Source organism: Podarcis muralis, chromosome 16, assembly GCF_964188315.1.
Source record: "Podarcis muralis chromosome 16, rPodMur119.hap1.1, whole genome shotgun sequence".
Classification (NCBI taxonomy): Eukaryota; Metazoa; Chordata; class Lepidosauria; order Squamata; family Lacertidae; genus Podarcis; species Podarcis muralis.
The window spans coordinates 23,656,398-23,776,360 of record NC_135670.1 but is presented as its reverse complement, the minus strand read 5'-3'; the positions used below and the strand labels follow the sequence as shown (position 1 = coordinate 23,776,360).

At 47.8% G+C, this 119,963-nt stretch overlaps 3 protein-coding genes across 17 annotated transcripts; 2 read left to right on the top strand and 1 right to left on the bottom strand.

Annotated features, from left to right (window-relative positions):
• Positions 1-3,520: 3,520 nt before the first annotated feature.
• On the top strand, positions 3,521-74,038 carry EMID1 (EMI domain containing 1). 6 transcript variants are annotated; one of them, XM_077920231.1, is made up of 16 exons: positions 3,521-4,431; positions 17,925-18,038; positions 19,427-19,530; positions 32,528-32,614; positions 35,472-35,533; positions 36,209-36,353; positions 43,950-44,000; positions 44,719-44,826; positions 49,453-49,590; positions 52,932-53,012; positions 56,054-56,097; positions 56,552-56,614; positions 57,799-57,843; positions 59,308-59,352; positions 71,185-71,275; positions 72,725-74,038. In XM_077920231.1, exons 1-16 carry the CDS (start codon positions 4,301-4,303, stop codon positions 72,862-72,864), a joined length of 1,449 nt encoding a protein of 482 aa, XP_077776357.1. In that variant the 5' UTR covers positions 3,521-4,300; the 3' UTR covers positions 72,865-74,038. The 6 variants fall into 6 exon arrangements, with proteins under 6 accessions (XP_077776357.1, XP_028565238.2, XP_077776362.1 ...); XM_028709405.2 differs by having other exon boundaries at positions 3,523-4,431; positions 43,947-44,000; XM_077920236.1 differs by lacking the exon at positions 72,725-74,038 and adding an exon at positions 65,056-65,140 and having other exon boundaries at positions 3,523-4,431; positions 43,947-44,000.
• A 277-nt stretch (positions 74,039-74,315) lies between these two features.
• RHBDD3 (rhomboid domain containing 3) lies at positions 74,316-86,384 on the bottom strand. Of its 5 annotated transcripts, none has more exons than XM_028711056.2 (6): positions 86,191-86,384; positions 80,303-80,463; positions 78,095-78,487; positions 77,772-77,946; positions 76,239-76,521; positions 74,316-75,489 (listed from the first exon to the last, which is right to left on the bottom strand). In XM_028711056.2, exons 2-6 carry the CDS (start codon positions 80,457-80,459, stop codon positions 75,235-75,237), a joined length of 1,263 nt encoding a protein of 420 aa, XP_028566889.2. In that variant the 5' UTR covers positions 80,460-80,463; positions 86,191-86,384; the 3' UTR covers positions 74,316-75,234. The 5 variants fall into 5 exon arrangements, with proteins under 5 accessions (XP_028566889.2, XP_028566891.2, XP_028566887.2 ...); XM_028711058.2 differs by lacking the exon at positions 86,191-86,384 and adding an exon at positions 82,458-82,624; XM_028711054.2 differs by lacking the exon at positions 86,191-86,384 and adding an exon at positions 82,202-82,425.
• Positions 86,385-86,491: 107 nt separating this feature from the next.
• Positions 86,492-113,718, top strand: EWSR1 (EWS RNA binding protein 1). 6 transcript variants are annotated; one of them, XM_028711050.2, is made up of 18 exons: positions 86,494-86,609; positions 92,227-92,263; positions 92,481-92,532; positions 93,468-93,594; positions 99,366-99,552; positions 100,289-100,453; positions 102,034-102,245; positions 103,099-103,282; positions 106,100-106,134; positions 106,690-106,722; positions 107,261-107,379; positions 108,158-108,287; positions 109,250-109,372; positions 109,460-109,631; positions 110,176-110,273; positions 110,352-110,414; positions 112,837-113,089; positions 113,288-113,718. In XM_028711050.2, the coding sequence occupies exons 1-18, from the start codon at positions 86,597-86,599 to the stop codon at positions 113,325-113,327; spliced, it is 2,043 nt and encodes a 680-aa protein (XP_028566883.2). In that variant the 5' UTR covers positions 86,494-86,596; the 3' UTR covers positions 113,328-113,718. The 6 variants fall into 6 exon arrangements, with proteins under 6 accessions (XP_028566886.2, XP_028566883.2, XP_077776356.1 ...); XM_028711048.2 differs by having other exon boundaries at positions 86,495-86,609; positions 106,097-106,134; XM_028711052.2 differs by lacking the exon at positions 110,352-110,414 and having other exon boundaries at positions 86,495-86,609.
• Positions 113,719-119,963: the final 6,245 nt, after the last annotated feature.

The following is a 119,963-nucleotide window of genomic DNA, read 5'->3' as shown; positions in this document are numbered from 1 at the left end:
CACCATGGTGCAATAGTTAGAGCATTGGACTAGAGTGTGAAACCATTGGAATGTGAGTCCGGAGATCAAATCTCTACTCAGCCATAAAGCTCACTGAGTGACCTTGGGCCAGTCAACCTTTTCCTCACTCTAAAGTCCAGGAACTGTTGTGTGACCAAATGGACATCAATTTCACATCCTCTCTGTTTCCCAATTTTGTTTCCAATCCACTGTCTCAGGCAGTATATCTCTGAATGCAAGTTGCTGGGAATCACAAGTGGGGGGAGGTAAGTATTTTATTTTATTTTAGAATGCTGAGTACAATCAAACGTCGGTTCTCAAACGGCTCCGTTTCTGAACGTTTCGGCTCCCGAACACCAAAAACCTGGAAGTAAATGTTCTGGTTTTTGAAGATTTTTCAGAACCCAAATGTCTGATGCAGCTTCCGTTTTGAGTTTCCCTCTTGAATTGAGGCTTCTGCTTTCAGATTTTGGTTTTTTAACATTTCAGAAGTTGAATGCTCTTCCAGAACGGATTTTGTTCAAAAACTGAGGTTCTGCTGTAAAAGGTGACATGATAGAAGTTCATTCAATGAAGCAAGGCCTGGAGGAAATGCGGTACTTTGTTTTTTTGGCGTTTTTGTCAAAAAAAGAGAGAGAGAGCAGCTCAACAACTTTCAGGTTTTCCTTAAAAAGTTCAACAACTTTCAGGGTGTCCTGGTTTTTACTTTTTGAAATATGGCAACCCCATGGAGACATGTGGGGGGACTGTAAACATTGAGGTCAATGAGGTCCTTTTCTGCATCTGTAGACTCACGCTGCACTGTTGATGGGTGTTTTCCTCTGCTTTATGACATGCTACCCTCTCTTTTTAGGGACGCGGGTGGCGCTGTGGGTAAAAACCTCAGTGCCTAGGACTTGTTGATTGCATGGTCGGCGGTTCGAATCCCTGCGGTGGGGTGCGCTCCTGTCGTTCGGTCCCAGCGCCTGCCAACCTAGCAGTTCGAAAGCACCCCCGGGTGCAAGTAGATAAATAGGGACCGCTTACCAGCGGGAAGGTAAACGGCGTTTCCGTGTGCGGCTCTGGCTCACCAGATGCAGCTTTGTCACGCTGGCCACGTGACCCGGAAGTGTCCTCGGACAGCGCTGGCCCCCGGCCTATAGAGTGAGATGGGCGCACAACCCTAGAGTCTGGCAAGACTGGCCAGTACGGGCAGGGGTACCTTTACCTTTACCCGCTCTTTTGGAGTCTGATTCCATGCGCAATAGATATACACCATTGTCCTTCTGGGCATGTATTTGGTTGAGGTTGCTGAATTAGAAAAAAAGTAACCAAGTGCATATATGTTATGTGTGTATTTAAAGGTAAAGGGACCCCTGACCATTAGGTCCAGTCATGGCCAACTCTGGGGTTGCGGTGCTCATCTCGCTTTATTGGCCGAGGAAGCCGGCGTACAGTTTCCGGGTCATGTGGCCAGCATGACTAAGCCGCTTCTGGCGAACCAGAGCAGCACACGGAAACGCCGTTTTATCTACTTGCACTTTGACGTGCTTTTGAACTGCTAGGTTGGCAGGAGCAGGGACCGAGCAACGGGAGCTCACCCTATCGCAGGGATTCGAACCACGACCTTCTGATCAGCAAGTCCTAGGCTCTGTGGTTTAACCCACAGCGCCATACGTATCTATAAATACACATGCCCATACGTCACATGTAGATAGACAGGAGCAGACACACATAGATCTTAGAGACAGCAAGGCTCTTGGAGCTGTTACAAGGTAGAGTGATGAATGAGAGTCATCTCAACAGCCTCCAGTGACTTTGGCGTTGGCGAGCTCCTTTCCCCCGAAGATAAAGATGTTCTTATTCCTGGTGGGAGGGAATGAAGAGAGCAAGGGAAGCAGAACAAAGTGGGGGTCTTGGCTGCTCAGCAAGAGGCCTTTCCCAGGCAAAATCTCTTCATGCACTGCTCCCATAGAAGAACGCACAAGGTTATCTCCATGCAAGATGGCACCTCAACTGTTCCTAAGAAGAAGAAGAAGAGTTTGGATTTGATATCCCGCCTTTCACTCCCTTTAAGGAGTCTCAAAGCGGCTAACATTCTCCTTTCCCTTCCTCCCCCACAACAAACACTCTGTGAGGTGAGTGAGGCTGAGAGACTTCAGAGAAGTGTGCCTAGCCCAAGGTCACCCAGCAGCTGCATGTGGAGGAGTGGAGACGCGAACCCGGTTCCCCAGATTACGTGACTACCGCTCTTAACCACTACACCACACTGGCTCCTAGTACCAACCTTGACCCTTTGGTGCATCTCCATAAACTGTTTTCCGCTCCAAGGCTGGGATGATGTTCCTTCCACCCAGGACTACCAGAAGCTGCCCCTAAGTAACTTTAGCACACACACAGTGCCACAAAACAGCTGCATTGCATGATCTGAGGTTGGGGGGCACTGCAGGCCTAGAATGAGGAGAGGGCAAGAGGTAGCACATGGGTAGGCAAACTAAGGCCCGGGGGCCGGATACGGCCCAATCGCCTTCTCAGTCTGGCCCAAGAACAGTTTGGGAATCAGCGTGTTTTTACATGAGTAGAATGTGTCCTTTTATTTAAAATGCATCTCTGGGTTATTTGTGGGGCATAGGAATTCATTCATCCCCCCCAAAAAAAAAATATAGTCCGGCCCCCCACATGGTCTGAGCGACAGTGGACTGGCCCCCTGCTGAAAAAGTTTGCTGACCCCTGTAGCACATGCCCTGAAGATGATGTGGTGTGGGAGAGAGAGAACAGAAAGGTGTTGCAGCACACGCTCAGTGCCTCCCAGGTTTTGCAGCTCCCAGCTGATTTCTCAGCTGGGAATGATGGGAGTTGTACTTCAATACCTAGGGAGTGAACCAAAGTGGGGGAAACTGGTGAATGGGTTTCCCCCCCCTGCTTAAGTTTTACTGAACTTAAGTGGAGAAATAATAATGATGGGGCAATTCAACCCTTCTCTTTCCCCCTGGTTGTTCTCCCACCCTTGAGATGTCCTCCTTTGAGCTGTATTTCTCCCACAGAGGTGAGAAATATATATATAACAGGTTAAACAAGGGTCACACACTGCCGGCTCTTTTTGCAGCTCCTGTGTGCAGGTACCCTCTTGGAGCAGCTTGCTGTGTCTCCCACACAAAGGAAAGGGGGCAGATTTGGGGTGCCACACAAATGAAATGCCGAATCTGCCCCCCTCTGCTTTGTAAAGGCCTCCTTTGAGGTGCAACTTCTTGGCAACAGGAGGTGGGGGCTCAGAGAGGAGAGACGCTGGCTTCCTGAAAAAAGCCGGTCGTGTGTGTGTGTGTGTGATCTCAACACATCCACCCCACCCCCTAAGTCCTTTCTTTTTCGGCTTAACAAGGCCAAGAGTGAATAGGGGAACTTTTCCAGGGTTTGAACATGAAAGACTGAGCAGGGGGAGGGGGCAAATGAGGAGGGAGGGGACCCTTTGCAAAAGCCTCGGCCTCTCTTTCTGGTTTCCTTAATCTAGTCGGGGGGGGGGGGCTTGAGAAAAGGGGAGGGATCTGCAGGTGAAATGTATAGATACGTGTTGCATTGGATATGCAACATATTTTGCAAATAAGATATTTTGCAAATAAGACAGAGGCACCTTGAACCAAAAGTGGGAAGGGTTAAGAGTTTCAGGCTAGACAAAGTTCTCCCCCACCTCTCTGCTGGAAATCCAGCCCCTGGAAGGCTACCCTTCCACACGGCCGGGGCCCTCCAGCATGTGGGGGAGGAGGAAAGAGGAGGCCCTTTTTTTTTTTTTTTTTACTTTTGCGCTCTTTTGATCTATCCGGCGCAGCCTGCACGCTTTTGCACGCGCGCGCAGCAGCTGATCAGCGCCCTCCTGCAGCCGAGCTGGATGCGGAGAGAAAGGAGTTGAATGCCATTTTCTCCTCCCGTGCTTTTCTTTTCTCTTTTTAAAAAGATAGATCTCATTTCTTCTTCTATTTATTTGGGGTTTGCAGCTTGTAAGCAGCAGCAGCGCGCAGCTGAGCTCTTTCCCCTCCTCGCTCTGTTTTGGCTGAAACCCCTGGATTTATTCCGGCTGTGCTTGGCACGGAGCCACCCATACTCTCTCTCTCTGTTTTTTTTTCCTCTCTCTCCTTTGCCAAGCGGAGGACTTTTGCTCTCCCGCGGTTGCCTTGGCTGGGCGTCTCAATGAGGGCTCCTTAAGCCGGGGAGCCTTTTGCGCGTCGGGGAGGACGCACGGCTCGCTGGGGAGGTTTTCCACCCCTTCTCCTCGCCACGGTTGCCTGGAGGGGGACTGGCCGGCTCTCCAGCTGCCCCGCGGCTCCTTATGGAGACGTCCGGGAGAAGGCGGCGGCGTTGGCCGGGCTGCCTCCGAGCTGCGCTTTGGCTTTGCTGTTTGCTCCCGGCGCCGGTCAGCTGCACCTGGAACCGTGCGGGGCTCCAGTACGCCAATCGGAGGTAAGGCGGGCGTGTGGTTACTCCGGGTGGATTGTGCTTTTTAATGCCCGGAGCTCCTTGGGCTAGGCCCATCTAATTCATCCTTCTTTCCCAGCAAGACAGATGCCTCTGGGAAGCGCGCAAGCCCTGTTGCTTTATCTCTTTGCAGATATACTGCTCCTACACAAGGGAGCTCCGTTTTATTTATGGCATTCATAGGTTCAACTTTTCCTCCAAGGAGCTCCAAGTGGTGTGCAGGAGTGCCGGCTTGGCCCTACGACTGGGTGCCTGGGGCTGTGGGCGTCATGCAATGTGCACGGCCCTGGCACCAAAATTTGTGGGTGCCCGGCCCCTTCATGGGGAATTTTGTGGGTGCTCAGGGTCCCAGGGAGTTGGCACCTATGGTGGTATGCATGCCCCTTTGCAGCTTTATGTAACCCTCCACAACAACCCTGTGAGGTTGGTTAGGCTGAGAGGCAGTGACTGGTCCAAGGAGACCCAGTGAGCTTCCTGTCCAAGTGGATATTGGAACACTGGTCTCTCCCGGGTCCTCGTCTCATGCTGTAGCCATTATGCCACACAGCCATGTTATTTCCTCAGAAAGGTTTCCCTAGTGGCTAATGAACAAAACATACAAGAAGCTGCCTCAATACCGAGGCGGGTCATTGGCCTTTGTAGATCAGTGATGGCCACACTGACAGGCAGCAGCTCTCCAGGGTTTCAGGCAGTGAATATTTTCCTGCCACATCTGCAGACGGAGCTGGTGAATGAATGTGGGACCTGCATGCAAAGCGGCCGCTTTGCCATTGAACTGCAACCCTCCCTCACTGATATTTATTGTCTTAGCTGTTGTTGCCACCCTGATGGATGAAGGGCAGCGAATAGAGGCAACAAAGAGCATAAGAAATAAAAATGGAATGAGAAAGAACAGGGCACACTCAGAGAAAAGGCTGGGCAGGGAGGAGGAGAAAAGCAAGCTCAACTCCATCAGCACAGTATGAGAATCTTAATCTCCGGGTTGTGGGTTCAAGCCCCACGTTGCGCAAAGGATCCCTGCATTGCAAGGGGGTTGGACTAAATGACCCTTGTAGCCCCTTCCAACTCTGCAATTCTATGATTCTGTGATATACCAACCAGCCGGGATGGAGAGAGTAATGGATGTGTTCACACTATGTGAATTTGCACCAACATTTCGAAAACCACCTGGGCTGCTGGCCATGAATGGGTCTGGTGGCAGTGAATTCCATAAGTTAATTGTGCTTTGTCAGCTCTGAAGTTAGGGCTAGTTCTGAAGGCATGTTTTAATAACCATATCAAAAGTTATCAAAACTTTTATACTTGCAGTGAAGGAAATTAAGGAATGGTGAAATGATAGGACCTCCCCACCCCTATTTTGAATATAGTTTTAGAGCACTCCTAATCTATATTGGGGGTCTTGCAGGGTAATGACTAATCTAGCTACTGAGTTTAGGTATAAATGGCAAAGGGTAGCTGTAGTAGTTTTGGTTCCCACATTGGCTTAGAAAGTACAGTGGTACCTTGGGTTAAATACTTAATTCGTTCCGGAGGTCTGTTCTTAACCTGAAACTGTTCTTAACCTGAAGCACCACATTAACTAATGGGGCCTCCTGCTGCCGCTGTGCCGCCAGAGCACGATTTCTGTTCTCATCCTGAAGCAAAGTTCTTAACCTGAAGCACTATTTCTGGGTTAGCGGAGTCTGTAACCTGAAGCGTATGTAACCTGAAGCATATGTAACCTGAGGTACCACTGTACAAGCTATGTACGCTTGCATCAAAACTCGAACCGGATCAAATTTCTCCGCCATCCTTATTTGTGACACGTATTTTAGTGTAGCAAGTCTTGGTGAAAGGGCCCTTCCAAAGATTCTGCTAGCAACATTGGCTAGCCATAAATAAAGCAAAGGACACCTTTATCAATGGACAGAGAACAACAAGGCGAGTTAAGGAAGGGTGGCCCATCTCCAAATGCTGGTGTCATTTGCTCTTTGTTTATTTATCTGTCACATTTATATCCCACCAAGGAGCTTCAGACAGCATACATGGTTGTCCCCCTCCTCGTTTATTCCCCTCGACAACCCTGTGAGGTAGGTTAGCCTGAGAGACAGTGACTGGCCCTAGTGAATTTCTGTGGCTGAGCAGGGGATTGAACCCTGGTCTCCGGGGTCTTAGTCCAACACTCTAGTCACTATACTACACTGGCATTCCTAGCCTGGGCAGCCTCTAACACTGAAATTGGGGACCTCATGCCCAGGGACCATATGTGGCCCTCTGTTCCCCTTTATCTGGCCCCTGGGGATCTCCCTAGCCTTGCCTTTCACCTTCCTCCAGTGTTTTTGCCTGGCTGGGCTGTGTCCTTGAAGCCTGATGGTGATTCTTGCTTGCTTGCTTGGACGGATGGATGGAGGACAGAGAGTCTGCAGCACTAGAAACCAGCCTGGTGTACAAAGGGGGACATTTATACCTGATGCTCTGCCCACTCTCAATTCCCAGCATGCAGCCCCCAGGCTGAAAAAACGTTCTGGGCTCCTGCTACAAAGTCTGCTGCACCAGGTTGAGAGGGGGAAAAGAATGCGGAGGCAGGAAAAGAAGCATTTCCTACTCTTTGAATGACCACAGCTAATTATAGGCATTGCCCTGATAATGTTGGGGGTGGAGCATCCTGGCTCACTCTGGGCCATCACTTGCCTGTGATGGCAATGCAGGAGTCGGGCTACGGAACCGCCAAGCTGATTGCAGCCATATATGCTCATTTCTGCTTGCTGCATTTCAAGGGGGTTCTGGCCTTCAGTAAACACTGCAGTCAAATAGAGGGGGAGAGTGGAAACCCTACTAGGTAAAGGTAAAGGACCCTGTGATCTAAACCACTGAGCCTCTTGGGCTTGCCAATCAGAAGGTTGACGGTTCGAATCCCCGTGACGGGATGAGCTCCTGTTGCTCTGTCCCAGCTCCTGCCAACCTAGCAGTTTAAAAGCACACCAGTGCAAGTAGATAAATAGGTACAGCTGTGGTGGGAATGTAATCGGTGTTTCTGTGCACTCTGGTTTCCGTCACGGTGTCCCCTTGCGCCAAAAGCTGTTTAGTCATGCTGGCCACACGACCCAGATAGCTGTCTATGGACAAACGCCGGCTCCCTCGGCCTGAAAGCGAGATGAGTGCCACACCCCATAGTTGCCTTTGACAGGGCCAGATAAGTGGGTTGTGTGAATCCTTGCTAAGTTATACTCTGACATGATTTGCGTCAGATCATTGGTCTGTCTAGCTAGTATTGTCAACACTGGCTAGATTTCAGAGAGGATTCTCTCCTAGCGTTATGTGGAGATGCTGGGGGTTGAACCTGGGACCTTCTGCAAAGCAAATCCTCTGCCACTGAGCTGCAGCCATTCCCCTGAATGCCTTGGTGGTTTTCCTGATGAGTTAGATTTTTTACTGAGAGGCGGTGGAAGACAGGAGTGCCTGGCGTGCTCTGGTCCATGGGGTCACGAAGAGTCGGACACGACTAAACGACTAAACAACAACAACAACAATTTTTTTTTATGGTGTGACTTGCTTCTGTGGCATTTTTTTCCTCTGTAAATGAATGGTGACATAGAAATATTTCAGTTAAATAAAATGGCACAGGCTGCATCATGCATGTACTTTTGGGTCATATCCATGCTATACATTTAAGGCACTTTAATAGTCATCTCTCTCCCCTGCCCCGAATCCTAGGAACAAAAGTTGTCTGCTCTGGTGGCTACTAGCCAGTGTTTGAAATTAGCCAGGTGCCAGGTGCATTTTGCACCTGGCTACCAGCCACTTGCGACCAAGTGAAGATGCCTGGGCTCCAGGATGGCACCTGACGCCTCCACCATCTGCAGGTGCATGCCAGGGAATCCTTGGATCTTGACTGTTTCCACATACATAGGATGCTCGGGTTGCGAATGTGATCCATGCAGGATGCACGTTCGCAACCTGCAGCATTCGCAACCCGCGTCTGTGTGTCTGTGCACGTGCGGGTTGTGATTCAGCATTTCTGCGCATGCGCGAAGCGCAATTTAACGCTTCTGCGCATGCGCAACCACCAAAACCTGGAAGTAACCTGTTCCGATACTTCCAGGTTTCGGCGGTCTGCAACCCCAAAAAAACACAACCTGAAGCAGCTTTAACCCGAGGTATGACTGTACTAGCAACACATCCTGTAAAATTCTACCCATGATATTTTATCTGTACAATCAGAATGCATTTCAGGAGCCAAAAAGTCGTGTTTTGAACTCACAGCTGTCCATGGAGGCACAGGTCAGTTTTGTGTCCAGGGCAGCTGTCTACCAGCTCCGCCTGGTTCACTCGCTGATACCCTACCTGCCCGCATACTGTCTTGCCAGAGTGATGCATGCTCTGGTTATCTGCCACTTGAATTACTGCAATGCTCTACATAGGGCTACCTTTGAAGGTGACCCAGAAACTGCAACTAATCCAGAATGCGGCAGCTAGACTGGTGACCGGCAGTGGCTGCCGGGACCATGTAACCCTGATCCTAAAGGATATTCATTGGCTCTCAGTACGTTTCCGAGCACAATTCAAAGTGCTGGTGCTGACTTTTAAAGTCCTAAATGGCAGCAGTCCAGTATACCTAAACGAGTGTCTCCACCTCCATTGTTCAGCCCGGATACTGAGGTCCAGCTCCAAGGGCCTTTTGGCAGTTCCCTCACCGCAAGAAGCAAAGTTACAGAGAACCAGGCAGAGGGCCTTCTCGGTAGTAGTGCCCTCCCTGTGGAACACCCTTCAGACGTCAAGGAGATAAACAACTACAGTGGATGCTCTGGTTCACATTCGCAACCCGCAGCGTTCGCAACCCGCGTCTGCGCATGCGCGGTTTGCGGTTTGGTGCTTCTGCACATGCCCAAACATGATTTAGCACTTCTGCGCATGCGTGACCGCCGAAACCCAGAAGTAACCCATTCCGGTACTTCTGGGTTTCGGCGTTCCATAACCCGAAAAAACGCAACCTGAAGTGGCTGTAACCCGAGGTACGACTGTATGCAGCTTTTATACGTTATCTGAAGGCAGCCCTGTATTGTGAAGTCTTTAATGTTTAATGCTTTATTATGTTTTATATATTTAGTAAGCCACCCAGAGTGGCTGGGGAAACCCAGCCAGATGGGCGGGGTATAAATAATAAAATTGTTGTTGTTGAAAAATATGACTTGTATCCGTCTGGGCCAAAAATGGCAACTAGGCATTCTGTTATGGCGACTGCAATCCTGGCTTAAGGAGCCATTTGGTGCCTAGCGTACATATCTGAGTTTCTAGCACTCCTGCCAGCCACAATGGCTATCCTCTGCCTCCACAGTCAGAGGCAGCAATGCTTCTGAGTACCAGTTGCTGGAAACCGCAGGAGGGGGAGAGGACTCCTGTGTTTGAATCCTGCTTGCAGGTTTCCCACAGGTGTCTGTTTGGCCACTGTGAGACCAGGATGCTGGACTAGATGGGCCATTGGCCTGATCCAGCAGGGTTCTTACGTTCTTTCTTGGGGAGGGGCAGCCCTGCCTTAAGGGAGAGCATCCCTTTCAGCCAGCGGCAATGCTGGCCAGATGACGTTCCTCCCCAGACCAGGCAGCCTGCCTCCCAGGCGTCATGGGAACCGTGTCTAGGGAGGTCTTGCAGCTGGAGAGCGGAATCGAGACAGCCGCAGAGCGCTTCTTGCGGTTGGCCCAGGTTTTTTTTTGGGGGGGGGGGGAGGGAACAGAAGATCAGGGAGATCTACTCATTAACTCCACTTGGCCACTGGCGCCCGTCCCTCTTGGCGGGCTGGGATCTTGGCCACAGGGGCGGCCCTGATGCTGAGTGTTCACATTCCACGAGCGCGAGGGACAACCCCTTCCAGCTGCTCTGGGGTGAGCGGTTGTTGGCCAGCTACCCACCCACCCGCAAGCCTGCAGCATCAGGACCAGAAGAGGCCTGATTGACAGGGGGAAGGCAAGGCATAAAGAGGCTTTTGTGATGGGCTCTGGGGGCGGGCAGTGGCCAGGGTGTCGCATGGCCTCGCTCCAGGAGGTAGGTGGTGGCCGTGGGGCTGGCGTGATGCTGAGGAGGAATGTGACAGGAATGTCAGAAGTAGGGGAGTTGTCATCGTCCGTCCCCCTTCATCAACCCCAGACTGGAACCAGTCCCTGGGCAAGTGGTGTGCTCAAGAGATGGGGCTCTGTCAGCCTTTAACAGTAAGCACCTTGACCCCTGTGAGACTCTACTCCACCCCCCCAAAAGTATCAGAGCAACTTAGTAAGTTTCCCGTCCTCATTGAGCCCTTGGACAGCAGACTGAGAAGGCACACAGGGGTCAGAGTCTTGCGACCTCACTCCATTAGTTCTGTTGTGGCAGGCCTGCTCCATCAGGTCTCCTCTCCTCTCCTTTCTTTTTTTTTTTTTAAGTATAAATTTTATTAGTATTTTCCACACAACGACATAATAATAATAACAATTTATTATTTGTACCCCGCCCATCTGGCTGGGTTTCCCCAGCCACTCTGGGCGGCTTCCACGAAGACCAAAAATACACTAAGATGTCACACATTAAAAACCTCCCTGAACAGGGCTGCCTTCAGATGTCTTCTGAATGTCAGGTAGTTGTTTATCTCTTTGACAACTGGTGGGAGGGCGTTCCACAGGGTGGGTGCCACTATTATCAAAAAATAACAATACACAAAACACAAAAACTGACATTCAAAAAACAAATCCATATCTTACAAGTTAATAATATAAACACTAAAAAGAAAAACAAACATTAACTTCTACCAATCCCACAACACCTCCTTTACCTCTCATTGTGTCTTCCTGTTTTCCTTATCATCTCTATCCTAGCATCCAGATATAAATCCCTCTTTCTTATCCTTTCACAAGGTTATTCCTTACTTACTTGGCAGGGGAGACACCTTGATCATGAAGGTCTCTCCTTTCAGTTGTCATAGAATCCTAGGGTTGGAAGGGCTCTGTCTTTTGCCATGCCTTCCCTATTTGCAGAGTGCAGCATGCATTTCAGTGATGTAGGCAGGCCTGAGACTGGCTCCCCTCCTTTTGGGAATGAATGGAGCCCTGTCTGTAGGTGGTCTCTTCTGGTTGAAGGACTGTGCGGGGCAGTGGTTGCTGGGCAGCCGAATCCTTGCCTCTCATGCTGTGTGGAATGACAGAAGTTGCTTGAGGTTCCTTTGATCCTGCTCCATCCGTGAGGCTGCAACACAATGAAGCTTCTGCTGGGATGCTGGCTTGAGCCTCTGGGGTTGTGTAAAAGGTGGAGGAATGCATGATTTGGGGCTGAACTGGTGTGTAGGGGAAGAGACAGACCCCAGCCCTTATAAATTTGGCTTATGGTGAGTCAGCAAAGTGTCAAGCCAACATTTGCAACAAACCTGTGGGTTGTTGTTGTTTTAAGTGGTGAATTTCAGGAAGCTCAACAACTTTGAGGGAAAGCTTTTCCAGAGGGATTGCAGCGAAAGCAATAGAGGGTTGCTGCCTCCAATGTTAGCCCTACTCAGGGTAGACCCACTGAAATGGCAGTATATGGCTACTGCTGTGGCATCGGGCTAGAACTTCATTGTCACCGTTGACCACGTTGACTAGAATCATAGAATCATAGCGTTGGAATAGACCACAAGGGCCATTGAGTCCAACCCCCTGCCAAGCTGGAAACACCATCAGAGCACTCCTGACACATGCTTGTCAAGCCTCTGCTTAAAGACCTCCAAAGAGGGAGACTCCACCACACTCCTTGGCAGCAAATTCCACTGTTGAACAGCTCTTACTGTCAGGAAGTTCTTCCTAATGTTTAGGTGGAATCTTCTTTCTTGTAGTTTGGATCCATTGCTCCGTGTCCGCTTCTCTGGAGCAGCAGAAAACAACCTTTCTCCCTCCTCTATATGACATCCTTTTATATATTTGAACATGGCTATCATATCACCCCTTAACCTCCTCTTCTCCGGGCTAAACATGCCCAGCTCCCTTAGCCGTTCCTCATAAGGCATCGTTTCCAGACCTTTGACCATTTTGGTTGCCCTCCTCTGGACACATTCCAGTTTGTCAGTGTCCTCCTTGAACTGTGGTGCCCAGAACTGGACACAGTACTCCAGGTGAGGTCTGACCAGAGCAGAATACAGTGGCACTATTACTTCCCTTGATCTAGATGCTATACTCCTTTTGATGCAGCCCAGAATTGCATTGGCTTTTTTAGCTGCCGCGTCACACTGTTGGCTCATGTCAAGTTTGTGGTCAACCAACTCAAGCCAGGGAAAGGTCAGAGGGAAACAAAATACCTTATCTTCCGGGAATTTGTCTAACCCACTTTTTGAAGCCGTTCAGGTTGGTGGCTGTCACTGCCTCCTGTGGGAGAGAGTTCCACAGATTAACAATGCACTGTGTGAAGAAGTCCTTTCTTTTATCTGTCTTGTCTTTCCCAACATTCAGCCTTGTTGGACTTTCACAAATTCTAATTTTATGCAAAGAGGAAATTTTTTTTTCTTAATCCACTTTCTCCGTAATTTTATACATTTCTGTCGTGTCACCTCCTTTTTGCCTTTTCTATAAGCCTAAAAAGTTCAAGTTCAGGAATGGGGCACAGAGGAGGCTTTAACTCTTTCCACCCACTGTGTTCTCATCAAAAATCTCCCCCCCACCCAAGCTGCTATTGGTCCCAGGAGGGGCAATTTTTCTCAAGGCTGTGGTGTGGGAAGCAAATATTAACTGGGCTCCAAAGTCCTAATTTTGTCAGTAGCAGTTCTATTTTACAATCCCTTTAAAAACCATACAGATGATGCATTTGATGTGATTTGCCATTTGACCCTCAGCCCCTTTTGGGTAGTGTGCTCCCGTGTGAAACTGCCTTCTGCCAGCTCCCACCGATTTACTGCAAGAAGAATACTGGTGAAGTGATCCAGGCTTATGGGGGGGGGGGAGTCAAAGACCCCTTACTATTTCTGCAGCTGCAGCGTCCCAGCAGAGATCTTGCCTCCAGCATCTTAGAACCACCCAATCAAGCACAAAAGGGGAGTTTTCTAGCCACTAAGAAGTTGTCTCCTTCCCCTTTGTGCTGATGGGAGCCAATCAGAGCGAAAGGAGGTGAGCCAGCCAATGAGGGTGGGCTCCTAGGGTCCTTCTGGAGGAGAGGCGTGGGAAGAACACCAAGGAGGTGTTTAGGAACCCTGAAAAACAAACCAGGGGCTTCTGTCTCAAGAGAATGGCATGCGAATTCTGCTGCGTACAATGGAACTTTGCAGAAAGACTCTTAAAGGTGACATTGGAGCGCTCCAAATCATTTGCCCATCTGCGGGCGCAGGTAATAGTCGATCTAGCTGAAAGGCAACGCATCAAGATCTGCATTGACTGTTGCAATGTTGTTGTTATTATCGAATAATTGTAAAATAATTGTAAAATTGTAAAATGGTTGTATAATCAAAGAAGGGGGAGTGGCTTTGTCTCTAGTGAAGGGACCCTGCAGTTCTGAATTTGCCGCTAAAGTAATGATAAGGAAGCAGGTCTCTAGCCCACAAGCAATGGCAAAATCTGTGGTCCTCCATATATTGTTAGACTCCCAATACCCCAATACCCTCCAGTCCAACATCCTGGGATGATGAGAGTTGGAGTCCAATAACATCAGCTGAGCATGCCACAGGATCCCTGTGCCTTATTTACACACTTGCCCCACAGGCCTGTGATGACTGTTGCCTCCATCAGAGACATGGCAGTGCAATCCTTGCAAACTTACTTGTGTGCAAATTGCACTTTGTCACTGTGTGGCTTATTCCCAGGTAAGTGTCTCTATGCGGGCAGCAACCATTTTGCGTGAGGGTTCTGTTCCCGGCTCTTGAGTGTGTTGGCGGAGAGCATCTAAGTGTCCCTGCCCCATTCAGCTTCTGATCTGCCTTCATGCATCAATTGGATGTGCTTAAAATAGAATGGCAGGACGTGAGTGGCGCTGTGGGTTAAAGCACAGAGCCTAGGACTTGCCGATCAGAAGGTCGGCAGTTCGAATCCCCGTGACGGGATGAGCTCCCGTTGCTCGGTCCCTGCTCCTGCCAACCTAGCAGTTTGAAAGCACAGCAAAGTGCAAGTAGATAAATAGGTACCGCTCCGGCAGGAAGGTAAACGGCGTTTCCGTGCGCTGCTCTGGTTCGCCAGAAGCGGCTTAGTCCTGCTGGCCACATGACCCGGAAGATTTACGCCGGCTCCCTAAGCCAATAAAGCAAGATGAGTGCTGCAACCCCAGAGTCAACCTAATGGTCAGGGGTCCCTTTACCTTTACTAAAACAGAATGGCACCCTTAATTTCCAGAAACCACGGTGGTGGTGCTGAATCCCGAAGAATGCAGCAGTCCTATCCACTCACACTTGTGAGATTTTAAAAAAGGCATCCCCTCCCACTGGAAGGGCAAACTGGGATTCGCTGGGACATGTACCACCAAACTGGGACAGCTTAGGGAGGGGAAGGCTGCTAGCCAAGATCTGCTGGCACGATTGGAGGCAGTGATGTTTCTGAAGGCCAGTTGCTGGAAACCACAATGCTCTTGTATGCAGGTTTCCCACTGGTTGGTCCCTGTGAGAGCAGGATGCTGGACTAGACGGGCCGTTGGCCTAATCCAGCAGGCTCTTCTTGTGTTCTTAAGCCTTTGATCAATAGGAACCCCTTGGAGTGATGCCTCGACACATCGCTGACATCAGGCCCTTGCTGTTCTGAGCCTGCTCGGCCGCTCCCAGCTCTTGACCTGCTGAAAGGTCTCCATTTAGATTAGATCAGGGCTTGAAAGGTGACCTCCAGATTCCATGTGTTTTGGCAACCTCAGGGTCTCGCATTACCTGACCCTTTTGCCGGCTCTCCTGGAAAAGCTTGCAGCTGCCTGGAATTCAGAGACTTAACGTGTCTCATATATGCGCGCCAGACGGATGGAGAGAGTAGCAATGCAAGGTCCTGTGAACCCCCCACAAGGCGAGTGAGTATTTCCTTTCTCCGTCCTGCCAGCCAGGGATTTATGACTCTGGCACGGAAAATTACAGACCTCTCAAGAGCAAGACTTGGCACCAGGTTTCTGGGGCTGGAGGGAATTCCCCTTCCTGTTTGCTCTCTGGAATGCTTAATCGCCTCTCCAGGGCCGTTTTCCAGCCTTTTCAAGTTCTCGCTCTCTCCTCCCCTATATTATGGGCGCACAGACACACACACACACCCTCTTCCTTGCTCAGAATGTGGAGAGGCAGTTCAGTTCAGTGCCAGCGGGGTGTTCATCTGGCAACTCTGCAGTGTTTTGGTTTCTTGGACCGAGTAAGGTGTCAATCACGGACTGGGGAAAGTCTGGGCTGGGAATATTCCTGGGGTCACAAAGGCTTCGCACACTGGTTTTAACTCCATGTTGTCGCTTCGGTGTTGTAGTCATTAGGGGCTCGGTGGGAAGGTACCGGCCTCCTCACCATAGGTGTCAACTCCTAGGGGCCGAGCTCCCTTCGCCCTCCCCCCCAAAAAAAATTGAGGGGGCAAGGCATTGGCATTCAAATGGTGTGAGTGCTCCCCGTCATGTGATCAGTTATACAGGGCAGAACTTACCTGCCCCCTTCCCAATATTTTATTCAGGTTAGCACCCCTGCCCCTCATTGAGATTCTAGCTCTTGCCTTGAATTTTCTTTCGTTAGGGTGGGGGAATCAAAAGAGTAGGGGGAAGATGAAATGATTGACTTGTAAGGGACCTTTGAGGTCATCCAAACAGCCAAGAACATAAGAGCCTAGCGCAGGGGTCAGCAAGGCTCACTGGCCATGGGCTGGATCACTCCCACGGAGATCATCCGTGGGCCGAACCAGTGCAGCGCAATGCCAGAAATCGCGTCTGCGCATGTCCACGGTGCCAGAAATTGCTTCTGCGCATGCCCAGACGCTGAAAATCGTTCCTGCGCAGAAGCAATTTTTGGCATCTGGGCATGCGCAGAAGTGATTTTTGGTATCTGCGTGTGCATAGATGTGATTTCTGGCACCGCTCGGTGAGTCCCCGTGCTGCACTGTGCCTGTTTAGTGGGTGGCTCAGTTTGGGGGCGGCTCGTGGGCCGGTAAAATGGTCTTTGTGGGCTGCATCCAGCCCATGGGCCACATGATGCCAACCCCTGGCCTAGCGGCTGGGTCAGGTCAACACCCCGTGTAGCCCGGCATCCTGGACTCAGGGGTAGATGCAGTGCTGCTTGTTCACGCAAGTGTTTTGCACCTTCCACCCAGTGGCGTCCTCGTCAGACGGCAAGGATGGTAATGGCGAGGAACGATCAATGGTGCTCCTGTAAATAATCTCATAGAATCATAGAATCATCGAGTTGTCCCAAAGAAACCAGAGTCCTTTCTGTTGGGGATAATTCAGACTGAAATTCCCAGGTGTCAAAAAAGCTTATTTATGGATGCCACTACTACAGCCTGTGTTTTGTTAGCCCCCAAATGGAAAACGAGCGAAGTCCCGACTACAGAAGATTGGCAACTTAAGTTGACAGAATATGCGTAGCTTGCAGACGTAACATATAGAATAAGAGAACAAGAAGAGCATACGTTTAGAGAAGATTGGGAAATGTTCATTGAATATATGGGAAATACAGTGGGCGCTCGGGTTGCGAACGTGATCTGTGTGGGATGCACGTTCGCAACCTGCAGCGTCTGCAACCCACAGCAGCGCGTCTGCGCATGCGCAAGTCACAATTTAGTGCTTCTGCGCATGCATGACCACCGAAACCTGAAAGTAACCTGTTCCGGTACTTCTGGGTTTCGGTGGTCCGTAACCCGAAGAAACACAACCTGAAGCGTCTGTAACCCAAGGTATGATTGTAACTGTGTACGGCTGAAAATGCTGGCAGCATTAAGATATATTCAACAGTGTAAATAAGTTATGATGGACACAATAATGGAATACTGTACTGAATGGTATAGTTTCTGTAAAATATGCAGGGATTTATGATATGTAAAATGAACCATGGAAAGAAAAGAAGGGAAGTCACTGATATCTTAAGTATGTAAAAATGAGTACTTTAAATTGTAAAACAGAGATATATATATATATATATATATATATATATACACACACACACACACACACACACACACACACACACACACACATATGAGAGAGAGAGAATTGTAGAGCTACAAGGAACCCCCAAGTGTCATCTAGTCCAACCCCCTGCAATAGAGGAATCTCAGCTAAGGCATCCATGATAGATGGTGATCGAGCTGGGATAGAAGGACTCGAGAGATCCCTGGGGTACCTCGGACCTATGTTGGGCTTTGTCAATTAATACAAGGACCTTGTACCTGGCTTGGCTGTAAGTGGGCTCTAATGGTGGTGCGGCATGTCACTCAGATGCCCCCACCAGCAGTCTGGCCACCACATTCTGCTGCAGCTGGAGCTTCCGGAAGCTTCTAGACCAGGCATATAACACGAGGGCAAAGGCATATTCTGCCTCCGCTGCTGTTCCTTAGCACCCGGTGATCCATCCTGTGTCTCTTGCCTCTTTTCAGGAATTGGTGTTCTTACACTGTCGCCCGGACGGTTTCCTGTCATATCCAGAATGGCACCTACCTCCAGAGAGTGTTCCAGAGCTGCTGGTGGCCCACGACTTGCACGGGGGGCAGGTGAGGAAGCCGAAAGCATTGGACCAGCCTCCCACATCCTTTCCAGCCTGTTTGCCATCCCACATACCCTGAAACATGGAAACCGAGCTCTGCCTGCCTCCATTTCCAAACGAGTGGGTCACATTTGATGGGTCGGTGGGGCTTGACACCTGCCAGTCACCCAGTGTCCTATCTGCAGCTGGTGGGTGGGGCTTGGCCAAAATGGCCCCGCAGGCCAAACGAGGAGGTGCAGTGGGTCCGTTGAGGCCCACTGGCTGGTGGTTTCCTGGCTTTAAGGCCTCTGTTGCCAATGCCATTTATTTATTTATCCTTACATTTATTCTTTTTATTTCATAAAATGTGCATACAGTGGTACCTTAGTTCTCAAACTTAATCTGTTCCAAAAGTCTGTTCCAAAACCAAAGCGTTCCAAAACCAAGGCGCACTTTCCCACAGGAAGTAATGCAAAATGGATTAATCTGTTCCAGACTTAAAAACAACAGCAATTTAAGGTGAATTTTACTATCCAATGAGATCATTGATCCATAAAATGAAAGCAGTAATCAATTTACTGTACTATAATATAAATAAGACAGTATTATAGATGATAAAAATTAACATTTTTTTCTTACCTGCACTGATGATAGTCATTGTTTGGATGAGGGGCTTTTATCCATTTCCGCAGTAACACAATCAATCAGAATCAGTAGCTGAACTGGGTTCCACACAGTCACAAAAACAAATTAACCGAAAAAGCCTCAAAAACAAAAACACAAAATAAATAGCAAAAACAAAAGCGCCAAACTGAATCAGTTCTGGAAGTCCCTTTGACTTCCGAAATGCTTGAATACCAAGGTGCAGCTTCTGATTGGTACAGGAGCCCCAGAAACAATAGCCGATAAGCCGCATCGGACGTTCAGCTTCTGAAAAATGTTCGAAAACCGAAACACTTACTTCGGGGTTTTTGGCGTTTGGGAACCAAGGTGTTTGAGGACCAAGGCGTTTGAGAACCAAGGTACCACTGTACAGCTTGATTGTAAAAGCAAACCTCTAAGCAGTTTATAAAAAGAATAAAACAATAAAACTGAATACCTCCTTTCCCCCCAAGGGTCTCAAGGTGGCCTAGAAAATCTTACCTCCCTGCATTTTCTCCTCATATCAACCCTGCCGGCTCGGTTAGGCTGATGGACAGTGACTGGCTCAAGGCTTACCTACTGAGTGTATCATGGCTGCGAGGGGATTTGAACCCTGGTCTCCTTGGCCCTTGGCCCTCCAACCACCCACTCCGCTCTTCCCTCCACAGCCCCACACTTTATTTTAGGAGTTGGGTCCCCACAGAAGCCCCAGGCTCTCTGCGCTTGTAGCTCCTGTTGCCTGAAGAAGCCATTTTGTTTTTTGTCTCTCCTCAGCTATAGAACGATTGTCAGGCCAACGTACAAGCAGGCCTACAAGACGGTCACGGCTCTGGAGTGGAAATGCTGTCCGGGACACACGGGTTCCAATTGTGAGGCAGGTACGAGGCAGCCGGCTGGGGTGGGCGCAGAGATAAGGCCCGGTTCATAGATTCATAGAATTGTAGAGTTGAAAGGGACCTTGAGGGTCATGCAACTTACTGCAATTCAAGAATCACATCTATGGTTGTTGGCATTGATATGACCGTTATGTGATTCTTGCTGCTTTGTACAGGTACGTAAGCAAATAAACATGTCCCCCAAGGGTCTTATGGTCTGAAACAGTGGGGAAGGGGAAATTGAAGGATGGTTGGGGCAAAGCTATGCTCCGCTGTCTGGTGCAGCCCCCTGAGGTGCAACTTATTTATCTTATTTATTTCGCAAAATTTATGTGCCGCGTGATTGTAAAGGGAATGTCAGGGAACTGACATCGGAGTGAGAGGCGAAGGGAAGGCTCCCGGATGATGCTGGCGAAGGGCCCAGCAGGGGGAGAGGCAGCTCAGTAGAGGGGGAAGCAAATCAGCGCAACACCAGGGATAAAGGGGGGCAGGTGGGGGAATCGGCGAGAGGGCTCCAGGACTCTTCACTGGACATCAGGGGGGAGAGCACAGGTCCTCCGCTACCCACGCCCTCCCTGCGCAGAAGATTCCCGCGCAGTGAGAGGAGGAGGAGACTGGGCGTCAAACAACTTTTATGTTGGAAGAGGTTTAAGAAACGCCCACTGACGGATTCTGCTAGTGACTGAGGCAGCCACGATGAGAAGGGCTGTCCAGTCAGAAAGGTTTAACAAGGCAATTTAGCCTGGAGAGGTGGCAGTTTACGCACGAGCAACCCATACGCATTACAGGGAAGAAACCTCAAAGTGGTTTGCAAGAAGTCGTCCCAAGGAGCTTGCGAGAAAGGTCCCACTTGCCCTCTGTCTTGCTTGCGCGTTTTCAGCCTTGAAAGTGCGCAAATTAAATGCACATAAGACGTGGCATAAGATACGGCAACATACAGAAACCCACGACGTTTCAATACTATGAATATCATAAGATTGCATTAACAATGTCACACTTCCTGGCAATAGCCAAAATACCAAGGTTGCTGGTCAGGGTCGCCTCAGTTCTAGAGACAGACACCCCTCCCCTGATGTTGTTCATGGTCCTCCTGCAGCAACTTGCAAACCTTCCAGAAGGCTGAGTAGCAGTGTCCCGGGAACTGTGGTTTGCTGAGGGTGCTGTGAGATGCTACCACAGAGCAGGTGGGACACGGGTGGCGCTAAACCACTGAGCCTCTTGGGCTTGCCGAACAGAAGGTTGGCGGTTCAAATCCCCGCGACAGGGTGAGCTCCCGTTGCCCTGTCCCAGCTCCTGCCAACCTAGCAGTTCGAAAGCAGACCAGTGCAAGTAGATAAATAGGTACTGCAGTGGCAGGAAGGTAAATGGCATTTTCATGCGCTCTGGCTTCCGTCATTGTGTTCCGTTGCGCCAGAAGCTGTTTAGTCCTGCTGGCCACATGACCCAGAAAGCTGTCTGCGGACAAACGCCGGCTCCTTTGGCCTGAAAGCGAGATGAGCGCCGCAACTCCATAGTTGCCTTTGACTGGACTTCACCATCCAGGGGTCCTTTACCACAGAGCAGTACGATTTAGAGTTCTCTAAGAGTGTTTGCTTATTGAAGGCATTTATAAATCGCTTAATTATTTTTAAATTAATGTTTCTGTGATGGGACAGGAGCTGGGTGAGGTGGTTCTGCCTGAGGTGGTTCCTAGCTGACGACTCGTGTAGATCTTGTGTCTGGGCCCCAGATCCCAAATGGCAGGGGGAAGTTCAATGTCCGCTTGGTTTGGGTTGAAGGAAGCAATGACTCAGGATGACCCAGAACGGAGCTGACCGATTCATCCTGTCTCTTTCCCTCCCCTTGTCTTTGAAGCAAGGAAGGATGTGAGCAAGGACCCAAGACTCCCAGATGCTGAGATGCTCTGGAGCAGGGGTCAGCAAACTTTATCAGCAGGGGGCCGGTCCACTGTCCCTCAGACCTTGTGGGGGGGCCAGGCTATATTTTTTTTGGGGGGGAGAGAAATGAATGAATTCCTACTCCCCACAAATAACCCAGAGATGCATTTTAAATAAAAGGATACATTCTACTCATGTAAAAACACACTGATTCCCGGACCTTCCATGGGCTGGATTTAGAAGGTGATTGGGCTGGATCCGGGCCCCAGGCCTTAGTTTGCCTACGCATGCTCTGGAGGGCTGCACATGGGCAAAGAAGAAATGGAAAATCCCCAAGCGAAAAGCCGGGAGAGTTTGCTGGGAAAGCTGAGAAGCGAAACTTTAGTACTCTATTTATAAAAACACAGGGAGACAGTAGAGTTGGAAGGGACCACAAGGGTCATTTATTCCAACCCCCTGCAATTCAGGAATCTTTTGCCCAACATGGGACTCGAACCCACAATGCTGAGACTGAGAATCTCAATGTTCTACTGGTTGAGTTGAGCTTGCTTTTCTCCTCCTCCCTGCCCAGCCCTTTCTCTTTGTGTGCCCTGTCTCTTGTCTCATGCTCTACCAACTGAGCTACCCCAGCTATCTAGATGGAATATATAAGATGACAAGATAGGTAAAGGGACCCCTGACCATTACGTCCAGTCGTGGCCGACTCCGGGGTTGCGGCACTCATCTCACTTTATTGGCTGAGGGAGCCGGCGTACAGCTTCCGGGTCATGTGGCCAGCATGACTAAGCCGCTTCTGGCGAACCAGAGCAGCGCACAGAAACGCCGTTTACCTTCCCGCCAGAGTGGTACCTATTTATCTACTTGCACTTTGATGTGCTTTCGAACTGCTAGGTTGGCAGGAGCAGGGACTGAGCAATGGGAGCTCACCCTGTTGCGGGGATTCGAACCACCGCCCTTCTGATCGGCAAGCCCTAAGCTCTGTGGTTTAACCCACAGCGCCTAGAGGTGTCCAAAATAATGCACGGCATGGAGGAAGTGGATAGAGTAAAGCTTTTCTTTCTCAGTCATAATGCCTGAACTCGTGGACATCAAACAAAGCTGAATGTTGGGAGATTCAGGACAGTTAAAAAAAGAAAGCACTTCACACAGCGCATGGTTAAAATGTGGAACTCTCTGCCACAAGAGGCAGTGGCTCTATTTAAAACTGGCTGCAGGACACCACACCTGGAGGCAGCGGGGCTTGCATTGGGCATACAGGACAACCTTCTCTGTCTTTCATTGCCTCTCCCAAGCCAAAATGGCCAGAGGCAGCTTCCTCTCTCTGCCCCATGGTAGAGCCGGCCCTGTGAATGCCACTGATTGTGGTGACAAGACGGAGGGGTGGTTTGCGGCCGGGAGGTAAGCTCCACTTAAACCACTCCACACACTTCCTGAGCCTTAGTGAAGGGTTTTGTAGCCCCCCCAAACCCAGCTATGCTTGACTGCGCATGGAAAAGGGGACCAGTGTCGGTAACTCCAAACAGCAGACTCAGATCATAACAGGTGGCAGGCAGCCAAGATGTCAGAAGTGATCCATAAAATAAAAGGACACCTGGTGCGAAATCCCATTATTGTGAAATCCTACCCGGTGGATGGATACTCCCTGTATTGAGTTTGGCAGAGCATAGTAGGAAATGAGAGAGGTCTGTGGTGGAGGGGAGTCTGACTGGGGCTGGTGGGGGGAGAGGGAGAGAAATAAGCCAACTTTGGAGAGAGGTACATTGGCAAGAGTAGAAAACCCTTAAGAGAGAATGCTCTGTTTTGCCAGGGAGATTCAGGATTATAATTTTGTTTTTTTAATTGGCTCTTGGTTTTGACATAATTTTTATTCGGATCCCATTTTATTATAGTCATTTTAATATTTATTAAGAGCAAATCGTCTTCCCTTCTTAAAGCTGACCTTCCAGGGAAATTCAGCGTACTGTAGTTTATTTGTGGCCAAGTTAATTTCAGTTTCTGCAGCCTTGGTCTACTTCTGTATGGTTAAACTCTGTTCAGCAATGGTCGAAGGTGCAGAAACAACCAAATAGGTCTGAGATCTGCGGGTAAAGGGTGGTATACAAATTGAATAAATCAAAATAAATCAAAATAAATACCCCTTGTTCAGGTCCTGGTGCCCTCAAGCTGTTGCCATCATCCTTGGCCGTTGGTTACGTTGGCTAGGGCTGATGGGAGGTTTTTTGGGTTGTTTTTTTTTTTATAAAAAATGGCTCTTATTAAAGATTTTCTTGTGTTAAAAAACAAACAAATATAGAAGGAAAAGTACATATAGCATCTCCGTTTTTGATTCGTAGGGTCTTCGTCACTGTTTACATTTGGTATGAGACACTATTGCCACAGACATTGTGCGTTTGTGGGGGGAAAGATGGGAAAGAGAGAGGGACGGAGGGAGGGAAATGGGAATAATGATCTTTTGTTCTGTTGCATAGTGTTTGTGCAGGGTTTTTTTGTTTGAGCATCATGTGAGTAGGTCCCTTGTTTTTATTTTTATTTTTCGCTCTATAAGACGCACCAGACCATAAGACGCACCTAGTTTTTGGAAGAGGAAAACAAGAAAAAAATAATCTGAATCCCATAAGCCAGGACAGCCAGTGGGATCGCTGCGCAGCGATCCCGCTGGCTGTCCTGGCTTATGGAATAGCCGTGCACAGCCTCTCCCAGGCAAGGGGAGCCTTGATCCCCTGCCCGGGAGAGGCTGCATGCGGCTAAGGCTCCCCCAAGAGCCGCGCTCCCTTTAAAGAGCGTGCAGAGTGTGTGTGCGGCTCTTTAAAGGGAGCGCTGAGCAGAGCCTCCCGCCTGCATTCACTCCATAAGACGCACACACATTTCCCCTTACTTTTTAGGAGGGGAAAAGGGCGTCTTATAGAGTGAAAAATACAGTATTTATTTTTATTGGCATTGTGAGAGATTAGGGTGTCCAGAGCCTGGTTGGTTGCAGTGTGGTTTCATAGAATCGTAGTGTTAGAAGGGACCATGAGTGTCATCTTAGTCCAACCCCCTGGCAAACCAGGAATCCTTTGCCCGATGTGGGATTCGAATCCATGACTTCGAGATTGAGAATCTCAAGTTCTACCGACTAAGCCAGGGGTGTCCAAACTTTTTCCAAAGAGGGCCAGATTTGTTGAAGTGAACATGAGTGAGGGCCAACCAAGGTTGTTGACCTTTTTTTAGGATTGAAGTTGTTGAATTTTACCCCAATGTTCTTGAGCTTTTTACCCCAGGAAATAAACTGCCACAGGGGCCAGATTAGACCAACCGGCAGGCCAGATTAGGTCCCCGAAACGGACTTCAGACATACCTGGACTAAGCTATCCGTGCTGTCTTGTTTGTATTTATGCGTGTTTGGAGGTGGTTTGCCAAGTCAGATGAGCCATACTGGCTGAGTCGAAGACTCTGTAACGGGACAGAGAAAAGGAAGCTTTTATTCACACAGCACATCGTTAAACTTTGGAACTCTTCACCACAGGAGGCAGTGACGCCCACCAACCTGGATGCCTTTAAAAGAGGATTAGACAAATTCATGGAGGAAAAGGATATTAATGGCTGCTGGCGATGACGGGCGATCTTTGGCCTCCGTTGCAACTTTTAATTGTTCTCTGAGATGCAGAGGAAAAAAGGAAAAGAGGGATCGAAACCAGGATGGCTTCTGTAATTCCGGGACTGCCCCCGGAAAATAGGGACACTTGGAGGGTATGGTGTAAACAAGACTGAGCTAAATGGACCAGTGGTTCTGACTCGGTAGAAGCCACTCTGTTCCTGTACTCCAGTGACGGAGGTCATTGAGAGCGTTTTAGGTAAGAGATGCAGGGACCCCTCCTCTTCCTCTTTCAACAGGCCCTGCCTGCTTGATCAGCGATCTGTTTTCCTAGGCGTGGGACTTGCCTTTCTGTGACAGCATCCTTTCATCTCCTGAACCATCTGACCTACGAAGGTGACAGCCTCCACGGGAAATCATTCGCCCTTCCTGTTTGTTGAGTGTCCCTTGCTGGGTCAGCAGCACGGCCGCCCTCCTCGAGATCTCGTTGGCCCACCTCATTTGCTTTGCTTGCTGTGGTCATCTCAGCCCATTTCATGGCGAAAGCCGCATACATTTTAATAAAGCATTCCGGGAACGAGGGGAAGAGGCAGCTCAATTAAACTTACGCAGGAAGTAACAGCTGGCAGAGGCGGATATCGCTGAGAGGTCATCTTCAAATATCTGAAGGGCTGTCGCATGGAAGAAGGAGCAAGCTTCTTTTCTGCTGCTCTGGAGGCTGGGGCCTGAAGCAATGGGTTCAAATGACAAGAAAGTTGATCCTGGCTAAACATTAGGAAGAACCTTCTGAGTGTGAGAGCTGTTTGACAGTGGAAATTGAAATACTTTATTGTCACTTGTACAACTTGTATACAGTGAGATTACACAAGCTCACCCCATTCAGCTCTCTTAGTCTTAATTCCCCTTGTTTACTGACGCACACCCACCAAACCTGAAAGTCAGTTGCCCTGTTGTTATCTTTTCATTCAGCAGCCTAACAGCCCACGGATAGAAGCTGTTCTTTACCCTGTTGGTGCGACTAATCATACTTCTATATCTTCTGCCTGAGGGCAGGAGATCAAGAAAGTGCTGGCCAGGGTGTGAATCATCTCTGAGAATTTTCCTCACTCTCCTGAGGCAACGTTCTTCCGCTATTTCATCCAGCGGATTCACAGGACAGCCCATAATATATTGTGCTGAATTCACCACCCTCTGTAGGCACTTCCTATCAGTTGATGTCAAACCAGCGTACCACACCGTGATGCAGTATGAAAGGACACTTTCTGTTGTGGACCGGTAGAAGAAGATCATCAAATGTTGATTGACATCGTTCTTTTGCAATACTCTGAGGAGATGGAATGGACAACCTCCGAAGCTGATGGGCTCTCCTTTGTTGGAGGTTTCTAAATGGAGGCCAGAAGGCCATTTGTCAGGGATTTCTTTAGCTGCGATTGCACAGGCTAGACCAGATGACTCTTGGGGTTACCTTCCAAGTCTTGAATTCTTTGATTCTGTTATTTCAGGGATTTCCCATAAAGTACAAGTGTGGAAACTCTTTCAGCCTGAGGAGCTGTGTTCCTTTCTGGTCAACCTCCCAAGGGCCACATGTCAGTGGTGGACAGGGCCAGAGACAAAAGTGAGCAGAGCTGCTAAGAAGAAGAAGGAGGAGGAGGAGGAGGAGTTTGGATTTGATATCCCGCTTTATCACTACCCTAAGGAGTCTCAAAGCGGCTAACAACCTCCATTCCCTTCCTCCCCCACAACAAACACTCTATGAGGTGAGTGAGGCTGAGAGAAGTATGACTAGCCCAAGGTCACCCAGCAGCTGCATGTGGAGCAGCTGGGAATCGAGCCTGGTTCACCAGATTACGAGTCTACCACTCTTAACCACTACACCACACTGAGCAGAGCTGCTTATGTGAAGCTTATTCCACCTCTTTACCTTCTTGCCAGGCAAGCAATAGACTTTGGAGTTTAAGGAGACTTTCCAGCCAGGCCAAAGCACTGAGGCAGTGCTGGTGAGAGGTGTGGTCTGGGGAGATGTGTGACAAGAGAGGGGGATGGTATGGGTAAGGTCCTGAGGGCCTGAACGAGAGACTTGGGGGCCACATTTGGACCCCCCCCCTGCAATAAGGCATGCCACATTTCTCCCCACTCCTTATTATTACAATTTGTCACCCCCTTTCCAAAAGCAGGTTAGACATCACCACGCTCCCAACAAACAGTTTAACGCCACGCCACGATACGTAACTCTTACCTGGTCCTGGCAAGTCTCCTCCCTGGTTATTTTGTCCCTGCATTTGATTCCTTGGCAGCTAGCCTCTGTGATCATGAGGTCTGGAAACTTGAGTGTGAAATGAGTACAGGGCTGATAGTGAGAGGGAAAAGGTGACCTTTCATATATTCCTTGCATTTAGCTTGGGAGCTACTTGGAGGAGTCTGGTAGAAAAACAGGATGCAGATTTATCAACCAAACAAATGTGTAAACAAATAATTAGAAGGGAGAGCTACCGTGCCTTTGTGTGTTCCAGTTAATTGTAGCTTATCTATCCAGGAACTAAACTTCCTTTTCAGTTTAGGGGGGAAAGAGAGTAAGGGAGGAACAAAATAGTGATATTTAAAATAGTGCCTGGCTTGGAGTAAGCGGACAGAAAAAGCCCCCCACTTAAAATACTAGGAAATCAGCATTCAAGGGAGCTGAATGTTGGAAAATTGAAGACAGGCAAAGGGAAGAATTTCTTCATGCAGCATATAATTAAGATGATGGAACTCACTCCCACTAGGGGTAGTGGTGGCTGCCAATTTGGGAGGCTTTAAAAGAAGATTAGACAAATATATGGCGGAAGATAAGGCTATGAGGGCTATTTAACTGCAATGGCTATACTCTGCCTCTCGGTCAGAGGCAGTAATGCTTCTGAATACCAGTTGCTGCAAATCACAAGTGGGGAAACTGGCTGTAGTGAATTAGGTCCTGCTTAGAGGAACCCCATTGGAACATCTAGTAGCTCCTAAACTTTCCCCCATAGACTCATCCCCAGTGCCCCTTACCCTGCAAAAACCATTATTCAGAATACAGTGGTACCTCGGGTTACATACGCTTCAGGTTACATACGCTTCAGGTTACAGACTCTGCTAACCCAGAAATAGTGCTTCAGGTTAAGAACTTTGCTTCAGGATGAGAACAGAAATCGTGCTCCGGCAGCGTGGCGGCAGCGCGAGGCCCCATTAGCTAAAGTGGTGCTTCAGGTTATGAACAGTTTCAGGTTAAGTACGGATCTCCGGAACGAATTACGTACTTAACCTGAGGTACCACTGTAGCAATTTGCACAACCCACTAAGGAAGATAATAGCAGAATAAAATTCAAAACGTTACAATTAGTTGAACCCAAATCCAATTGAAACTGCAGCACAACCTTGGTTTTAGAAGGTCTTGGCTGCTGAATGTTTCGGAAGCCGAACGCTGAAAACTCGGAAGTGAATGTTTCTGTTTTTGAACGCACCTCGGAAGTCGAACGGCTTCCACGGCGCGTTTTTCCATTTTCACCATTCACTTTGCCGACAGCCCTTTGATTTTCAGTTTTTGAATGTTTCGGAAGTCAAACGGACTTCTGGAATGGATTACGTTCGAAAACCGAGGTTCCACTGTATTTAGTTTAATTGATGAACTTGATCCAGTGATACCAGTTTAAAAAGCTGGTCATTTACGCCCCGTCACCCCATACCTCTTAACGCCCCCCCAGTAATCCCCACCCCCACCCCTAGAAGCCTAGAGATTTCTTGCTGCCTCCTTTTTCTATCTTGCCAGCTGCATCGCTTCATGCCCGTGATCTGCACAAACACCCGCCCTCCTTTCTCTTCCATTCCCCTCCTTTCAAAGCAAATATTTACATTGCCAAATGCATTCCGGTTCAGATTAAGGGGAAAGGGGAGATCGTGGTCCTGGGGTGGTCTCAGAATGAGCCATCGAGAGATCAGCGTGTTCCCTTATTGGTTGGGACAGCTGATGATGCCCTGACCTGGTGTGACTTGAAATCAGGATGGGGCGAGTGGGTGGGGACAAGGCTGATGACATCCATTTGGCCACCCAGATGCGACAGCCTTGCGGAGACAACCTTGTCTCAGCGTGTCCCCAAATAACTACTGGGAGGCTGAAGAAAGCTTCTCCTATCTACCAGCAGATAATCAGACTAGCTGTTCAACTACTATGGGATTCACTCCCACCCACAAGAGGCAGTAATGACCAACAATCTTGAATGGCTTTAACAAAAGATTAGACAATTTTGTGAAGGATAATTATTATCGTTATGTTTATCCCCACCCTGCCTCAAGGACTCAAGGCGGCTTACAGATAAAATAAGAACAGCTAAAAATGGGGGGGGGGGTGTCATTAAAAACCAGTTAAACATTAATAGAATTAAAACTAACCAACCAGCTAACACACACACACACACACACACACACAGACACAGAGTTGTACCTCGGTTTACAAACTTAATACATTCCGGAAGTCTGTTTTTAAACCAAAGCCGTTCTTAAACTGAGGTGTGCTTTCCCTAATGAGGCCTCCTGCCGCCAGTGCCCTTCCACTATTCGGCTTCCATTCATAGACTGAGGTAAAGTTCGCTAACCGGAACACTACTTTTGTGGAGTTCTTATACCGAATAGTTCGTAAACAGGGCTGTTCTTAAATCGAGCTCCTACTGTATGTATATGTGTGTATATGTGTGTGTGTATATATATATATATGTGTGTGTGTGTGTGTGTGTGTGTGTGTGTGTGTGTGTGTATATATATATATATGTTAATTATATATATGAGTGTGTTAGTTGGATGGTTTGTTTTAATTCTATTAATATTTAATTGTGGTTTTTTTAATGACTTCCCACCCAGTTTTAGCTGTTATATTGGTGTTAAAAACATACAGACAATTACAGGTGGCCCCCCATTTATGCAGGGGTAATGTGAAATTGCATATAATTGAAACCCATTGAAAAATCCTGCAAAACCCCTGTTACGCCCTTTTGGTGGCATTTCAGTGACATCTTTATGCAAATATTGAAGGTGCGTAAACAGGGGGTTGCCTGTACAATTAAAAAAGCTATAGAATAAGGCTATCCACAGCTACTAACCCTTGTTGATGTGTTCCATACTATCCACTGTTGGAGGCAGTATGCTTAAGTCCTGCTGTTTCCTTTATGCTATGCCTTTGACTCTTAATTATTCCATAAGTTGCTTAGAGGTGGCCCCCACGCTTTTGTATTAAGCGACCAACAAGTTTTTTTTAAAAAAATAGTAGCTATGGACAGGATGAAAAGAGCTCTGGTGACTTGACTCCCAAGACCCATCTGATCTGATGCATCATTTCCAGCTATTGCTGGGCCAGCTTGCAATAAGAACAGAGGCATGCAAAGCAGGTGCTCTTCCTCTGAGCTATGGCCCTTCCCCTTAAAAAAGGTTAAGTTTCTAGTCCTCAGCATTGTAAATAAAGGGTTGCATTAAATAGGAACATAAGAAGCAGCCTTGTACCAAATTGGATTATGGGCCTATCTAGCTCAGTGCTGTCTACACTGACTGGCAGTAGCTTCCCCTAAGCAATGGCCCTTCTACTGTGGCGGGTGGCGCTGTGGTCTTTGGGCTTGGTGGCGGGTGGCGCTGTGGTCTTTGGGCTTGCCAATCAAAAGGTTGGCGGTTCGAATCCCTGCGACGGGGTGAGCTCCCATTGCTCTGCTCCACCTTCTGCCTACCTAGCAGATTGAAAGCACACCAGTGCAAGTAGACAAATAGGTACCGCTGCAGTGGGAAGGTAAATGGTATTTCTGTGCGCTCTGCTTTCCATAATGGTGTTCTGTTGTGCCAGAAGTGGTTTAGTCTTGCTGGCCACATGACCCGGAAAGCTGTCTGTGGACAAACGCCAGCTCCCTCGGCCTGAAAGCGAAATGAGCACCCCATAGTCGCCTTTGACTGGACTTAACCGTCCAGGGGTCCTTTACCTTTTACCTTCCACTGTGTGATCAGGGTTTGGGGGAATTTCCAAATTCCCTGGCCGGGCTAACTCCACGGAAACCACCCTAGCAATTCTTTTCCTCCTGGGGATCTCAAACGGCAAAAAGGCTTTGTTACCTAGCAGAGTTGGGGATACAAGCTTGGCTCAAGAGAGATGAACCAGACGGCAATCTCGGGCAATCTCGTTCCTTTCCCACCCCATCCCAGCATGGGAAGCCAGACCTCCGGACCCCTGTAGGAGACAGACCTCCATCTGGAGGAAGCCAACTGATTCCAAGTGATTCAGACAGCGGATTTCCTCAGTGACTCCCCATGCCAGCAGGAACCTCATTCAGAGAGCCATACAGCTGCTGCCCTAACCCCACCTTCCCCGGGAATAAGCCCCACTGAATCCAACAGGGCTTACTTCTGAGCAACTGTGGTTAGGATTGCACTATAAACTGTCTCTGATAGTGGCATGCGACAACCCTATGGCTACATCCACACTGTATTTATTTATTTACCGGTACTTGCGTTTCATTTTTGTTTATGATTTTCAATTTTATACATTTCAAGAATTTTACCATCATTTAAACATTTCAAAGCGCGACGTCCTTCCCCGTCCTCTTTCTGCGCTTCCTTAAATTTATTTTTTTATATATTTTCTGCATATTCCAAATTAACTTAACTTACTCATTTATTCATCTGCTTTAAATATATACTCTTATAAAACTGCAGGTTATTAAAATAATCCTGCCATTGTTCTTATCTGTTTACAGTTTGTTTGTTTGTTTGTTTGTTTGTTTGTTTTGGTAAATATTCAATAAACCATTTCCATGCTTTTATAAAAAGTTTGCTATCTTGATTTCTTATATTTCCAGTAAGTTGTGCCATTTCAGCATATTCTGTAAGTTTTTTTTGTATCCGTACTTCTTTCGCTGGGACTTCTTCTTCTTTCCATTTTTGGGCAAGTAACATTCTTGCCGCCGTAGTCGCATACATGAATAAATTTCTATTCAGTTTAGGTAGTTCTGTCCCTATAATTCTGCCCACACAGTATTTATAGCACCAGGATACCTCCTTAAACAGCCGTGGCTTCCCTCAAAGGATTCTGGGAACTGTAGCATGTTAAGGGTGCTGAGAGTTGATTGGAGACTCCTGCTCCCCTCACAGAACCATTTATGTCAACTTTTCCCTTTTCTTGCAAGGAATCCTATTCGGAATAAGGGAATTTCCCATAAAAAAGGGGAAATGTTGACAGCTATGCACAGAACTACAATTCCCAGAGTGGTTAAGCAGAGATCTGGGAACTATAGCTCTGGGGGAAGAACTTGTGGCCTCTAGACTACTTCCACCACCCTTAACAACAGCTCCCGGGTTTCTTTGGCAAAAGCCACAATTGTTTAAATGCATGGTGAGAATGTGGGAAGAATAGTGGCTAGCTTAGGGTCAAACGACTCAACAACGTGGCGTGTGTATTTTTTAAGTGTGCTTAAGTTTGGGTGAGCTCTGATCTCGCCCTCGGGCTGAAATAGGTTCCCTGCCGCAACCCTAACCAATTCTCCCCCATCTTTTCCTTCCTTTTCAGAGACTGCTGGCTACCAGGATCCTCAGGACGCTGCTCATGGGGCTGCCCCTTTGCGCAGGCTGCCAGCCCGGCCTGCAGCTTATTCTGGTGAAGGTTGAGGACCTAAGACGAGCCCTGCAGAGTCAGGCCAATGGCTCAGCATTCTGTGCTCGTGGCGGCCACCTCAAATGGGAACCATCAAGCAGCACCCAACCCCTAGAGCAACCCTCTTCCCTCCTGTGGCTTTTAGCAACCGGTATTCAGAAGCATTGGGATGCAGGTGGTGCTGTGGGCTAAACCACAGAGCCTAGGGCTTGCCGATCAGAAGGTCGGCGGTTCGAATCCCCGCGACGGGGTGAGCTCCCATTGCTTCTGCCAACCTAGCAGTTCGAAAGGACGTCAAAGTGCAAGTAGATAAATAGGTACCACTGTGACGGGAAGGTAAACGGTGTTTCTGTGTGCTGCTCTGGTTCGCCAGAAGCAGCTTAGTCATGCAGGCCACATGACCCAGAAGCTGTACGCCGGCTCCCTCGGCCAATAAAGCGAGATGAGTGCCAGAGTCGGCCACGACTGGACCTAATGGTCAGGGGTCCCTTTACCTTTATTCAGAAGCATCACTGCCTCCTACCGTGGAGGCACAGCATAGCCGTTGTGCCTAGTAGCCACCGAGAGCTTTTTCCTCCAGGAGACCCTCACCAAGGGTTTTCTAAGCAGAGCGCCCTTGCCCTTGGGCTGGTGTGTGTGGTCCTACCCAAACTGCACCGTTACTTTCCTCCCCTTCGCTCTTGGCATTTTGGGCAGACAGCAGAAATGGAAGATCCTAGCACACCTTTGACTTGAGTTAAAGGCATCGTTCTCCCCTTATTCAATCCCCACAACAACCCTGCGAGGGAGGTTAGGCTGAGAGGCAGCGACTGGCCTCAGAGCACACAGTGAGCTTCATGGCTGAGCAGATGATTTGAACCCCGGTCTCCCAGCTCCTACCAGGGATGTGGGTGGCGCTGTGGGTTAAACCACAGAGCCTAGAGCTTGCTGATCAGAAGGTCAGCAGTTTGAATCTCCGTGATGGGGTGAGCTCCTGTTGCTCGGTCCCTGCTCCTGCCAACCTAGCAGTTTGAAAGCACGTCAAAGTGCAAGTAGATAGGTAAAGATACCTTTACCTCCTAGCTGTTAGTCCGACACTCTAACCATTACGCTGGCACTGGGTCTGTGTTGGGTATAGAGCATTTGAGATGTCTTTCATGGCTTTCAACTCTTATTTGCTTGTTTGTTCCAAAGTCAAAGCAGCCTCTGTGTCTCTCTCTGTGTGTGCAGTTCTGATTCCCATTAGTTGGATCTCGGCGATGAGTGAAAAATCCTTCTCTTTCCACTCCCCTCCAATAAGGACAGCAGGGATATTTGTCATGGCTGCAGCACCTCACCAGGGAGCTAATAGAATTGGTTCTACAATGCAAAGCACTAATCTGCTCTGTGCGGGAATTGGCTGAGCTGGCTTGGCAGAGCGCTGGCAGCCCTTTGCAGGCTGAGAAATTCTTGGTTGTCCTTCTGGCACTGCTTTTGCAGTAGTGTGAATTTGCCTTCCCCAACCTGGTGCCCACTCAGATATCATCATCATCAATAATTGTTAATAATCATCTTCCACACAATGGCCTCAAGGCAATGTGTGAAAGAAACAGCAGGAAACAGCGGAAAGCACAAAAGAACAGCCTCTATATTTAAGACAAAACTTAAACAATACAAAATAGACACTCGGCACAAAGATCCATTTATCCAGCTGGGAAAGCATTAATACAGTCGTACCTCGGAAGTCGAATGCCTTGCGACTCGAACGTTTTGGCTCCTGAAAGCCACAAACCCGGAAGTGAGTATTCCGGTTTGTGAACGTTCTTTGGAACCTGAACTTCCGAATGACTTCTGTGGTTGCCGATTGGCTGCAGGAACTTCCTGCAGTCAGTCGGAAGCCACGCCTTGGTTTCCGAACATTTTGGAAGTCAAACGGACTTCCGGAACGGATTCCGTTTGACTTCCGAGGTACGACTGTAATAATAACAATAACAATAATGGTCATAATAATGGTAATCATAATAAATTGTATACTGTGCTATACCGATAGATCTCAGGGCAGTTCACAACATAAAATCACAACATAAAAAACCACAAATAATACATAATAAAAACAAAAACAAAACGTCTTTAGTTGTTTTGAAAGCATAGGCAGTTGGTGCCGGTCGTATCTCAACAGGGAGGCTACAGGAGCAGCCACGCTTATAAGCCCTGGTCAGAGATACTGTGCATCAGGCTTCTGAGATCTTTGGAACCAGCAGGAGAAACTTTCTGCAGGAACCTATTGGGTATAGAAGAGACTTTGCGCTACAACACCCACCGGTCCCTCCCAGCCCTACCTGGAGATGCTGAGGTTGAACTTGGGACCTTCTGCTAACAAAACCAGTTCCTGTACCTTCTGGAACATAGGCAGCAGACCCACTGATCCATCAAGCTCAGTGTTGCCCTACACTGACCGGCAGCGGCTTTCCAGGGCTCCAGGAAGGGGTCTCTCCCAGGTCTAGCTGGAGATGCCTTTGGGGAATGAGCCCAAGACCTTCTGGATGCAAAGCACCTGAGCTATGGCCCTTCCCCTTAGAAACAAGTTAAGATTCCTTTTGCTGAATAAAGGGTTGGATTAAACAGGAGCATAGGAAGCTGCCTTTTGTCAGACCATCTAGCTTGGTCCATCTAGCTTAGCATTGCCTGCACTGACTGGCAGTGGCTTTCCAGGGTTTCAGAGAGAGGATGTTTGCCGGTCTTACCTGGAGATGCAGGGGTGTGTGAGAGTGGGGTGGCCACACCCACTGTTGGCATGTGGTCCTTAGAGAATTAACCAAGGGCGAATGTGGCCTCCAGGCCAAAAAATAAATAAATGTTAGCTGCCCATTTTAACTTCTCCCTGTCTCACCTGATTCCCCAGGTTGTTTAAACTGCACCAAACTCTCAGAGCTGCTGGAGAGGGTCAACTTCTTAGAAGCAAAGGTCAGTCTCTTTCAATATAATTTTATATACTCTTGAAGGGGGGTCTCAGCTAGGCTGCTTTATCCAATACCTCTCCTCCACCTCTCTAGCCTTGTCAGAAATCATTATTTCAATGTGGCAAGTTTGGAACTCTCTGCCTATTGATATCAGACAGCCGCCTGCATTGTATTTTTTTCTCCCGGTGCCTGCTTATTTTGTTTTCATTTAGGCAAGCCTCTCCAGAAACATGAATGTTAAAGTTGTTCACCGTTAATTATTTTTTTTCAGATGCTTTTCCTTGTTTTTAACTGTTTCTTAATTGATAATTTTAATATTTCTTGCAAACCGCTGAGAGGTCTTAGTTCAATCAACTGGCAGGTAAATGTAAAGAAAAAAAGTTATGCAACTTCATCAAAGACCAACAGCATCAGAAGGGAAACAGCTCTGCATGTGGGGGGACAGAGACTGGAATGAAAAGGATGCCTTCTTGCCTCCCTAATTGTGATTAGGTAGCCAATATAGCTAGCATACTGATCTGAACACACAACCCTCACATACTCAGCCACCCAGCGGTCCCCCTCTCCTTGCCCCAACCCCAACCACGCTACTTCTGGACGTGTGTCTCCCTGCCTGTGCATGTGTCAGGGCTGAAGACCTTTTGCCTCCTTTGCTGGAGATATTCCCCCTTGTCTTCAGGTAGCGACTCTCTCTGCGGCTGAATCTGTGGACTCTCTGGTGCCCGGCAGACGACTTCCTCCTAAGGGAGGCGACTCTCCTGATTCCGTGGCCCTGTGGGGCTCTATGGCTGCCCAGGGGAGCCCTGGGGATGAAAGCGCAAAAGGTAAGCAGGGAGGGAGGCAGTAGATCTTCATTGGTCATCTGGGGTGTGGCAGGGTGGGCACAGGAGACAAGGCCTTTTCAGTGGTGGCCCCGCCTGTGAATTCCTTGCCTGGTTAGCTCCAGCACTTCCTTCATGCCTTGAGACTCTGGCAGGGAGTGGGAGCTTCCTCATTAGGGCTGATGGGGCAATGCCCCATGAACCTCAGTCTGGCCTCGGCCAGCTCTCACCTGCCTGCCTTCTTACATACAAGCAGTCCAGGGAGTGGCCCTGCCTAGCGGCTTCCTCCCTGCCAGGGAACGAGCCAGCACTAAATCACACGGAGTAAACTCTTCATTAGACGAAACAAGACCTGCTCCAGGGAGTGAAGCCTAATCAGCACAGCAACTCTTCTGGGTAGGCAGTTGTGGAGGCTGAAGGTCCCCGCCTTCCCACAGTTGCCTAAATCCCCATCCCCAGGTCCTTCCCAAGCAATCTGAGACTATGCCAACGTGCTTGTCTCTGCTCCTCCCTCAACATACCTCTTCTGGTTCTGGGAGACCAGGGGGAATGAGGATTGTCACAGCAGGAGGGGGAGACAATAGCCTGATTTGTGTCTGCCTCTTAGCTCCCCTCCCCTCCTGCTTCAACATCTGCCTCTGATTCTGGACTTCTCTCTGCTGTAGACTCTCACTAAACCCTGTAACCTTTTTAGCTTCTGGCAGATCCTCTTCCCATTCTGCTCCTTCTTCTCTCTCTGACCACCCATCCTCTGTGTCCAACCAATCTGTGATGCACCTCCAGCTCAATCTCAGGGGTTGCCCTGTAAAGGTAAAGGTAAAGGGACCCCTGACCATTAGGTCCAGTCGTGGCTGACTCTGGGGTTGCGGCACTCATCTCTTTATTGGCCGAGGGAGCCGGCGTACAGCTTCTGGGTCATGTGGCCAGCATGACTAAGCCGCTTCTGGCAAACCACAGCAGTGCACGGAAACGCCGTTTGCCTTCCCGCTGGAGTGGTATCTATTTATCTACTTGCACTTTGATGTGCTTTCGAACTGCTAGGTTGGCAGGAGCTGGGACCGAGCAATGGGAGCTCACCTCGTCACGGGGATTCGAACCGCTGACCTTCTGATCAGCAAGTCCTAGGCTCTGTGATTTAACCCACAGCGCCACCCACGTCCCTCTGGCCTAGTCCAATATAGATATAATCTCCGTCGCCCCCTGCTGTTAGCCTCCCTTCTTTCCACTCTACCAGTCCCATCAGGTACCATTTTGGCGCCAGGTTAAGACGCTGCTGTCTGGATGTGCTAACAGATGACAGTGTAGGTGTGCATTTTGTGTGGGTGGCCATCGAGAAGCCTCAGCTTCTTTGTTTGCCTTGTCTGACCTTTTCTGGGACCTGAGTTTTGGGCTTGTTTTGATGGTGGTTAGCCACACTGTTAGCAAATGTTTTAATAAATAAAAGCAAGATGGAGCAAGAAGCCAGTTTGCTCGGAGAGGATCCTGTGTGTGTGTGCACGGAGCCTAAACTCGAGGAAAGTCTGAGGGAGTATCCTTTTACCCTTTGCTGCTTCTTCCCTGAATGAGCCGAAGTGGATCAGTTGAGGCCAGGTCCTTGCCTACAAGCCCTCACTAGTTCAAGGCAACTGTCCTTAACATTTAACAATGCCCCCCAAAAGACCATTTTCTCTCAAGAGGGGTGAGCAACCCAATTGCCTGCTTGGCCTCATTTCACGTGCGTAGGAAGCAGGCAGGAAAGGGATGCAGGAGAAGAGAAGAGATGAGAGAGAAAAGGTATTAAGTTGTGGGTGAACATATCAGACGACACAGTGATTCTTCAAACAGCTCTTGTTTATTCAGAGGCCAGAACAGAACTGAACTGAAGGGTTCAGCCAGCCTGCTTATATAGAGCTCCACTAGAACGCAACAGTAACCACTTTCTGTAACTATCCAATCACTGAACGTCACTTTCAATCCCTTATTTGCATATGTGGACCTGAGTGAAAACTATCTACAGTGGTGCCTCGCAAGACGAAATTAATTCGTTCCGCAAGTCTCTTCGTCTTGCGGTTTTTTCGTCTTGCGATGCACGGTTTCCCATAGGAATGCATTGAAAATCAATTAATGCGTTCCTAGGGAAACCGCCTTCAGACCAGGTCCGGGGACAGTCTGTCCCCCGACCTCTTCTGAAGGCTGGGGGGGGGGGACGACAAGGGCTTTTCTTCCCACTGCCAGCCTTCAGAAGGCTGTTCTGAAGGCTGGCGGTGGGAAGAAAAGCCCTTCTTCCCACCTCCCGCCCCGCAAGCTCCGGGGACAGGAGGGCTTTGCTGCCCACCGCCAGCATTTTAAAAGCCCCTGCTGTCCCGGGGCGATTTTAAAATGCTGGCGGGCGGGAGCAAAGTCTCCGCTGCCCCGAGGAGATTTTAAAATGCTGGGGGTCGGCAGCGAACGCTTCGCTCCCGCCCGCCAGCATTTTAAGATCGCCCGGGGCAGCGGAGAAGTCTCCGCTGTCCCGGGAAGGCAGGCGGGGGGAGCAAAGACTTTTGCCCCCGCCTGCCTTCAGAAGAGGTCCAGGACCTCGTTCCGATGCCCGGCGGCGGGGTGAGAGGTTCCCGCCCCCCGGCCCCGCTTCGGAGCAGCGTTCCAAAGCGGGGCGGCTGGGGCAGGTGTTCCCGCCCCCCCCGCCCCGCTTCGGAGCAGCGTTCCGAAGCGGGGCGGCTGGGGCAGGTGTTCCCGCCCCCCCCCCGCCCCGCTTCGGGGCAGCGTTCCGAAGCGGGGCGGCTGGGGCAGGTGTTCCCGCCCCCCCCCCGCCCCGCTTCGGGGCAGCGTTCCGAAGCGGGGCGGCTGGGGCAGGTGTTCCCGCCCCCCCGCCCCGCTTCGGAGCAGCGTTCCGAAGCGGGGCGGTGGGGGCAGGTGTTCCCGCCCCCCCCCGCTTCGGAGCAGCGTTCCGAAGCGGGGCGGCTGGGACAGGTGTTCCCGCCCCCCCCCGCCCCGCTTCGGAGCAGCGTTCCGAAGCCGGGCGGTGGGGGCAGGTGTTCCCTCCCCCCCGCCCGGCTTCGGAGCACCGGGAGAAGCGATCTCCCCGCAGCCCCTTGCTTCAAAAGAGGTCTGGGGGCAGCGGGAAGTGCTTCCCGCTGTCCCCGGACCTCTTTTGAAGCAAGGGGCGGTGGGGAGAAGCGATCTCCCCGCAGCCCCTTGCTTCAAAAGTGGTCCGGGGGCAGCGGGGAAGAAGCGCTGCGCTTCCCGCTGCCCCCGGACCTCTTTTGAAGCAAGGGGCTGCGGGGAGATCGCTTTTCCCCGCAAACCCTTGCTTCAAAAGAGGTCCGGGGGCAGCGCGAAGCGCTTCCCGCTGTCCCCGGACCTCTTTTGAAGCAAGGGGCGGTGGGGAGAAGCGATCTCCCCGCAGCCCCTTGCTTCAAAAGAGGTCCGGGGGCAGCGGGAAGCGCTTCCCGCTGTCCCCGGACCTGGGGCTGCGGGGAGAAGATCGCTTCTCCCCGCCGCCCCTTGCTTCAAAAGAGAAGACCCGCTGTCCCCTGGGCAAGCTTCGTTTTGCGAAGCAAGCCCATAGGGAAATTCGTCTTGCGAGGCAACTCAAAAACGAAAAAACCTTTCGTTTTGCGAGTTTTTCGTCTCGCGAGGCGTTCGTCTTGCGGGGTACCACTGTACAGTATCCCCCTGCTGGCCCAGGGTGAAAACTTCAGTACATAACAAAAGGGAGTGGGAAGAGAGAGAAGGAGGCAAAGGGGTGTGGCAGAAAAGAGGAGAGAAAAAGGAGGCTGCCCTTTTTGGCTCCAGCACTGCTAGGGGGATAAAGCACTTCAATAGCGCACACCGATATTTCTGGGGTGCACTTCCATCACTTCTGAAAATTACTTGACAGTCTGGAGGTGACCAAAATCTGGAGGCTACTTTGCCTCTGCAAAGACACCATGCATTGGCTTTAGCAAAGGGGCCCCATGTTGCCTTTTCAAGCACATGTTGTTTATTTTATTTATTGCATTCATATTCCACCTTTTCCTCCGGGGAGCTCAAAATGGTGTGCACAGTTCTGCCCCCTGTCCTCGCAATTAATCCCCACAACAACCCTGTGAGGCAGGTTGGGCTGAGAGGCAGGGGCTGACCCCCGAGGTCACCCTAGTGTGAACTTCATAGCCGAGTGGGGTTTTGAACCCTGGTCTCCTGGATTCTAGGCTGACACTCTAAACAATGCATTAGATTTTGATTTTGATTTTAAAGTAGGACAGCATGGGGGAAGCTGAGGTTCTTTGAAAGCAGAATTCTGCGTGGATTTTCCGTGGAATCGTAACTGACCTGAAGCAATTCTGTTTGGGCTGGTTGGCAAAACTGGCTGAAGTTTTCACAAACTGGGCTGCAGCATCCTCAGACTGGCCCTGCCTTCTCCAGGATTGAAGTAGGGACAATGGAGTTTTGCTTCTGATTATCAGCTCCAGCCTCTTCTCTTCCCTCTCCTCCTACCACCCGCCATCTCCTTCCTCCCAAGTCCGCTGCCAGCATTGCATCGAGGCTGGTGAGAAGCACACCAGGCGAGGGGGCCAAAATTGAAAGCAGCTGGCTGATGGGGACTGTCCCGGGGCCTGGCGAAGCTTCCTGGCTTTGGCTGGAGCTCTCTGCAGCTGGAAAGGTTTAGTGGTCCTTCCCTCGCTCTGACAGAACATGTGTTTCTGGTTTGGGCGAAGAGAGGGGAGGAGAAGACGGGAATAATTAATGATGGAATATTTCTCTCCCCTCTTTGCACAAGTTGCAAAAGGACAATGGGCAGAAAGGGTGGCGAGATGTTCTTTCCTGGCAGGGACGTGCAAGGGCTTCCCTCGTCGCTTGGTCATTCATTACACCCAACAGGAAAGGTGTGCTGAACCCTGAACATGATGCGCTGTGAGCAACTGCTGTTGTTCCTCGGTTGCGTTTCTGCTTTGCAGAGAATGTCCCACATTGACTTATGCAGGGTTTTCAGTGCCTCAGAGATGGGTCATTGGCCTGATTCAGCAGAGCTCTTCTTAGGGGACACTGGCGGCGCTGTGGTCTAAACCACTGAGCCTCTTGGGCTTGCTGATCGGAAGGTTGGCGGTTCGAATCCCCACAACGGGGTGAGCTCCCATTGCTCTGTCCCAGCTCCTGCCAACCTAGCAGTTCGAAAGCACGCCAGCACAAGTAGATAAATAGGTACTGCTGCGGCGGGAAGATAAACATGATGGGGGACCTCAGAGTCACTTCAAGATCATTGTGTGGCAAATGGGTCCTTGTTCTAGCGAAGTTGTAACTTGTGGCGTTGCAGCCCTAAGAGGTAAAAAAGGGTAAAGAACCCCAGGACGATGAAGTCCAGTCAAAGGCAACTATGGGGTTGCAGCGCTCATCTCGCTTTCAGGCCGAGGGAGCCGACGTTTGTCCACTGACAGCTTTCCGAGTCATGACTAAACCGCTTCTGGTGCAATGGAACACCGTGACAGAAGCCAGAGAGCATGGAAACTCTGTTTATCTTCCTGCCGCACCGGTATCTATTTATCTACTTGCAGTGGTGTGCTTTCGAACTGCTAGGTTGGCAGGAGCTGGGAAGGAGCAACGGGAGCTCACCCCATCGTGGGGATTCAAACCGCCAACTTTCCGATCGGCAAGCCCAAGAGGCTCAGTGGTTTAGATCACAGTCCCCCCCGCACCCCCTAAGAAGAGCTCTGCTAAATCAGGCCAATGACCCATCTAGTCCTGTTCTCACAGTGGCCAACCAGATGCCTGTAATGGGAAACCCTCGAGGAAGACCCAAGCACAAGAGCACTTTCCCCACCTGCAACTTCCAGCAACTGGTATTCAGAAGCATTACTCCCTCTGAACGTGGAGGCAGAGCATTGCTGTCATGGCTAGTACCCATTGACAGTCTCCATGAATTTGTCTAATCAAAGCCATTCACCTTGTGTGCCCATCATTGCCTCCTGTGGCAGTGAGTTCCCTAGTCCAACTATTTGCTGCGTGAAGAAGCTACTTCTTTTGCCTGTCCCAAATCTTCCAACCCCCAACATCCTTGGATGTCCCCGAGTTGCCGTGTTATGAGAGAGGGAGAGGAACTCCCCTCTATCGCTTTCCCCGGACTGTGCAGACTTTCATAAGCTCCTATCGTGTCCCCTCTTCCTCTGCTTTTCTTGAAACAAAAAACTCCCTAGGGACTGGATTGCCACCTGCATCTGAAAAGCCTCAAGACGGTTGAAATGCAGCTACAGGAATGGGGTTCTTTTGGGGAGCACAGACGTGGACGCTTTACGGGAATGATAACGACGAAATGGTTCATTATTCGGGGATGCAGCTGCTATATGAGAATCATAGAATTGTGGAGTTGGAAGGGACTCTTAAGGGTCAGATTAGTCCCAACCTCCTGCAATGCAGAAATCACAGCGATGCTCTTGGAGGCTCAAGCAAGCAAATTCATTCTCCATCTGCATGCCCCCCTCCTGAGTTCTTTTGCTTTCCAAACGGCATGCAACATTCTGTGGTTCCTATTATTATTATTACAGTGGTACCTCGAGTTAAGTACTTAATTCGTTCTGGAGGTCCATTCTTAACCTGAAACTGTTGTTAACCTGAAGCACCACTTTAGCTAATGGGGCCTTCTGCTGCCGCGCTGCAGGAGCATGATTTCTGTTCTCATCCTGAAGCAAAGTTCTTAACCTGAAGCATTATTTCTGGGTTAGCGGAGTCTGTAACCTGAGGTACCACTGCATTGTTATTATTTATTGAATTTATATACTGCCCTACACCCTAGGGGTGACTGAATCTCCCACTTCCTTCTTGGTGGTCCAGTCATACCCTCATAGGAGCACTGACTTCAAATTAGAAGGAGTCACCATTCAAAGGGTTGCTGTGTGCTGCATTTTCCAAAACTGCTGGATTGCAGAGGGTGGGACGGGGAAGAGAATGTTCCATGCCTTTGTGTGCAAATTGGGGTCTGGCTTAGTTTTTTCTCTCTGTCTCTGTGTGTCTTCTCTCTCTCTCTCTCTCTCTCTCTCTCTCTCTCTGTGTGTGTGTGTGTGTGTGTGTGTGTGTGTGTCTCTCCAGGCTTTTCATCCCAGCGGTCAGTTCTGCCCTTGATTTAATCCATGTCTAGGGTTTAAAGTCCTTGTGTCTCCTTGCAGCTGGTAGCAGGGTCACTTAAATACCACAGATGGAGTACAGAGAGAAAAGCAATCCTGATAACAATTTACTGAGCAGAGAGCAGTGTATGATCTAAGGAGAAAGGAACAGGGAGGTTTCTTCTTACTTACGTCAGGCCTTGTGCATAGCAGAAAGAGATTTGACCAAACATACAGAAGAAAACTTCCTCAGAACTACACGGCCAATCGGAGCACATGCTGCCTCAGTAAAGATCATGTCACTGTGCCTAGTTGCTAAGCAACACCTCCACCTGTCCCGCTCTTGGCCACTTGACTTTAACATGAGCAGAATTAACCCTTACATTACAAATTGAATGATCTCTGCTGCTGCACTTTCAACAGCAGCACTCCAAAGATCCTGAAAGAAGGAAGACCAGGGACACTGTGTTGGGTGTACATGTGTTACACTCTTAAGCCTTGCTTGTAGGAGCTCCAGGTAACGTCTTGCCCCCTCTGTATTCAGCAGGTTCTCCAGGCCCCAGAGAGAGGCTGAGGACCACCATACCTGGACGGGATGGTATGTAATCAAGCAACTTACAATATTTTAAGGGAAAAAGAAAACGTACATATACATTAAAAGCAGCATTAAAAATAAATTATGAAAGACTCTTCTGTTTTTCAAAAAGCAAACAAACTATATCGAAACATCCCACCCATGCAGAAAGGCCATAGGTGGCTAAAAAAAGAATGTTTTTGCCTGGGACCAAAAGATATGTAACTAGTGTCAGGTGAGTCTCCCTGGGGAGAGTGTTGCACAAGTTGGGGAACCACTTCTGGAAAAGGCCATTTTCATTTTGAGGAGGCGCCGCGTGAAGAAGGGTCTTGGATGACGATTGATAAAAGGGACTGTGAATTTCTGTGTGAAATGTTCATTTTACATTCATCTTTTCTTTTCCTGCTGTAATTCGACGTCTTCAAGCATTTCCCTTTACTTTTGCTTTCTCAAGGACCGAAATTCTCGCTGCAACACACCATTCGCCGTGAATCTCAGTCTCAACACATCCCTTTTTAGCTATGGCCGCTCCAATATATCTGGAGCACACAACTTCCCAGCTGGCAACTGTAGTTTCTCCCCCCCACAGAGCTACAATTCCCAGCACCCTTAAACTGTTTGTTAACTACAGTTCCCAGGCTTCTTTGGAGGAAGCTGTGTGCTTTCAGTGTATGTTGTGATCTTGTGAATGCGCATCTTCCTCGACTGTTACCGCCTTCCCTTTCCAAACCTTTTGTTTCAGGGAGGCTGGCCTCGCAGGGACCCCCAGGCCCCGTGGGTCCCAAAGGAGACATTGGCATCCGTGGCCCGTCAGGCGTACCTGGCGTCAAAGGCCCTGCTGGACCACAAGGTAAGCCGCTGCTGCTCTACAGGTGCAACTCTGCCTTCTCCTTGCATGGTTCAGTCCTCTGCATTTCCAGCTAAAAACAAATTACCGTATTTTTCGCTCTATAAGACTCACTTTTTCCCTCCTAAAAAGTAAGGGGGGATGTGTGTGCGTCTTATGGAGCGAATGCAGGCTGCACAGCTATCCCAGAAGCCAGAACAGCAAGAAGGATTGTTGCTTTCACTGTGCAGCGATCCCTCTTGTTGTTCTGGCTACTGAGATTCAGAATATTTTTTTTCTTGTTTTCCTCCTCCAAAAACTAGGTGCGTCTTATGGTCTGGTGCGTCTTATAGAGCGAAAAATACGATAGTTTGATGTTTCGGACTACAAATCCCATCAGACCCAGTTCAGGGGTGGGGAACCTTTAGCCCTCCAGATGTTGCTGAACTACATCATCCCCTCTGGCCATTGGCCCTGCTTTCTGGGGTTGATGGGAGATGTAGGTCAACAACATCTCAGCAACATCTGGAAGGCCAAAGCTTCCCCACACCTGACAGGCCAAAACACCTGGAGGGTTTAAGGGGTATTGCTTGGGTTAGTTCTGGGGGTGCATCCTCTAGATTAGCTTCATGCATTTTATTGTTAGACCTTATTATGCATTGGCAATGATTTGTTTAATCGTATTCTTGATCCCTGTGAGATGTTCTCATCAGCCCATCCATTTATCTGGCTGTTTAAACTTCCTTTAGATCATGCAGTTGTTAGGGAATAATGAAAGAAAGCTTTCTGATGTTGTTGCAAGTTGCTTTGAGCTTGCCTTGCCTTGCAAAGAAACGGCAAGACTAGGCCAGGGGCTCCCAATTAGCTAAGTACCGTACTTTTTGCTCTATAAGACTCACTTTTTCTCTCTTAAAAAGTAAGGGGAAATGTGTGTGCGTCTTATGGAGCGAATGCAGGCTGCACAGCTATCACAGAAGCCAGAACAGCAAGAGGGATTGCTGCTTTCACTGCGCAGCGATCCCTCTTGTTGTTCTGGCTACTGAGATTCAGAATATTTTTTTTCTTGTTTTCCTCCTCCAAAAACTAGGTGCGTCTTATGGTCTGGTGCGTCTTATAGAGCGAAAAAATGTGGTACTTTTGAAAATGTTAATATCTCGCCATTAGTTTTTGTTATGTAAATGGTGGCACACAAACTCTGGGGTCCACGAAAAACCAATAATATATTACTACGTTTATATACTGAATTCTTCCTCCAAGGAGCTCAACATGGCCTACACGATTCTCCCCCTCCTCATCTAATCCTCACAACATCCCTGCAAAGTAGGCAACAGTGACTGGCCCAGGGTCACACCCCAAGGTGAGCTTCATGTGGCTGAGTGGGGTTTTGAACCCTGGTCTCTCCCATGTTGTACTCTCATGCTCTACCCACTACACCACACTGTCTCTCATTCCAGTGACTTGGTGGTGTGCGCCATGGGTTCCTCTGCAGGACGAATGTTTGTTCTCTCTCCTGGTCTAAAACCTCTTTTTTGGGGGGGGGGGGACACGAGAGTGAAGCGTGTCTCCGATGTTAAATAGGGGAGGGGATGGTTTGGAAGTTTGCCTCCATGATCAGAAATCTGAGGAAAACACAGTCGTTGTAGGGTATCGTGAAGTCTCTCATAGTGGGTTTTTTTGTGGGGGGGATTTGCTGGGGTGGAAGCACCCTCCCCGGGCAAGCAAGGCTGGGGATCTGAGCTCACGTGGAGCTGTGGTCGTACTTGGCCGTCTCTCTGGGTCTGCTTAATGTTTATTGGGTTTGGAAAGCGTCCCAGAGAAAGTTGCCTCTGGCAGTTTGGAGTTAAAACATTAACCAGCCAGCCCAACCCCACACAGACCCCATTCACCACCCTCTTTCCCCCACTCCACTCCTAGGCCTAGCTTTCCTCTCTTGTAAATCCCACTTCTTTGTTCTGGACCTCCCTGAGCTAATTTTTTTTTAGGGGGGGGAGCAGGGAGTGAGTGGGAAGGGGTTGCCTTTGCCAAATCCAGTCTCCCCCTTCGCTTCCTCCGCTCCCGTCTCTGCACGCTCCCGGTCTTCAGCTGCAAGCTGCTCAGAGCCAAAAACCTGCCTCTGAACTCCTTAGCGATGGGATGGGGAAGCCTGTGACACCCCAGATATTGTCAAACTCCAGCTCCCATCGTCCGACCTTTTGGACGTGCTTGCTGGGGCTGAGGAGAATTGGAGTTTCATCTGAAGGGCCACAGGTTCCCCATTTGCGCCTTATAACAAGAAGATCACCTCCAATCAGGAGAAGGAGTGGTTGTCACCTTTTTTCAGACGCCAGCTATTTAGTTCCCATGGCAACATATTGTCCAAGGTTACATGGCAAACAGCAGTTCTCAATAAAGCTGGCTAGGGCCTATTGACTTAGCGAAAGGAATTGGGTTGACTATTTATTTATTTATTTATTTATTTACTTTATTTAGAATTCAACAATAACAAAGGAAAAAACCACAGTAATTGCTACATCAGTTGGCTAAGCAGTTGGCTCCTTACCTCTCTCGCCCTGACCTAGCCACTGTGATCCACGTGACGGTCACCTCCAGACTGGATTATTGTAACTCGCTCTACGTGGGGCTGCCCTTGAGACTCTGACCCAGAAACTCCAGCGGGTGCAGAATGCCGCGGCGAGACTCATTATGGGGTCTTCGCTGCGAGATCATATTCATCCGGTACTATACCAGCTGCACTGGCTCCCGGTGGAGTACAGGATCAGGTTTAAGGTGCTGGTTTTAACCTTTAAAGCCCTATACGGCCTAGGACCCTCGTACCTACGGGACCGCCTCTCCTGGTATGTCCCACAGAGAAATTTACGGTCTGCAAATAAAAACATCCTGAAGATCCCAGGCCACATAGAGGTTAGGCTGGCCTCAACTAGAGCCAGGGCTTTCTCGGCTGCAGCTCCAATCTGGTGGAACGCTCTGTCACAAGAGACTAGGGCCCTGCGGGACCTGACATCTTTCCGCAGGGCCTGCAAGACAGAGCTGTTCCACCAGGCCTTTGATCAGGGCGCAGCCTGACTCCCTCCTTTGGCAATCTTCACAGAACTCTAGCCCAATGGTTGCCAATAATTTGATTTGAATTAATTTTATAATGAAATGATTTTAGAGCTTCGGCTGGGGAGGGTGGGATATAAATAAAAATTTATTATTATTATTTATTATCAATTCATTACAATTAACCAATTTTAACAATATATAAATAATAATAGAAAAATTACACAACATCACTTTTAACTTACTGAAGTTTACATATTACACTTTGATATCATTATCTCTTTCTTAACAAATCAAAAAGAAAAAGACCAAGAAAGGAGGCACAAAAAAGAAAAGCAAAGAGGAAGAAGAAGGGGGGGGAGGGGGTAAAGGAAAAAAGAAAAACAAAACAAAACAAAACAAACAAACACATTTGACTTCCGATTAGACTCATTGCATTATTATTTCTACTATTTTTTCACACACAGTTCCAGATTATTGCATTTCTTTCTTTGTTTTCATCAGATATCAAAAAACATTATATTTGTTGTTTTACAAGGATCATTCTATTTCTGCCAGGAGGTATTTGTTACTGGGTTGCCAGTTTTAGCAGCCATCCTCTTCTGCAGATCCCAGTCTTACAGCTACAGAATCCCACAGTTGCAGGAGATGCCCAGAGGACATCCATGCCAACCCCAATCCTCATTAACAACATAACGACGACGTGGAGTTTGCCACATGAAGCAGAGCCTTCTCAGTGGTGGCGCCCTGGTTAAGGCATTTCCTCTTTATTGAAACCGGACTGTCTGCCCACGTTCTTTTCATTCAAAATTTCCCACAGGCCTTTGCAACATTATACGTAATTTGTGTTGGTATCATTTACTGCTGACCTGTCTGTGATTTTACTTGGGAGTTGGTTGCAGTGCTAGTCCTAATCAGAATAAGCCCATTGAAGTTAATGGATACCACTAACTTAGGTTCGTGCACGCATTTCAACCCTTTGTTTTGGGGCATCAAAAGAAAGGGCATCATATGGGAAATGTCACAATAATTTATCATCATCATAATTGATAACGATAGATGTGGTGATAAGTTAAATCAAGCAGGCCGAATTGTGCCCAGTTGCTGATTCAGAAGTAGCAACACAAGAGGCGAAACTTGTTTTCATTTTTAAATGAAAGCTGAGGTTTTCCAGAAGCTGGATTTGGTGCTGCCCTCATGGTCGTACACAGTTCTGACAACCACGCAAATCCCAGCTTGTACAGCTCACATTCTGCTGTTCCTCATGCTCAGCATGAGAGCCAGTGTGGCATAATAGTGTCGGACTCGAATCTGTGAGAGATCAGGGTTCGAATCCCCGCTCTCCTCTGAAACTCACTGGGTGGTGTGATCTGGGACCGCCCACCGTCTCTCAGCCTGACCTACCTCACAGGGTTGTTGTGAGGACGAAATGGGAAGAATGGGGAACATTGACAGAAAAAAGTAGCGTATAGATGTGATAAATAACTAAAAAGGTGGCACCCTGAGCTTTTGCCCACAGGTGCTGGAAGAAACCCACCTTTCCTGGCTCAGCTCTCGTTGTTCACCGTTGTGTTGTTTTCTTTTGTTTTCCCCTCCCACCATTTCATCCAGGGCCCCCGGGGCCTCCTGGTCCCCCCGGGCGGGACGGCGCAAGAGGTTTCCCCGGAGAGAAGGGCCTTCCAGGACCTCCTGGACCACCAGGTCCACCAGCCCCTGTGGGACCAAAGATATCGCCCATTCCAGATCAAAGTGAGTAACCTCCCAGGCAAGGGAAGTGTCTTGGCCACAGGGGCAGGGAACCTCAGGCCTGTGAGCTGGATACGGCCCTCCCGGCCTCACTATCTGGCCCTTGGAACTCTCCTCAGGCCACGCCCCCTTGGCCTCACCCTCTCTGAGTGCTTTGCCCTGAGTGGAATGTGTCCTTGAACTCGGATCTTGCTGCCCTAGATGGAGGACTAAGAGGGCTGTGGCAGTGTAGAAGCTTGCCTACTGTACAAAGGTTAAATTACCGTATTTTTCGCACCATAGGACACACTTTTTCCCTCCTAAAAAGCAAGGGAAAATGTGTGTGCGTCCTATGGAGCGAATGCAGGCTTTCGCTGAAGCCTGGAGAGCGAGAGGGGTCGGTGAACACCGACCCCTCTCGCTCTCCAGGCTTCAGGAAGCTCTGTGCAACCCTCGAGAGACCGGCGCCACTTCGCGCCCGCCTCCCGATGGCTGCCCAGAGCTGCCTGCAGTCCCGGGGTGAGCGCAGCTCTGCGCAGCCATCCGGAGCTGGGCGTGAAGTCTTGCCCGCCTCCCGATAGCTGCCCAGAGCTGCCTGCATTCCGAAGTCTGGGGAGACCAGCGCTACTTACCGCTGGCCTCCCTAGGCTTGAGGATAGCAGGCTGTTCTCGGGGCTGGGATTGGGGGAAGCTCGGGCTTCCCCCGCGCCAGCCCCGCACCTGGGGGGGAAATAATTTTTTTTTCTTTATTTCCCCCCCCAAAAAACTAGTTGCGTCCTATGGGGCGGTGTGCCCTATGGTGTGAAAAATACGGTATTCCAATTTCAACTAAAGCGTGGTGGGCTGCCCTAAAACATTGGCTCAGGATTTCAGTGTTTGATCTAGGGAAGGGTTTGTACCAACACCTGACCAATGAGGAATTTGTCAGCAAATGGCAGAAAACCATGGCTAAAAAAGCCACCTCTATTGGTCTGTCACCCCCCCCCCGCAACTGTATTACCTGGGTTATGAAGGCGCCCTAAAGACGTTAAAGCAAAGATTATGGGAAAATGCACACAGTGACTTGCGATCTCGATCACACACAGTCTGTAGTCCGCTGGCAGTAGGAGTACAATATGGGCATGTCTTTAAGTTAAAATCTTACATTAAAAACCTGACAGTACCAAATTATTGAAGGCTTTTCACCAAAGCCAGACTAAACGTCTTTCCTTCTGCAGTGTTGGATGGCAGGTTGAGAGGAGTTCCCTACCAGGACAGACTTTGCTTGTGTGCTCAAGACATCAATTCCATAAAACATATTTTGTTGCACTGTGCAAAATATGAGCAAGCCAGGGCTGAACTGATATTACCCTTGCTGGTACCTTTCCCAGGCAAATCAGAGGCTCACTATGTCAGGTTCCTATTGGAAGACCGGACAAACACTAGAACATTAGCAGTGGCAAAGTTTTTATCGGTGGTTGCAAGAACTAATGATCCCTATATTCTGAACAAAATGCATGTTTAACCTGGAGGTAGGCTGTATGAATTGTGTATTGCTTTGTAACGATTTGTTGGGTCTCTGGACCGTAATAAAGGTTGATGATGATGTAAATTATTTACATTTGTTGCCCCGCCCAATTTTTCCTCTGGCCCCGCCCACCACTGGCGTGTGGCCCTTGAGAGGTTGCCCGGAAGGGAATGTGGCCTTTGAGCTGAGAAAGGTCCCCTGCATTAGCTGCTCATTTCCTGGTCTGTTTTTGTGAGGTGAAAGATGCTTAAATCTCTTGGTCCAGGATGGTTTTGCCCATTCGCTCTCCCCTTGATCTGTCTACTGCAGTCTCCTGTTCGAACTGCTGTTTTCTTTTAAGGCAGCCTTGGCCAAACTGGCGCCGTCCTGATGTTTGGGACTATATCTCCCATCAGCCCCAGCTAAATCTTTGTTTAGAAAATGCCTTTGGGGCTCTTCGGTTCCAAGAAATATCTCCGCAAAAAATGCAAATACGGATAAAAGATGGAGGATTTGGGATCCCAGACTTAGAATTGTATCACTAAGCATATTTACTGTCAGGTACACAATTCTGGAGACCCATAACTGAAAACAATGGTCCAAATTGGGCTACTTTGGACCTTTAGAAAGATGGGCAGCACTTGGGTTTTTAATACATTCATGCTCAAGATGCTATTGAAACAATAACATCAGTTCGAACAATGTGGCACCACACATCCAAAAAATATAAATTCGACCTTTTCTCCCATGACAAAATGACTTTGTGGGGAAACCCATCTTTAAAAATCAGGAAAGAAATGGTCGTATGGAAGAGGTGGATGAATTTTGGTATACAGTGGTACCTTGGTATGAGAACAGCTTAGTTTAGGAACAACTTGGATTAAGAACGCTGCAAACCCGGAAGTAGGTGTGTTTTGGTTTGTGAACTTTGCCTTGGAATAAGAACATGTTCCGCTTCCTGTTGAGTGTGTTCCATTTGTAAATTGAGTCCCCCGCTGCTATGGGAAAGCACGCCTCGGTTTAAGAACGCTTTGGTTTAAGAAAAGACTTCCGGAACGGATTAAGTTCGTAAACCAAGGTACCACTGTATTAACGTTAGACCAGCTGATAAACTAAGAGGATGGATTTTATACATATTCCGTCTTAAGAGCCAAATATAGATTACCTACAAATGCTCAGTGGCAATATCTCCAGGTAAAACACTTGCTAACCACCATCTATGGACCAGCAGCTTTTACAGCCTCAGAAACCCCCAGAGATATTGAAGCAGTTGATTAGTTCTTACGCAACAACAACAAAAAACAGCCATCAACAAATACAAATCTTTTTTACTAGCTAACCAATTTGATATACAGGTACTAAGGGAGGATTGGAATAAAGAATTAAGAGATCACATCTGGAGGGTGCCAGTTTACCAAGGCTGTTTCATGGGGGATGGTTTGACTGCCTATTATAAAGGTGGATGTTTTATATTTTGAGGAATTTTAAAACTGTGCGAACTGCTCAGAGGCTATTTTGACATTAACCAGTACAGTGGATGCTCAGGTTGCGAACGTGATCCGTGCAGGAGGCACGTTCGCAACCTGCAGTGTTCGCAACCCGCAGCACCATGTCTGCGCATGCGCAGGTCGTGATTTAGTGCTTCTGCTCATGCGCAAAGCGCGAGTTAGTGCTTCTGCGCCTGTGCGAGCGCCGAAACCCAGAAGTAACCCGTTTCAGTACTTCCAGGCTTGGCACAGTGCGCAACCCAAAAACACGCAACCTGAAGCGTCTGTAACCCGAGGTATAACTGTATAGAAATCAATACTTTGAATAACCAGCCTGGTTTCCAAAGGAGAGACACCCATTCCCTGATCTTTCTCTGCTTGTGTGATTTCAGGGGACCCACTTCTGTCAAACACCTTCATTGAAACGGGGGTCACTGGGCCAGCTGGGCCTCCTGGCCTTCCGGGACCAATGGGTAAGTCTCTTTTTGGCCCTGTATCTTCACCCAGGGATGGGGGAATGATGGGTAGCAGCTCTATGGGGTTTCAGGCGGCATTGTCTGGAAATTCCTTTGGGGATTGAACCTGGGACTTTATTTTAATTTTTTTAATAATTTTTAAATTAGATTTTACATTCCCCCCCAGTCATATTACAACATATCAACTTGTCAAATAGAAACAATACATTCCCCAAAGTTCCCCCTCCGTGCTGGCTTTCCTCAACTTCCTTTTCTGGCTTTGAACATATTGGCTTCGCCTGCTTGCTATATTATATCACATCTAAATTTTCTATATTAATTGTTATTCTCTCTTATCATTTTAACATCACCTTTCTAGTTTTTTTGTACCTATTTTTGTTGCTTCTAAGTGTTTACTCAAACCCTGCTAGTGAATCTGTTTCTTTACATTGTTTCTGTAGATACAACATAAATGGTTCCCAATCTTTTAAAAAATCTCTATTGTCTTTATCTCTGAGTCTTTCTGTTAGTTTCGCCATTTCAGCATATTCCATCAATTTTTGAAGCCATTCTTTTTGTTGGTATTTCTTCGCTTTTCCATCTTTGGGCTAGTAATATCCTAGCCGCCGCCGTAGCATACATAAAGAGTTTATTCTTTTCTCTTGGCAGTTCTTGACCTGTAATGCCTAATAGAAAAGCTTCAGGTTTTTAAATAAAAGTTAGTTTGAACATTTTTGAACCTGGGACTTTAGATGCTCTGAGCTCTGGCCCTTCCTACAGAAACAGCAAAATGTGAAACTTCCTCAGGCAGACAAACAGGTAGACCATTGTTCCATCTAACGTATTTTTCGCTCCATAGGACGCACCTTGTTTTAGAGGGGGAGAACAACAACAAAAAATCTCCTCCTCTCTGCTTAGCGCCCCTTCAGCAAAGCGGCAGGAGAAACGGAGCCCCTTCCATTTCTCCTCCCGCTTGGCTGAAGTGGCGCTGCGCAGCTCTCCTTCTCTGCTGAAGCCGGGAGAGTCTTGCTCTCCCGGCTTCAGTGAAAGGAACCCGAAGCCTGCGGACCGCAGCGGGAATTCGCACTGTGCTCCTTGGCTTCAGGCGGCTATCCCTGAAGCCTGGAGAGCGAGAGGGGTCGGTGCACACCGCCTCCTCTCGCTCTCCAAGCTTCAGCGAAAGCAACGCGAAGCCTCCGGAGCGCGGAGGGAGCACTCCCTCTGCGCTTCGGAGGCTTTGCATTGCTATCGCTGAAGCCAAGGAGCCTGCATTCGCTCCATAGGACGCACACACATTTCCCCTTAATTTTTTGAGGGGAAAAGGTGCGTCCTATAGAGCAAAAAATATGGTAACTCAATATTGTCCACACGGACCGGCAGCAGCTCTCCAGGGTTTCAGGCAGAGGGCATTCCCATCTGTACCTGGGGAGATGCCATCAGGGACTGAATCTAGGAGCTTCTGCCTGCAAGGCGGATACATGTCCTACCTCCATGTTCAGCCCTTCTCCAAAGGGAGTCTAGGAAGAGACAGGAGAACCACAGGAGATATTCCAGATGGTGTCGCCATGCAGATACCTGTCAAAAGCCGGGTCAGCGAATTGTGGCCATTCCACCCTAAACGCTTGAAGTGCCCCTCCCCGTAGTATCTGACTGCTGAAATGAAATTTGTGGCTTGCCGACAATCCAGAGACCATGTGAGCGGCGTGGACTCGATCTGCCCTCTGAATGTTTTGGACTTCCACTGAGCCGCAGCCGGTCTTTGCAGACCTGCCATTCCCAACCAGCACAACGGCTTTCTCGTGCTTTTTTCAGCCTTTTCTGTGAGTGTCCTGGTAGGAAACAATGCAACCTGTTGCCATCCATGGCTGATGGTTCACTCGACTTTAGGAAGGATTTGATAGCTGGCGTTCTATTGGCCTCTGGTGGCAGGTTTGATTATTGCACTTTCCCTTCCAGGAAAGTTGTTGGAAGTTTTCTGACCGTGGTAGGAATTGTTTTCCGCCGCCTAGACTAGAGCACGAGTCTGCTAGGCCCAGCTGGGAAAGGGAGTCGCACAGTATTGTTGTAAACAAAAATTGCCCTTTTCCCTTATGGGGTATCCAAGAGCCCATATAGAGTCCTTACATAGGTTCCCTATTGGTAGGAGAAAATAACAGAGGCCAACCAGAGACTAATGAGAAGCAATGCAGCTAGTAAGCTTGATCTTTATTGATCTGTTGCAACAGGGTGCTCCCCTCACCCGCAGGAGAAAGGAGGAACCCAGAAAAATGGCATGCAAGGCCTTATAAAGACTTTTGAAATTGCCACCCTGTAGATCAAGACTGGACCTAATGGTCAGGGGCCCCTTTACCTTTAGATCAAGACCACCCCCAGAAACATCATACATACATCACAGAAGGGGTGTAACCTAACCTAAGACCACCCCTCAGACCTACATCACAGAAAAGGCGGTCTAAACCTAAGGCGGTCTAAATTTGAATGTTGTTTTTCTCCTGTCGTTGTTTATCTCCTGTCTGGCAGGTTACTTGATTGGATTTCCTGGGGAGCCTGGCTAGTCTTTTGTAATGATAAATACTTAGTTCCTGGGCCAGGTCACAGGCTCACACCCTATTCATATCTTAAATGTGCCCTTAAGACAGGATTTGTGAGGAAAGAGACAATGGGGAGGTTTCCCACTTTGACCTTGCAGAGAAAACATTTGCTCAGTTTAGGAATCAAAATGGCTTCAGGTCGGTCTTCCTGTGCTGATCTATGTACGTGCGGCTATGAACATTACCATATATCTAAGACCTCAAAATTCCTATCACAGTATTAAGTAGGAGTTGCAACAGATCAGGGCCAAATCCTGCCCCCTGGGGGTGGGAAGCAACAGCCACAACAAAATTCAGGGTGGGGTGGGAAGGTTGTAGTTACAGCTGCAGCCTTGTGGGTGCTGCTGGTTGGCCAATTTGGAAAAGGAGGTTGGGGGGGGGCTTTTGCCCCTCCCTCCAGCTCCTCCCTTCTCAAAGCAGCAAAAACTAGTTGCCGACCAGGGGTGTGAAACCTCTTTCTCCCTGTAGGTCCTCCAGGGCCAGCTGGAACCCCAGGTCAGCCGGGACGTGATGTAAGTACCCCTAATCTCTGACGGGAGGAGGCAAGGGTTTCTGGGAGGGGCAGCACTTTGGCTGCGGAAACAGCCCAATTGCATTTTGAGCTGATGATTTGAATAGGAGGTGGTGTTTTTCCAGGGCCTGGAACCGCCCAGTATTTTGGGACTAAACTGTAGGTAACACTTAGCTGCCACCGTATTTGGGGTGGGGAGAGATCCCTTGCAACCGACTTGGAATAATTTTTATTAAAGATTTTCTTGAATTGCAAAAGAACGGTCCCTTGCAACTGAGATCCATTGTTATATTATCATTATTATTATTATTATTATTATTATTATTATTATTATTATTAATTGTATCTTATGCAAGTTGTGTTATGTTGCTGTTTATTTGTACATTGCCTTTCATTCAAACAGGCTTATTATTGTTGTTGTTGTTGTTTAAAGCTGCGACGGTTCTTTCTTTCAGGGCAGCCCCGGAACCCCAGGCGCCGACGGGGCAGCTGGTACCCCTGGAGAGAGAGGAGAAAGAGTGAGTACCGCCCTCCAGCATCACGTGCTCTCAGGCTTACATCCAAGTTTCATAGCATCAGAGAATTGTGTGGTTGGATACATGCAGGAATCACAGCTAAGAATCAGCTTCCAGCTTGGTCGATCTCCTTAAACTGCGGTGTCCTTAACTCGACCAACCAAACTGGTTTGACTTGCAGCCGCCAGCAAGGAATTCCTCTCCACAAGATATACAGTCATACCTTGGGTTGAAGTAGCTTCGGGATGAATATTTTCAGGTTGTGTTCTGCAGCGACCCGGAAGTAATGGAGCGCGTTACTTCTGGGTTTCGCCGCTCGCGCATGCACAGGCATTCAAAATGACAACACGTGCATGCGCAGAAGCGACGAATCGCAACCAGCGCATGTGCGGACGCAGGTTGCGTTCGCTTCAGGATGCGAATGGGGCTCCAGAACGGATCCTGTTTGCATCCAGAGGTACCACTGTAGAGCTGTTATTACCCCTGCTGACGTCTGCACATCAAGCAGCTTTCGAAAGCGTATCTACAGTGGCTGGCTGGAAGATGGCAACCCTCCATCTGCCAGAACAGGAAACTCAATGGAGCACTCAGAGCTCTTAAAGCACTGTGGGGCTGGAGGAACTACCCCTGTGGGATTTCACCCTGAGCCAGAGCCATATAAAGAAGCAGGCGCCTCGCTCCAGGTCAGGATCAGACATGGGGGTGGGCTCTCGTGTTCGTATACTTGCCCGGAGGACCTGGGTTCAAATCCTGCCTGCTTGCTTTAGCACTGTGGGGAACCTTTGGCCCTCTCTGTGTTGCTGATCTACTACTCCTTCCAGCCCCAGCAAGGGGTTGATGGAATTTAGCAAATTCTGGAAGGCCAGAGGTTCTCTGCACTTGCTTCAAGCAGAGAGGGCCTTCTCGGTGGTGGCGCCTGCCCTGTGGAACGCCCTCCCCTCAGATTTCAAGGAAATAAACAACTATATGACTTTCAGAAGAGATCTGAAGGCAGCCCTGTTTAGGGAAGTTTTAAATATTTGATGTTTTAATCTGTTGGGAGCCACCCAGAGTGGCTGGGGAAACCCAGCCGGATGGGCATGGTGTAAAGTAATTATTATTATTATTGGCAGAGGACTCTCAACTCTACAGTTCTATGATTCTGTGACTCAGGTTTTCTTTTTTCTACTCCTTCGTCTCTCTTGTAGGGACCGCAAGGATATCCTGGCCGCCAAGGTCTCGATGGAGAACGCGTAAGTGTGGCAGAGTGGAGGAGGAGAGAATACCCTGCTAGGGTGGGTGCAAGAAATTTGGGTGGCTAGTGGCAAACTCCAGCAACCAGGGAAGTTCTGCACATTCTGAGAAATGTCTCTTATACTACATGAGAAATTCCTCGGTCACCGTTCTCCATGGGACTTTCATTCATTTGCTTGTTCATTCATTGATTTGTTTGAAGCAGGGCTGGGGGACCTGAGTTCCTCCGGAGAGTTGTTGGACTCCATCTCCCATCAGCCCCAGCCAGCAAGGCCAACGGTCAGGGGTGATGGGAGTTGAGTCCAGTGACATGTGACGCCTACGCAGGTTCACCATCCTCGATTCAAAAGCATTTATACCCAGCTCTTCAGTTCCCAGGCTGGCGTACAAATAATAATTAAAAAAAGCACAGTTCTAATAATCCTTTATACTTCTCCCAAACTTTAAAAATCGCTTTCCTTATAATATGATTTCGAAAACTTTGATGTACTCTTGCCTTTTCATACCACAAATATGCATGCCAGCCAAATCTGTTGTCATATCCTTCCAAATCTAATAGATCTGTATTTTTTAGTTTTATCCATTCCTGGATCCAACAAATACAGGAGGCTTCAAAATATAATTTCAAGTCTGGCAGGGAGAGGCCTCCTCTAGGTACTGGATTCTTAACATTACACAGTTATTATAATGGCTTGTCTCCATGCCCAAGACAGCATCCATAATCTGCCTTTCCCAGTGGGCCAAGCCTACCCCTTCCCCTCCCTGCACCACCCTAACCCTTGGAAAGAAAAAAGCTTTGGTTTTCCCTGACACCCGTATGAAGCTTTTTATTGTATTACATACGTCTTACATCATAGGTCACTAATACGGGTTCTGTGAGCTCATAAGCCTCTATGGAGCCCTTCCCATTCTCACTGAAATTTTGTTTTTTGCCTGAGGTTGCAAATTCTTTATGCTGGGTTGGTTACTAATTTCCAAACGCTTCCAGCTTATGGAAACCTTTCTCCATCTCTAATCATGACAATGAGATATTGCGATTCTCAAATGCTCCCAGATTTATCTTAATAAATCCATCTTACTAGGTTCCCCATGTGCTTTTCCAAAATGTTGCATGTAAGATTCTTCCTGCTGTTACGGTACATGGCTCTTGAATTTGGTACTTCGGCGTTATATGCTGTTTTACATAATTCAGCAAGGGGGCAAGTGCAGTATCTGGAGCATCTATCTGCCTTGCATGCAGAAGGCTCAATTCCCAGCAGCTCCAGGTAGGTCTGGCAATGTCCCCATGTGATTGCTGCTGCCAGTCAGTGCAGGCAGTACTGTGCTAGATGTAAGGCAGCTTCCTAGGTTCCAACAACAGCAGAAGAGGGTCTAATGCAATTTCCTATTTGAAGATTTCTTTTGCAATAACCACAGACCCCCCAAACCTTTGTTTTCTCATGCCTTTTCTCCTTCCGCTTCAGGGTGAGCCGGGGCCCAAAGGTGAACCAGGCGAGAAAGGCACCTGGGTAAGCTGGTGGGGTGGGGTGGGGGTGGGGACCCTCCTTTTCTCTCCTCTTCCCCCACCCCAGACACTCACTATCTCAACCAAGGGACACTGAGTCTTGGGAACCAGCTGGACCTGCAAAAATCTGCCCTGATGCCCAGCTCTCTGCCCCCATTGTGCCCTCATCAACAGAATCCCATTTCCACTACTCAGACGTGAGCCAAGCTGGCAGGCTTCTAGGGGTGTGCAAGAGATATAAGGGGTACTGAAATGAAGGCGCTTTCCTATTGAGACCTCCCAGGGTATGCAAAACAGCCAAGAGCCTCGCGGCGCCTTGAAAGCAGCTTCCCCATCAGCACCCACTGATTTTGGACCGCAATTCCCATCAGCCTCAGCCAGCACATCCTTTTTCCCATCAACCCCAGCAACACGAGACTGAGGCTGATGGGAGTTGAAGTCCAGAACCATCTGCAGGGAGGCCACATTGGGGAACGAAGGCTACCCTAAAGGTTTATTGTGTGACACGAGCCATCGTGAGCCAAAATCTGCTCCACCAGACATTTTATTTCTCAGAGATCTGTGTATTCTGCATGAACAGACCATTTTTGTTGTTGTTCCCCAAAATAATCAAAGTTCTTTGCCAAGAAAAACCACATGATGATCTATATGGACTGTGTAAATCTTTTGTGTCCACATTTTTGTGGGCTTTTAAGCCTATTTCCACAGCCTTAAGGACTAGAAACTTGGTTTTTTGTTTTAAAAAAGAAAGCTTCCCATCTTGGAGATGCGGAATTCTTCCTTTGCATGGTACAGTGGGAGCAATAAGCACAGCTTTCTTGCCGCTGGCCAACGCAATCTGAAACCAGGACCGGACGTGTGAGGCTGCCTTTCTCCTCCCATAGGCAAGAGAACGGGAATACTCTGGCACGATCCCAACTACGATTGCCAACTCTTCAACCCACTGCTGCAGCTCCGCCTTTTAGGAGCAGCTTGGTGTGCAGATGTTGGCAACCGATTGTGGCTCCATACTGCGAAAAGTGTTGTGGGCTGATTTCTGCAGATCGGAGTTTTCTTGAAAGAACAGAGTGGTTGGGTCCATATTTTCTTCTTCCTCATTTCTAGCCATTCGGCAACCCTAATCCCTGTCTCCCCGCCCTGCAAAAGTCTCCAGGAGCTTTTTTGCATTGTGTTCTGTTTCATTGCTGCCCCTTGAAATAACATCTGCTCCAATCATCAAAACGCTCAGATCATCACCCATCCCATCCATTTAAAGCAGTATCATATCACTATTAACAGTCCTGGCTTGCCCACAAAGAATCTTGTGAGCTGTAGTTTGTTACGGGTGCTGAGGGTTTTTTAGGACCACCCCCACCCCCAAAATCCCCATTCCCAAAGCTACAATTGCCAGAATGGCTAAACAATCACAGAGTTGTAGAGTTGGAAGACCCCCAAAGGTTCGCTAGTCCTACCTTCTGCAGTGCAGGAAGCAAACCTAAAATAAACCCTTGTTCCCAGACAGTTCTGGGAATTGTAGCTCTGTGAGGGAGAATAGAGGGTCTCCTCTTAACTCTCTGCATTTTAAAGGCGAACCTACCTTGATTTGCATTTTTCAAACCAAGACATGAAAACTTTCACATATCCAAATTTTGCAATGCAAAGTTTTCTTCCTGGAGAGTGAGCCCAAATGAATGCTAAGGAACTGGGGGGTGGAGGGGGGGATTGGTTTGGTTTGGTTTGCATATATCTGGGGTAAGTGCCCAGAAAAATGCATATATTTGTGGAGGAAAGCATACAAAAAAACCCCTAAGTATTACTACTGTTATTCAATTTGCCATGCCAAAATAGTCTTCTGAGAAATACGTCAGGGAGAATTGCATGTAAAACTCTGCGTGCGTAAGGAAAAAAAGGAGTGCAAAACTCTGCGTGTTAGGTGAAAACGAGTCTCAGATTGCTGTGGACTTAAAAATTAAATTGCAGAATGACAGGGAAAGTGAACTTCAGTTTGAGGAAACACGAAATGGAGGGAATTTGCCCATTCCTCATGAAAGTAGCCGGGCTCCGATCTGGGATTGTATTGCGAGCTCAGCCAGGCCAGAAGCAAAGGCCATAAAACGAAGCACGGAGAACAGTTGTGGAGGCACCTTGGGCCCTATGGATGTTGTTGCTGGACTACAAATCCCATCAGCCTCGGCAAACGTGGCTAACGGCCAGGGATGATGAAGATGATGGGAGTTGTAGTTTAGCAACATCTGGAAGGCTCAAAGATCCCCACTCCTGACTTGGAATATGGCTCAAATTCTAGAGATGGGGGGAAATATCCGGGGATCTTTGAGGACTCTCTGCCTGCCTGTCTCTTTCCGTGGCCGCCACCCCCACTGAACCCCCCTCACCCCACTCTGCCCAGGGGCTTGGTGTGCCAGAACTCCTGTGTTCCGTCTGTTCCTCTGAGGCACGGAATTGGGACCCTTTTCTGCTCTAGGGGACCACATACTAGTGGTGGGCGTGGCCAGAGGCGGGGCAACACATGTAAATTCCACCTTTGTACAATAGGCCAGTTTCTCCCCTGTCCCCCTCCCCCTCCATCCTGGCAAGCCAGAGACCTGGTCAGATTTCAAGGGTACATTTTCCCACCCTTGCTCTGGGAGGAGGGCAGATCTTAGCCCTCTGCTCTGTTTGTTGTTACGTATGGTGCAAAAGTGGGGGCAGAGTTCGCTTTGCATTACCTCTGCCACTGGCCGGGGCTAATGGAAATTGTAGTCCAAAAGATCTGGAGGGCACCAGTTTGGGGAAGTCTGAGTTAAAGAGATGCCCTCCTTTTAACGGGGAAGACTTGGGAAGGGCTGTAGCTCACTGGTAGAGCATCTGGTTCAGTCTCTACCGGTGGATGGGAAAGACCGCCTGTCTAAAAAAAACAACCCCAAAGAGTTGCAGCTTCCCAACCCCCCGACTTCATGGACCCCTTTCATGAGCTTAGAAAGTCGTCACCGACACCCAACCCAAGTTCTTAGGAACGTGAATGAGATAAAGTCAAGAAAAATCGATCCGTAACGAACATTTATTAATCCCCATCGCTAGGATAAGGACTATTGTTGCATTGCGGAATCATCTTATTAGAAGCAAAGGTTCCTCACTGGCACTCTGTACATGCTCGTGCCCTTGATTTCTGAGACTCCTAATTCCCACTACAGTCATACCTTGCTTTTCGAACAGCTTAGTTCTCGAACGTTTTGGATTCCGAACGTCACAACCGTGGAAGTGACTGTTCCAGTCTGCAAACTATTTTTTGAAGCAGAACGTCCAACAGGGCTTCTGATTGGCTGCAGGAGCTTCCTGCAGCCAATCAGAAGCCGCAATTTGGTTTCCGAACGTTCTGAAAGTCGAACGACTTTCGGAACAGATTATGTTTGATTTCCAAGGTACGACTGTACCCCCTCTGAGAGAACCCCCTCTGCAGACAGCGCTGAGTGAGATGGACGGATGCTCTGACTCGCCGGCAAGCAGCTTCCACCGTGCCTTTGCTTGTAAATGGAAAGATGTTCCTGCTTTTAGGTTCAGCTGTCTCGCTCGCCCCAACCTGGGACGTTGCTTTCCTAGCTCTCCCTGGGATAGTTTCCCCTCCTTCCAGGTGGAAGTGAGAAGGACTGTTCTCCCCTCGCCCCATACATTTAAATCAGTGTCATTCCCTTTCACACAGTCGCGGCTTCCCCCAAAGGATTCTGGGAGCTGTAGTTAGTTAAGGATGCTGAGACCCCTCTCCCCCCCCCAGAACTGCAGTTCTCAGAGTGATTTAACAGTCATTGAAGAACTCTGGGGACTGAGCGGAAATAGGGGGTCTCGCTTTTGCTTAGCCGCCATAACAAACTACAGCTCCCAAAAGGCTTTGCGGGAAGCCCTGACTGTTCCGAGTGGCATCAAAGCACTTTAAAAGGGATGGTGGGAATGTGGCCTCAGGGATATAGCTCTGGGAATCTGGTTACTGCATCTGTCTCCCTCTCCACCTCCATGCCACCCTCGAGGTCGCTGCATTTGGGATCGCCCCCTGCTACTAACCTCCCGTGCATGTGCTTCTGCTGTTCTCGTGCCCACACACCTGACTTCCTGAGCAAGGACGCAAAGCTCACGTCTTCTCCACACCAAGCCCAGGCGGCCGTATCTGGGGTTCTGTGCCATTGTGGTTATTCCGTTTATTTTCTTTGCTTTGGTTTGGCATCCTTCCTGCGGGAGCTTCTGGTTGGACCCAGCAGCCTGCTTCTCTATAACCCAGCTTTCTACATTTGCAAAAGCAGCACAGAAGGTCTCCTGTGGCTTTATCTATTTTGCATTTAAAGCCCACCTTTCTTCTCCAAGGAGCTACAGGGTCCTCCCCCTCCTCGTTCAACAACAACCCTGCGAGGTAGGTTAGGCTGAGAAGGAGGGACTGGCCTGAGGTGAGCTTCACTGGTTTGATCTCTCTCAGGTCCTAGTCCGACACTAACCACTGCGCAGCACTGCCTGTCAGTGGGTTAACCCCTCCGCTTGCTGGAGCTTCTGGATCTGCTGGGGAGTCCACCAGTGCTGCTTCCCGGGGGTTACATCTCCCCAAGGCATTTGCCGGCCTGCAACGATGAAGGTGGCACCCAAGAGCCACTGATGCCAAGACAGCATCCTCTGCTGCACCTGAGGGCAGCTGGCTAGCTTAGCGGGCAGAGGGTGGGCACCTGGAGTGAGGGCAGGGAATAATAATAATAATAATAATAATAATAATAATAATAATAATAATAATATATTATTATTTATACCCCGCCCATCTGGCTGGGTCCCCCCAGCCACTCTGGGCAGCTTCCAAAAAAATATTAAAATACTGTAATACATCAAACATTAAAAGCTTCCCTAAACAGGGCTGCCTTCAAATGTCTTCTAAAAGTCTGGTAGGTGTTGTTCTCTTTGACATCTGGTGGGAGGGCCTTCCACAGGGAGGGCGCCACTACCGAGAAGGCCCTCTGCCTGGTTCCCTGTAACTTGGCTTCTCGCAGTGTGGGAACCGCTAGAAGGCCCTCGGTGCTGGACCTCAGTGTCCGGGTAGAACGATGGGGGTGGAGACGCTCCATCAGATATACTGGACCGAGGCCGTTTAGGACTTTAAAGGTCAGCACCAACACTTTGAATTGTGCTCGGAAACGTACTGGGAGCCAATGTAGGTCTTTCAAGAATATTGGGTGCCATCACAGCCCTGGCTCAGGAAGATTTCTGATAGTGTAATGCAGGGGTGAGAAAACTTTCTCCAGCCTGAAAACCACATTCCCTTTGGGGGGGGGGGAATGCTTGGGGTGGGCAGGTCACAGGCAAAAGGAGCAATAAGGCAGCTGGTCCAGCGTGCGAGGTGAAGCTGCCCCAGTTTTAGGACGAAACACACTTTCCCTCTGATCCTATCTTTCTCTCCCTGCGAGCTGCGCCAGCTGAATGATACTGTTTGCTCAAACTCCTTAAAGGACTGCACATGCATGATAGATACTTGATAGGTGCTCTGTTTGCATTTGTGCCCCTTGGGTGGGTGGGTGGATGTGTTGTTGTCATTTCTGATGGCTGAAACAAATGCGGACGGGAGGGAGGGTTAGGCATGCCAAGCCTCAGCTCACCCCCCCCAAACCTCCCTCTCCTTTTTGCACGTATTTGTGCGCATGCACACACACACACCCCTGCACGTGCGTCCCCTTCACGGCCGTGTCTGTCTCTCTTTCATCCGCAGGGGGAGGGTTTGCACCAGCTGCGAGAGGCTTTGAAGATTTTAGCTGAGAGGGTTTTAATCTTGGAAACAATGATTGGGCTGCATGGTGAGTAGAGACAGACAGGAGGACAAAATTCTCCCCGCGCCCCCCCCCCAGACCAGGAGGGGTCAGGAAAAAGGGGCCCACCATGGGGGAGGCCCCGCCCAGGTCTGTATGGTGATCTGCTTAGGGCGGTTTGCCCTGTTCTTCAAGCCTTTTGCAAAATCCAGGGGTTCAGTTGCGCCCTTGGCTGGATACTGGACTGACTCTCTGGGTCCTGTGGGGAGCAGGCCTGGCACAATGCGTTGAGGGCGGTTCAGCCATGGCACAGTCTCCATGGCAATGTCCATGGTGACATCAGGAAGTGGTTGCACAGGGTCTGCTGGCAGAAGCAGATTCCCCCCCCACCCCCACCCCAATTTTTGTTGTTTTTGTTGGCATTTGTCTGTCTCAAGAGACAATGGAGTGCACCTTCAGAGGTGAACCCAAACTTCTGCGTTAGCAGGACCTAAGTGACCTCCCCAGGGCGCAAGCCTGGGCAGTGCGTATGGAGGTCCTAGGCTGCCCAAATGACAAGACCCCCCTCTTGGCCTCGCTGATGTGGTCAAAGGAAAACAGAGCAAGACGTTTGGCACCACCTTGGCTGCAGCAGTTGCCGGGAGGAGGCATGCAAGGCACCCTCCAGCCGTCTTAGGGACTCCATTCTGGATTTGTGTAGGGTTTACTCCATAACCTTTTCTTCTCCCAAAGATATCCCCCAAGGCAGCGGAGGTTTAGGACCAGAGTTATCCTTCTCCTAAATGGGATACCTTCCCAGATGGACAAAACTCATCTCCCTCTCACTTGCCTCTACAGCACATATAGAAACTGTCTTCTGCACCGTTGAGTTATGGATTTCTAAACCAACTGTACTTCAAAACATTACAGTGGTACCTTGGTTCTCAAACTTAATCCGTTCCAAAACCAAAGTGTTCCAAAAACAAGGCAGCTTTCTCATAGAAAGTAATGCAAAACAGATTAATCTGTTCCAGACTTTTAAACACAACCCCTAAAACAGCAATTTAAAAAATACAAAGCCCCCCCAGCAATTTAACATGAATTTTACTATCTAATGAGACCATAAAATGAAAAAATAAAAATTTAAAAATAAATCCATAAAATGAAAGCAATAATCAATGTACTGTACTATAAAATAAATAAGTATTGCAGATGATAAAAAAATTAAAAAATATATATTATTACCTGCATTGATGATAGTCATTGTTTGGATGGGGGGCTTTTATCCATTTCCACAGTCACACAATCAATCAATCAATCAGTAGCTGAACTGGGTTCCACGTAGTCACAAAAACAAATTAACCAAAAAAGACTCAAAAACAAAAATGCAAAATAAATAGCAAAAACAAAAGCGCCAAACTTAATCCATTCCGGAAGTCCGCTTGGCTTCCGAAATGTTCGAAAACCAAGGTGCAGCTTCTGATTGGTGCAGGTGCCCCAGAAACAATAGACAACAGTCGCATCGGACATTCAGCTTCCGAAAAACATTTGAAAACTGGAACACTTACTTCTAGGTTTTCGTTTGAGAACCAAGGCATTTGAGTACCAAGGAGCCACTATACTACTTTTTGCTTTGACAAAAAGTAGTATAGTAGTAAAGGACCCCTGGACAGTAAAGGACCCCTGGACAGTTAAGTCCAGTCAAAGGCGGCTATGGGGTTATGGCGCTCATCTCACTTTCAGGCTGAGGGAGCCGGCGTTTGTCCGCAGACAGCTTTCCTGGTCATGTGGCCAGCAGGACTAAATCGCTTCTGGTGCAACGGAACACAGTGACAGAAGTCAGAGCGCACGGAAACGCCGTTTACTAGTCACTTGCTATATAGAGAGGCTCTAAACAACTTAACAAAACTTGTAGAGTGTCATGGATTTCAAAACACATGCAGAGAAAGATTTCTCAGTCCGGTGTTAGTTTCATTTGTGCTCATACAATCAGTGGTCATGGGAGAGGAATAGAAAAGGAACTCTCCAAACAGGGGATCCTTAGAGAAAAATGTACTCTTACAGCATTGGGCTCAGATAAAACTTAGTCAAATTGCCCTCCTTCCTTGTACAGGGGTGAACTTTTCTGCTTCTGAGCATGGTTACCAGACAGACAGACAGACAGACAGACAGACAGACAGATAGATAGATAGATATGGACTGCAGATCTCAGGAAGACCAGTTCTTCTTACGCTTATCACTGAATTTGGTTCAAGGCAGAGAGAGGAGGCCTTTGGGGAACCCATTGGAGTGGGACATATTTTCCCCTCAAAAGCATAGCATAAAATCAGGGGGATATACAATAAAAAACAATTCAAAGAATATTGCTAACCAAAAGCGATTTTCCAGTCAAAGCACTCAGACGAGGCAGTTGGGGTATCAGGACCAGGGTGGGGCTGGTGTTTTTAGGATGGGGTGTCAGTGTTGACGCAGATGAAGCCAGTCTGGGCCAGACTCGGAGAGAGCCTCTGCTCAAGGCCACACAAACGACCCAAAGAAAGGAGAATATGCAGAGTCCCTAAGTTAACACCATAACCACCACCCTCCTTTTCCTGGCAGCAGAAATACAGTACAGTGGTACCTCTGGATGCGAACAGGATCCGTTCCGGAGCCCCGTTCGCATCCAGAAGGAAACGCAACCCGCGTCCGTGCCTGTGCGGGTTGAAATTTGCCGTTTCCGCACATGCGCATGATGTCATTTTGACTGCCTGCGCATGCGCGAGCGGTGAAACCCAGAAGTAACGCGCTCTGTTACTTCTGGGTCGCCGCAGTGCGCAACCTGAAAATACTTCTCCCGAAGCTACTTCAGCCCGAGGTATGACTGTACAGAGAACGACCATATTGCTCACAAGCAAGGACTGTTGATGGAGTGGAGTGGAGTGGAATTAGACACACACACAAGGCAGATTTTCCCTCCAGGGTTTTTTTCTGTCAAAAAATGCCCACCTCTCTGAATTTCCTACTGCAGAGTAGCATCTTTTCTTCTTGTTGTTTGACCGAGAATCGAGGCTGTGAGATCCAAGTCTGCTTTCCCCGACCTGGTTCCCTCCCCAGATGTTTTGGACTACAACTCCCATCGGCCCCAGCCAGAGATGGGGTGGGGGAAGAAATATGATTCAGTCTGCATTTCAAGGCAAGCCTCCCTAATTTGCAGTGTCCACACCAATGTGTGAACCGAAACACAGCCCTCCTGTGAAATTTGCACTCCTCTGAATTTTGCGGTGCAGTTCTGCTGCCGAATGATGCATTCAAAAACACATATATTAGAGTGCATATAAACCATTACATTAGTGAAAACAGTTCTGCTATGGTGTATGGACTAAATGCTGTCCTCGTGAAAAGACTACGAAGCTGCATTATATTGGGGGAAATTGCTTTGCAAAAAACCATAATAATAAAACAGAGCAGTCAAAGCAGTTTGATTGCCCTGGGTGTCCTATGTAGCCTTGTATTGAACTGTGCAATTTTCAAAGTGTGGGCAGAGGGCTTCAGTTGCTACTACTGAGCATGTGCAGTAGTTTGAGCATGCTCAGTGTGGGGAAACGGAGGTGGTGGGCTTCTGGTGGTTACACCTCCAATAAGGTAGGAGCTCAGTGCCTTCTGGTGGTGGCAGCAGGAGAGAACAGCCACTTGCGCTCCCTTTCAATGGAGAGTGCAACTTTCTGAGCAATCCTAGGCTCATTTACTCAGAAGTAATTGCCACCCAGTTCAGCTGAGTTTACTCACAGGCAAATGTGTATAAGACTGCAACTGAAATGCTAATAACAACCCTGGATCAGTATAGCTGATATTTTAATGCAACCATCAATTTATTAGGGTCAGTTTGCGACAAAAAGGGCTTTTACCAGACCTCAAACCTCCTTGCATTAATTCATTTCCCCACCTTTTCACTCCAGGGGTATTCCAGGATGTGTGCTAGAGGTGAGAAGGATGCAGAAAGGTGGAAAGCAGGGCCGTTTCCTGGATTGGGATCCATCATTTTCCCAATGAAAATAGGGGCATCCTATTCCATTATTAGTATTCAATCAATAGATTTTATTGCGTTAGCCGTGTGGCCATAGCATAATATACATAGAAATAACAACATAAAATGGGGGTGGGGAGATAAAGGTAGATATCGTCCTGGGCGAGTACTTAAAGAAAGGGGGGGGGGAGGGGATAACGAAAGGGACAGGGGATTTAAAACATCGAGTGACAGATAGTACAAAAACAGAAAGACAAAAAACTGCTGAGGCTGGCGGAGGATCATTAAAGGGTCCTTCGGCTCCTCAGATTTGTCCTAGCTCCATTGTCCTTGTATAATAAGGCTACTTGGAGCTTCGTTCGGTTGTGCGGCATATCGACTGCAGCTGTGGTGTTAAAGAAGAAGTTAGTGCCGCTTTCCTCTTCATCACACTGAGCAGGAAGTTAGCTGTCATCTCGGTAATCCAACAATCAGAATCCTGCAAAAAAAGGGACACTATCCAGGGCTGGATTGGGAGATGAAGCTTGTTCATGAGAGGAGTTAAAAACCGAGATCTTTCATCTGTCCAGTTGGGACAGAAGAGCATTACATGTTCCATAGTCTCCAGAGCCGTGTCATTACAGGTGCATGTTCTATTTGCGATGGGAACTCTGGAATAACGACCCGACAGAACTGCTGTAGGAAAACAGTTGAGACGGGCACAGGTAAAGGCCCTTCGCTTAGCCTCCGAAGAAATTGTGAAGCAGTATAGAGGGATCCCTTCAGGGGGTGGAATAGCTAGGGCTAGGCCTGAACACGGCCCTCTTGCATGGGCAGCTATATTAGAGAAGTCAAGTTGCTGTAGCTTCTTTTTAATTGGAGGTAGGGCCGCCGGACTGATACACTCTAAGTTAAGAACAGTTTTGCAATTCAGATTGAGAAAAGAGCGGAGTTTGAGGTTAATTGTAGTTTTCCAGGGGGAATTATGAATATCTCTTAGGATCAGATTGGAAAAACCACCTCTAATTCGAGCATCCGATGCTAGTAGGTGGGAGCTATAGGAAATGGCTCGACTCCATGCTCGTTTTACAATTGAGGGCTGGGCGAACTCAAGTCGTAGGGCTGCACCTGAGACACATCTCGGGACGCCGGAAAGAGATCTCAGAAACATATGAAGTGGGCGATCCAAGTTACCTGATATTGCTGTAGTCCATACTTCACAGCCATATAATAATTTAGGGACACATTATTAGTATTAGTATTATTTATTATTATGCCCCAGCCACTGTGGGTGGCTTCCAATGTATATAAAAACATAACAAAAGATTAAACATTAAAAAACTTCCCTATACAAGGTTGTCTTTGGATGTCTTCTAAAGGTTGCATAGTTACCTCCTTAGCTCAGGGGTCGCATAACTCCATACCCTCCAGCATTTCTCCAATGAAAAGTGGGACATTCTAAGGAAAAGAGGGACATTCTGGGATCAAATCAGAAACCGGCAAAGCTTCTGTAAATCTGGAGCCATTGAGCGAATCAGTATGTGCCTTAGTGATTCTGGAGGTGCCTGTTCCAATAATAATAATAATAATAATAATAATAATAATAATAATAATACTTGTACCCCACTCATCTGACTGTGTTGCCCCAGCCACTACAGAGAACAGAGGTCTACCAATGGGAAGCTTTATTATATCATATTTATTATATTTTATTATTTTATTTTATTTCCTTCCAAGAAAAAACCTCTTCCTGGATTGCAGGGCATTGGGCTAGATGACCCTTTAAGATTCTACAGTTTGATAGTGAAGTTAGCTACCAGCACACAGCCTCTTTTCTGCGTGAAACTTTGAGAAACAGAACTACGCTTCCTTTTTAAAAAGGCACAGGCTTTTACATGACCCCGAACCCTTTAAGTAAGAAGTGGGAAACCCTGTATCATGTCCTTCCAGGACTGGGGGAATTATCACCTTTATATCTTCTGAGCCCCCTGCCCAAATTCTCCACCCGCAGTCACACACCCCTCCAAAGATTCCCGATTCAGACCCCTTTCCCTCTCTCCCCTCCTCTCCACCCTTTCCCCATAACGAGGGTGAATGAATTTCCGCTCTGCTCTTCTCAATCTCCCATCAGGCCATTAGCTTACGAAGCTTCCTAGAGCAGCAGGCCCAGCTGAAGCTCTTGTCTAGGAGGGTCACCTTGCTGGAAGCTATCATCTGGCCAGGTAACAACAGAGGGGGGGGCTCCCCCTCTCCCCTTTCCCTAGCATGCTGCATTCACCAATGCAGAGAGCCCATGGCCAGGAGACCCCCCCCCCTACTTTGCTTGCAGATATGGGCTTTCTTTCCTTCCCCGTCATCCTAAACTCTGCATGCCACTAGTCCACAATGTCCAGGTTTTTAATACCCCCTCTCCATAGCCCTGCTGCAGTCAGAGCTGCTTTTATGTGGGATTTTGCCTTTCCTGACCCATAGCCACTGGGGTGGGGTGGAGGGAGACTTAAGGGGGATACATCTGGTGATGGCTGAGGTGGGGAGGGACTGCTCCTCTTCCTCCCCACCCCTCCAAGCATGAGCTCAGAAGTAAAAAAAAATAATTGCTTGCCTTGCACCAAGAGTTAACGCCAGCTTGAGGGTGTATTGGATTTGTCAGACTGCTGGATATCCAACAGCATGGGGCGGGCCTGCCTTTCCGATGGAAGTCTGTGCATGCTCAGTGGCAGTCTCCTCTCAAGTCAGCTTGCAGCTTGTAGCTTAAGTCTGCCTGAAGGAGGTCGGCTCAAGCACTGATCTGCCTCTTCACCCACCTGGGAATGCACCAGCCAATCCGAGAACGATGTTAGCAAGGAACCAGTGCAGAGGTTCGAGTAGGGGAGTCCGCTGGCTAACTGCAGCTAAGAGACTGACTTTGCAGCATTCTGTTTGCAGCAGGAGCTTCAAATCAGGACGTACGATGGGGGCAGCTTCTCCCCAGCTTCTTGTTCCTTATCATTCAGATACACTGCCCCTGCAGGTGAGGGTTCCACCTGCCTGCTGCGGTCAGGCGATGTTGCCAGATACCCAGTTAGGCAGATTTCCCCCACCCATGTGTCCTCGGATGTCACAACTCCCACCAGCACCAGCCAGTGTGAATCAAAGGTGGCTGGGAGTTGTAGCACAACAATGTTTGGGGAACCCAAGGCTGAGATAGGCTCATTCTAAGGTGAGATTCCTTCTGCAGTTTCCCCACTTCAGATTCATTTGGAACAGCAGTTAGTTTACATTAAGGAAATCAGGGTTTTGCTCTAGGAAGACACTGGATCTTGCAGTCAACTTTGAATACAGGCATGGCGGGAGGGACCCCCAGAATCCCTAAGGAGCACCCACACCTTGTTTGTTCTCCTTGAGCAGGGATAGGGAACCTGCAGGCTCTCCAGAGGTTGCTGCACTATAACTCCCTTCCTCCTTGACTGCTGGCCATGCATGGGACTCCAGCAACATCTGGGCAGCTGTGGGTTCTCCGCTTGAGCCACCTAGACATTTTCCACACCTCTGGAACCATGAGGACCAGAAACTTGTTTTCTCTTTTAAAAAGTTCACAAAATGACAACCGAGGTTCTTGGGTTGCCAAATTCAGCAGCGGACGAAAAGCAGCTCAGCTCTGACTCTTGCTTGTCCTTCCTCTCCGTTGACAGAACCGGAGCCGGGATCTGGACTGGGCCTTTCCTCCACCAGCATGCCTGGCTACGACCGGGGGAAGCGCGACGAAAGCCTGGCAGCCTACAAGATGATCTCCCACCACCTCTCTCAGAGGAGCGAGGAGGAGAGGAAATGAGGAGGGGGCCGTTGGCCTGCCCGTTGGCAGGTGCAGACGAAGAGCATCCTTTTTGAGGAGGGCACGAGAGGACTCTTTCAGGGTGCGCCCCCAAGACCCAGCCCTCTTCCTCCCACTTTGGACTGCCCCCCCCCCACGGAGAAGCAGTGGAGAGGCGTGTGTTGAGGAGGGCGCTTGCTTGCCCACAGCCTGCTTCCATATTTATTTCGCGCAAAGGGTTGTGTGTGTGTGTGTCTCTGTAACGGTTGCTGCGATGCACCCCACGCCTTCACCCCACGAATTGTTGCCACAATTAAGCCGCTAAGCATTCTTTGCGGCCGCCTGATTGTCTCGTAGGGAAAGCCGTTTATCCCTTGGTGCTATTTAATGGGGATATTTTCCCCCCTGCACAGCACAACTGCACCCTCTCCTGTAACTTGCTGTTTTTCTGGCGCTTGGGACTTTGACCTGGAAATTTAACTAGTTTTTCTACTAAATTTCTCCCGATCCCTGAATCGCCCATTTCCCCCCTTAGCCTGGCCCAGGCAAGGATAACCGAGGAGAGAAACTGGGCTTTTCTGGACTACTGTTTTCAATCGCAGTTGTGGAAGACATCATGATATCTTTGCCGGGAAAACAAAAGTTCCCCACTCGCTTCCTAAGAATGGGGAGCTCTAGTAGGGTCAGGTCAAAGGGGTTCCTAGGGCTTCACTTTCGCTCGGGATGCCCAGCAGTGTGTGTTTGTGGAGAGAGGACAAACATTTTCTCTTCCCTGGTAGAAGTTGCCAGCGCTGAACTGTGTGGATGTTGTAAGAACTACACCAGTGGCTGTCCCAACAAAGGATTTGCATGCGTAAGTCCTTTGTGATTGGATCCCTGGGTACAATTTTAGCAGCCGGATCAGATCCGGCACGCAAGCTGTGTATCCCAAGTTGTCAGGTGGGCTGCGAAGGCAATTCAAAGGGAGGTTGGATGTTGGAACAGGTGGGGAGGTGCTGCTGGTGCTGCCATGAAGCTTCAAGCACCTGGGAGACGATCAGACTACTCTTAATGCAAAGTCTTGTGGGCAAAGCAGATCAGGGAGAGAGAAGGATGCGTGTGTGTGTTTATCTATGTGTGTCTGCCTCCATATAATGTATGTACTCTCTGGGATTTTGGCTGATAACAGGGACCAGGTCAATAAAGCTTCACTGAACAGGAGCCTCTGCCTGAATTGAAGGGAATGTAGATGGCCTTACCTCAAACCTGAGCTAAGATGATGCTCTCTGTATGGATCCTTTGCTGCGTTTTGTTAAATGTCCATCAGGCATCAGCTTGGCAAAGGTGACTTTTCAAGTCCTCTCCTACTGCTTTAAGAGTCATGGCTCACTCCCAGAAAATCCTGGCACCTGTAGCTTGTGAACAGCCCTGAAAGCTGTTAGGAACACCCAGGGCTCCCCCCCCCTTAAAAAAAACGTTTAGGGGTAGTCTCATTTTGACTCAAGAAAATACCATTTTATAGTTCAAATTGGGGGAAATAAATACAGTAAATGGACAAAAGTACAAAGATTCACAAAATGTTTAGGGGTATGCGTCCCCCCAGAAAAAAAAGCACTGGGAACACCTTGGCGGGCAACAGTTCCTAGGATTATTTAGGGGAAGTTGTGGATCCCACCCCCAACACATGAATCCTGGGAACTGTTATAGAATCACAGAATTGGATGGGACCCAACAGGTCATCCAGCCCAACCCCCTTGCAATGCAGAATTCGCAGTCATCTGTTATTCCTATGAACGTTTTAAGAGTACTTTAAACATAAAGTGCAGACATGACTCTGTTCTGCATGTGGTGAGAATGCCCTGCTCCACCCCTTCAAAGTGGCTGTATGAGAAAGGCCCAGATTTGAGTTCTGGATGCTTTAGGTCAAACTCGGAACCCCGGAACTGAGATCCCTGCTACAACTCCCAGGTGAGTGGCGGAGCTCACAGGCACAGAGAGAGGTCCCTTTTTCACGAACGCCTAATGCATGGCAGCCCAGACGGATTGGCCGCTGGGTGCGGCCTTTGCCCGTGTTCCCACCACCTCCTGACACGTCTCTGGAGATGGTTTCCACAAACACCCATGGAACACGTGGAAAAATGACTGCAATCAGGTGAAACCTCTGGCTTTGTTATTCCAAGAATCCCCAGGATGGGATGGAAGAAGCCACTGGGTCTCCCCTTTTGGAGGATTTCCCAAGTGACTTGCAGCCCTTGATATATGTGCATTGTCTCTCACTCTTGCCCTTGTGATGCACCAGCCTGGCTGGGCTGTACGGCAGCCACCCCATAGCAGCAGGACGGCCTTGGCTTCAATGGTGGGTCTCACTTTCCTTCCTTCCCAGTTGAGTCCACAGCGAATCGCCGCTCAACTTCACCGGCGGTGGCTGGTTTTCTGGCCTGGACACTGGCACCATTCAGGCTGGCTTGCCAACCTCTGTCTACTCGCTGGCTGGTGCCTGGAGGAGGTCGCTAGCGATGAGCAGAGCGGCTCTCTGCCGTCACCACGGCTTGGTCTCCGACATGGCCTCCGATCAGCAGTGAGACAGCACCCTCCACGTGGCCTGTGGCTGCCAGTGCAACAACTGCCCGCTCGGTTGGGAAGCCCATTTTCTGGAGCTGCTGGAGCCTGAAAGGGCAGGGGGCGGCAAGTTAGATAGTTGTTTATTTCTTTGACATCTGATGGGAGGGCATTCCACAGGGTGGGTGCCACTACCGAGAAGGCCCTCTGCCTGGTTCCCTGTAACTTTGCTTCTTGCAGGGAGGGAACGGCCAGAAGGAACTCAGAGCTGGACCTCAGTGTCCAGGCTGAATGATGGGGGTGGAGACGCTCCTTCAGGTATACTGGGCCGAGGCTATTTAGGGCTTTAAAGGTCAGCGCCAACACTTTGAATTGTGCTTGGAAACGTACTGTTGTCTGCCTGGGGCGAAAAGAGCTTTTAAGCTCTGCTTCACTCGGGGAGCAAGGCCTGCTAAGCATGCCAGCTCTGGGATGCTCATGTGAAATCTCACGGAGCCATCAAAGATCCCAGAAAGTCTCGTGTGAGATCTCTAGCCTCCCGGAGTTGGTGTGCTGAGCAGGCCTTGCCTTCCAAAGCAAGGCAGAGTGTTTCAAAGCTCTGTTTTTGTCTGCTCCCCTTGGGGTTACCTGCTACCAAATGTCCCCCTACCCCTGCTAGCCACAGGGTTGGCTCTAAGGGTTTGGGGACCTGCAATCAGAGACACGCAGAACTCTTTGAACCAAAGCCCCACGCGAGATGCGATTGCACTGTATCCATCTCTCTGATGCCCCACCAAACCCCATCAGGAAGGGAGCTTTAGCTTTCCCCCGGGAAACCCTTACCGGAGAGAAGAAACTGAAGATTTGGAAAGTTTCACCTCTTCCTCCGCCATATCCTGCAGAGAAGCCTGGATCCCGGCTTGGAGCAGCTCTTCATCCATCAGGGATCCTTGGAGGGCCGAGAAAGGAGCACCTAAAGCCCCATGGTGGATGGGGAAGGGAGGCAGGGAACCAGCAGCAACTGACTGCCTACATTCCTGCTCCAGCGCTGCGGTTTCTCCACTCCAGTAAGAGGCAGGTGGCGAAGCCAGAAAGAGAGGCTGTGTAGGGAAATCTGCTGGGGGAAACGCTTGGGTTGGCGACTCCGGAGAATGAGGAATCCTGGGAGAGAGAAAAAGGTAGGCAAGGCTGTGATCTTGAGCCAAAGAAGACTGAAGCTCAGTGGTGGAGCACTTGCCTGCAGAAGGTTCCCAATTCCCCACCCCCCAAATATTTACTTATTATATTTTCAGGTACACATTTCCCCACAATTAAATATAGAACAATACAGCCAACGACTTCCCTTCTCCTCCTTCCATGGTTCTTTGTACTTCCAAAATTAACTGAGTACAGTCGTACCTCGAAAGTCGAACGGAATCCATTCTGGAAGTCCTTTCTCATTTCCAAAATGTTCAGAAACCAAAGTGTGGCTTCTGATAGGCTGCAGGAAGCTCCTGAAGCCAATCGGAAGCCACGGAAGCCCCATCAGACGTTCGGGTTCCAAAGAACGTTCACAAACTGGAACACTCACTTCCGGGTGTGTGGCATTCAGGAGCTAAGGTATGACGGTATTATATTTCCTCCGTCTGGTTTCCCCCTTTCCATTCTATCTTAATCCAAATTATACCATTGAATTTACAATAATCCTGCTAGTGTTTTCATTTGCTTACAATGGTTTTTCTGCAAATGTTCTCCATTCCTCTTTATATACCCATTCTTCTTGTTTTCCTGCCCTGCTGGCTAGGCCTGCTAGCTCTGCGTATTCCATCATTTACCAGCTGCCATTCTTCCCTCTTTGGAGCCTCTCCCACCTTCCATTTCTGAGCTAACAAAATCCAAGCTGCAGTCGTTACGTACATAAATAGCTTTTTTCGCCCCCTGGCTACCTCTATCTGTAACATACCCAGAAGAAATGCCTCTGGGCCTTTGGAGGGGGGAAGTTCTTTTAAACAATTTTTTCATTTCATTACAAATCATTCCCCAATACAGTGCTACCTTGGAAGTCAAACGGAGTCCATTCCGGAAGTCCATTCGACTTCCAAAACGTTCAGAAACCAATGTATGGCTTCCGATTGGAAGCTCCTGCAGCCAATCGGAAGCTGCGCCGGACGTTTGGGTTCCAAAGAATGTTCGCAAACTGGAACACTTCCAGGTTTGCGGCATTCGGGAGCCAAAACGTTCGACTCGCAAGGTGTTCGGGATCCAAGCTACGACTGTAATCTGAAGTTTCCCAGGTTCAATCCCCAATGTCTCCAAACAGGGCAGGGAATGTCCCCTGCCTGAAATCTGCTGCTCGTCTTTCTTATTAAGTCCCAAATGACGACCCCTTCACCCGCCCAGCCCTACAAAGAAAGCCTGGGTTCCCAATTCACCTGTCTCTCCTGGCGGCTGGGTCAGCGGTGGGGAGGATTTCAGCAGGTTCTGCCGGGGACCGGACGAAGTGGAAGAAAGAGCCTCTCCCCTGGAGGGTCTTAAAGATGATTCCGCCATGCAGCTTTTCCAGGCGTCTCTCTGATAATTCCAGCGGGGAGAAGACCCCGGCCCAGACTGTGGCGTCAAGGGAAATGAGAGACTAAGCAGACCCTGGTTGCTGGACCCACCCAGACCAACCTCCTGCTCTCACAAGGGCCAACAAGATGCACCATAAACCAGCAGTTAACACGCCCCCCCCAACCCATCTTTTCGGAAAGGATACAGGCCAGGCCTGTGAGCAGCCCACTCAGATGCAGGAGGAAAGGAGAGCTGGGGGAGAGAATCCAGCTCAGACCCAGCAGCAGCACAGCCAGCAGAGGAGGGGAAGCCCACTTCCAGGGACCCCCCTGTTTCCGACGCCCTTGGGGGCACCCCAGCAAGGCCAGGTGCACGGGGGTGTAGCCCCCAACAGCAGAGCCGGCCTGAGCACCCTGCAGCCATGCTAGGAGGAGGTAGAGGAGGGCCGAGGCGAAAGCGCCAAGTGCCGAAGAGTGGAGGTAGCGCAGAGTGCCCTGGCGTCGCTCCTGATGCCAACTCAGCAGCGGAAAGAGGAGCAGGTTGAGGAAGAACAAGGGCGCCTCCGTGAGGCACAGGCAGTAGGTCACGAGGCGATATGCTGTGGGGAGGAAACACGGGGTGGTTAACAACATGCCATTATTCTTATTAAATTATTCATCCTATTGAAAATTTTCGGTTGGGAAATAAAGTGGAAAAAAGTCAAAACAAGGACAAAAGGAGGGGGGAAGTGATTGAAACTGTGGTAAAATACAATACAGTGGTACCTTAGGTTAATTCATTCTGGAGGTCTGTTCTTAATCTGAAACTGTTCTTAACCTGAGGTACCACTTTAGCTAATGGGGCCTCCAGCTGCCGCACGATTTCTGTTCTCATCCTGAGGTAAAGTTCTTAACCCAAGGTACTACTTCCAGGTTAGCAGAGTCTGTAATCTGAAGTGTTTATAACCTGAGGTGTTTGTAACCCGAGGAACCACTGTACTCATTTAAACAGCCTTAAAATATCAATGACATCCCTTCTCCATGGTTCATTTTGCCTCATATCACAAATCCATGCATATTTTACATAAACTAAACCATTCCATTATGACATCCATCAAAACTTATTTGCACTGTTGGATTTATTTTAACGCTGCCAATGTTTTCAAGCGTACACAATTTACCCCCATGTATTCAATAAACATTTTCCAATCTTCTCTAAACGTACGTTCTTCTTGTTCTCTTATTCTATATGGTAAGACCACAAGCTGCACGTGTTCTGTCAGCTTAAGTTGCCATTCTTCTTTAGTTGGGACCTGGCTCGTTTTCCATTTTGGGGCTAACGAAACACAGGCCGCAGTAGTGGCACACATAAATAACCTTTTTTGACACCTGGGAATTTCCGTCTGAATTATCTTTTGAAAAGTATTTTAAAACTTTTTTTCCAATTCATTATGGGTTATTTCCCAATACTCTTTTATCCTTTTGCAAGTCCACCACATGTGAAAGAACGTTCCCTTCAAGGTTCACCCAGTACAACCGCCTGAAATGCAGGAATCTCAGCTGAAGCACCCGCGATGGGCCGCCGTGCACAATTATTCTAACAAGTATAAAATTATTAACTAGCCCTCGTGATTTTTTTTTACATAAAGGCATTCCAAATATCACTATATTTGCCCATACACAAATCTAAAAGCCATCCATTTGTATGTTGCAAGAGCAGTCGTGTCTTCTAGCCATTGTTCAAGAGGAGGTGAGGGGCATTTTATTATCATCCCACTGAATAAATATCCATCTTTTAGCAGAAGCAAGTTTACATCGTAATGGCCAAGAATTCTGTAACCAAGAAACAGGGACGGATGCTCTCTCCCCACCCCCACCCAATCCCTTTTCTGTCAAGTCTTTAAATTCGTAACCCAGAGAGCAGGGACTGACTGGTTATTGACAGCTGTCAGCTGCCCTGGAATCCTGTTGGAAGGGACCCTAAGTATCATCTAGTCCAACCCCCTGCAAAGCAGCCGTCCCATGTCGGGATCGAACCTGCAACTTTGCCGTTATCAGCAAGGGAGCCTTTTTTGGCTTCGAGGGGGCAGGATAAAAACAGTTTGTACAGTGGTACCTCGGGTTAAGAACTTAATTCGTTCCAGAGGTCCGTTCTTAACCTGAAACTGTTCTTAACCTGAGGTACCACTTTAATGGGGCCGCCGTGCGATTTCTGTTCTTATCCTGAAGCAAAGTTCTTAACCCGAGGTACTATTTCTGGGTTAGCAGAGTGTGTAACCTGAAGAGTCTGTAACCTGAGCTACTACTGTATCAATAAAAACCCACATGGGATTTCGGGGGGTGGGATGAGAGTGGTGTGCTGGACCCAAGGAGCCCAGAACGGTTAGGGAGGCAACACGCAACACGCCAGGGGGCAGGAGCCTCAGGTAGCTTACCTTGGAAAGGGCTGGTGAGCAGGAGGCTGGGCGATAACGCCAAACTTTCATCTACGCCCGTCAACCAGAATAGGCAGAGAAGCACCATGAGGGTGAACGATGCAACTGGGGGGCGCCATAACCCCCATGGCCTGGTCCAAAGGCTCTTCATCAGCATGCCCCTAAGGGGAAGGAAAAGACAAGGGAGAAAGTGGCAGGGTTATATTAAAACCAGAAGGCGAGAAGCCATCCATTTGCTAAAGCTTTTAATCACTGGTTATTCAGAAGTTATCCAGAGGACCATAAAGAAGGCTGATCGCCGAAGAATTGATGCTTTTGAATTATGGTGCTGGAGGAGACTCTTGAGAGTCCCATGGACTGCAAGAAGATCAAACCTCTCCATTCTTAAGGAAATCAGCCCTGAGTGGTCACTGGAAGGACAGATCCTGAAGCTGAGGCTCCAATACTTTGGCCACCTCATGAGAAGAGAAGACTCCCTGGAAAAGACCCTGATGTTGGGAAAGATGGAGGGCACAAGGAGAAGGGGGTGACAGAGGATGAGATGGTTGGACAGTGTTCTCGAAGCTACGGACATGAGTTTGACCAAACTGCGGGAGGCGGTGGAAGACAGGAGTGCCTGGCGTGCTCTGGTCCATGGGGTCACGAAGAGTCGGACACGACTAAACGACAACAACATTCAAGAGGAGCGTACACCTAGTAAAGACTCTGGGATTTGTGGGGCTTCCACATTTACGGCACTTTAAGAGTCAGGCCCGCAACCCCAAAGAATCCTGAGTTTACTCCTGACGGAGCTACAATTCCCAACACCCTTAACAAACTACAGTTCCCAGGATTATGCCTGGTGTGCGGGGGGCGACGGGGGGAACCTCAGGTTTGTAGCTCCTAACTAATGGCTCCTGCTGACTGCCCAGATTAACCTGTCAGATTATGAATTTGGCCACAGGGCAACTGAGCTGTGGCAAGTTGCTCTGGCCTGATCCTGAGTCAGCCCTCACCAACCGAGCTCAGCGGCTGAGCATAGGCTTTGCATGCAGAAGTTCCCAGCTTCGATTCCCCCAGCAGCAACTCCAGGTCGGGCTGGCAGCATTCTCTGCCTGAAACCCCAGAGAGCAGCTGCCAGTCAGTGTAGACAATACTGAGCTAGATGGACCTATGCTCAGTCCAAGGCTGCCTCCTCACATTTTTTGGACCACAACTGATTGATGGGAGCTGCCAAAAGATCAGGAAGGCCCTGGGTTGTCAAACTGCATGCCCAACTCTGCATTTGATTGGTTTGGGTGCCTCACAATCCCATGATTAAAGGTCTTATAGGTGAGAGGATTGTCCCTCATCAACGCGGGAACACAGTTTTTCTAACCATGTAGAGTGAAACGCCAGGGGCGACGTGCTGTGGGTTAAACCACAAAGCCTAGGACTTGCCGATCAGAAGGTCAGCGGTTCGAATCCTGCGACGGGGTGAGCTCCCATTGCTGAGTCCCAGGTCCTGCCCACCTAGCAGTTTGAAAGCACGTCAAAGTGCAAGTAGATAAATAGGTACCGCTCCGGCGGGAAGGTAAACGGCGTTTCCGTGCGCTGCTCTGGTTCGCCAGAAGTGGCTTAGTCATGCTGGCCACATGACCCGGAAGCTGTATGCCAGCTCGCTCGGCCAGTAAAGCGAGATGAGCGCCGCAACCCCAGAGTCGGTCCGGACTGGACCTAATGGTCAGGGGTCCCTTTACCTTTTAGAGTGAAACCCAGCTGGTTCAGAAGAGCCCCCAAAAAGCATGCACGATGCACAAGTCACTTATGGAACTCACTGCTGCAGGATGCAACTAGATGACATTTTGAAAAAGCTGCAACTGGTTTTGAGCACAAATGAAATAGCTTAAGGGGGGCATATGCAAAAGAGGATCCCTGCACCTTTCACGACTGTGCAGGAGATAATTTCTGGGAGCAAAGCTTGCATGCCTGAGCTGATCCAAGATTTTTTACAAGATCCACCGGACCAGCATCTCACGACGGGGATGAAGGCAGCCAGATCCTTCCTTCCTTCCTTTTTGATCTGCAGCCTCTCACCCTCAATCTCGGCTCTTTCCCACTGGGCAAGAACATTGCTTGGAGAAAACTGGGGAACACTCCCCCCCCCCGTCCCTCCCCCTATTCCTTTTTCTTTTACCAAGCGCAAGGCTGGCGGCGTGCATGGGGTTGCACCGGCCGGATGGGCAACTCGTCAGCCGGGAGAAAAGGACCAGCGCGCAGCCATTTTGGACATGGCAGTTTGGGATCTGCGAGGCCGGTCGGCGCTGATCCTCTCTACGGCTTGCACATGCTTTTGCAACGAGGCAAGGGAGCGTCGCTAAAGAGGAACCAGAAACGAAGGAGCTCCGGGGGGGGGGGGCAAGATTAGAACTCAGATCCCATCTGCTTCTGCAAAGTCCTTAGTGGTATTTTTTTGTTTGAGGGTAGGGGGTAGGAATGAGTTTCAGTTCTCTGTTCTTTTTGCCGGTCTGTGCAGAGTTGGTTTACTCAGTCCCTCCTTTTCGGCACTGCTTACTCAGCAATGAGGCCGCCAACGTGGCTGGCTTTAAAAGAGGACAATTTTACAACTAGCCACAATGCCTATGTTCTCTTGTTTCCACAGGCGGAGGCAGCAATGCCAGTCGCTGCAAACCGCAGCAGGGGAGAATGGCTTTACTCTTGATTGCGGGTTTTCACTATTGAGAACAAGGTGCTAGACAGAGTGGGCCCACCTGGACCAGTAGCAGGCTCCTATGTCTACTTAGAAGTAATCACCTTTCGTTCTGTGGGCTTTTTGCCCTGGAAATGGGTTAAGGAATTAAGCAACTAAACAGTGCAGTCACTCAGTTCTTAATCACCTTATTTCAATTTCTCAGCAATGGGCTTAACAAACAAACAAACAAAACCCCTATGCTTGCATCACTTTTCCAGACTCCAGGCTGCATTTGGATTGCAAGCCTCAAAGAGCAGATAATGGTGGGGTTGCAACTTTTTTGTTGTTGTTCCCAAAATGGAGCATGATGCCAGTGCAAAACCGATTTCCGTGTGGGGAGCTCCTGTTATGCGTCCTCTGACTGCCCTATGCGCCATGTGTTCTAAATTCGCTTGCAAGATCATCACCTTGTCATGGTGAGATGGACTCATTGCTAAGACGGTGTTCATGGAAGACTCGGCTACCGAGTGATCACCAAAGAAGAAGAATATATGTTTAAAGCATGTGGCTCCACCCTCAAAGAATCCTGGGAACTGTGGTTCATTAAGGGTGCTGAGCATTGACAGGATGCCCTTAACAAACTACAGCTCCCAGGATTCTTTGGAGAAAGACATATACTTTTAGTATAAGTAGCATGTACACAGCTGCTGTCTCCTAAGAGAAAACAACACACCCCGAAAGTTGTTGGGCTTTTTTTTAAGAAAACCCCCACAGTTATTTAGCAGCCCTAATGCTAGACCTCAGAGTGGACCCACTGAAATTAATGGGCATGCCTAACCTGAGTCCATTTTTAACTAGCATGGAGTGCAAGCCAATGAAAACAACTCCATTCTGCGCACACACTAGAAGTCTGCATCTGTATTGGAAAAGTTTTTAGATGTCTTCATTGTTTTGTCAAATAAGAGTTCCCTTTCCAAACACATTCCAGAAAATGAAAGGCCAGTCCCAATAGTATAGTTGATAGCATAACACATAATCATCTATATTTTATTTTGGTGTTGTTGGCTTTTTTAAAAAAATGTCATAAAGAAATATGCTAGCATCACATTGGGGTCTCCAAAACGGAAGTTGTGGGGGATGTTTCGTTGTGAAAAACCTGTGTCCAAACTGTGTTGTATAGGACTGTATGTAGGCCCTGAGTTCCTGGGAAATGACAATATTTTTAAAAAACACTTCCCTTTCTAAGTGTTCTGAAACTACATAGAAAGAGGTGTACAAGGAGGGGAACGCTTTAAAAAGTCAGGAAATAAGGAGAGGAACAGGACAGAAGAAACTCGAGATGGAAGAACAGGGCGGCTTCGAGAGGTATTGGGAGGGAGTTGTTGCTGGATGACACCCACTGGGTGCCATCAGGGTTTCCAGGAGGTTAGAGACTCAGAACTCGGGTGCAGTGGGAGAGATAGCACAGGCTTCCAAAACTTTGGGAGCCAGTGGGCACATCTGGAATTTTGAGACAGCCGCAAAATGGCTGCCATGAGGTATGTGGCACAATTCAAAATGGCTGCCATGGGACCATGTTGGGGACCCAGCCACGACATGGTGGGCAGACAGGCACAAGCTCCATTTTAAATTCCCACTGGGTGCTTGCTAAGTTGCAGAGATCGTGGAGGACCGGAGTTCTCCACCATTGCCTTACCTACTAGACTGCATCCACGTGCTGTGATTTGCCATCCCCACAAGAGCATCAAAAATGCCCACACATTTTTCTGAAATGTACATTATTGATGTGCATTATTTTGAAATGGACATTATCAAATGAGAGCTACTTCCTGCAGCTGATAGCGATTTAGGACCCCCGTCCTTTGAATAGACCGCTATGGAGGTCAAAGGCTATCGCTAGATTCAGACACCAAATCTTCTAGATATTTAAGGTTTGTAGATACAGAAAGAGGTGTTGGATAATGTAACAAAATGCAGCTGCATCCTCTCCATCTTTACTCAGAGTAAAGTGGCAGGCTGGTGCAATGTGGGGGCTCCCAAACTGCAGCATGTTTGTAAAAATATAACGTATTTTTCTGTGTATAAGACACCCCCATGTATAAGACGTCCCCTATTTTTAGGGATTCCAATTTAAGAAAATAGGGGGGAGATTGCCCCGTGTATTATGTTTTTCACATAATTTTAAAGTAAAAAAACCTAGTCTTATACACGGAAAAGTATGGTTATTTAAAATTAGGCAGGATCAAGCTCCAGTGTATTGCAATGCTCACAACAGGAAGAGAAATTGTTTAGGGGTCCGCCAATACCTCCAGCAATTTTCAAGTGGTCCATAGGAGGGAAAGGTGGGAACTACTGATATAATCCAGAGGGGAAACCAGTGGCCCTCCAGATGTTGTTGTACTCCCAAGTTCATCACCCTTGACCACTGGCTATGCAGGGCAGGGGCCATTGGGAATTGTATTATTTATTGTATTCCTATCCCACCCATGAAGGGACGTGGTTGATGCTGTGGTTAAACCACAGAGCCTAGGACTTGCTGATCAGAAGGTCAGCAGTTCGAATCCCCACAACAGGGTGAGCTGCCGTTGCTCAGTCCCTGCTCCTGCCAACCTAGCAGTTTGAAAGCACGTCGAAGTGCAAGTAGATAAATAGGTACCACTCTGGCGGGAAGGTAAATGGCATTTCCGTGCGCTGCTCTGGTTCGCCAGAAGCGGCTTAGTCATGCTGGCCACATGACCCAGAAGCTGTACGCCGGCTCCCTCGGCCAATAAAGCGAGATGAGCGCCGCAACCCCAGAGTCGGTCACGACTGGACCTAATGGTCAGGGCTCCCTTTACCTTATCCCACCCAAGAGCTGGCACGTATAGTTCCCCTCCTCTCAATGTTATCCTCACAACGTCCCTGAGAGGTAGGTTAGGCTGAGAGGCAGTGATTGCCAAGGTCAGCACCCAGTGAGCTTCATGGCTGAGGGGAAATGGAGCCCTGGACTCCCAGGGACTAGTTCCCCTGGCATGTCAAACACGGTTGGTGGCTTGAGGGGTCAGGGACTGCCTCCTAGCCTAGCCTACCTCGCAGGGTTGTTGTGAGGTTAAAGTAGGGAGTGGGGTGGGGAACCCATGTTTAGCAAAGAAGAGAAACGAAGGCATTTTCTCTACTTTCAAAGGGGCTTATTCGCCCCCCAATCACCTTCTGGGCCAATCCTCCCAGAGAGCCCGCCCCCTTCCCTCATGTCACTCACACGCACACCCGCCCGACGTTTTTCAATCGCTCTGCCTCTTGGACGAGGATCCCTAAAGCCTCCCGGACGGAACCATCCGCTCAACAGGAGGGGGTTGCGAGCGTCCGTCGCTATTCCATGCGCAAAAAGCCTCTACCGCTCCCCTCCTCCGCATCTTTCCCCTAGCTCTCTTTTTGACTTCTTTGACTCCAACCTGAATTTAGGATAAATACAAAGAGGAGAGGAAGAAAAGAAGTGGCGCGTTCCCGCTCCACGCCCCCCCCCCGCTTTAACATCGCACAGTGGTGCCGACCCGAGTGGAAAACCTCGCGCCTGCGCAGTACGCGGCGGCAGAAAGACCGGGAGGACGTTAGTGAGGGAGGAGGAGGCGGCGGCGGAGGAGGAGGAAGAAAGAGAGAGAAAGAAAATGGCGTCGACGGGTGAGGAGAGCCGGGCGAGGCCTAATCTTAACCGGGGGCGGCGGGAGAGACCTTGGGAGCGGGGAGGGAAGGAGAAAGGGGATCCCTCCGTGAGGGGGGGGAATTAGAAGGGGGCTCGGGGCGGGAGGCCGGGAAGCCGCGGCCTTTTGTGGAAAGTTCTCATTCTCTGTGGGGGGGGGGGAGGGGAGGGGAATGGTTGCCGGGCGGCCGTTAAGTGGGGGGAGGGGCGGCGGCGGCGGGAAGCGCGTGCGACTTCGTGATTGGCTGGGGGGGGGGGTCAGTAGGAAGAGGGAGGGACGGTCCCCCCCCGCGCGCCTTCTTGGTAGCGCCAGGCCTCGTTTAACCTCATGGGAGGGAGGGAGAAAAAGGTGTGGGGGTGGGAGGAAGTGGCTGCTGGTGTTGCCCCCGGTGCAAGCCTCAGTGCACGCTTCCTCTCCTCTTTTTCCCCTCAATTACAATTTTTTAAAAAAACAAAACAAAATTATTTTGTAAATCGACGGGTTGCAAGAGAGCCCCCCCCCCCGGGCGCCCGCCCTCCCCCGCTAAATAATTAACTTGATTCAATTTATAAATTAGCGAGTGGAAAGAAGGGAGCCGCGTGAGGTAGGGAGGGCCTTGAGGACAAACGGTTAATTTTATTTAGAAACTAATTACAGCCTCAAGACCCTTCCTTCCTGTCCTCCCATTAAATTATAAATCGACAAATTCTCGTCTTTTCTTTTACTCTGCTCTTCAACCGAGGGCGAGAGAGAAGAGGGGTGCTGCACACCCCCGAGTGGCTTGATTCTCCTGCCCTCTTTCACAAGAACAGTGATGACGTTGTTTACTGTAATAATTATAAATTAACAATGATGATAAAAATGTCTGGCGCACAGAGAGAATTGAAAAGAAAAGAATACAAGAGATGCGATATTATTACTAAGCTGCTCTGATTATTATTAGGAATTCCTTTTCACTGCTGCACCCTGCTTTTCAGATAATGGGGAGGGAGGGCAAAGTATTTATTGCAAACGTTTCTGCCCCTTGCCTTTTCACCACTCTTTGTTCTCAGTTTCTTTTTCCTTTGTATGCTTCTGATGAAGGTGGACTGTATTCCACAAATAAAATAACTTCATTAGTCTTAAGGTATCACAAGATTTGCGATGGGTGTTACACAGCAGATCCAACACAGCTGCCCTGCTAGAAATTGCTGTGTGTGGACTGCATGTGTTTCGTTAATGCATAAGGATGCATGCATGCATATACCCACCCACATGTGCATGAACGGGGCTGGGGAAGCAGGCCTCTTTTCTCCAAAGATAGCATTTTGGGTTTATTACAGACAGAATTAAGCACATTAAAAAATGCTGCCGACAGTTTTTATGTTTGGGGAATAATTCCATTGGATTTCCTTCTGAGGGAAGATGCATAAGATTTAGCCACATGGCCTGTGGTTTCCAGGGGGAAAGTTGAACACATGCTTTTCGCCTCCATCTCCCAAAATGAAATCAATGGGATTCGTAAATCAAATCAGCTACCTATAGTGTATATAGTTTAAAGAATTGTATGTAGTCCTGGTCGAAATGTGTATTGTTATGCACACAAAACATAAATAATGCATTACAATGTATACACTTTTTGTCAGGGTGGTGTCCTTAAAAGCAGCTTACAGTAAAATCAACTGAGGGTGCATTTTTCATTGCAGTCTGTACCGAAGTAGGCTTCCATTCTGTTAGAATAATTTTTTTGCAACAAAACTGATCCAGAGAAGCAATGAAATGCCTATATAGATCAGTCTCTGAAAACCACAGGGACAAAAAAATGTCATGAGAGATTACCAACTGATTCTGGTGCAAAGACTGATCCAGGGAAGAAGAATTCCTTTCTTTTGATAGAACATTCAGCAACAGCCTGCAACTTAAACAAATTTATCTTGTGTGCTTTCAGCTTTAAAGTAAGCTGGTGGGGTTCCAGGAAAAATGAGTTTAGCAATCCCACTCGCCATTGAATACAATGTGTTTTGACTATATATTATTTTGGCTTTCGGCATGATCCCTGGATCCTAACCCCAAAGTAAGTTGCAGGCTTACGGTATATGGAGAATTTGGCTTGGGGTAGTGAAATTTCTTTGGTGATGCTTATTTTTCTTTTTTTGGTCTGTGTTGAATATTAAAATAAGGTGCAAGTAACATTTTAACATTTAAGCTATGTTAAACCGCATAAAATACAAAAAACCAACAGAAGAGATGGAAAAATATATGTGTTTACTGTTAGTTTGTCTTACTATGATTTTGTTAGTCTCACATGTTTTGTCTATAAAGCAGATGGGGGATAAGTTATATCTGTGGGAGATGTTGTGTACTCTGATGAAAGTACAGAAATACATTTTTTGCTACAACAACAGTAGCAGCACCAGAACAAGAAGAAAAAAAGAAAAGCAATCACCAGTTTCTCATCTTAGTACAGTGGTACCTCGGTTTAAGAACAGCCCTGTTTACAAACGATTCGGTTTACGAACTCCGCAAAACCGGAAGTAGTGTCCCAGTTTGGGAACTTTACCTCAGTCTAAGAACGGAATCTGAACGGTGGAAGGGCACCGGCGGCGGGAGGCCTCATTAGGGAAAGCGCACCTCGGTTTAAGAACGGATTCGGTTTAAGAATGGACTTCAGGAACGGATTAAGTTCGTAAACCAAGGTACCACTGTACTCATTCCCCCACTACATACAATCCAGAAAACCTCATTGCTGTTCCCTGCTCTAGTAGAATTTTGGGTTTTTTGCTTTAAAATAAACTTTAATGCCATTAATACTTTAAAACAAAACCTCACCTCCCATTGCTGCAGATGTAAAATATGCAAAACTTAAAAGGACTAGTTTAGACAAGGTGCTCTCTCTCTGGGTATGAGTGAGGAGAGCTAGAGGTCAAACAGGAGGATCCAAGGGGAGGGGAGAGTATTGGAAGGAGACTTTGCAATACTACTGGGCCTTCCAATTCTGCTGCTGTTTACATTCTTTGTGCGGCATCATTTGTACCCAAAGTGTGTTGAACTGGAAATATGGCACCCTTGGCTATCCAAATATTATTGGCCTACCTTATTAAACAGATTTTATCAAGTCTGTTGCTATTTCATGGTCATCTAATATAATAATTATACGTTAGCAAGTGCTGGTTACTTTAGGGATCCTTTGGGAGGAATGGTGGGATATAAATTTTAAAAATACGTAGAGTAGTGTAGTGAAAGAGTAGACTTTTTGCTTTTTAAGCCTTGAATAGTTTTGTGCATTTGTATGTGCATATTCCAGGTGGCTTAGTGTTGTCCCATTTAGGGTCTGGCTATTAAAGACAGTTATATGTAATTGTGAAATCAGCCACACAGTGGCGGAGGTTCATGCTCCGGCACCGGGGGGGGGGGGAATGCAGGGGGGGCAGCCTTGATGGCACCCTGCTGGGATCACGCAGCCGGGGGGGGGCGCTACCCCCCCCCACTCCTCTTCCTCTGCCAGTGCAGCCACTTAATCTTAAAAGTGGAACAACCTGGCAAGAGCTAGGACAATTAGTGTCTCATCCTAAATATGTTTACTGCAAAGTCCTGAGTTCAGTGGGACTTTGCCCAATAATGATGCCCTATTACTCATACAACAGATCTATTGTTAGCACATTAGAAAATTACACACCATTCTTGACTAGGGTAGTTGGAAATTGTGCCTTCTGGCATGTGACTGCTGCATGTCATTTAAGTAGTAATTGTAAAATTTGTGCCATGATTGCAGCTGTGTAAATGCTTTTACGAGATAGATCGCAGAATGGTAATTGTAATGGGTAAAGCACAATGCAGATTGTATTTTAAACTTACAGGTGTGTATGGTGGTATTGGTGGTGCTTGATTTGGGAGTATGTCCAAACAGAATCCCCAGTCTTCATTAGTTCAATAGTGCAATGATTTATTTAATAAAGGTGACTTACTGTGAAAACAAGCTTTTTAAGTAGGGCTGTTTGGTGGAATAGGTAGCTTACACATCCACGGTGCCACTGAAATTGGATGTGTATCAAAAGCTTTTTCAATTTTTCAATAAGAGTATCACATGAAAACCAGCTGTTTTAACACGTTGAAATGTTTTTTTCATTCCTACTGGAAGCCATATTCTCTTAATTTGTGGCACAAATTCTTGGTTCCTGACGATAAGTGCTATGGGTTTATGAATGCCCTACATGGCATTCTTAAGTAATGTTTGCTGTTCTGTTCCCTTGTGTAATGATGAAGAGTAGGCTTCAGTTTTATCAGATTATGCTATTTTGCATAATTTTTACAAATCATAGTTGTGACCACTTTGAAATCTCAAGTCTGCTGGGAGTATGATTGGAATAGTAAGCTCCTGCCTAAAGGTCAGTAACTGCCCACAGAGTTCCTCATTTTCATAAGTTGCAGAGTTACATCGTGGCTTTTAAAGTAGAACTCATTGTTCATAGCTGAATTGATGAACTCTTAAGTCAGTTATGGACAGGACAGAAGGTTGCAGCTTTTAGGTTTTCTTTATTTTGAATTTCATTCAAGTGTGATCATGCAATTCTCCCTCTTCCTAGTTCTGAGAGCTATGTTAAGAAAGTCTGTGGTCCCTGCCCCCATTGGATTGGGCCTTCTTGGTCCCATTTTAACTAAGTACAAAATAAATTTTATAACTTATGTCACTAAAGCTCTTCTGCAAATATTAGCTTTTAAAATGGTGTGTCACAATCTTTAATCGTAATATTTGTGCAGTTTGAATTACAAGACAGGGAATAAAGGTTTGGATAGAGGAAAAAACAGTTATAGACTTGAATTGTGTTAATTGATATGCAGTTAAATTAAAAGGTACAAAATGGATCTTCTCATAGACCTTTCCTTTGTTGTTGAGTGAAGAGTTGCAAATTCTCTTACTTTCCTATAGTAATACAACTTTAGACTTTGTACACGTTAGAAAGGTCAGAAGTGTTCATTTACTATATCAGTAGGAATACATAGCAAGATATAGTATGCCTTGCCTTGCTTCCTTTTTCACCACTGTGTATAGTAAAATTTGCTGCTTGTGTTGGAGAAAGATCTTAGGACAAATTTCAGGAAAAGCTTGGTCAATTTGAATAATCTCAATGTTGACAACCTGGCTTGGCAGCAAAATAAATAAATGAAAGTAGACTCTTCGCCTATTGGAGTTGAGAATATTAAGTGACGTTTGGCTGTAAATAAGCAAAGGCATTGTCTCTTCACATTGAGTAGGACTAAGAAATTGTAACTTCCAATTTGGAATTTGAGGTCATAGATGATTTTGAGGTGGGGAAGGGTTAGGTTGAAAAAGCTGTAGAAGTGGTGCCAATCTTGGATTTTAATACACAACAGATTTCAGACTTCCATTGGGAAACCACACGGTAACAACAGCTACAGTACTTGTGTTTGTGTCTGCAGTAGTGTTGCTTTTAATTGGTCCAGCTTCTCTTGGTGAAAGGAAATCACAAGCTGATGCATCTCAGGGGAGTTTTCAATATGACAAACATAAGGGGGTGGGTGTATCCTTAGATTCTGAGCTTATGTTTAGAGGTGTTGAGTGATTCCTCCCCCACCCATCTCCTCTTATGCTTGATTTTATGTCTCCTTACCACCTGCAGATTATAGTACCTACAGCCAAGCAGCAGCCCAGCAGGGGTAAGTTAAGTTTCTTTGAAGATAAATATAGTCTATTCTTGAAAGAAGACTTGGTTTAGAATTCCTATAATGTATTTTATGTTTTAAGGACATTGCAGAGTTTTAATAACAAACTGTTTTAGTACTGCTGTTTTGAAGGTTATACATGAAGGCATTGCCTTCATTAGTCATTGTATTCTCCAACTTCAGCTTTCTTTCTTTCTTTCCCTCCCTTCAGCTACACTGCATATGCTGCTCAGCCAGCTCAAGGATATGCGCAGACCACCCAGGTAATAAAGAACCAAGAAGCCACTTCCCCTCTAAATGCAAATGAAACCCCAACCTTTTTGCATCTACTCCCATATTTTCTGTTGGGGCTTTTAAAACTAGCTGCTAGAAAGTATATTTCTATTACTGCAAGTATTCATTCAGGGTGTGCACTCATTCAGTGAGTAGCCATAGCCTTGGGCGCAAGCAGTGGAAAGCTGGCTGTTTGCTGCTCTTGCTCCCCTGTTAATGCATTTTGCTCCTGCCTGTCTGTATACACAGCCCTTGGAAGACAAATGCAGCAAAGCCCTGTGGGAGGTGACAGCCTATAAGGGCAGCCCCCATCGTGTTGAGCCATGGAAACAAAACACGGGGCTGCTGTGTGATGGCTGCCAGACCCGACTTAATTGCAACATGCTAGTTGCCATGCAAGATTAAAGTATTAAGGGACTTAGCACAGACATGAAATTTTAAAAGGGGCTGTGTCATATCCTGAAAACAAGAGAGAATAATATAACTCTCTTCTTATGTAAAGGAACTGAGAAGCAGCAGTTGATGGCTTCAAGGCCTTTAATTTTGTTAACTTCTAGCTAGGTGCTAGAGGTGTCTCAATGAACTTTTGTTGTCCTTCAGCTAGCTCTTCTTATGTCATGTTGCTTGGGTGCTGGTCAGTACACAGCATAGATGACAAAACAGGGTGAATTAGACTCATGGGATGGCCAATAATACTAGCTGTTAACTGACAATTCTACTATACACCTGTCTCCACTTTCCCTTGGCACCTTGTGGGTTTGTGAATCTACTTTGCCTGAGCAGGAAAATATTTGATATAGGACATGGGGTTTCACCCATCTCATTTCTGTTGCATATGATTACAGACTTTTTCTGTCCAAATCAAATTGCTAAAATCTCTTGTGTAGAGCCCAAAAGTTAAAATAAACCGTTTCCCTCTTTGTAGCAGGCCTATGGGCAACAAAGCTATGGAACCTATGGGCAACCCACGGATGCCAGCTATACCCAGCCTCAGACAACTGCTACTTATGGGCAAACCGCATATGCAAGTTCTTATGGGCAGCCTCCAACTGGTAAGTGCCTATGTCTATTCCCACCTAGTCTCTCCTTATTTTTTCATTGTGCTTTGGAGACTTTAAATTAATGTGAGGGTGGGAACTTTTTGTAAAGCAAATTGTACTTTGATATTATGGATCACTTTGGGTACTGGTTCACATGGAGATTGAGGCATTGCTGAAGAATGCTGCTAGCAAGATGCTAACATACCTGGGGAATGAGGCACTCTACCTTTTGTGACAGTACTAAGACTCTTAAACCTTTCTATTGCTCAAGGATGAGTAGTTCACAAGACTGATTGCCTGTTCTGATAGTCTGCCCTCTACTTCTTGTCTTGTGCTTTCCACAGTAGAAGGGACCAGTACAGGTTTGAATATCCTGCTCAATTTTGCATGGGAAATGCTGTTCATTTGGTCTAAATTTATGGTGTTAACCCTTTAGGTGGTTTTATTCTAGCAGCAAAACTTGCAATATGGTTGGCACAGGCCCATTCAGTGTTTGCTGCTCATTTTACTTTACAGCAGCATATCTGCTGTAGAAAGGGTGCCATTCATAAGCTCTTTTTGACTACTGTGTTGTATGGATAAAGCTTATGTATTAAAATGACAGCTATGAACAAAGATGATTCAAGCTAACCAAACTCATCTGTCTTCCCGGTGTCCTAAAGGGTGAACAGCATGATTAGACACATTCAGCTGTTGCAGCCACCATCTCTGCATGTTCCATGTTATTGGTTCCTCTTTCAGACATTTACCTCAGTGTTGTCATAAATGCTCTGTAAATTATTTTGCTTGTGCTAAACTGTGTTAAAACTGAAGTTCTGTTCATCTTGATGCTTTATTTTGATGTCTGAAAAATAGGCCTACCTTTTGAAGGTTGTACAGCAACCACTTGATCTATGGTCTGAATTTAAAGTGCATGCAAAAACACCCCAAACAGCATCCTGGCTACAGTTTTAAGTAGCATGTTTTTTCCTTGTGCTTAAAACTAATAACTACTGCGTTGGCCGATAGAGGTTTTAAATAACAAAATGTTACTGGGTTGAAACTGTTTTGGGTTGTACATTTAGCCAGTAAAAATAACCGTGTAGTTAATGATGCACATGTTTTAGAATGTTTCCAATTTGGCATATATTTATGAGACCTATATGTTGCCCAAACAGTTCAGTTCTTCTTGCAGTTCTACATTTGCCCAAGTAAGAGGTAGGGATGGAGGAAAGGTGTTGCCTGGAGGCACTGCATTTGAGCATGCAAAGTAGATACCTGATATATAAAGTGGGCTCTCTAAATTCTCTCAGGCATAGCAGGAAGAGGATCTAATTCTTCCTTGCATGCCAAGATGACTGAATGCTTATGCAGGTATATCAAATACACAGTTGGAAGAATTGCTTTACTTTTCTCAAATCGGCAATTTACTGGCCCAGCTCTGTTTTTAATGATGAAGTTGGTAGTGTAACAATGGAGGAGTCAGTTGTTTAATCTAGTTCTGAGTTTACAGATAGATTTGAAGACCCTGGAAGGAAATGGAAACATTTGAAAAAAGCTTTGTTCAGAAACCCAAGAAGGGGGGGAAATTGGGGGGGTGGGTGGAACTATATTAATGCTGGGAATAGCTAGGTTTGTCTGTTAAATACGCCACTGGTTACACAAAGATGAAGTGCATCAGTACTAGAACATACCACTCCTTTCCTCTGTGACTATTGTATAGGTCGTGAATATTCCGATGCACAAGGGGGATGGGATTCTAGCAGTCTTGGGGAAGACAAATATTGTAAGAAAGGAAACAAAGTTGAGAGGAGAGAACCCTAAACCAGCCACATGAATAATGAGTATGGTCAGTGAGCATGGATCACAGTCTAACTGGGGATAAAGCAGAATAATGTAGTGACTAAAATTCTGAGTAGCAGCACATTGCTGCACTGCAACATGTTGTGGTTGGTCCAACTTTTTTTACACCTTAATTGTCCCACAGGAATTTTAGTGTCATTAGCTTTTTCATTACAAATGTTGGGTCTGCATGATTATTTTTTAGGTTCATATATTGGACAGGGTCCAAGGAGCTCCCTTCAGGCTTCCCCAAGGGTTTGAGCAGTGCCCAGTGGGATTTCTGATTTCCCCCCTTGGGACAGCATATCCTTTTTCATCTCTCAAACTGATTATGAAAGTACATCCTCAGTTGTTTCTAAGCATTAGAAGCAACTGTTAGAAAGCATGAGCCCTAGGACTCCTTGATGAAGCTTGTGGTTTTGTTCGCCAGATCCTGGATGCCATTTCTAAGCTGAAGTAGTACATGACCACTCCCCCCCCCATGTCGATTTTTCCTCTAACTTTTTAATTCCATATTGTTAAAATATATTGTTACAAAAATTGGGCACCACTTCCAATCTCTGCCAAACTGTGGCTAGATTCAAGGTTCCAGCCACTCACTCAGGGTCTGTGTTTCTTTGAGAAGCAAGGCATGGCAGAGGCTGTCATAGCTTTGAGAAATACGATTTATTCACGTATTTACACCTGGACTTAGATGGAGGGAGTCCAGATCTTACAGCATGGTCATCTCAAGAGCGGCTTGTTCCCCACAGCAGTTCAGTGTCGATCCAAGGCATCTCTCTGAGCCTGCCAAGATGGTTCTGTCCCTTCTTCTTCCCAGCATACCTTGTAAAGGCCTACCGTATTTTTCGCACTATAGGACGCACTTTTTCCCCTCCAAAAATGAAGGGGAAATGTGTGTGCGTCCTATGGTGCGAATGCAGGCTTTTGCTGAAGCCTGGAGAGCGAGAGGGGTCCGTGCGCACCGACCCCTCTCGCTCTCCAGGCTTCAGGAAGCTATCCCAAGTCTTGCAAGCCCGGCGGGATGTCCCGCGGGCTCGCAAGGCTTGCGGGCAGCAGCCTGCACCCAAAAGCTGGGGACAGCGGGGAGGCGCAGAGCCGCCACCCCGCTATTCCCCGACCTGATCTGGAGGCTGGGGGTGGGAGAAGCAAGCCTGCTTCTCCCCCCCCCCCAGCCCCACAACCTCCAGATCAGGTCGTGGAATAGCGGGATGGCGGCGCTCCGCCATCCCGCTATTCCCCGACCTGATCTGGAGGCTGGGGGTGGGAGAAGGAAGCCTGCTTCTCCCCCCCACCAGCCCCACAACCTCCAGGCTTCAGGAGAGCCCCACCGCCAGCCCCACAAGCTCGGGGGACAGCGGGAGAGGCGCAGCGCGCCCTTCCTGCTGTCCCCCGACTTGGCTAGAAGGCTGGCGGGGGGAGAAGCCTGCTCCTCCCCGTTGCCAGCCCCGCAAACTCGGGGGACAGCGGGAGAGGCGCAGCGCGCCTTTCCCGCTGTCCCCCGACTTGTCTAGAAGGCTGGCGGGGGGAGAAGCCTGCTCCTCCCCGTCGCCAGCCCCGCAAACTCGGGAGACAGCGGCAGGGGCGCAGCGCGCCCTTCCCGCTGTCCCCCGACTTGGTTAGAAGGCTGGCCCAGCCCCGCACACTCGGGGGACAGCGGGAGAGGCGCAGCGCGCCATCCCGCTGTCTCCCGACATGGTTTGGAGGCTGGCGGAAGGCTTCCTCCTCCCCCAGCCCCGCAAGCTCCCAGAGCGATGCCAAAGCTGCGCGCAGCTTCGGCATGGCTCTGGGTCCCGTTCTGGGGGAGGGGGAAGCTCGGGCTTCCCCGCCCCAGCCCCGCGCCTGGCGGGGGGGGGGAATAAATTTTTTTGCCTTTATTTCCCCCCCCAAATCTAGGTGCGTCCTATGGACCGGTGCGTCCAATAGTCCGAAAAATACGGTAAGTCTCATGCCAAAGACACACTCTGACTTTCTCCTGACACACAAACACCCTTGGGAACCTCTGTCTGCCCAGGCCCAAGGATTCTTCTTTGATATAGGCCATCTACACTGTCATGTTATCCCTGGTTAACTGTGTGAAGCTGCTTGAGCATCCTAAACTGAATGCAACAGCACTTGGCTTAGTTTTAATTAACCAAACTTAGCTTGCTTCATGAATTTGAGTTTGTTCAAATTCAAGCTCTCTACAGAATCTAAAGATTACGGAGAGTCTGGCCGTCCCCCAAACTTAACAACAATATGCTTAGGGTGCAGCCACTTGTTCCTTCATGTCTAACTGTATTTCTAATAAAGTAAATGTTTAAATAAAGAAAATGCACTTCAATATTTAATGAATAACGAACAGTGCTACTGTTTCATATGCCAAATTATAGCATATGTCTGTGTTCTTAAAGTAAATAAAGTTGGGGTTCAGTGAGAACAATTATTGCATAATTCAGTTTCAAAAAAACCCCCCATTTTCCAACAACAATTTAAGGCTTCAGTTTACTGAAAATGGACATCAGTGTTCCTACATTGTGGGTAAAAAGACTGCTCCATATATGTTTGAAAGATTTATCACATGACTAGTCATGAATTCAAATTTACTAAGAGATCTGCATATGGAGTAAATATTTTACCTACTTTTCTTTATAACTTGCATTTGCAGTTAATTCTGAAAGCCATTCTGAAAGCTGCAAAAAATTGTTATTGATTGCACAAAGCTTGCTACTCTGTTTACAATCCTTACCCATGTTTTGCCAGTTCGTTTTTTGGTTCTTTTGTGTTCCACTTCACCAGGAGCTTTTGAAGAATGCTTCATAAGAGTTTTGAGACAGTACCTTTCAGTACAGTTCGGTGCCAGTTGCTTGAAATATGCTTCTAAAGGCTGAATGTTAGAATCATTACAATAGTCACTGTGGAGGGAGTGTCACCATGATGGTTATCTAGTACTGCTGTCTTTTCAAAGCATCAGAGAAGGAGAATAGAGCCTTGTAGCATTATATTATTTTGTCAGAGAACCTTGTGCATTATGACCACATATGGGCATGTGATTTGGCTGCTGTCAAACTCCTTCACTTTCAGGCCACAGTGATTGCAGCAGTGTGTGTAAAGTGGCTGTATTTTTTTAATCCCGCCCCAGCTCCCTGCATGTCTTAAAACAGCTTATCAGAAATTGGAGCTATTCTAAATCTTTCTCCTTGATTTGGTTGGTTTTGTTGTTTATCTGGAGGGTTCAAAAGAGTGGCCCAAATCGGAAGTGATTCGGAAGTGATAGTAGCACATCATATTAGATAATGTGCAATATGGTTCTCCTTCAAGTATCACAGTAACATTTGAGAATTAGTTCTCAAAACTATTATCCACCTGTACAAATGTGGAAATTTTCAAGAGCTCTAAGTATACTCTCTGATTTACATTTGAAAGAGGCTGAAAAATCCACTCAGTCTGCCATTCCCCCACTTAGCTGATAGATTTAAATTTATAGTTATAATGGCTAACCAAGAGTAGCTGTCCAATCTGTAATTCTGGGAACCATCTTGTGTCATGGAATGGTTGAAATATGTGAAAGCTTCAATCTTTGTACACTGACAGTGGCTTGTGATGGTTTCCTTTTGTGTTATTTCTCCCGTGAAGTGCAAGGGCTCTAGTTTTATCGGAATCATCCTAGTACTTTGACATTTCCTTTAGTCTTTTAACTATAATTTGGATTTAGAGATGGCTTCTGGATATTTGGTTTTTTCCCCTGAAAGTAGCTCTCTTTAAGCTGATAATAAAAAAATCATTACTTTACCCCCTTCTCTGTCGGTATTTTTAATGAGGATGAGGCACTACCCTCCCACAAAGCATTTTTGTTTACAGGTTTCCTTGACTTCATAGAGCATTTCACTAGGGTCCTTAGTATAAATGCTTAGACAGAGTAATCAAAAGTGATGAGAAGCACAAGTGTGTAAGCTTCTCAATAAGGTTTCTTTTTGTTGCAGGCTATACCGCCCCAACTGCTCCCCAGGCTTATAGCCAGCCTGTCCAAGGTTACGGCACTGCTGCTTATGATACAACCACCGCCACAGTTACCACCACCCAGGCTTCTTATGCTGCCCCATCTGCTTATGGCACCCAGCCTGCCTACCCCACCTATGGGCAGCAGCCAGCAACAACTGCACCTGCAAGGTAACATACAAATAAAATGTGATGCATTAACATATACATTCTTGTACTTTGGGGTCAGGGAAAGAACTCTATTTGAGAACACCATCCTCTTGTCTGGCTTCTGCCCTACAGCTTTGATAATTCTGTGGTTTGTAGGCACATTCCCCTCCTCTCCACGTAATGCTTGAATGAAACAGAACTCGCATGAAGTTCTTTCTGTGAAGCGCCATGTGGAATAATAGCCATGTATTCTTCTTTCACTCTGGATAAAAAAACAAAACGTACTCAGGCACTATCACCTTAAAACACATCTGGTGTACTTTGCTGTTGGTGCTTTGATTGGCAAGACATTTAAATGGCACTCAGAGTAGGATTCTTTCCCCTCTGTTAATGAAGCACCATTGTGGCTTCTGTGGAAGTCAGTGGGTGGATTGTACTAAATGTTTGCATCATACATCGATAATAATTTTTATAAGTTTAGTGCATTTAAAATGGTGACCTGCCCTGTGTGATGAAGGGGAGGGGGATATAAATAAAATTAAAATGGTTTTTATATTTGTTACCCAAATTCAGATCTTAGCCTAGGTTTTAAGACAATCCTGAAGGCAAAATGCCTGAGTAATCTTCTGAGATGTAATTTCCACCTGCAGTTAAGTGTTAACATGCAGAGGCAGTACATAAGGTTGCCACTGCCTGACATGAAAGGCAGGCAGGAGCTTCTAAAAGATTTATCCTCACGGGTGAATTTAATTTTTAGAGCCCAGGATGGCACCAAGCCTGCAGAGACTACCCAGCCTCAGTCAAGTACATCAGGCTACAGCCAGCCCAGTCTAGGATATGGACAGAGTAACTACAGCTACCAGGTCCCTGGCAGTTACCCAATGCAGCCGGTTACTGCACCTCCATCCTATCCTCCCACCAGGTGAGTTTACTGGAATTCTCAGTATATATTATCTGTTATGTATATGCTATCTGTCTGGATGATGTTTTGTGTGGTGATGGTGGGGGACCTTAGGCTCAGGTGCTGATTGCAGCTCCTCAGACTGTACCCCTCACCTGCCCTGCACCCTCCTTGAGTGCATTTTGCATCCTTGAGCCGTGTATTCCCTTAAACCATGATTAATGCTCTTGTTTGCATGGATGGAGGAATGTATGCATGTGTGGAAGCTTCTGACTTTTGTGTGCCTATGGTGCAGAGTTGAGTCACATACGTTGTTATGCCTACCTTTGCCTCTGGCCCCGCCCACCACTGGTAGGCAGACCCCACAAAAGGTTGTCTGTGAGGGAATGTGGTCCTTGGGCAGAAAATTCTCCTCCCCTACTTTAGAGGATGGTTAGAAATGTCAGCTCCTTTTTGTGACTTACATCACCTTGGAATGCAGAGGAGCAACAGTTATGATTCTTAATATCTATTGGCATACCATGGATAATGATTTACCTTGGTGACCTGCTCCTCAGAGTGACATTGAAAGCATTAGGCAGACTGTCCAGTCATAGCAGCACTACAGTGATCAGTGCAACTTGGTCTGCTTCTCTTTGTTGCCTTTTCCCCGCCAGCCATCTGGTTAGTTGTACTGCCATTTACCATGGCAAAAGACAAGCAGTCTCCAGCAGATATGGTCATCAGAGAAAAACAATAGTGGGGCTGTATCTGTGGCCACAGCAAAAACACAATAGACTACAGTGGTACCTCGGGTTACATTTGCTTCAGTTTACATACGCTTCAGGTAACAGACTCGGCTAACCCAGAAATAGTGCTTCAGGTTAAGAACTTTGCTTCAGGATGAGAACAGAAATCGTGCTCCGGCGGCGCTGCAGCAGCGGGAGGCCCCATTAGCTAAAGTGGTGCTTCAGGTTAAGAACAGTTTCAGGTTAAGTACGGACCTCCGGAACGAATTAAGTACTTAACCTGAGGTACCACTGTAGTAGTGTTTTGATCAGGGGTAGGCAACCTAAGTCCTGGGGGCCGGATGCGGCCCAATCACCTTCTCAATCCCCCCTCATGGACGGTCTGGGAATCAGCATATTTTTACATGAGTAGAATGTGTGCTTTTATTTAAAATGAATCTCTGGGTTATTTGTGGGGCATAGGAATTCATTCATCCCCCCCCCTGCCCCCCCCCCCAAATATAGTCCGGCTCACCACATGGTCTGAGGGACGGTGGACTGGCTCATGGCTGAAAAAGGTTGCTGACCCCTGGTTGATTTCCCACATTGTTGCAACCTGGTGGCAAAGTACTAATAGTATGCATCATTCTAGTCTGCAAATGTGCAGGTATTAGGGTTTGGGGGGGGGTTGGTCACAGCTTTGTCAATTTTATTGCGGCCAGTGGTGTGTACTGGTCTGGTTTTCTGTAGTTATAGATCAGCCTGGGCAAGGGCAAATTATGCATGTTTGCTTAGGTTTTTGCACTTGTATGGGTGGAAATAGACTGTTTTACATGGTGGAAATAGACTGTTTTACTAAGTGCCGTTTTCCTGTCCTTTGACATATCTTTTCAGCTATTCTTCTTCGCAGCCCAGTAGTTATGATCAGAGCACTTACTCTCAGCAGAGTAGCTATGGTCAGCAGGGCAGCTATGGACAACAGGGCACCTATGGGCAACAAAGTAGCTACGGGCAGCAGCCCCCCACCAGCTACCCGCCTCCGACTGGATCCTATAGCCAGACCCCCAGCCAGTACAGTCAGCAGAGCAGCAGCTACGGGCAACCAAGTGAGTGTTAATAGGAGGCGGAGTGTGTGTGTTCAGTTAAATCTTATCAACCCCAAGATGGCAATCGGGACTTTTGAATCAAGGTGTTCTGATTTAAGAGTGGCGTTGGAAAGCTTTCAGGTGTTAAAAAAAATAATAATTCAACAACCTCAAAATCTGTGCTGTGTTTCTGCTTTTCAGCTAGCCTGTCTTTCATATTTGCCCTTTTTTAAAAAAATGCACTGCTGGGGAGCCATTGGCTCTCCAAGTGTTGTTGTCCCATCACCCCCACTGATGACCATCTTTGCTGGGGGTGATGAGAGTTGATGACCCAAGAACATCTGCAGGGGCACAGTTTCCCCAGATTCCTTTTTCTTCTGTTTTAATATTTTTCAATGCTTTCATTTTATGTTATATTGAAACAATATAAAGCAACATATTACAGTACAGTGTTGGTCACACAGTTTTCTATCATATTTCTTTTCACTAGTTTGGTCAATGTTTTGTTGTCGATTTAGATTTATTCTTGCTAAAAACAGATCAAGCCTTTTGGGGGCACCTTACAAATAATATATAACATATGGTTGGATTTCTGCCAGAATATGTGAAAAATCTGCCCCCATGAAGCAGGTAGAAAAGATGCCTCTGTGTGCTTTGCTGGTTGGACCTGTTGGGGTGGAAAGAGTAAAGTAAAGTGTAAAAGCCAGCTGGGGGGGAAAATCAAGTATTTTCCAGCTGATATTTTGCATACCTGTGACTACCTTAATGAATGCTTCAATTCACCATTGAGGGTCACTGCATGTTAACGTTCTAGAGGAAGGAAATGAATGCTGTTTGCCACTTTGCTAAAATTGCCATGTTGACTATTCCTTAGGTTCATTCCGTCAAGACCACCCCAGCAGCATGGGGGTGTATGGCCAGGACTCGGGAGGCTTTTCGGGCCCAGGAGAAAGCCGAAGCTTGAGCGGCCCTGATAGCCGGGGCAGGGGAAGAGGGGGATTTGACCGTGCAGGCGTGAGCAGAGGTGGGCGGGGAGGAGGAGGCCGCGGTGGAATGGGGTAAGAGCAAACCTTTTCTTCCTCTCACCTAATTTGGTTTTACCCCATAGGGTGTGCAATGGAAAGAAGGGCTGAAAGATGTCGATGCAAACCACTTTTCCATGGAGATAATCTAATTAACAGCGAGTAATATATACGACTAATTAATTCATGGAAACATTTTCTTAATGGGGACTAGGGGCAGGATACATTTTACCTGCAGTTAATTGAGGGTTGGAGGCAAGAGAGTGCTGGGTGTTCAAATTGTGAAACTTTCAGCTCCCTTCCACAATGAACAGAGATGAAACTCTCTGTGGGTTTAAGAACTGTTGGGTTGAACACACACACCCCTTCTGAGAGGTCCGCATGTCATTCATTCCTCCTTGCTGGTGTTTGATATCACAGGTATGTACCATGGTGTCTGCTGCTCTTGTAAAGCATTTTCTTGCCCTAGCTGTGTGTTCTCTTGGCAGTAGCTCTCTGAGCTCGTGTCAAAGCTGAATAGGCTGTGTCAAGATGCTCTTTGAAGCCCAGAGCTCTCTAGCGTAGCTGTCGCGTGTGTTCAGGTTGGTTTGGAATTTGAGGAGAGACCCTACATGGTGCAATAATAATAAGAATAATTAAAAATCGCTTACAATTCTGGACGCAGCTCCATGCTGGAGCTTTCAGGTGTCCCGAACCAGTTCAGCCATTTTAACTGATGGTGGAATCTGGTTTGGGAAGCCTGTTTAGTCAGTACTTGTTTTCCATTACTGGTTTATCTAAGATGGAAGAGATGGTGGTCAACTGAGAGGTTCAATAATGAAGGGTGTCCTTGTGTGTGTTCTACCCATGTGTATATAGAGCTATGCAGAGTGCTACCCCCAAAACCAAAATGGTCACAAATTTGGACTAGGAGGATGGGAGGGCAGAAAAATATGTCATGGGGTCCAGTTGACGGATCAGTTGCCTTCCAGTCCCACTGCACGTAACAGTCTTGACTGGCAAAAGAGACACTCTGCATAGCTTTACTAAAATGAATCCAGATGATTTGAAATCTTTATTGAAGTCCAACTGCTTTTATTGCTTCAAAAGCTGTTCAGTTAATGACCAAGCCATTTTAACATTGAAGAGTAACCCTTTCAAATTGGCTTGAATGGAAAAGGGCTCCTTAGTTCTATTATAAAGATTTCATCTGTTAGGTGTTCCTAGATGTGTTTTAAAGTAGACGCAGACACTTGAAATTGCTATCACCACATCTTTTTTCTGTTCTAAAGACCTCCCTAAAAAGTAGGGCAATTTCGCACCCATAATCAAAAGCTCATGTGTAGTGGCCTTAGCATTGGGGGAGTGGGAGGGAATGTAACTGCTATAGGCCTTAGGCAGACCCCATTCCCAGGGTGGCCCTATGAAACACTTACTTGGCCACCAAGGGCCAGGGTAGGGGAACTATGTCCCCTTCCATGGTGTGGTGATGCATTTCAGTGTCTGTCCTGCAGGTAAGGAGCCCAATGTTCTTAACGTGCCCTCTTTCATTGCCTCAATATTTTTTTATATTTTCACTGGCTGTTAAACATGGAAACTTTTTAACATGCTTTGTCGCATTTATATGCTACAGGTTACAAAGTGAGAGCCTTGTATACACTTCAATACTTAAAAAGTACCCGTACTCAGTACTCAGCCGGCAGCATAATGAAAAGTGGGACTAGACACGGTGTCCATATGGAGAGGAAAAAATATACATAGAATATTTTTAACCAAATGTGTTCATTGTATAAATGGAAACCTTCTGTAACTTTGGTAACTGCATATAGTACTTCATGTTTGGTATTGAAACGAGAGGGGAGGTGTAATAACTTTAGAATTGTGTAAAATTAAAGTGTAAAAACATGTGTTAAAAAAGGGAAACATTACATATATGGTATATATACTTTGGGAAAAGAGACAAAGCTGCATGCAACAGCTTGGAATTGTGTATATTAAATCTTTTATGGGTTAAAGGTGCAATACTTGCTAACAGTTAGTGGTCCTTCTCCCTCCTTTCTTACTTCCATCCAAATGATTCTTCCACATGCACCCAAAAAGCCATTTTTAGTGGCACTTTATTAATTGGGCACATTTTTGCCCATAAATTATGTTTTGTGGCTTCTCTCCATCCGCCCCCCCCCCCCATGTTAAAAGCTAAAGCACTGATTTGTTGTGTTGTGTTGCATTGTATCCACAAAGCTGCACCCTTAGGCCTTTGTACCCTGGTATATTCTGTAAGTTCTCCTTCCACAGAGACTGTTAAATCCAGTAGTGACCTGAATGTATGGCTTTAGTGACTTGTCATCTGAACTGTGTTCTAGGGCTTGCTGTATCTTCTTTTTCTCCTTTTCCCCCTCAACTGTTAATGTTAAAGGTCCTCCGCCCAGGAGCTTGACTTGCTGGCCTCACTCGCAGGAGGCTGAGGGTGCAGTTTTATGTATGCAAAATTAGGAGGGAGTTGACCAGTGGACATAAAATCTTTGTGTGTTTTGATAAGCCAATAAATAAATGGAAACGTTCCATTTTTCCTTCTCGGGGGCCAAGTATTGCATTGTTAATACCATTAGCCGTGAAAAAGGGTCCAACTGCCACCGTGGGGCGTCCAAACTCAGGCAAGCAAAGGTTGCGTGTGTGTAAAGGAGATTTGAACAAGCTGCCCTGAAGAAAGGCCTAGTGACGAGATGAGAGAGAGAGAAAGAAAGACAGACAGACAGATGCATTGTTTGGATATGTTTAGCCAGTGCCCTTCTTCCCAGTGAGCCCCAGAGGCTCCGAGCGGTACTGGCTTTTTAAAGGGAAAGGCCTTCATTTCTTCGTTTATCCCCCCAGCAGCGCTGGAGAGCGAGGTGGCTTCAATAAGCCTGGTGGTAAGTTTTTGAGCATTACAATGGGATAGTGTTTTAAAAAAAATGCAACCAGAAAATAAAAAAGCCCATAATATTTGTTAGTTTCATAAGTCGTTAAAATTCCATATGCAACAAGACTTTTAATGGGTACTGCCGGCAATGCCTAGGGGTCTATAAGGTTTTAACCTACGGTTACAGAACGAAGGGTAAACAAAGGGTGATGATGAGAGGAACTACTCCTTTAATTTGGGGAAGGAAATCATTTTAAGCGGCTTTGGTTTTTTAAAAAATAAAGTAACTGGTGGTAAACAAGCACTGATTGGCCCAAGAAAGCCCCCTTTAACCAAGTGTAATACCAGGTGATGGTTTAGAAAGCTGCTAAAATAGCAAGCTGATCTCGGCAGCAAATGCATAAAGGGTGTGCATTGCAAGTTTTTTTGCAGTGCGGTCAATTTGAGTTTTAACACATGCCATCAAATGGCGGTTGTAAATAGGTAGTTGTGTGTGTGTCAGTAGCGTAGCTTGCAAGGCGTGCACTAACAATCTCTTCTATGATTTCTCTTTCCTGGACGGCAGGACACCTGGATGAAGGGCCAGATCTCGATTTAGGTAATTTCAGATAATTGTTTAAATCTGTGGAATGGGTCCTATGTCATTAGTCACCCTCAGCAGAATGCAGTCTTCTCTCGCTTAAAGTAAAATGCTGCTTGTTCATCTTAATGTTGGAGATTGACAGAGTTAGACACTTCTCGGGGCTTCAGGAATACTGATCAGCCCCTTGCTAGTTTTGCCTTCATTGTGGACAGTAGTTATTAAGGGTGCGTCCTTTTGCTGAGGGCCGCCCTACACAGTCCTGGAGCTGGTCATGCCTTTTCTGTGTTTTATTGAGTCTGCATTTTTAAACTGGCTGAAGCTCAATTAAATGGCATTCTTTGAGACTGGAAGTCCAGAAGTATTGGCCGGTCTTGGTAGCCAACTGTTATTTGTGGTTGCCTCTGATGCCTCTCACTTGGATCCTCTGACCTCCTGCCCTTGGGGAAAATGGGTAGTAACCCTGTTGGAGGGAGGAATGAGGCCATGTTTGCTTCCAGTAGCTGTTGGGGTGGCCTGTACTTGGTGACACATTTTTCTCTCTCTCTCACCTCAGGCCCACCCATAGACCTAGATGATGATGCTGACAACAGTTCAGTGTATGTCCAGGGGTTGACTGACAATGTGACCCTAGAGGATCTGACAGACTTCTTCAAACAGTGTGGCGTTGTCAAGGTAAGTAGCACGATTTGTAAGGTGCAGCCTGTCCTGCCACTTGATGGAGTTGTGGGGGAGGCGATACAAATCCCCCTTGCGATTTGGCTTTTTAAGTTTTCCCATGTGTCTTTCATTGTCCCAAGAATACCTTCTATTCTCCTCCCCCTGAAAGGAGAGGAGAGATTCCAGACCATCCCTGGAAGACACTGGACACACTAACCACTGATATTAACCACTGGCCTTGACACCAGAGTTCTGGGTGGGGAGGTTAAAGGGGGGAAATTGTTGGTTTGATCTGAATGATTTTTGGACTAGGGAGGTGTGGTTTGAGGTTTTGCTTATTTGCTAATTAGTGGATCAAAGTATTGCTTTGTTTATTATTTCAGTATTGTTAATATTGTTCACTATTATTTATACGGGTGGTGTGTTCTTTTTTGGGGGGTTTTCCGCATAAATGTTAGGTGAATATGAAATCTCAATGTATTATTTCCCCTTTTGGTGTTATTTATTGCATATGTTTCTTTGCTGTAAGTTACTTGAATACCTTCAAGTGACAAGTGACTAATAAGATTAATTAATCTATATAAATAAATGTGTGGCATGACCACCTAAGCCTTAGTAAAGCACAATGTGGGATTTTAAAAAAATGAAATTCGATGGTGATTAGTCACATAATATTTGCCTTTCTAGGATATTCTTTGAAGCATCTTACTGAAGAGTACTTTGGGGTGGGGTGGTCTAGCCTTGGAATTTACTCCTGACCAGAGCATGATTATCTTCTCTCATTGCCACTTAGATGAACAAAAGAACTGGACAACCCATGATAACAATCTACCTTGACAAGGACACAGGGAAGCCAAAAGGAGATGCTACTGTGTGCTATGATGACCCACCGACTGCCAAAGCAGCTGTAGAATGGCTTGATGGTGAGTAAATTAGAATAGTACAGTTACTGCTGCAATTTATTACCCATCCTTCACCTTAAGGTCCCAGGGTGGGTTACAACTATTAAAGCACAATATTAATATTAAAACACAATATTGATCAATATTAAAAGCTTAAAATTACAGAAAGGTGGGTCCTAAAAATACACATCTCAAGTGTCAAAAGCCAGGGTAAAGAGTTGCATCTTGAGCATTCGCCATATAATGAAGGTACCAGAGGCACCTCTGAGGGAAAGGAGTTACACAACTTAGGGGCTACCACTGAGTAGGGAAGAAGGTGGTCTTTCAGATATTTGGGGCCTTGGTTCTTTGGGGCTTTAAACACTAACACAGAGCTTTCCAAACTTTTCATGTTGGTGACACACTTTTTAGGCATGCATCATTTCGTGATACAATAATTCAGTTTTACTAGCAAACCAGAGGTTAAACTGACCCCTTTCCAGCCCCGAGAGAAGTGTGGGGAGCATTTGCGCAACACACCTACACTTCAGCCAACACAAATGTGTCTCGACACACAGTTTGGAAAGCTCTGCACTGATATATTAGATGCTCAGTAGCTCAAAAGTTTAGAAAATGTCAACCTAATGTATATGTAGTTAAAACAAATGCAGTGTGCTTTATTACATCAAGGTTGATTGCAAGTGGTGTATACTGGGGGGGGGGGGGTGTGCCATGATTTCCACAGGAGTGCAGCATGGCTGGGGCAGTGGGACACACAAGTGTGTGAACAATGCCTACTGAAATTTCAGAAGCTGGAGGAGCGGTTGAGTGTTGCATACTCCTCTCTCTACGTTAGCCTCAGTTATGGAAGCGGCAAAGTTTGTAACTTCCTTCCAAAGGCCTTGGCAATGTGACTTAGATCTACTTGCCCAGCTGTAGGTGGCTCATTCTCTGCAGCAGTGAAGCTCTTGTTCACAGAGAGACTTCTGCTTTGTGTGTTTCAGGCAAAGACTTCCAGGGCAGCAAGCTCAAAGTCTCTCTCACCCGGAAGAAGCTGCCACTGAACAGCATGCGTGGAGGGATGCCCCCGCGTGAGCCACGTGGCATGCCTCCCCCACTCCGTGGAGGTAATCTTTGGCTAATGCTGGCCAGCATTGTTAAGCCCCCAAGGGCTCTGTGGTGTGCTCATGAACTCACCAAGTGTCTTCTTTCAGGCCCAGGTCCTGGGGGCCCAGGCGGTCCTGGTGGTCCCATGGGCCGCATGGGAGGCCGAGGTGGCGACAGGGGTGGCGGTTTTGCCCCAAGAGGACCACGAGGATCGAGAGGAAACCCTTCTGGTGGAGGAAATGTCCAGCACAGAGCAGGAGACTGGCAGTGCCCCAACCCGTAAGTCGCTGTGTTTCATTCTCTGCTCTCACCAAGTTTCTGTGCATATGAGAGTCAACATAGATCTTGGCTGTGCATATGGGAGTCAACATAGATCTTGGCTGGGCTGCCCTGGTGGACTCCTGCATGGTAGTTACCCCAGGATGCAGTTATGCAATTCATTTAGGGTAATATTTTGGGTGTGGACATAGTTCCAAGGCCCTTTTGTTGGATACCAGCCACCACCTCAGTAATTCACTTACCAGCTCACCTAGAATATTGCTAGGTTCCTGCTCGGCCCGATCAGTTGTGTGGCCCAAAAGGCTAGGCAGCCTGTTTCCACTGACTTGCCTTTCCTTAGTTATTCATGGGAAAGCATCCTCAAAAGATGGTCCAAATGAATTTGCCTCTGGGTAGAGGCTTTCCTTGTGCTCCCCACCCAGCTGTGAATGAAATTGTGGTCAGCTGGCTCTCCCCCGCCCCAGTTCCCCAGCCTTGGTTGTTTTTTCATGTTCAGCCAAGAAATGCACTTGGCATCTCTTACTAAACACTGGTCCTTTTCCAGGGGGTGTGGAAACCAGAATTTTGCCTGGAGAACAGAATGCAACCAGTGCAAGGCTCCTAAACCGGAAGGCTTCCTCCCTCCACCTTTCCCACCTCCAGGTATGTTCCTCTTGTCCGCGAGCTGGGGTGGGAGTCGGAATATGTGACACTGACCTCTGCTTATGTGATGTTCACAAGGTCCTGGATTCTTGCTTGGAAAACCGCTGCCACTTAGAGGGCTCATATACGGGACAAATAGTGGTAAGGGAACTGTACAGGTGGTATATTTTTCCTTCGTTTGTGTATACACTTCCAGCAGAGTGAAATGGGGAGGTGACGCTGCGCCATTCACAGTCGCCATAAAATGGCCACTGTTGGTTCTTGGAAGCACTGACTGTGGACGCATTGACCTGGCCAAGGTTTACACTGGAGGTGGGGTAGCGCCACATTTGGTGGAGGAGCTGCTCTGATCAGACCCGGCTCCAGCTTTTCATGGGACCTTGGGCAGGGATCACTCGGCACGATCTCTGGGAGCGGGGTGGCTGATGGGGAGTGGTGTGCCCAAAATGGGGGGGGGGGCGGAGCCCAAGAGTCTCCAGGGGTTGCGCCTATGGGGTTGCTCCATGGGGGGCTGGCCAGGCCAAAAGCCAGGCACATGGTTTCTGGCTTGGCCATGCAAAGGGGAGTGTGGTGCAATGTTGGTAGCCCATTGCAACCAAGTTCTTGAGCTACTTGCTGGTGGGGACAAGTTAATTTTTTATACTGGTGATATTCCTCTCCCATATCCTGCAGCAGTCGTAGTCTGCCCAGGAGAGCACATGGTGTTCAATGCTCAGAGCCATGTATGTGCAAGCTGCATGTGGAGATTGGGGGGAGGGAATGTTAAGGGTTGTTTAAATCAGGCACACTCTCCCCTTCCCCTGACTCCCATCACCAATCTCTTTTGCATGGCTTCAGTTTCACTCACCTTCCCAAGCTGGACAAAATGGGTAATGAGGCTGGCAGGTGCTGGACGTGGGGGCATACAATGGCTTGTCTGTTGAAATCACTTGTATGCGTCTCTTTTTACCCCTGCTCAAAGTGGTCCATATATATATATATGAGAGAGAACATTTTGAAACACTACACTGAAACAACAAGCAGGAAAGCATCACTTTCTGTTAAATTTAATCACAAAATTATGGAGGGCCTCTTGGCTATGGGGAGCCATCCATCACAATTTGAACCCCTAGCACTTTACGGAGTAGCCATGAAGAGAAGCTATTGATTTGATTCATCAGTTGGCTTAATGGGGACGAGTTTCAAGCTTGCAGGATGAGGAAGTTGGGGAGGGGACTTTGCCCAATGCCATGCAACTGCAAATGGCAGGCCCTGGGCAGTTTCAGGAAAGGTATGGTGCCATGTTGCATTGATTCAGTAATTGAGCAGGGGCAAATGGTGTCGTCTTGATTGGTGCTCCTCTACGGATGTGTTTGAGTTGCAACTTTAATTCCCCTGTAGGCACTGTTGTCCTTATGTGCTGATCTTGAAAACAAACTCCACCTGCCTGCCCTTAGAAGTGGCTGTTTGAAACATCATTTAGAGCCAGGGTTGTAGCCCTCCAAACTGCAATTACCATCAATTCTGACTAGGTCCCACTGGCTGAGACTGATGAGAATTGGGAGTCCTGCAACATCCACACCATACCCACCCCTGATCTATAGAATCTGGTGCGAAGTGGCCTAGCTGCTCTCTGCTCTGTTTACTCTGTCTCAATGGAGGTGCTTATGGATGTTTTCCTACACTCTCGCGCTGAGTTACGCAAACTGATTCTCCTTTTCTTGTCATCACAGCCTACCTTCTCACATGCTTCCACCAGGCTTCAAGCCTGACTTGGAAGCTGATTACAGGTGGGAGGAGGGCTGCATGCCGAGCTCTGTGTTGGAACCTTAAAGTGTTTTGACCCCAGAGCTGTTTTTTCTCTGCTAACTTGTGCACAGCCCATGAGCAGTAACTTCAGTTTAAGAATCGCCAGCCTGTTTTAAAGCCCAACATTAAGTTGCATTAGGAGAAGCAGCTCAGTCTTCCTCTATGGTTGGTGCGTGAATCTAGGTCAGTGTTTCCCAAACTTGGGTCTTCAGCTGTTTTTTCAGACTACAGTTCCCATCAGCTGTGACCGCTGGTCTTGCTAGCTAGGGATGATGGTAGTTGTAGTCCAAAGACAGCTGGAGACCCAGTTTTGGGAAACACCGATCTGGGTCTTTTCTTGTATTGACCCTCTTCCTGCAGAGTTGCATCCAGTAGGAATGATCAGCTGTTAGGGCAGGTTATGAGGAACCACATTAAAATGAGGATATCCTTCCTTGCGGGGACTTGCAGAAAGGGTGAGAACGATACGGGAAGTGGGCATTTGTGGTATGGTATTTTGCTTGCAGCTTTTCTTGTGGCTGCTGCTGCTGCTCTGTCACATGTTGTAAGAACAGGTGCCATATTTTAAAGCAGTAGGGACTCCCTAAGGTGGTAGCACACACATTCACACCTATGCAACACAGACACGTGCCATCATTTGGTCACTTTTGTGGGCCTCGGCATGTCTGGGTCCTGCTGCCTGCGCTTCCGAGGCAAGCCTTCAGCTGCCTGTCTGGTGTTGCCACCTTCCCAGCAACCCTTTGCTCGATTGAGTGGTGCTGTCTTTCTGCACTAGGTGGTGATCGCGGCAGGGGCGGCCCCGGTGGCATGAGAGGAGGTCGAGGGGGCCTGATGGATCGCGGCGGCCCTGGAGGGATGTTCCGAGGGGGCCGAGGTGGAGACAGAGGCGGATTCCGAGGAGGCCGGGGCATGGATCGAGGGGGCTTCGGAGGAGGTCGGCGAGGAGGACCTGGGGGCCCACCTGGACCTCTTATGGAGCAAATGGGAGGCAGAGGCGGCAGGCGTGGAGGACCAGGAAAGATGGACAAGTAAGGCCTGGGGAGGGGGAAGTGAGTGGCGTTGACAAAGGGGAGGGAAGAGGTCTGGGCTGCAAAAACTGGAGGAGGAGGCTGTTAGTAGCAGCCACGGGCTCTTATTTGAAACCTTCTCTTCCTGGGATGCAATAGCCTTTGGGTATGTGGTTGTGAGTCTGACCCCCATCCCCTTTCCTCTCTTTCCTTTGCCAGGGGAGAACATCGTCAAGACCGCAGAGACCGGCCTTACTAGTGGCGAGCCACCCCCTCTCCCTTGCAGGACTGCATTTACTACCAGATTTATTTTTTAAACCAGAAAATGTTTTAAATTTATAATTCCATATTTATAATGTTGACCACAACATTATGATGATTCCTCGTCTGTACTTAGTATTTTTCACCATTTGTGGAGAAACATTAAAACAAAGTTAAATGGTAGTGTGCTGAGTTATTCTTTTTCTCTCTCTCTTACTTTTTCCTTTTAAAAAATGGTTGTTTAAACTAAAACCCATAAGAAAACCATTGTTGTGAGCATGCTCAGTAAATCTGTGTGGAAGACCCAGGAGGAAGGAAACTTAAAATCTGTAACAATGTTAATGGTTGTGATGTTTTTTAAATAAACTTCCAAATGTTTATAAATGCAACACCTCTTAGCATGTCTTCGCAACAGCAGTGACTCCAGTAGGAGGGCAAGCATCCTTCAGGTTTCCCTGGTGTGTGGAGGCCATTGGGTTCACCAAGGAGCTCTGTGTCACACTGTGGTTTGCAAAGTCCCAGGGCCACTGCCAGTGGAGAAGGACTGGAGCAGGCCTGTGAAGTGCACTTGCTAAGATACAGCCTGCACCTGCATGGTGAACGGTTGGGGAAACCTCAGGCCCCTTCGTTCTCTGCCCAACCCTTGGGTCTTCCTCAAGTATCCTGCAACTGTGTTGAAGCTTCTTTTCTGCCTTCACGATCTCCTGATGTTTTGCATGGGTGGAGCATAGTCTACTTTATGCAGGTAAGGGTCACATCCATTGCCCCACCCCTCTTCCTCTGGCTCTGTGGACCACAGGTTGAAAAGGGTTCTTCACCCATTGTAGGTACATGGTTTCCTGTATTTAGAGGCAGCAATTGCTTCAAAAGCTCCTTCGTCCTTACTATCTCAAAGCTGTATAAAAGCACACCGCTGGGCTCCTTAGATGCATTTTAATTTCACCTTCACACTGGATTGTACCAGACCTGCTACAGTTCTGTTCTGGAGTGTTGTGCTCCCTGCAGAAAATCAGCTGCCCAGGCTGACTGCTAGAAGGTTTTATCAGAAACTATTTTATCTGATCTCTACCATGCTTAACAGGTAAGACCTCTGGAAAGCTGGACAGCAAATAGCACAAGCATGCTAAAGGTGTTGAGAGGAGCCTGTGCTTAGTGCAGTGTCAGTTATACATGCTTTTGTTGTCTCTATTCCTTGACTGGTGTAGACACACAAGCTAGAAGAATGTATTCAGGTCTCCTGGCTTAAGAGTGTTTTTGAAAGTCTGTCACTTCTTATACAATAAGTTTTTACAACCCTTCATCCTTACATTTAGCAGCCTTGAAAGACTACCAATGAAGACTACCAATCTGTGAGCTGCCTGCCTTTCAATGTGCTCTCCTATGGTTCCTGTATAGTGGGAGGAAGAAATTAAGCTGCAAATCTATTGCATCTTCCAGGAGCAGAGGAGGAATGGGGTGGGCGCTGATGGTAATTGCACTTTGGAGCATATCTTGAGAGTGTCTCAGCAAAAATCAGTCCAACTCACACCACTGGGAGAGATCTTTTAAAAAGCAACCTTATAAAACAAGATCTGCAAGGCAACTCAGTTCTGTGCTAGGGGGTCAAACGTATTAGGAAAGCATAGCCAGGATCCTTACGCATGATTCTGGGGCTGGTTATATCATGGAACCTATGCAGTAAATCAGATTTGCCATTGTGCTGTTTTACTTATTTATGAAAGTGTTCATACTTCCAACAAAATACCAAAGTGGTACCCAACAATACAGAAATGACTAAAACATTTTTAACAATACAAATCTAATAATACTGTAAACAACCCATCAGTTTAAAGCTGCCCTTGCTGCATCAAGTCCCAAAATAAAATTGCCTGTCATTCAGTACTAGGGCACCTGCTTTGCATGCAGAATGTCACAGGTACAACCACTGGCATTTCCAGGTAGGACTGGTAAACGGACTCTGCCTTCCAATCCATAGATACCTAGATGAAAGGTCTTTGTACTTCCAGATGTTGCTGAACCACAACTCCCACCAGCCCCTGCAAGAATAGCCAATGGGCAGGGGTGGTGGAAGTTGCAGTTACTGTGATAGGTATCCATGGCCTGATTGGGTATGAAATAGTTTCTTGTCCTCCAATTAAAAGCAGCCAACTTCTAAGAGCCGGTGAAGCTTACTCTTCAAGAACCACCTTGGATTCTAGCTCTTTTGCTTTTAAAACTTGGTTTTGTTTTTTAATTGATGCTGGTGGAGGGAAAACCTGGGACTAGTGGCTTTTGGTGGTATGATATGACCACTAGGTGGCAGTTTGTCATTTGGAAATGCAGCATTATTTTTGAGCTATGTCAGAATAAGCTTCCGTCTTGGGCTTTGATTTTCTGGTGCGCCTGAAAGGCTGGACCTCAGGCGGTAGACATCTGCTTTGTATGCAGAAGGTCCCAAGATCCACCCGCAACATCTCCCAAGCAGGGCTGGGAAGGTTACTTGCTGGGAACCCCAGAGAACTGTTGTCATTCGGTTTGGGCAAAACTGGGTTAGGTCTATCAAGAGAGTGAAGGACCATAGTTCAGTGGCAGGCATTTGCCATGAATGCAGAAGGTCTCCGTTTCAATCCCTGGCATTTCACAGTAGGGCTGGCGATGTTCCATTGCCTACCAGTCATTGTGGGCAGTCCCTAAGGGATCCAATGGTTTCTCCTTTAAATGATCCCTTCATTCAGAATCATGAGGACTAGATTCTTGCTTCATTTTTAGCAAAGAAGGGTCATAGTTTAGCTGTAGAGCATCTAGTTTGTACTCAAAAGGTCCCAGGTTCAATCTTTGATATATCCAGGCAGGGCTGGGAAAGATCCCTGTCTTGAACCCTGGACAGCTGCTGCCAGTCAGTATAGGCAGTATTAAACTGGGTGGACCGATCTGTAAAAGGTAGCTTCCTGCAACTGCCTGCTTTTGCCCTGCCCTGTGTGTCTAAGAATCCATAGAGGATTGTCAGGGGTGGCTGACTAAGGAAACCTTTCCCCTTCAGCTCTGTCCTTCAGATGACTTAATTGGGTCGGGCACTCGTTCCCTGCAACCTGATGGGATGTGACAGAACTCTACTACAGCTGAGAAATCCTGACAAGCAGATGCCCAAGAATATTGTTTGCACATACGTAAATGCTCTGGCCCTGCTGGGGCTCCCAACTTGGGGTGGCTGAGAACCTTAATATGATGGGGAACTTCTTTCTTGGCAACTTTTGTGGTGTGTGTGTATGTGTGTCTCACATACCAGTGGTGGGTGGCGCCAGAGGCCAAACTGGGCGGAGCAATGCATGTAAATATCCCCCCCGCCCCGGTCGAATAGTAAGCTGGTTTCTACACCTTTTTTTCTATCCTCCATCCAGGCAAACCAAGAACGGTATTTTCACAGTTCAATATCACCTTTGAGGGTGCTTTAAAAAACAACCCCAAATGGTATACAGTGCTACCTCGGGTTACATACGCTTCAGGTTACATACGCTTCAGGTTACAGACTCTGCTAACCCAGAAATAGTGCTTCAGGTTAAGAACTTTGCTTCAGGATAAGAACAGAAATTGGGCTCTGGCGGCGTGGCGGCAGCAGGAGGCCCCATTGGCTAAAGTGGTGCTTCAGGTTAAGAACTGTTTCAGGTTAAGAACAGACCTCCGGAACGAATTAAGTACGTAACCAGAGGTACCACTGTATAAACGTTATGAAAGGGGAAAAATATTACCAAATCAGGGACTTGCCTGGCAGGTAGGTGTGGGTTCAAAGCCAAAATTGCCCCCAGGCCTGGGTTTCCGCACCCAGACCTCTAATGTTAAAAAAGAGAGAGCTAAGAATACCGCAGGTGCACAATAAACAAAGCAGGCACCATTTCTGTTTCATCTAAATTTGGTGCAAGCTGTTCTCCATCAAAAGAAGCACAAAAGCAGCTTGTTAGTTTTAGAAGTACCATCCGTGCTAGATCAGAGATACACCACCCTCATTATGTCAGCTTTGCCTTCCCGGAGCTGAAGGGATGAGAGCAGCTTACAGAAATGTTTCGTAGCTGAAAACCATCTAAAGCAAAATTATTTCAATCTCTGGGCACACGTGGACACACTTAAACCTTCCTGCTCTAACTTCCGGAAAATATATTTTCTTAAAGAGATTTTCATCTCACTAGTATTATATGTTGACTGTCTCATGTCAAACAATTAAGCCCTGAGCCTCTAAAGTTTGGCTGGCGACATGATGAGAAGTCCTGCACAATGATGGATGATGTTACCATGACATCATCGCTTCCCACCCAGAAAGCTGCCATGTCATGCTTTTTGGGGGCGGTGTCATGTGACCTCTATGATGATGGCAGGCCAGCAGGGACCAACAGGCAAAGGTTCTGGAGCTCTTCATCAATCAGGGAAAGAAGAACGGAGCCAAATGAAAGAGAAAGTGCTTTGGACACAAAATGCTGCAGAATTTGAAATTAATAGTCCCCCCCCCCCCCGCTGTGGCATTCATCCCTGGTATCTCCCGGCAGAGCTGGGCCTGGAACTATGGAGAGCTGCTGCCAGTCGGTGTCAAGAAAGCTAGCTGTACAGATTGTCTGCCTCATTTATAAGGCAGATTCCTATATTCCTATCTCCTCCCAGTTCTGTTTGCAAAGTCACTGGATGGTGGTGGTCCCAGGACGTCCATGGATGGGCTACCTGGGACTGTGGCAGGAGGGCAGTGACACAGGGAAGGAAGCTGCATGGGTTATGGCCTCTGCTCTCCTTCCATACAACTCTGCATTTCCAAGGCAGTTTCCTGGCCCTAAAGAACTGTTCTTCCACACATTCAGAGCGAAGGACCATGGCTCCGTAGCAGAGCACCTGCTTTGCACCAAGAAGGTCCCAGGTTCAATCCCCGGCATCTCCAGGCAGGACTGGAAGAGACCCCCACCAAGAACCCAGAGGAGCTGCTGCCAGTCAGTGTAGACAACATTTAGCTAGTAATAAATCATCTGCTTTGCATGCAGATGTAGACAACATTTAGCTTAGTAATAAATCATCTGCTTTGCATGCAGAAGGTCTCCAGTTCGATCTCCAGGTAGCACAGGAATCATCCCCTGTGGGCTTGATGGACCAAAGACTGCTTATGTTCCTGTTCTTCATGTGTCTGGGTTTCTAATGGGTCCCCCTTTTTCCTCCTCCTCTGTTTTGAATTCACCTTTTAAGCTACGTGCAGCAGGGACCTGTTTTCTGCACCTTTTGCTCTGTAATGTTCTTTATCCACTTACCCTAACTATGGCCAGAGTCTCAAATGTGCATGCCGCATTGGTCGTGTGCCCCATGCGCTTTAATTGCAGAGGGCGTTTCCTGCCATTGCTTTTGTCTGCGAGGAACCTGGCTTGGGTACATTGAAAGGGCTCGGTTGCTGCTTAATAATTGAAGCGCTGTACTCTGTTCTTTCATGTGTTGATGTGTTGCTCTTTTTCCAGTAAATGATACAGAGGAGGCAGGAACAGATCCCTCCCCAACTTAGCTGAACATCTAGTTAGATGTAAGGAAGCTTTTTATTATTATGATCACATCTAAGGTAAAGGTAAAGGAGCTTGGCAGGAGCAGGGACCGAGCAACGGGAACTCACCCCGTCGCGGGGATTCGAACCGCCGACCTTCTGATCAGCAAATCCTAGGCTCTGTGGTTTAACCCACAGCGCCATCCTCATCCCTTATGATCACATCTACTGGGCTTTTAATGACAGATTAAAACATGGCTTTGTATTCTACAAACCAACCATAGCTACTTGTGGCTTTGGAACAAACCACAGTTAATGAAGCCCAATAAACTGTGGCTTAAGACAAGAGTTTTCAACCGAGTCCCAAGTTTCAAGGAATAAAATAATCCCGGGACAGAGGAATGTGAGATCGCAATGTGTGTGTGTTCAGTTGTGAAACTACACTGCTTGGCAATAGGCCCTGGCAGGCCAGCAACCCACAACTCCATTTGTACAACACGATAAATGTGTTGAAGGTACAACCCAACCATAGCTCCCTAATACTTTCTGCGTGCAAAGCAGATACTCTGCCCCCTGAGCTACCACCCTTCCCCTAAAGAGAAATCAAGATTCTAGTCCTTATTGTTCTTTTTAAAAATTGAGTGGAATTAAATAGGAAGCATACGAAGTCAGACCTTTTGGTTCATCCAGCTCAATATTGCCTGCACCAACTGGCAGCAGCTCTCCAGGGTTTTCAGGCAGCAATCTCTTTTCCAGCCCTGCCTGGAGATGCTGGGGATTGAACACGGGACCTTCTGCATGCAAAGCAGATGCTCTACCAATGAGCTACAGCCCTTCCCTCCTGCGCAGAGGCATCTCAACAGCAGGTGGTAGCATTTTACAGGATACAGTTCCACTCTGTTGGGTTTTCCCTCTCCTTTGAAAAATAATAGATCTGAGTGCTTTGCCAGCCAGAACTGTAGCCGCAGAGGAGATGGGGGCGGGCTTCCTTTGCCAAGGTGCAAGCCGTTGCCAGATGTTACATTAGAAGGAGAACATAATGGGAGAAGATGGAAGCAGCGAGGGGGGGGGAGAGAGATGAAGGACTCAGAGAAGTTGCTTCAAATGAATAGAATTGGGTGCCTCTGGGGTGGGGGGTTGGTAGTTTAAGGCAGCCGC

Bases quoted from the DNA above. Each gene is read 5' to 3' on its own strand.
- EMID1 (XM_028709405.2), top strand. From the start codon at position 4,301: ATGGAGACGTCCGGGAGAAGGCGGCGGCGTTGGCCGGGCTGCCTCCGA. The intron at 32,615-35,471 runs GTGAAGGTTGAG...CTGATTCCCCAG, and splicing joins CCGGCCTGCAGCTTATTCTG to GTTGTTTAAACTGCACCAAA. The intron at 53,013-56,053 runs GTAAGTCTCTTT...TTCTCCCTGTAG, and splicing joins TGGCCTTCCGGGACCAATGG to GTCCTCCAGGGCCAGCTGGA.
- RHBDD3 (XM_077920237.1), bottom strand. The intron at 77,947-78,094 runs GTATCCTTTCCG...TTGACGCCACAG, and splicing joins GCTGCTCACAGGCCTGGCCT to TCTGGGCCGGGGTCTTCTCC. The intron at 76,522-77,771 runs GTGAATTGGGAA...TCTCTCTCCCAG, and splicing joins CCAGCCGCCAGGAGAGACAG to GATTCCTCATTCTCCGGAGT.
- EWSR1 (XM_028711048.2), top strand. The intron at 102,246-103,098 runs GTGAGTGTTAAT...ACTATTCCTTAG, and splicing joins CAGCAGCTACGGGCAACCAA to GTTCATTCCGTCAAGACCAC. The intron at 107,380-108,157 runs GTAAGTAGCACG...ATTGCCACTTAG, and splicing joins AACAGTGTGGCGTTGTCAAG to ATGAACAAAAGAACTGGACA.